The 144,179-nt window shown below is 43.0% G+C and overlaps 4 protein-coding genes and 3 non-coding genes across 14 annotated transcripts; 4 read left to right on the top strand and 3 right to left on the bottom strand.

Moving 5' to 3' along the window:
* Nucleotides 1-4,873: 4,873 nt before the first annotated feature.
* Nucleotides 4,874-29,575, bottom strand: VNN1 (vanin 1). 7 transcript variants are annotated; one of them, XM_048490524.1, is made up of 10 exons: nt 29,565-29,575; nt 25,651-25,775; nt 25,018-25,247; nt 24,813-24,943; nt 23,563-23,755; nt 20,887-21,178; nt 18,850-19,220; nt 15,827-15,994; nt 14,504-14,611; nt 13,478-13,821 (listed from the first exon to the last, which is right to left on the bottom strand). In XM_048490524.1, the coding sequence occupies exons 3-10, from the start codon at nt 25,231-25,233 to the stop codon at nt 13,669-13,671; spliced, it is 1,632 nt and encodes a 543-aa protein (XP_048346481.1). In that variant the 5' UTR covers nt 25,234-25,247; nt 25,651-25,775; nt 29,565-29,575; the 3' UTR covers nt 13,478-13,668. The 7 variants fall into 7 exon arrangements, with proteins under 7 accessions (XP_048346501.1, XP_048346456.1, XP_048346481.1 ...); XM_048490506.1 differs by lacking the exon at nt 29,565-29,575 and adding an exon at nt 28,440-28,529; XM_048490544.1 differs by lacking the exons at nt 13,478-13,821; nt 25,651-25,775; nt 29,565-29,575 and adding exons at nt 4,874-5,384; nt 29,388-29,428.
* A 7,429-nt stretch (nt 29,576-37,004) lies between these two features.
* Nucleotides 37,005-53,563, bottom strand: LOC125438954 (pantetheinase-like). The gene is made up of 7 exons (XM_048507719.1): nt 53,307-53,563; nt 53,091-53,221; nt 43,522-43,714; nt 42,506-42,803; nt 39,803-40,176; nt 38,125-38,295; nt 37,005-37,340 (listed from the first exon to the last, which is right to left on the bottom strand). Exons 1-7 carry the CDS (start codon nt 53,517-53,519, stop codon nt 37,221-37,223), a joined length of 1,500 nt encoding a protein of 499 aa, XP_048363676.1. The 5' UTR covers nt 53,520-53,563; the 3' UTR covers nt 37,005-37,220.
* A 6,703-nt stretch (nt 53,564-60,266) lies between these two features.
* On the bottom strand, nt 60,267-103,553 carry SLC18B1 (solute carrier family 18 member B1). Of its 2 annotated transcripts, XM_048490457.1 has the most exons (14): nt 103,276-103,553; nt 99,841-99,980; nt 97,176-97,271; nt 84,296-84,369; nt 83,327-83,474; nt 75,011-75,167; nt 73,611-73,747; nt 72,791-72,892; nt 68,563-68,654; nt 66,811-66,906; nt 65,809-65,883; nt 62,270-62,363; nt 62,131-62,180; nt 60,267-60,818 (listed from the first exon to the last, which is right to left on the bottom strand). In XM_048490457.1, exons 1-14 carry the CDS (start codon nt 103,322-103,324, stop codon nt 60,752-60,754), a joined length of 1,377 nt encoding a protein of 458 aa, XP_048346414.1. In that variant the 5' UTR covers nt 103,325-103,553; the 3' UTR covers nt 60,267-60,751. The 2 variants fall into 2 exon arrangements, with proteins under 2 accessions (XP_048346414.1, XP_048346422.1); XM_048490465.1 differs by lacking the exon at nt 99,841-99,980 and having other exon boundaries at nt 103,276-103,552.
* A 10,391-nt stretch (nt 103,554-113,944) lies between these two features.
* On the top strand, nt 113,945-118,219 carry RPS12 (ribosomal protein S12). Its single transcript, XM_048490477.1, has 6 exons — nt 113,945-114,045; nt 114,199-114,242; nt 115,538-115,654; nt 116,995-117,097; nt 117,392-117,493; nt 118,133-118,219. The coding sequence occupies exons 2-6, from the start codon at nt 114,229-114,231 to the stop codon at nt 118,193-118,195; spliced, it is 399 nt and encodes a 132-aa protein (XP_048346434.1). The 5' UTR covers nt 113,945-114,045; nt 114,199-114,228; the 3' UTR covers nt 118,196-118,219.
* Nucleotides 116,610-116,688, top strand: LOC125425652. Its single transcript, XR_007243415.1, has one exon. It is a non-coding gene; the product is annotated as a small nucleolar RNA SNORD101 (small nucleolar RNA).
* LOC125425669 lies at nt 117,235-117,324 on the top strand. Its single transcript, XR_007243431.1, has one exon. It is a non-coding gene; the product is annotated as a small nucleolar RNA SNORD100 (small nucleolar RNA).
* LOC125425666 lies at nt 117,846-117,980 on the top strand. Its single transcript, XR_007243428.1, has one exon. It is a non-coding gene; the product is annotated as a small nucleolar RNA SNORA33 (small nucleolar RNA).
* Nucleotides 118,220-144,179: the final 25,960 nt, after the last annotated feature.

The following is a 144,179-nucleotide window of genomic DNA, read 5'->3' as shown; positions in this document are numbered from 1 at the left end:
AGAATTGTTGCTATTAGCACAATAGTGAAATGACCTACTCTGTATAGTTCTTTTAAGTAGCTGCTAAAGATGTAAAATGTCTACTACTGTGTAGATCAGTGAAATACCTGATAAAAGACATTAATAGATGGTGCCCAACAACTTCACAAATTTCCCATCACAATCACCATAATGGGGAAAAAAATCTTACCTTTAAAAAACAGGAGTTGCAGCAGCAACCCTCTGTAGTTTCAATCCATTAGAAATTCTGATCCATTACAAGATACAAACTTGAGTCACAATTTAGCAGTCCACTAAAACCCAAATGGTTGACGCTGCATCTATCCAAGTCTGATTTTCATTCAAAGCCTGTTTCAAAGTCTTAACCAGTATGATGACGTAAATATTAAATATGCAGACAAGATAAGTAGATGATAAATCTCTCCAGCCACAGGCTCATAGCACAGATGACTTCCTGCCAAATCATTCACAAGAGCATAGAAATATGAGCGTGCATATGAATGGAATGGTTATAAACATCTTTAAATAAAGACATTTAATCTATATACATGCTACCTGGGAGCCCAATATTGTTCTATTATGATTGTTGATAATAGACAAAGGAAGTTTTGATATGATTTTTGATGTAATATTTTCAAGTATATTTACCCATTCATTTAATGTGCAAAACTATTTTTAATGTGCTATTTAATTTATTTCTCTTTTTTGTGAATTTCAGTGCATCTTTGTGCTATCTTCTGCCTCTGTTCAACGGTGACAGATTCTGAAAGAAAACGTGCCCAACCTTACTGTGAAACCATTGAGTGACACTCGCTAGGAAATTCACATAGACCAAAAAAAAGTTTATGCTGCCGTGATGTAAGTAACAGAATTTCCTCAAGCAGATTCAGGCCTTCGTTATGAAGCAGCGTTTAGCAGACCAACTGCTACACTTCAAGCTCTTGATATCAATTCCAGTATGACGTGACATTCTGTTTCACAGGAAAATTGCAAGTGTGTGTCTGTTAAGTGCTGCCAAGTCACTTCCAACTTATGGTGACCCTGTGCATTAATGATCTCCAAAATGTTGTATCATTAACAGCCTTGCTTAGATCTTGCAAAATGAGGGCTGTGGCTTTTTTTATAGTACAAAAATCTGATATTGGGTCTTCCACTTTTCCTACTGCCTTCCATTTTTCCTAGCGTTATTGTCTTTTCCAATTATTCTTATCATAATGTGACCAAAGACAGTCTCAGTTTAATCATTTCAGCTTCTGGGGAGAGTTCAGGCTTGATTTGATTTAGAACCTGCTGATTCATCTTTCTGCAGGCCACAGTACCCACAAAACTCTCCTCCAACACCATATATCAAACGAATCAACTTTCTTCCTTTCAGCTTTCTTCACTGTCCATTTTTCACACCCATACATGGTAATGAGTAATACTATGGTATGAATTATCCTGATCTCGATCTCTACTAACATATTCTTACACTTAAGAATCTCTTTCAGCTCCTTCATGGCTGCCATTCCCAATCTCAATTTAATTCTGATTTTTGGATTTCAGTCTAGGACAGGTAGTGGTTGATGGATGGATCCAAGGAATAGAAAATCTTGAGCAATGTCAGTTTCTTCACTGTCAGCCTTAAAATTGGGCTTTCTCCAAAAAGTCATTACTTTTGTCTTAATGTTCAGTGGTAATTCTGAGTAACCTTCTGGATCTTTCCTCCAGATTGTCCCACTCTTTACCACTTTTTAAATAAATGTATATCTGAACCAACTTAGGGAACTGAGCTGAACCCCTCTCACTCTGTTTTACCTCAGATAACTATGTTAGGTCGTTTCCACACAGCATAATAATAATGGGTTACATTTGGTATTTTAGAATCCGTGTCTATTTTATCCTGGTTTCCCCTTTCGCCCATTTCTGTGAAGGAATCAAGTTAAGGCTAGGATGATGTTGCTCCAAGCCATTGCCAGCCCTAACCCGAAACAATGTTCCAGACATGGAAGTGTGGTGTGGCATTGGTCCGCAGGTGCATGTCACATCTTAGGTGATATTGCACTGGGTGTGTGCGAGGCATGAGGACAATTGTGCTTTGAGACACACACTTTTTATTTCTGCTTCTTCATTGCTGGTGTGGAGGGCTGTAGAGTGCTTCTGGCAAACTGGTCTTTGGGGCTGTCACGTGTGCCAAGGAGTCACAGGGTGCTTGAGCACATTCTCCCAGGCAGCTGCTTCCCTGTCCCTCCCTCTCCAGGACCCTGTTGGTAACGTGAGCCTGGAGGTGCAGAACTGGGCTGGCCAGGCTGTAGCTTGGTTAGCATGCAGTGCTTGGAGAGAATGAGCAGAAACGGGCTGAGTGTTTGTGCTTTCCCACATGGGCTCACTTGCCTGACTCCTGGAAGAGCTGTCAAAGGCCGTTTGTAGGCAAGGCAAGGCAGCCTGCAAAGAGCATAGTGGCAGCAGCATTGCTGACTAGATCTATCCAGCTGAAGCATTAAAATGTTGTTATGAATCCATTGCCATGTACACTTATGAATCCATTGCCATGTACACTTAGGTGAAATGGCACTCAGTTGCTGCCATGGGCCAAAAACTTGCTTGGGGAACATTTCAGAAAGGACAGGCTGCAACACTGGTTGGCAGCTCAGCAAAAATGAAACTGACATGATGTAAGGTGGGGAGAACAGACAGCAGGATGGGGAAAATAAAGCTGTTGTGTACCGATGGTGATCCCACAGAAGCTAAAGTGGCTTTCCATATTCTTTGTCTTTAACAGTCTCTATAGCAAGGTGAGGTAATCAAGCATTCTCGTGACTCAAATGAGACCTCCAGGTTATGCTGGAGTAACTCATTATCTTAGCTTTTGTTAAAGTAGTTTTGACCTTTTGGCTGTGGTCAGGTGATCATGCGGCTACCTACACCCATAGGAGTGCTTTTGGCAACTGGCTTTTGCTAATATGATTTTAAAGCAGAAATATATATAAATAATATTCTGGGGGTCCTTTGGGTCGTTACAGTGTGGTGGGGCAATTATTCCACGTAATATTTTACTTTCTAGCTGCCATTTTCAGTAACCATATTCGGCCCAGCTCTTACTAACATGCACCTCTAACTTCTATTAGTTAGAAGTGCATGTTAGTAAGAGCTGGGCCAAATATGGTTACTGAAAATGGCAGCTAGAAGGCTTTTTTTCATCATATTCCATCAAATCTAAATCTGGGGTACACATACCCCTAGGGATATGAGGCAGAGCATTAGAGAGTACACGGGAGAAATTATTTAATTACTTCCTCTGGTGGCAAAAAAAAAAAGATTAGCTTACAAGCCAGTGGCAGCTGGGAGGACATGAAGGGTAGGGACAGGCCAGGAAAAGAATGCTCTCCCTGACCTGTCACCGCCCCCAGTCTCCCTCTGGCTGCAACATGCTTGCCTAGAAGTAAGGCAAACACAATTTTAAACCACAGAATTTTTTTGTGGTGACAATAGGGATTGTGGTGGTGGGAACATGGGCAACATTTCCCCTCAAAGCTCTCTCTTGCCCCTTTCTCTCTCTCTTACCCCTTTCTCTCTCTTCCCTTGCTCTCTTTCCCCCTAATCTTTCCCCCCTTTTCTCTCTTTCCCTCTTCTCTCGCTCTTCTGTTTCTCTCTATTTCTACCTTTCTCAGTGATGAACCATCATAAAACAACACCCAGGGCTTGTCTCAGGCACCACATCTCCTCCTGCACCCAAGCCCCTGGCCGAACTACACCCACCCCGCCATGCCCTCTCCTGAACTCACCCCACTCCTGCAAAAAATTAACTAATCTTTCCACTGTCCCTCTGAATGGCACTGTGACTGGCAAAAGACTGGGGGCAATGGGGACAAGACCAGGGAGAGCCTGCTCCTTCCCTGGCCTTGCTCCTGCCCCTTCCAGTCTCTTGCCAGCCACAGCACTGATTGAAGGATGGAGGAAACCTAGGTGCATTTTAAAATGCACCCATCTTTCCTCCGTCCATCCAAGAGTACTGTGACTGGCAACACACTGGGGGCTGAGACGTAGCACCACTCGGAGGGACTGAGGAAAGTTAGGTGCATTTTAAATGCCCCCAGCTTTCCTCCGGCCTTCTGAGAAGTGCCATGTCTCACTTCCGCATTGTTTTGCCTGCTGTGGCTGGGTGATCACGGGGGAGGGGCCAAAATGTACCCCTCCAAGTGACACAGGTAAATGGCATCTGGGTCATATGCCCCCCTTGGACCTTCTAGATACACCATTGCCATTTACCCCCATTTCTTGCTTCCTCCATTTCTCCCCCTTTCCCCACTTTCTCTCTCTTTCCCCCTTCTCTCTCTCCCCCGCTCTCCCCTTCCTCCCTTCCCCTCATTCTCTCTCTCCACTTTCTCTGTCTCTCCTTTCTCTCTTACCCTGTTTATTTCCTCCATTTCTCCCCCTTTCCACTTTTTCTCTCCCCCCCCACTTCTCTCTGGATGGGGGATATACTACTGAGTGGCAGTGTATGTAAACAAGATCTTCTGGCATGGATGGACAGTGTTAAATATGAGCACCTAATATGATGCAGTGACAAAAAAAGGCTAATGAGATCTTGGGGTGTATCAGTCGGTGCATAACATACAGATCACAAGGGGTGAAGTGTACAGTTTGAGAGCTTGCCCTGGGCACTATTTTCTGTAGATATGCCCCTGTACTCGGGCCTGGGGTGGAGGCACTTTCTATTTAAGCACCAGGCTCAATCATTTATCATGCAGCCCCCCTCCCATCCTCCCTCCTTTCCTCTCAGAGATGTCAAATGTTAATGATTATGCATTGTAGTGTTTATGTTAATGAAGTATTAACTTGAGCTCATTTTATCTTTTGAGTTTTGAGTGTAAATAAATATATGTACTATTCGTTCATTTTATTATCCCATTATGTTTAATCCCATGATTGGGTTATTTATTTACAGTTACAACATATACATTTGAAATAATAACAGCTGTATTAATTACAAACATTTTTCTAATATGGGATACAATTTCAGGGAAAAAGGGTTGCCAGGGGATGTGTGAGTGAAAAGGGTTGGGAACCACTGATATATACTAATCAATACATCATTGCAGTACAGTATAGCTTTAGTTCAATGTTTCCAGTTTCTTTTCAGACTGTGTCAAAATTCAAAAACAAAACCCCAAAATGGAGGGAAAGTGGAATATAGATTAAAAGGCTAGTAGGGTAATAGAAAACAAAGAAAGAAATTTTCTTTCTTTGTCAGCCACTGCAGTGTAATCTTCACCTGCAGTATGAAGTAATTTAAGTCATCACTGTAATAGTATCAGACTGATCTGTTGAATCCATGTTTGAATCCCCCTTCTGCAAGGAAGCTTGCTGGATGGTCACAGGTTGGCCCACTATCTCAGCCTAACCTATTTTACAAGGATGAAATGAAAGAGTTTAGAACATTGTTCACCAACACGAGCACCTTGACGAAAGAGAGGATAAATAAGTTGGTGTTGCGCACAGCCACAAATCAAATGCTGAACTGGTGAGAGTTTTTTCCCCCATGCCAAGAAGTTGTATCATATCATCTAAGCACCCCTTTCTTTGTTCCCCTTGTTTCTGTTGTGTGATGCTCATGAGTGTCCTCTGGACTGTTGGGGTAGATTCCTCAAAGTGAAATAGATGGACTGCTGCAGGAAAAGGGAGGTGGGGAAGATCCATCCTTTGAATAAAAGCCTTCTGGACCCCAATCACACGATGTATGACACAACCCTATATTTGCTTCTATTTTAACTCTTGCACACAGGCACATGCTTCTCTATTCCTCCATTTCCTACTTTTTCTGTCTGCCTGTCAAACATAAACTCCTTGAGCTGGTGGCAGATTTTTTTTATGTCACTCTGCAAAGAACCATCTTAAATCAAATGTTACAACTATTACTAACGATAAAAATCCAGGCAATCCAAATATTAATCAGTGTTGTGTCGACATGCTACTAAGATCACTGGCATCATTGATGTTTCCAACTCTGCTTGAAAATGAGCCACCACACTGTGAGAAAACTGTTAAATATATAACTTCAGCCTTCTGGCACATCTCTGCAACTTTTAAAAACACAGTTCCAAATAGTTTGCTGATATATAATTAACAGAGTTTTATTAGTCACTGTAAATGCTTGAGTAAATCAGGTCTTTCAACATTCAGGACTGTTGCAAGCTAACTATTATGAGTTTTTAGGAACTTTGTTCATGATGTACAGGTTCAAGAAGTTTGCATACAAAAATTTGCAAGCATTGAAAACATTGTCACTATAATTTACCCAGAAATTCAAAACTTGGCTAGGTTGAAGACATTTAACAGTGAACAATAGTTTGCAAAGCTTCCTGAACCATTTTAGACACCATTTGCATTTTCAGCTTAGAGTCCAAGCTAAAAAGAAATAATTTGGGAAGTCCTACCTTCCTAGAAGAGCACAAAAACCATGGACAGGTGGTGCTTTGTTTGTCTTGGCAACATCCCAAGATTGTTAAGTGAGAATATTGACAAGAAGAAAGTAAATTTATTCCAACCAACCCCCCAAACCAACAACTCTATAGTGAATTATCCTCCTGGTCATGATTCATTATGATCTCATATGGAGTTCCATTTAGAGATTTAGCTAGATATAAAGATTATACTTATTGATAACATTCCTGTTTCACATGTAATATTTGTGCATACTGACCAACTGAACCTAAAACCTGAAAAAAAACAAAGATAATGCTGGTTGGGAAAGGGGAGGTCTTACAGGATATTGGTCTTCCCACTTTTGATGGAGTTCAATTCACCTTTGCTGATTCAGTTGAAAGCCTTGGCATTGTACACGATTCAGCCTTATAATTGGAGAAGCAATGCAGCTTTTAAAAAGGGCTTCTACCAACTCAGCCTAGCTCATAAGATGGCCCAGTGATATTACTGACCTGGCCACATAGATCCACACCACAGTAATACTGAGACAACACGACTGTAATGCTCGGTACATTTCTCTCCTCTCCATAATACGAAATAAGCTTTTATTTGGCCAGAGGGAATCTGGATATGAAGGGGGCTTCAGGACACGCAGGGGGCGTCCAGACAAGCAGGGGGGCAGTCCGGACACGCAGGAGGGTGTCCGGACACGCACGGGGGCCGTCAGAACACACAGGATGATGTCCGGACACACAAGGGGGCTCGTAATAATCGGTTTCAGTAATCGGTAATAATCGGTTTCAGTAATCGGTAATAATGGGTAATAATTGGTTTCAGTAATCGGGAATAATCGAGAATAATCGGTTTCAGTAATTGGTAATAATCAGTTTCAGTAATCGGTAATAATCGGTTTCAGTAATCAGTAATAATCAGTAATAATCAGTTTCAGTAATCGGTAATAATCGGTTTCAGTAGTTGGTAAAAATCTGTAATAATAATTGGTTTCAGTAATCGTTAAGAATCCTATTACACACAGGAGGCATCTGGTCATGCAGGGGGGCAGTCCAGACACTCTGGGGGCATCTGGACAACCAGGGGGGCCATCCGTACATGCTGGAGGGCCGTTCGGACCTACAGGGGGGCATCCAGACACGCAAGGGGCGTATAATTATTAAGTTTAATAAATATATTAAGTTTATATATATTATATATTAAGTTTAATTAATTAATTAATAATAATAATAATCATCATCATCATCGGTTTCATTAACCGATTATAATCGGTTTCAGTAATCAGTAATAATCGGTAATAATCGGTTTCAGCAATCGGTATAAATGGTTTCAGTAATCGGTAATAATCTCTAATAGTAATCGGTTTCAGTAATCAGTAATAATAGGATTCAGTAATTGGTAATAATCGGTAATATATGGTAATAATCAGTTTCAGTAATCGGTACTAATCAATTTTAGTAGTTGGTAAAAATCTGTAATAATAATCGGTTTCAGTAATCGGTAATAATCCTATCACACGCAGGGGGATTCTGGTCATGCAGGGGGGCAGCCCGGACACTCTGGGTGCGTCCGGAAATGCAGGGGGGTGTCCAGAAATGCAGGAGGCCGTCTGGACATGCAGGGGACGTCCTGACACGCAGGTAGCATCCGGACATGCAAGGGGGCCGTCCGGACATGCAGGGGAGCCGTCCGGATATGCAGGAGGGTGTCCGGACACGCAAGGGGGCATGTAATAATCAGTTTCTGTAATCGGTAATAATTGGTTTCAGTAATCGGTAACAATAGTTGGTAGTTGGTAAAAATCTGTAATAATAACCGGTTTCAGTAATCGGTAACAATCCTATTACACGCAGGAGGCATCTGGTCCTCCAGGGGGGCAGTCCAGACACTCTGTGGGAATCCAGACACACAGGGGGGCCATTCGAACACGCAGGGGGGGTGTCCGGACACGCATGGGGGGGCATCCGGAAACGCAGGGGCACATCCAGACACGCAGGGGGCCGTCCAGACATGCAAGGGGGGGCATCCAGACACGCAGGAGGGTGTCTGGACACACAAGGGGGCGTGTAATAATCAGTTTCTGTAATCAGTAATAATCGGTTTCAGTAATCTCTAATAATTGGTAATAATCGGTTTCAGTAATCAGTAACAATAGTTGGTAGTTGGTAAAAATCTGTAATAATAACAGGTTTCAGTAATCGGTAACAATCCTATTACATGCAGGAGGCATCTGGTCATGCAGGGGGTAGTCCACACACTCTGTGGGCATCCAGACACACAGGGGGGCCATCCGAACACGCAGGGGGGTGTCCGGACATGCAGGAAAGCCGTCCAGACATGCAGGGGGGCTGTCCGGACATGCAGGAGGGTGTCTGGACACACAAGGGGGCGTGTAATAATCAGTTTCTGTAATCGGTAATAATCGGTTTCAGTAATCTCTAATAATTGGTAATAATCAGTTTCAGTAATTTTTAATAATCAGTTTCAGTAATCAGTAATAATCGGTTTCAGTAATCGGTTATAATCGGTAATAATCGGTTTCAGTAGTTGTTAAAATCTGTAATAATAACAGGTTTCAGTAATCGGTAACAATCCTATTACATGCAGGAGGCATCTGGTCATGCAGGGGGGCAGTCCAAACACTCTGTGGGCATCCAGACACACAGGGGGGGCCGTCCGGACAACCAGGGGAACCATCCGGACACACAGGAGGGTGTCTGGACACACAAGGGGGTGTGTAATAATCAGTTTCTGTAATCGGTAATAATCTCTAATAATTGGTAGTAATCGGTAGTAATCTCTAATAATTGGTAATAATCGGTTTCAGTAATCAGTAACAATAGTTGGTAGTTGGTAGAAATCTGTAATAATAACAGGTTTCAGTAATCGGTAACAATCCTATTACACGCAGGAGGCATCTGGTCCTCCAGGGGGGCAGTCCAGACACTCTGTGGGCGTCCAGGCACACAGGGGGCCATCTGAACACGCAGGGGGCATCCAGACATGCAGGGGGACCATCCGGACACGCAGGGGGTCTGTCCGGACACCCAGGAGGGTGTCCGGACATGCAAGGGGGCGTGTAATAATCAGTTTCTGTAATCGGTAATAATTGGTTTCAGTAATCTCTAATAATTGGTAATAATCGGCTTCAGTAATTTTTAATAATCCATTTCAGTAAACGGTAATAATCGATTTCAGTAATCAGTTATAATCAGTAATAATCTGTTTCAATAATCAGTAATAATCGTATCACACACAGGGGGCATCTGGTCATGCAGGGTGGCAGCCCGGATATGCAGGAGGGTGTCTGGACAAGAAAGGGAGCCGTCCGGACATGAAGGGGGCGTCCGGACATGCATGGGGGGCATCCGGACACGCAGGGGGGGTGTCCGGACATGCAGGAGGGTGTCTGGACAGGCAAGGGGGCCATCCGGACAAGCATGGGGGGTGTCCGGACACGCAGGGGAGCATCCGGACACGCAGGGGGGGCCGTCTGGACATGCAGGAAAGTGTCCAGACAGGCAAGGGGGTCATCCAGACATGCAGGGGAGTGTCCGGACACACAGAGGGGGGCGTCCAGACACGCAGGAGGCTGTCTGGACATGCAGGGGGTGTCCAGACATGCATGGCGGGTGTCCGGACAGGCAAGGGGGCCGTCTGGACATGCAGGGGGGATCCGGACACACATGGGGGCGTCTGGACATGCAGGGGGCAGTCCGGACACTCAGGGTTTATCCGGACATGCAGGGGGCCGTGCTGACACGCCTAGGAGCCGTCCGGACATGCAGGGGGGCATCTGGATATGCAGTGGGCTTCAGGACACGCAGGGGGCTGTCCGGACACGCAGGGGGGCTGTAAGGACACGCATGGGGCGTGTAGTAATCGGTTTCAGTAATCGGTAATAATCCGTTCCAGTAATTGATAATAATTGGTAATAGTAGGTTTCAGTAATCGGTAATAATCAGTTTCAGTAATCGGGAATAACCAGGAATAATCGGTTTCAGTAATCGGGAATAATCAGTTTCAGTAGTTGGTAAAAATCTGTAATAATAACTGGTTGCAGTAATTGGTTACAATCCTATTACACGCAGGAGGCATCTGGTCATGCAGGGGACCGTCCGGACATGCATGGGGGTGTCCGGACCGCAGGGGGGCTGTCCGGACATGCAGGAGGGTGTCCGGACAGGCAAGGGGGCCGTCTGGACATGCAGGGGGTGTCCGGATACGCAGGGGGCAGTTCGGATACTCAGAGTGCATCCGGACACACAGGGGGGCATCCGGAAATGCAGAGGAGCCGTCCGGACATGCAGAGGGCATCTGGATATGAAGGGGGCTTCTGGACACGCAAGGGGGTGTCTGGACACGCATGGGGGTGTCCGGAAATGCAGGGGGTGCCCCAACATGCATAAGGGGCATCCAGACATGCAGAGGGGCTGTCCGGACACGCAGGGGGGCCGTCCGGACACACATGGGGGCATCCGGACAGGCAAGGGGGCCGTCCGGACATGCAGGGGGGGCATCCGGACATGCAGGGGGGCAGTCTGGACACTCAGGGTGCGCCAAGACACACAGGGGGGCCATCCTGAGACGCCGAGGATCCGTCCGGACATGCAGGGGACATCTGGATATACAGGGGGCTTCCGGAAATGCAGGGAGCGTGTCCAGACACGCATGGGAGCGTTTAGTAATCGGTTTCAGTAATCAATAATAATCTGTTCCAGTAATTGATAATAATTGGTAATAGTAGGTTTCAGTAATCAGTAATAATCGGTTTCAGTAATCGGTAATAATCGTTAATAATCGGTTTCAGTAATCGGTTTCAGTAATCGGTAACAATCGGTTTCAGTTATCAGTAATAATCGGTAATAATTGGTTTCAGTCATCGGTAATAATCGGGTTCAGTAGTCGGAGCCCTTCGGGGATCAGGCGGTATAGAAATCGAAACAATAAATAAATAAATAAATAAATAAATAAATAAATAAATCTGTAATAATAATAATTTTCAGTACTTGGTAATAATCCTATTACACGCAGGGGGCATCTGGTCATGCAGGGAGGCAGTCCGGGAACTCTGGGGGCATCCGGACACGCGGGGGGAAGTCCGGACATGCAGGAGGGTGTCTGGACAGGAAAGGGGGTCGTCCGGACATGCAGGGGGCATCTGGACTCGCACGGGGGCATCCGGAAACACAGGGGGGCTGTCCAGACACACAGGAGGGTGTTTGGACAAACAAGGGGGCCGTTCGGACACACATGGGGGGCGTCCGGACACACAGGAGGGTGTCTGGACAGGCAAGAGGGCCGTCTGGACCTGCAGGGGGGTGTCCGGACATGTATGGGGGCATCTGGACATGCAAGGGGGCAGTTCGGACACTCGGGGGCCGTCCGGACATGCAGGAGGGTGTCCAGACAGGCAAGGGGGCTGTCCTGACATGCAAGGGGCGTCCGGACACGCATGGGGGCGTCTGGACACGCAGGGGGGCCATCCTGACACACCAAGGAGCTGTTCGGACATGCCGGGGGGCATCTGGATATGCAGGGGGCTTCCGGACACGCAGGGGGTCTGTCCGGACACGCAGGAGGGTGTCCTGACATGCATGGGGGCGTGTAGTAATCGGTTTCAGTAATCGGTAATAATCCGTTCCAGTAATTGATAATAATTGGTGATAGTAGGTTACCCCGGTGGCTCCCGGCTTCCTGCCCAATGCCCCAATGGAGATTGGGGACAGCATGCTGTTGCGACCCATTTGTCTGCCCAGCTTCTTAAGTGTTTGATGTGTTAATAATTAATAAATTGGGCTGCGGCCCAATCCATTTCCAAACTCTGGTTTGATGTGTTATTTGCTGGGGAAGGGTCTGCACCATCTGCACACAATAAATAAAATCCTGTAAATTAAATGAAAGAGAAAGATAAGGGCTGATAAATGCAAAATCTGGAGAGTAATTGTATTGCATAGTTCATAGTTTGTATCTTTATTCCATTGTTCTTATAACTCTGTAATCTTATAACTCTCAATCCATATTGAGTTTCAAGAAGCAGGGCGACGAACAAATTAAACCAACAAATAAAGCAACCTACTAATTACCAATTCCTAAATTGCACAATTGTTCCTTACCCGTAACCTGTTTTCAGTATTAAAGGCTAACATCTATTGCAGAACTCAAAGATAATGCCAAAAGCTGAAAGTTTGGACAGCTCTCTAGTAGCCTCTTGATAATCCTAAATTTACCCAAGCTGTAGATTTATTATGATTGACACAGTACACTTACAGCTAAACTTGTTGTTCAGCATCTCACAACATGTGTTAAGGCTCAGGTTAATTACACACAAACTTTTAGTATCAGTCTCATTATCATTCACTTACACTACTACTGGATTATATGAGCTCTACATGCAAACTCATGTAACTTTGCATGGGGAAGAGGTCTTAAAATGCTAAATAAATTCATGTTTGACATATAGCATTTAACCATCTTTTCTTCACTGACAAGAACTGCTTCATTTTAAAAAATAATGTTCTATCCCTTAAATATATTTCACATCAAGGAAGCCTGTGTCCATCACATTTATCGCACATATTCAGTAGCTTCTAAACAGTTATCTTACATTAGCCATCATAAAGTGAAAACAACAGTTCAGAGAGTATTTCAGCAGTCAACAGTTAGGAGGGTGGCTTACCCATTGGAAAGAGATAAAAAAATAGATATTAACAAAGAATCCATTGGTCTTAGCCAAACCTATTGAAAAGTATACATTACCAACACACAGCTATGTTTTAATGATAAAAGGCTATTATTTAAATGTGGCACTGATAGCCTTTCTAATTATAATTTTGAAAACAGAGGCTTGGATGCTGTGGAGTGCACACATAACATTTGCACACATGCGCAAATTTTATTTTTTCCTACCCACTCACTTCTCCCAGCAGCTATTCAGACCTCCCAAATAGTGATGCAGGGGGCTATAGTTGTGTGAAAAACCACATGGTCTAAGTGAGTAAGAAGATCCAAGGTAGTAACGCTCATTTTCCAGTAGCATTTCTTATATTATCAGAAGATGCCAAAATAAACCACATTTCCATCTTTTCCTGTAAATATTGCCAAATCAATCCACAATGATATTCTTCAGACATTGCCACATGAGTTGTTTACAACATATCTTGCTGCCAAATGCTACATTTTTTCCTTTTAATTTCATATGTTTTTCCCTCCATTTTGTTTTCGTTTTTTCTCTTGTTTCCGCAAGAATTTTTAACCACACGTTTGGGGGATTTGTTTCTGTGCCAGCTTCCTTGGAGTGTTTAATCCTGTTGAACAAGGTCTGACCACTGAAAAAAATCCATGGTAAGCTGTGCATGTGGAAAAGGCCTGTTGCCTGGCACGCATCTTGTTCCTCTGTCCATACTAAAAAAAGAGTCACAGTTTAGCTATATCCAGGCCTTCAGGACAGAACAGGTATAACTTTTTCACATAGCTTGAAATTTATCTACAGTAGGGGGGAAAAAACCCTTTCCATCAACTTCCATTTTAAAATGTATTTTCAGTTTTGAGCAATCCAAAGGTACAATTGAATAACATAACCATTCTAACCACCTAACTCATCCAAGCTGGCTCAACAATGTTTGTCCCAATCTTAAACCTACAGCAAGTATGATTTTACATCCTGCAGCAGGCATGGTTTCACATCCTAATTGCATCTATTGACTAGCCCTTCTTTGATAATGGTGTATGTTTGATGCACAATGAGTTTGTCATGTCCTGTGACAAAACTGGGGAAAAAACATCAAAAATAAGAAAATGAAAACCCAGAACTGACTTGTTTTGAAAAGAAATGCAGGTCAACTTAATTGTTTATATGAGAGTGAGCTTCGAAGGCACATTCCTTTGGACTTGATGAACCACACTAAACGTGGCATGAATAGGATTGTTATAAAGGATGGGACCTTGAGTATGCTACCATCAGGAAAAGGTAACAATTTTTTCAAGATAATACACAAAGTACACTAAAATGAAGAAATAAAAATAAAATAAGAAAATATTGTAATGACAATGTTGAAATGCTTTGTCCAGAGCATCTCAGACAGACCTGTTCTGGATGTGGTGGGTCTTTCTCGTACCACCTCCCAAACAATGTCACCGTTAAGATTGGCTTTGATGTACCATTCTGACTAATAAGCTGCCCGTCACTCAAAACCTGATGAAGGAAACAATGATAAGTTCAGTTAACAGAATAGTAATTACGCAAGGTACAAGTGTTGTGTACTTGCTGGACATATTGTAAGCATGAGATGATGAAGAAGAAGAGTTTGGATTTATATCCGCCCTTTCTCTCCTGTAAGGAGACTCAAAGGGGCTGACAATCTCCTTTCCCTTCCCACCCCACAACAAACACCCTGTAAGATGTGTGGGACTGACAGAGCTCCTATAGTCACCCAGCTGGCATGTGTTAGAGTGCACAAGCTAACCTGGTTCACCATATAAGCCTCCACAGCTCAAGCAGGGAATCAAACCCAGCTCTCCAGATTAGAGTGCACCACCTGCTCTTAACCGCTATACCATGTCCAATACAGAACCCATGTGCAGACAGTCTTATAGAGCTCTTGGGTGTAAGGGCTCATTTATTTCAATTGCAAGAATCAATATGCACATACAAAGAGAAGTGACCCATGATCATCTTCCCTGACTGAAACAAATAAGAATGTCATTATGGGTTATGGTGGTAGAATTTCATATGAGCATAGAAGAGCAGATTGTAGAGACGGCAGTATTGTCCACTGCACCATTTTACTAATGATATATAAGTTTCCATAGCAGAATGGAATGAAATGTAAAAAAATTAAGTTGCCATTTGGGCCATAAAAGACTCCTGAAACAACAGTTGTGTGATATCTATTTATTATGATCGCACACCAGCAAGCTTTTACCAGATCTCTTCATCAAAATAATAAAAATTCAGGCCAAAACACAAAAAAGTAGGGAGGCAGAGCAGAGAAAAGAGTTTCAGGAAAAACCCAAGTCTGCAGTCTGTAAAATCTTAAAACTGATCAGAAGATGTGTTTCAGATGTAATTAGATTAGATTGTGGTGAGTACATAACATATTTTGGCTACTAGGGTAAAGAAGCAAGCAACCTTTTTCAGTGTTTTGAGAGAAAAAAGTGAGCAAGTACATGCCTTTAATTTAATAATATATATGTAATATTTTCAAATCAGATTTTTCTTCCCTAAAAGACCTTGTAGTACCATACTTGCTCTGGAGCAGAACTATGATGACCACAAGTAACCTCCATGTAAGTCCAAAGATCAGCCCATGTAATCCAAGCCATGGTAGAAGATGAGCAATTTTTTCTTCACAATCCACCAGACACTCTGGTTAACAATAACAGATTTTGGTTTGAAGTACTGCCCTACCTGAAATTCTTCAGGTGCTAGCTGAACTCCACTAAGCAGAACTTCTGGGAAGACATAGTTAGTGCTAAATGTGCCACTGAGAGAAAAGGATCCAAAGTGGGTATGAGCAGTCACTGACTGACCACATGTTCGCATGTCAGTGCTTCTACACTTCAGCAATGTACATATCTAGAGAGAGAGAGAAAACAACAACAATCCATCGGAAGAATACTCAAAATTAAAAAATGAATTTTTAACAACGTCAAAAAAATTAGTTTATATATTCTTGGTGAATTGGATCTGAAGATTCGGTTCTACAAATCATAGAGTCTTCCTTCAATGCAAAAAGTCTTGGTTTAGCATAAAAGGCATATTCCACTACCGTGAAAGACTGCTATTACCAGAGGAAGGTTCTACTAGCACAGTGGTTCTCAACCTTCCTAATGCTGCAACCCTTTAATACAGTTCCTCATGTTGTGGTGACCCCCAACCCTAACATTTGTCTATTTTACAGATGGAGAACACTGATGCAGAGAGTCTTAGGCAACCCCTGTGAAAGGGTCGTTCGACCCCCAAAGGGGTCCCGACCCCCAGGTTGAGAACCACTGTATTAGCAGAATGAAACCTTTGAAGCCAACTCATAAGTCTCTGCAAAAAAAGTTCACATCCAAGCAAGCGCGATTGGCTATTCTATTGTTCTCACTATGATGTGGGAGCCCATACTGTTATCAGCCCAGCTGTTTACATACTGCTTCTAGGGCATAGGTGTCAAACTTGCTGCCCTCCAGATGTTATGGACTACAGTTCCCATCATCCCCTGCCAGCATCATGCTGGCAGGGGATGATGGGAACTGTAGTCCATAACATCTGGAGGGCCGCAAGTTTGACACCTGTGTTCTAGGGTATGAGATCATCCAAGGAATTCAAAGCATTTGGCAGCTTTTGTCCAGATCAGTACATGTCTTATAACAGAGCCCTTGCCATTTACAGAAACGTGACTACTTTTAAAAAGCCTAGCTGTGATTGTGTGTGTGTGTGTGTGTGTGTGTGTGTGTGTGTGTGTGTGTGTGTGTATAACTTGTACATACACATATACAATATAGCCTGTTTCTCCGAAAATAAGACATAGTAGAGGTTTTGCTGAAGTGCTAAATATAAAGCATCCCCTGAAAGTAAGATGTGGCAAAGTTTTTGTTTGGAAGCATGCCCATCGAACAGAACATCAGAGCATGCAGCTGTGGGGCGGAAAAATAAGACTTCCCCTAAAAATAAGACATAGCGCATCTTGGGGAGAAAAAATTAATATAAGACACTGTCTTATATTCGGGGAAACACGGTATATAACTTGTACATACATAACATAACTATATCAACCTTCTCCTTCAACAGCTGGTTTATACTGTCAGTATCTCGCTGTGGTTCCCACTGAAATCATTAACCTAAACATATCCATGGATGGTTATATAGTAATTGCCAAATGTATTATCTTAGTCCATATCACAATAATCAGGAGATAAATAATTAAAATAACAAACACTGCAGCAATTTTACACTGTAATCCTAAACAGAGTTACAAACTTAAAATCCACTGAATTCCATGGATGTAATTCTGCTTTAGAACTGTACTGTCAACCTCACTGAAATCATGTTTTCATGGTGGTTAGGAAGTCATGCTTAGACTGCAATCCTATGTAGACTTATTTGGCAATAATGCCTACTGAAATCAGTGGAATTATTTCTCAGCAAACATTCACAAGACTAAACTACTAGAATCAAAGACTTCTTGGTGCAGTGTTTAATTGATTTTGATTCAATCAAAGAAGCTCACTCATGTCAGGACAGCTTCTAAGCAGCTTGCTTTCAAATATTTGGTGGTACCATAATATTTTCTTATACAATGGCACATTTTCATTGAAACAGTCTGTGAAGTAGTTTTATTTTCAGAATCACAAACAACAATACATCTCCAATTGTCTTTTCGTAGCACAGCTGCACATTTTTCCTTACAGATGTCAGTAATATCCTGGAAATTTACAATTTGCAGTTGTTCTTCCAATTATGCCTCTTCATGTAATCTCAGGGGAAGCTGTGCTAAGATAGGAATAACTAAGTGGACCGAATGCCCAGATATTTATATGGTGTTTAAATTCGAATTAGGATGAGTGGAGAAATGAATATATTACAAAATATTTGTAAGAAAATAATAGCAAAATAATTACAAATGTTTTCAAAAAGAAATCACATGTAATCATTTTATATTTGCATAATAAAAAACTGCATTCTGGAAGTACAGAACACCAAGTACAGGACAGCAATAATATATTTAAAGCACTGCACATGAGTAAAAATCTAAAGTTTCCTTCACTATATTTCTGCTGACATTCACAAATACATTTCTATTCTGTTTATTTTTGTCACTCATCATTTTCTGAAGCATTCATGTACCTTTTGTAGTGACATTTAAAGTTAGTGCCTGAGGTGAAGTTTTTACTAAGATAAGAAAGTTCATCCATTTCTGAGACCTTGCAGTGTCAAAAAATTTTCCTTGTGTTCTTTTGACTTGGGTCTGATTACAGATATATAAGTCAAAACAAATAGAGGTTGACTGGTGATATGAGCATCAGGAAGAGTTTGCGTTATTGTGTACCTTTTAATGTAATGGAGAACAAGTGTGTAAGCTGACTTATGACAGCTCTAGAGGATTTTCAAGGCCAGAGGCATTGAAAGGCAATCTGCCATTGCCTGCATCTGCATAACAACCCTGGACTTTCTTGGTAGCCTCCCATCGAAGTATTAATGAGGGATGACACTGCTTAATTTCTGACATATGATAAGATTGAATTAGGCTGGGCCATCTAGGTGAGAGCCCCCACACATGTAATTCCCAGAAATTTAAATGGTAGCATGTTTAACTTTTCTAATTTAATAGAATTAAAGGGCTTCACATTCGGTGGCACATAAAAATATGGCATGATATTCAGAATTGTCTCCTAATTTCCACTTTCTATCATAATGAGCAAAACCTCTCCCTGAGAAAATGAGACCTGTAAGTAATATTCTCCTTCGACCACATGAAGGCCATCAAATGAACCTAGCGCATAAACTTCATCTTCTTGCTGTTCTGTCATCCTGTAACTCAAATGGCAGCAGAGATCCTTCTGGCATACTGTAAGATTGCCAGCTTGGTTGTCAAGCTGAGAGAAAGTGAATTCATCAGAGAAAATGAATCCACTGAAAGTATTATTCTGAGGAAATGGTTTGATAGTTGTGGCATGCAAACTCCAGTTAACTGCATGAAGGTAAGTAGGAGAAACAGAAGGGTGAGCGTGAAGTTCTGCAATCAGAAGCTGGCCATTTTCAGATTCTGCATCATAATGATATGCCTGAGGTCCATCTGGTGCATAGATACCACTTCCTAAAGAACAGAGACAATAGAAAGACAAGCAGTCATTTTATCTGATCTGTGTGGTGTCCAGGGGCATAATACCCATTGGGCAAGGTGGGCAGCTGCCCAGGGCATCACCTTGTGGGGGGCATCAAAATGCAGGGTTTGTTTTTGGGTATTTTTAGTGGTTTTCCATTTTTGGCCTGCAGGGGGCACAGTTGTTAGGCTAGTGTCACCAAATTATCAGCGTATCATCAGGAGACTGTCCTTATGCTACCCCCCAAGTTTGGTGAGGTTTGGTTCAAGGAGTCCAAAGTTATGGACTGCCAAAGGGGGTGCTCCATCCCCCATTGTTTCCAATGGGAGCTAATAGGAGATGGGGGCTTCAGTTTTGAGGGTCCATAACTTTGGACCCCCTGAACCAAACTGCACCAAACTTGGGGGGTACCATAAGGACAGTTTCCAGATGATACCCTGAAATTTTGGTGCCAATACATCCAAAAATGTGCCCCCTGCAGGAACATCCCAGAAATTTGCCCAAGAATCTTGAGTTTTCTGTATTGCTGTTCCATGGGGGTTGCAGGCTGGGGGGGGGACATTTCTGAAGGCACAGTCTCAAAACTTTCAGAGTCTCATCAGGAGACTGCCCTGATGATACCCCCCAGGTCTGGTGCAGTTTGGTTCAGGGGGGCCAAAGTTATGGACCCTCACAACTGTAGCCCCCATCTCCTATTAGCTCCCATTGGAAACAATGGGGGATGGGGCACCCCCTTTGGGAGTCCATAACTTTGGACTCCTTGAACAAAACCTCACCAAACTTGGACAGTCTCCTGATGATATGCTGAAATTTTGGTGCTGATATGTCTAAAAATGCACCCCCTGCAGGCACCAATATCCTGGTGCAAAAAAATGGTCGTGGTGGAGTGGCCGCCCTTGGGGGAGGGGGGCATCCAACTCAGGTTTTGCCCAGGGCTACAGTTTGCCCAGGGATGCCTTGTTATGCCCCTGGTGGTGTGCTATGATTATGGTAGTTTGTTATCAAGGTTTGTTATCAAAGTAGTTTGTTATCAAGGACCAGTCAAACAAAATAAGAGGTGGGAAACAGTTTCCAAAGCTATGTCCCCAATGCAGTTCTTTTATAATTTAGGAGACCTACAATTATTGCACAGTTTTGTACTCTTTTAAATGCATTTGCAGGCACTTTCACCACTACATCAAATCACAATATATACTCGTAAATATACAAGCAAGCACAAAAGCAGGCAAACACATAACCTGAGCATTTGAATATAGGAACATATACTGTTTTTGCCTTCTCCTTCCACTTGGTCACACTGTCTATCTCTTTGCTGCCCAGGGTCATGATGATAACATTCAGTATTCCTGGGTCTAAGGAAGCCCAATATAATCCAGCACCCAGGGCTCTGTATGTCTATTTGTGGCAATCAAAAGCAAGAATGTTCTTTTTAGTATTCAAAGAAGCTGTACTAAACTTCGGTGGCTGTTAATGGATGTCTATGGTAATTATGAGAACACCATAATGCAATCCTATGGAGTCACTTCAGTCTAAGTCCAATGACCCCTCTTAACTCTAGCTTGAACACATAGTAAGAAAGGTGCTAAGAATGTCAACTGGCAGCCTCCAGCCGGTTTCAGTTTGATTGGTGGATGTAATTATAAATAACTGTCTATTTACCTGTCATGTTCATTCCAATTTTATGAGTATTGGATGACAGCAAATTGACCTGCATGCCCATAGCCCATGCTGAATGGAACTCAACAGCAGTTAAATGTGGAAGAACATTCATCCAAGCAGTAGGGAAGAGGATGGTGTCCACCTTGAGTTTGCTCACCAGAGTTATGGCAGGATCATGAAACAATATATCAAAACATGTGAATATACCAAATTTTCCAAAGGAAGTGTTAAAGATCACATGTTCAGGCTCTTTAGGGAAATCAAACTGGGCTTCTGACATAAACAGATTGAACTGTTGAAAGATAACAAACAGAAAACTTTAAGGTGCTTCAGTGAAAGTACAGAACTATTTTATAACTTTAAAGGTTTCTGTTATCTAATTTTGGTTTAAATGAAAAGTTAACATTTTAAAAGAAAGCTACCATGTTAAATTTAAAAATAGTTTTAAATTGTTTTGCTTTAAGTATTTCTAACTTTTTGGGTAAATGCATTTATGGGCCTCACCTTATAAGAATTGTATACAAGTAGTGACCCTTTGGACCATCTCTACACCTTTGTCCCCATCTCTACCTATTTTTGCAGTACAAAAACACCTATGCAACTGCCATCCTTTGATTCTCTACAGAATATCTATCCATCATAACTAGCATCCATTTTGACTAGTAGCCATGGACAACCCTGTCCTTCATGATTATGTCCACTCCGCTCTTAAAGCCTTTCAGGTTGGTAGCCATCACCATATCCTGGGGCAGGGAGTTCCACAATTTAACTGTGTGTGTGTGTGTGTGTGTGTGTGTGTGTGTGTGTGTGTGTGTGTGTGAAGAAATACTTTCTTTTGTCTGTTTTGAATCTCTGACCCTTCAGCTTCAGCAGATGATCCCACATTCTAGTATTGAGAGAGGGATGAAAGCTTCTTGTTTCCCCACTTACCTGCTGCTGCGCGCTACTCTCCCCAAGTAGCGCGGGTCCCCCAGCACTCCCCACTACAGGGGCGACGACAACGCAGCCACCCTGACGCTGCCACTGTCGCGCCCCCTCAGCGCGCGTCATTCCTGGCACTCCTCAAAATGGCGCCTTTTGATGACCCCGCGCTCTGCGTGGGGAAGCCCAGGAGTGCGCCAGAAATGACGCGTGCTGGGAGTAGTGCGCAGCAAAGGGTGGTTGAGGTAAGTGGGGAAACCACCTCTGTCCACACTCTTCACACCATGTATAATTTTACAGATTTTTCTCATGTCTAAACATTCTGTAGTGTTTTAACCACTCCTCATAGGGCTCTTGCTTTATTCTCCTGATCATTTTGATCTTTCTTTTCTGCACCTTCTCAAGCTCTGCAATATGCTTTTTTAGGTGTGGGGACCAGAACTGTACACAGTATTCCTAGTGTGGTCTCACCATAGATTTATATAAAGGCAATATGGAAGCAGTAGTTTCATTCTTTATTGTTTAATAATGACCTGCATGGAATTTTCACAGCAGCCACACACTGGGTTAACATTTTCATTGACCTACCCACTATCAACCTATGATCGCTCTCTGTCCAAGCTGCCTTCTTCCCTCCCCAGGCCCTTGGAGGTGTGGCCACGGGCAGACAGGCACTGCGGCAGGCACTGCGGCACCCTGTCCCCCCTGCCTTCCTGCATGTTGGCTTCTGCCCTCCCCAGGGCCTGGAGAGAGCAGGAGGCAGCCTGCAGGGAGGCCAGGGGCAGCTCAGGGGAGCACTGTAGCAGCAGACCAGACCAGGAGCCAACCTGCCACTGTTTTGTCCATCCGAGCTACCTCCACCCTCAAGCCCCATCCCCAAGCCCCACCCTCGAGCGTGAAGGGACAGGAGGCGACCAGAGCAGGTGTTGTCCCTGGGCTTCCATCCCCCCCCCCCAAGTACGCTTCTGATTCAAGGTGCTGGTGCTTAGCTTTAAAGCCCTTCACAACCTGGAGTCCTCATAGTCAAAGTACTGTTTTCTTCCTTAATGTTCAAATTTGGAAGCTTCCTTTTTTCCTTTGAGGAAGAACACCTCCATTGTTTAAGGCCTGTTCTATGATGATCTGGGCTGAAGACTTTTCAGTGGCTCCCACAGTGAGGCTGGAGGTACTTCTTCTCTCCTGACTTTATAATAAGGTTGTAAGAAAGTGTTGTTCTGAAGAACTTTTGGGACAACAGAGAAGCAATACCTAAGTGGTGGGAGTATAAGGGGTTTTTAGGTTTACATGTTTAATGTATCTTTATTTCTGTTTGAATGTGTGTTGTTTTATCAGTTATTATGTTGCTGCTATTTGCCTAGGGTCCTGAGATGCTGGGGAGAAAGGTGATTATATAAATATTTTAAGTAAACAAATAATAAAAGCATATGTCACAGTTTTCACTATGTCAATTTTTAACAAACCATGGGGGGCAGTGTTACTACAAGAGAGTAACGTTTTGTGGTGCTCAGAAACATGCCTAGTTTAGTAAAATTACCAAATAGAGGAGATGTTCAGAGAGAATAGTGAATCTCCCTCTGACCATTACAGAGGACCCTCCTGAACACTGTGTGAGCCAAGTGTGCATGGGGTATGCAGTGGGAGGGAGGAATAAGAAAAAAAATTGTGTACCAACAGTAGCCCAGTTCTGATAACCTAAATCCCATTAGTATATTAGTGGACCAGCACCTTTGGATCCAACCCACAGTTTATTTTTACCTTGTGGTAGCGTGCCACCAGTTTCCCATCTGAATCAAAGACAACATTTGTGTTGTATTGATAGCGGCCATCATTAGGACACTTGGGGTCTGTGTAATCACATGGCTTCTTGTCCCCAATATTAGCAACCACATAGATAGAATTATCCCTTGCCAGACAGCTGAGCCTTTCTTGCACTGGGGCAGGTCCAAATCTAATTGATAGAATCAAGAGAATGAAGATTTAGGACTGTAAGCAACTGCAGCCCACAATCTAACCCTTAAGCTTCAAATGACAACATTTGCTACAGATCAGCCCCCATCTGTTTAGATTAAAAGAAATGTTAGACAAAGTAGGCTGGGCCGCATTAGACATTGCAAGGAACGTAAGAAGCAATAGCCACAATTTCTGTGTCACTTTTCCTATTATCTTCAGCTTTTATACAATATGGAAAACCCCATTACTGTTCCTACAGCCCTATGTATGACTGCAAAAGCCAATTTTGTCTAGGAGTCTACATTCTGTTATTGTGAAGCCGCAGCCAAATACTTTACATTTACATGCTAGGCTAATTAACATTTCTAAATTGTTTATCAAATAAAATATACAGAGAATGAGGAAGAATACTTTCTGTGTTTTCCCTTTTCCCTTAACTGCTAAACATCAGTGGTGTATCTACCTTGTCCCCGGGCGCCACTCTTCTGGTCATGTGGGGGGCGCAAAAGTCCTGCTGCCTCGTCGTTTTCATGTGCCTCGACCCCGACCCCGTCAGTCAACGCACGCAAAAATGATGAGGCAGCAGGACTTCCTGCTGCCTCCAAGCACCCTCAACCTCACCCTGGACTCCCCCTCCCTTCCTCCCCCCTCTGCTGGCTGGGCTCCCAGCCAGCAGCCAGCAGCCTGCAGTCCCACCCCTTCCTGCTCCCCAAACCCCACGTCCAGCCTCAGTGCTTATAAAAGCAGGTCTTCGAGGCCAGGACTACAGTTTCTTCTGGCCTGCCCAGAGGGAAGGTCAGAAGAGACTGTAGGCTGCTGCCCCCAGGAGCAGCATTTCAGGGACATCAGTGAACTGCAGTGGGAAGGGGAAGGCTAAAAACTTTTGTTCCACTGAGGACATTTAGTCTGGATCCTACCCAAAGTTTCTACCTGAAAAGAACCAGCTCTGAGACCCTTTATGTATTGCAAGTTTCAAAATTAAGTACTGAACCACTAGAGTGTTTGAAACCAGAGCCCTTCATATATTTTTAAATGATCCATATAAAATCAAATACCTTTGTGAGTCATTACATGGAATCCAGTTTACTTGTGGATCTGGAATATCTTCAAGATAGGGATAAAGAGTTTCTCGTGTAAACTGAAAACCATAGATACCATCTTCAGGAGTCACAATGATGTGAGCACCCTGTCAAGAAAAGAAGTGTCAAAGTTCTTCCTGCAACATAATGACATACAAAATCATGAAATAATCATCCCTACCTGAGCTGCTGCTCTTTTGATGGCCTCTTCCAAAATATCCATGTTTCTGTTCATCAATTTTAAGGCCTCTTCAGAAGAAACAGGCTTGTGAGTGGGTTTTGGCAGTAAGACTGAATGCTCATAGACCGCTGCTGTGTATTTGTCCAAAGCAGAGCTTTTTAGAATCATCATGAGAACAAAAAATGACCAAGGTAGCAAAGACTGAAAAGAGACCATTGCTAAAGCTCTGCCTGATAAAAAAAACAAAACAAAAATAAGTGAAAACCAAGAAAGGAAAATAAGAGAAGGAAAAATGTAGGCAAAATCCACTGTTGCTGCCTGCTGACTGGATGAACTTTAGTTATTTAGTACTTTTAAAAACAGGAGCATTTCTCAAGTCTTGCAAATGAACAGGCTTTTAAAAAATCATATATTGATCTTTTTATGCACCAATTTGTTGTAGCCCTGACTTGAAAAGGGATCACTTTAATTGATAATCTTTACAAACAAATATGCCCATTCCCCCCCCACATTGCAGTTTTCACCCTGCATAGTTAAGCGCATCTCACAATGCCAAGAACAAACTTTTCAGGGTTGAAGAAAAAAGGCTATGTGGAGGGGAACATGCCCCAATGTGCCATCCCTTTAACTTACCTTCAGTTAAATGACCTCGTTTCTGTTTTGTTTTTTTGGTTGTCAAGTCACAGTTGATTTATGGCAACCTGTTGCATTTTCAAGACTAGAGGCTTGGTGGTTTGCCAATTTGCCATAGAGAAATCCTTCCAAAGGTAAATAGGACAGTGTTAGCTGGCAGGTTAGTGCTCCCTTTCCCCCTCAGTTGCTCTCCTACTCTATTTCTGTTTAACCAGAAATAGCAGGGGGGGGGGGGTACAGAATGGATCATTTCAATGGCACTACTCCAACATTTATACAGTTAATATTCAGCAAAGAAGCCATGGAGCAGCCCCTCTTCTCTCTTAGTAATGCAAGGTACACAAGATTGATTTTAGCTCAAGATCAGCAGAGTTGGAATGTAATATCTTGAAAGATAAGCAAGATTGGCTCTGGCTAGCATTTGGAAAGAATACCACGAGCGTGAGGTGGAGGCAGGCAATTGCAAATCACCTCTGTATGTCTCTTGCCTTGAAAACCCTGCGGGGTCAGCGTAAGTCAGATGTGACTTGACAACAACAAATAATTTTTAAAATGAGGGTGTTAAAGGCTAGAAGGGGATTATGGGGGGGGGGGATATCTAGTCCAATAGAATCTTAGAGATCAACAAGGTTTTCAGGGTATGAACTTCCAAGAGTCAAAGTTCAAAGCAACTTTGACTCTCAAAAGCCCATACCCCTCAAAAGTCCATACCCCTCAAACCAACATGGCTACCCTCTGAAGCAATTTTTCAGGGAGAAAAATTATTCTTGGCATACTTCTTTACACATTACAGTGAGGCTGAAGGGGGAAAAGAGGGGGTAATTGTGGGATAACATGCATGAAGAAGAAGAAGAGTTTGGATTTATATCCCCACTTTCTCTCCTGTAGGAGACTCAAAGGGGCTTACAATCTCCTTGCCCTTCCCCCCTCACAACAAACACCCTGTGAGGTGGGTGGGGCTGAGAGAGCTCCGAAAAGCTGTGACTAGCCCAAGGTCACCCAGCTGGCGTGTGTAGGAGTGCACAGGCTAATCTGAATTTCCCAGATAAGCCTCCACAACTCAAGCGGCAGAGCTGGGAATCAAACCTGGTTCCTCCAGATCAGAATGCACCTGCTCTTAGCCACTGCTCTTAGCTACTACACCACTGCTGCCACTGCTCTTAGCCACTACACCACCATTGAGAGAGATCTCAATGAGGAAGCCAACCGAATCCTAACACAACCTAGCAGACATTCATACATTTCAATTGATTTGGATGATTCAGCTTTGATGTGTCTTGAGGTGGCAGGGAGAGGACGACATACTGTACAAACAATTCTTTGTGCTGCTGCATGTACCCAAAAAAATACACACAAAACCTCCCCATTTGTGAAATGTTTACTTTTCCCTCAGTGCATCACTGAGTACCTCAGGGAGAGGTTAACTTCTCTTCCCTCCCCCAACCAGGTTTCAGCGATACTTGGCAGGTCAGCTCTCTCATCCAGAATTAAATCTTGGAGGGCTGTTACTTCACCCATAATTGACCTAGCATTTAACAGCAAAATATTTTAGCACAGTGGGGTATTGACATATCTATCTGAAAGAAGAACCAAAAAGGCAGCCACACATATACTCTGTTCAACATACAGGTTCATTCCGCACATGCAGAATAATGCACTTTCAAACTGCTTTCAGTGCTTTTTGAAGCTGTGCGGAATAGCAAAATCCACTTGCAAACAGTTGTGAAAGTGGTTTGAAAATGGATTATTTTGCGTGTGCGGAAGGAGCCAAAGATTCAAGGAGATGGGTGAATCAATTCTCCACATCTTCCTGGACCTTCTTTATGTTGAATGCTCTGCCAGATCCTAGTGCCTCCCCTCCCTCGTCCCTTCCAATTATCTGTTACTCTAATTTAAGTGCCACTTATGTCAAAAACATTATGCCCTGCACTGTGAAACATAGAACTTTGATAACATAGCATTTATATTCCCAGCAGGAACGGGAAAGAAAATGGGGGGCACAACTTTACAAAAAGGCAACTCTTGCTAATAGCTGTTGGGGGCAATATAAATGCTATTTTATCAAAGTTCTATGTTTCACAGTGCAGGGCATAATGTTTTTGATGAAAGTGGTGCTTAAATAAGGGTCTCTGACAGTAACAGAGAATCTGAACTATTTTGAACTGTGGCGGTGCGTGCTGCAACTTCCATCACAGCATGCATGACTGCACTGAGAACTTTATCCTGAACAGAGGTAGTAGTAGTAGTAGTAGTAGTAGTAGTAGTAGTAGTAGTAGTAGTAGTAGTAGTAGTAGAAGAAGAAGAAGAAGAAGAAGAAGAAGAAGAAGAAGAAGAAGAAGAAGAAGAAGAAGAAGAAGAAGAAGAAAACAAACACCCTGTGAGGTGGGTGGGGCTGAGAGAGCTCCAAAGAACTGTGATTTGCCCAGGAACACCCAGTTGGCAAGTGCTGGAGTTCACAAGCTAATCTGGTTCACCAGATAAACCTCCACAGCTCAAGTTGCAGAGCGGGGAATCAAACCCTGTTCTTCAGACTAGAGTGCACCTGCTCTTAACCACTACACCACACTGGCTCCCATTCCCCTTGCCTGGCCAGCTGTTTCCCTACCAACATATTTCCTTCTACTCTACCCCATACTGATCGTGGCACAATCCCTTCAGATCCCCCAGACAAATCTCCAACTAGTAAGTAAAACAAAGGCAGACAACTAAACTTAAAGGCAAACAAGTCCAGAGACCAGCTCCTACCTGATGCTGGTCAAGACAGAAACACAAGGACAACCAGTTCTCACCTGGTGTAAGAAAAACAACTGAAAGGCATACCCTCTGTTTAAAAACGAATGCCCTGGCTCAGCTTGTGCATTGAGGGTTTGAAGTTCCTCTGGTTCCCAGGCAGTGAGTCACAGGGCGAGAACCCGAAAGGCTAAAGCTCATACTTCAGCCAAAGTGGCTATGTAAATAAGCCTACTACCTGTGGAAGAGCCAAGAGCTCCAGTGAGTCATCAAGCTGTGCCAACTTAAAGAGCCAGGGAATAGTAAGCACGTACCCTTTCAGGAGCCTCTCTTTTTAGTTCTTTTGTTTGGTGTGATATTAAGGGGGGGGGGGGTCTGACAGTGCAACAGAATCATCAGGTATTAAGAATCTGGGGTTTTATTTGAATGTACAACCACGAAGAAGCTCCTCCTCTCCCCCAAGTAGGTTTCCCTTTTCAAATTACAGTTTCAGCAAACACCCTATAAGACCATTATTTGTTTTTGTTTGTCCATTTGTTTGTTTGTTTGTTTAATAGAGTTCTATATAATCTCTCCAGAGAGCCTGTTCAACGCATCTTATAAAGTAAAACATAAAAAAGCAAAGTAATTCTCAATCTATAAACTAAACGAAAGCCCCACACCTCAGTATCTTAGGACTCCAATGCACATTAAGTCCAACAATTCTTCTTCAGGAGCAACCAGAAAACAAATACAAATCGACTTAGCATATTTCATGAAACCAGTTTGGAATGCATTTATGACTTTAAAACACCATAACAATTTTAAAATCAACATGGGAAAGGCAAAGACAAATCCTGGACAATGAGAAACTGAATAATATATTGCTCCATTATAACAAAATACTAATAAAATGCTATTTTTGTAAAACAGCTCTTTCTGACCCCCCAAATTTACCACATTTTTGTAAAACAGCTATTTCTAACCCCCAAAAATTTACCACATTTGTTTTCCCAAAATATATTTACCTATAATAAAAATAGACATGAAAACATTTTTGAGCAACCATAAACTCCTGCTCATAATGACTCTTCACCATGTTTTAGTCATAGAACAAGTTCTAACAATGTGTTTATTAAAAACAAGCCATGAGTGCAAGATGCACAATCACTTTTCCTGAACCAATCTATACAGGGACAGCTTACTCGTATATTTCCTGGATGACAGTGCAAAAGACAGTCTAATAATGTTCAACTTGGGTTGAAAGTACTACAGGTACATTGAGCCGCAACTTGCCCAATAAAGAGAAAAGCCTTACCTTCCCCCCGCCCCCAGAAAAAAGGGAAGAAGAATTAATGTTATGGTTGCAATTTAACCTTTTTGTATGAATGAAAAATTAATATCTTAGAGTGAACATTCCCCATCTCTTTTCTGTTTTACAGGAATATCGACATGCTGTCTTCTCTCTCTCTCTCTCTCTGTGTGTGTGTGTGTGTGTGTGTGTGTGTGTGAGAGAGAGAGAGAGAGAGAGAGAGAGAGAGAGAGAGAGAGTCATCATGATTATGTGCACCTGCAGCTTTCAACATAAGCTTATTTAAATTTGCTTTGGTGTGGTTTAAAGAACTCTTCACGAAACAGTACTAGAATGTAGCCACAGGGTGGCTTACCGGCATTCCTTTTCTTGCCCAAAGTCTGTTCTGCTTTTTCTTTTTTGAAGACCCTTTTTTGCTACCTCCAGGCTACAGAGATCAGTTCCCCTGGAAGGTGGATTCTATGGCACTGTACCCTTTGAGGTCCTTCCCCTCCCCAGATCATGTCGTCCCCAACCTCTGCCCCCAAATCTCCTGGAATTGTCCACTCCAGAGCTGGCAACCCTACGTGACAATTACTTATACTGTTTTCCTATTGTGTGAAAGAATTTAACCAGAGATCTGACAAATGGGAAAAGATGATCTCAATGCAGGATTTTGCTGGGATTAGAGAGGACCTCCAGTCCCTAAATACTGATTTCCAGTCTGTCATACATTGACTCTTTAGCTAATGTTCACCTGAAATTGATCACCAGCTTTGTTACTATAAGAATGATCATTTTTTGTTCAGTCTTTACAAGAGTTTAAATGTGCAGTTTAAATTAGGGCATTCAAATTAGATTTCAGGGTATCACAGAGTGTACCTAGAGAGAACAGCAATGGCTGTTCTCAAACTGCCAAAAGCAATTTGGATCTGCTTTACCCAGTGATTGGGGGCATGTTACGCTCATTAAGAAGTGGCAGAAGGCCAGTGTAACTACTAGGTACCATACCCAACTTGATCTCTATGTCTCTTTTCTCAGTGCACCACCTAAAGTTAATTTCCATAATGTTCCATCATTTCCATAATGTTAATTTCCATAAATACAGAAATATTTTCTGTATTTATGCTATTTGCTTTATAAGGTACCTTTGTGCTATAGTCAATATTAGAGGCAGATCCAGAACGCAGCTGTCTTCTGTGTTCTCATAGAGTACCCATTGCTTCTTTGTCCAAGCATGCTTTGGCTCAACAAGGTTCTCTTTGCAGCCTCATTTTATGGGGAGAGCAGGGCTTTCCCATCCTCTTTTTTTCTTAAAGTTGTTTCTGAATACCCAGTTTGATGCAGTATTCTGCTGAACTCAAAAGCTTGCTATTATGCTATTGTTACTTTGGGGTTATATAAGCTTTCTATAAGCTTTCTATAAACTCTGGGGCTATAAGCTTGCTGCCAGGGCCAGAAAGTGCCTTGAGCTAATTTACACAAGAAGTAATTTTATGTGAAAACTGTGGTTTTACTTGATAGCTGGCAGTGAAGCTGGATTAAGGGCCACAAACAATATAGAATGCACAACCTGTTGCCACCCAAGGGTGGGACCAGTCCTGCTCAGAGACTCCAAATCACAATAATGACACAACACTCTTGTCTGTGGGATAAAATTATTTGGCCACAGCCAAACCGTTTTATTGACAAAGGATGAAAAGAAGCATGAGGCGCAGCATGGGATTGGATCTGTACACTGGGCAGCCTGCGTGCTGTCTCCCAGTGAAACCTTTCTCCATCCCACCTGTTCGAGGGAACCATTGACCTTGCTCAGCAATCATGGAACTCAGCTGGGCAGAAGGCCTCTTGCTGAAGAAATGTTTTTACTGCCAAGAGGCACAAGCCTCAGTAGCCCACGCCTGGTCATCCTGACTCATGGCTTGCTCTACCCCATACCCCTTAAGAAGGTACCACCAAAGAGAGTAGCTCCCCAGCTTCCCTCACCATCAGATCAGTTCCCCTGTGCAACATGCCGGCCTGGCTTTGACAGCAAACACATGCATTAACATTGCCCCAAGGGAGAGGTGGGTGGAAAACTCGTTTGCCATCCTGCTCTAAAAAGAGGGCCCCAGGGCCAGGCAAAACTTTATAAAGGCTCTAGGCAGGCCCCTCTTGCCCAAGAGAGCCTTTAGTGCCCTTGCCCCAACCTGTTGGAACACTCTTCCCACAGCCATCTGTGCCCTGCAGGACCTAGAACAGTTCCGCAGGGCCTGCAAGATGGCGTTGTTCCGCCAGGCCTTTGGGGAGGTCAGCCGTTGAAAGTCCCATCCCCTGTGCCCCATATTCCACCTTGGGGGCTTATCCATATTATGCTGACTGCCCAATGAGTTTGTCATTGTTTATGTTGTCATCTGATTTTAAGATGGAGGTAGATGTTTTTATTGCTTGTACACTGCCCACAGCCCTTTGGGGATGGGGTGGTATATTAAATCTGATAGATAAATAAATAAATAAACTAATTAATTGGTGTGGCTGCCACCTTCCTTCTACGCTTCTCAGAGTAGGTGCGGTAAAACTTCTTTGCCGCACCCTTTTATGGGCGGCAATGGCAGACACGGTAAATTGTGTCCGCTGTTTCTTGAATACCACCTTGAGAGAAGAGAAAATATGAAAAATAATTGCTTTCAACATTCCAGTTTGTCAGTTTCTTTTCAACTTCATATGTAGGATAATATACAATTTATAGAAGAATCATTTTAATTCAACAGACAAAAATAAAAATTAGCAAGTCTTACTTCCGAGATCAGCTTTCCAAGGAACAACTTAATTCTGGGTAAACTGGCATTTATCTGTATTGCAAAACTGTCCCTTGTATTTTGCCATTATTTGACCACACATGCTTCAGTTGATATAGTACATGTTACTGAACTGCATATACAATAGGAAAACTAACACATTGCATTCTCTTGTTCCCGAAGCCAGACTTATACAAACATATGGACAGGGACCACACGCTGATCACAGTGTGATCTACTTCTGAATAATCAGACTGCTCTGAAATTTAATACCCAATTTATCAGGACCAGCTGAAAATCTGTAAATAATGGTTTGGATTCAGCCAGTGTTTTCACCAGTCACCTAACTTTTCCCCCTTATTACAGACATCCCACTTGGCTTTTGTCCAGGCAGGTCCCATGATTCTCATGGCCTTGACAGTAAAAGTGCACCTTTCCCTCCCTTTTTCCAAAGGAAAAACTAGTTGGCTCAGCCCAGGGAACAGGGTTTGGTTTTTCTTAGGAATCTTCCTGGATGTAAGGCAAGGATGTAAGAAGGGTGTGAGGAGTCTGAAGAGGAGACTAAAAGAAGCTGCTTGTCTAAAGTCACAGACTTTTGATGACAAACATAAACTGTATGCAATAGGTAATGGTGGAGGCTCCACAATCCCATGCCCTTTTTCAACAATATTTCTCTCTTTTAATGGGTGATGGAAAAGACTTCTGCCTGAGATCCTGGAGAGCCATTTCCAGTCTGAGTACACAAAACTGACTTCAATGGACCAATGGTTGTCTACATGGCCAGAGAAGTATTTATTGTACTTATCCTGTATGGAGCATTCTCATCACAAAGAACAGATTATAGTTTGGCAGTGCTACTGAATTTGAGACTGCTCCTGGGTTTCCAGTGATCTGTGGTGAAACATCTTTTTATTAGATTTGTGTGATATGCAAGACTATGATCCATGAAAAAAGAAAGACTTAGCTAGAGCTGTGTATGCCTTGATCACTTTTCAGCTGGCTGTTAGCTGCATGTGGTGTTACCTTTGATGTCTGATGCAATAACACAGCTAGTATTAGCTCCCTGGAAGAAAGCAACATTAATATTGCAAGATATAGAGGGTGATGACTCATAATAAAATGACATTTTAATTTAAAAAAACTGTTAAAATAAGCTAGCTACAAAGATCAACAAGTTGTTAATGGTAAAGATTTAAAAAATCAAACCCATTCAAATGACAACTAAAATAGTTATCAAAGTGTTTGCAAGTTATCTTTCTATTAAGAAACAAAGTACTGAAGGTGATTGCAACTGCTTATGCAATATTGCATAAGCTGTTGATTAACTGGTTCCTTAAGGAACAAAGAGTAAATTACAAGTTGCCATGGACACAAAAAAATCCATACGTAAAGTCTCTGAACAGCACAGTTGGGGAGCAGCCATGGTCCCAGCACATGGCAATTTCTCAAAGAGGAACAAGCAGCTGCAAACTGGAAAACAGCAAAGAGCTAATTCTCCTTCTTGGGGACTTAGCGAGGCTTCAGTTTCTTCTTGGGAGGAGAGGTACAAACTTATGGATTTGGACCATGGATAAAAAAAATGCCCTTGGACTTAAACAGCACAATGCAGGGGGGGATCCCCCTCTGGAGCTGACACACCCCTGCACCAGTGGAGGGGATGCTTATCCCAGAAGCCACCGGCAAAGCACTGCTCTGGTGTGGCCAGGGGTGTGGTGTGGCTGATGTTAGTTGACCTACATTGTGAGGCTGGATGTCAGAGACTGCACCTAGTTGATTGAGATGCATTCCTAGCTCACTTTAGTTGTTACAAACTATATTGGCGGTGATTGTATCTATAACAGTATCCAGACTGCTATATGTTTCCACTGCTGTACTGGGACATTCTTTCCTTGATCTTTATTTTATTGCTTCACACGCTGAGTAGATAACTAGGCTTCCCCTGACAATTCTGGTCCCATGGGAAATGGGATGTTTCCATTGCCCTGTGGGGGCAGGAGGCCAGTTGGCTTTATCTCTATCTGTCGCTGACCCTGGGATGCCTAAGCTCCAAAATAACTCTTTCTCACATTCTTTGGGGATCAACTTCCGGATAAAGGGGACAACAAAAGCCAGCTTTGGCAGAACTTGTTTTAACAAGCTGGGTGCTTTGCTGCCTACCAATAAACGCTGCTGATCAACAATACAGAGTTTGTTTATTGATTCTGGGTCTGAGACCTAACATTAAGCCAGTGCTCCTGGATCCTGGCACCTACTTCCATTCCTGCAGCTATGGATGGAGCTATGAGCGTGTTGGTTTCTGACAGTGGTTCAGACAACAACAGTGGGATCTGAGCTGTGGATGAACGCTCTGCCGGAGTTGTCCAAAAGAGCCTGGGAGAGGGAATCCACGACAATACCCAGATGGCAAGAAGACTATCTGAGTGGAAGAAACACCATTGAGCTCATTGATTTGGGAGCACACTGGGTGAACCTTGGGTCATCAGGCCTCATGGCTTGGGCTATGCTGAAGTGCCCGATGGTCAAGATCAAAGAGGGAGACCTGGAGATAGAGCACTGGGATCTGCTGTACATCGGATGGGACCAGGTGTGAGATACAACCTACCTATGGCGCAGCTACGAAGAACTCCCCATGACCTGAGCCTCTTTCAGCAGCAACTGGCAGACATGAAAGCAGGAGCTCAGCAACCTGCAGGAGGAGCCCTGGCAGCTCCAGCCAGCCAAGCAGCCTTGGCTGGCAAGAAGTCATGGCAGCTGGAGCCGGCAAGCAGCGAGCCATTGCAGGTGTACCAGTACCACCAGCACCTCTGGGTTTGAGACAGAGGAAGAGGAGGGAGCTGAAGGCCATTTTAATGGGGACCCCTTCTTTCTTGTACAAGAAGGTTCCTACATGCAAATGATGAGGGATGCGTTTGAGATGGATATTGAATGAGTGTGCGAGGTAGGGGTGCTACTGGAAGGGGAGGCCACAAGCTGCCTAGTGGGGCAGTACGAAGAAGACACCCTAGACTTACAGGACTTTGACAGGTTTATGCTGTCACTGCGGTGCCGATTCGCGGACCCGTTCCTGGAAGATACAGCTTGGACCCAGCTCCAATGTCTGCTACAGGGAGCCTGCTCGGTGGCAGATTATGCAGGCGAATTCCAACAGCTGGCTTGCCGCATATGCAATTGGCCTGAACGAATCTTCATCCACTTGTTCAAAGACAGCTTGGATCCTGATGTGTTGCAATAGCTCTAGTGATGGGCAACCCCAACACCCTGATAGGGTGGATTTGCCTGGCCGGAGATGCAGAGGGGTGACTGAAGGCGGTGCAACACTCCTGCCAGCGAGTGGCCAGTAGAGCCCTGCCATCACGTGTGTGGATGAAAAAAGCTGGAGGAGACCGTCTATGTGTGGCAACGGCAGTTGTGGTTATATCTCTGCTGTGGTGAGAGTGAGCACCTGATCACCACCTGTCCCAAGAAAGCACCAGGACAACCAAGTATCCCAATGAGCCGGGCACTTTCCCGGAAGCCTGCTGCAAAAAAGAAAGGGTCAAAATGCAACCCATCAGATGGTGAGGGGATGATGCTGGGACCCATCGATTCAGAAGAGAAAACCTCCACTGAGGACAACTCTGAGAGTTGAGCCAGTGGGAAACAACAGTGATCTGGCCTAAACAACACGAAAAGGACAATAGAAGAGATAGAAAAAGTGCAGAGAAGGGCAACGAGGATGATTGAGGGACTGGAGCACCTTCCTTATGAGGAGAGGCTGCAGCATTTGGGACTCTTTAGTTTAGACAGGAGACGTCTGAAGGGGAATATGATTGAAGTCTATAAAATTATGCATGGGGTAGAAAATGTTGACAGAGAGAAATTTTTCTTTCTTTCTCACAATACTAGAACCAGGGGGCATTCATTGAAAATCCTGGGGGGAAGAATTAGGACTAATAAAAGGAAACACTTCTTCACGCAACGTGTGATTGGTGTTTGGAATATGCTGCCACAGGAGGTGGTGATGGCCACTAACCTGGATAGCTTTAAAAGGGGCTTGGGCAGATTTATGGAGGAGAAGTCAATTAACTGTTTGCACAGTTGAAACAGTTAAACGCTAAACTTTTACATGCTGATTTTTTTGATCACACCCCCACAATATACGTTTCCACAGTGGGAAAAGGTCCCGACCCATCAAGGCACGCCAGCCAATCAGGGGAGACTGGCGAAGCGCGCTTGCCTGGTAGTGGGGATTGCTAAGAGTTCTGCAACTGAGTGTGTCTGCTGTATGCTCACTGTGGTGGGGAGGGAGAAACTCCAATGAAGAGGACACAGTTTCACAACGAACAGGTTTGGATCTGTGTGCAAATTTCAAGTGGGGATTCGACCTATGGCTACCAATCTTGATCCTCCTTGATCTGAGATTGCAAATGCCATAGCAGACCAGGTGCTCAGGAGAAGCAGCAGCAGAAGACTATTGCTTTCACATCCTGCATGTGAGCTCCCAGAGGCACCTGGTGGGCCACTGTAGGTAGCTGGACTAGATGGACTCTGGTCTGATCCAGCAGGCTTGTTCTTATGTTCTTATGTTCTCAGTCCATAGCAGGCAACCCTATACATTAATCACATTTCATAATTGAGAAGTGCTTCTACAACAAGTCTAGTTTGTCTGACAATGTAACAAGGGCACTGTTCGTCATTACTCCTGGCATACAACCCTCTCAGAACTCAAGAAACCACAGACATAATGCCAGTGACTGGATGAATGTTACAGAATGCTAATACGTGAAAGAGGAGTAAAATAACCCAGGAGAATCTCATGGGGAGGCATTCTGTGAATGAGGAGAGTCCTTTTCAAACCATCTCCCAAAAAGAGCTACAGACAAGACGGGCTTTGACAGGCCATGATTGCTTATCAGACGTCCATCAGTCAGTACCTAGGGAACAGAAAAATTAGGTTAAAATTGTGCATGAGGAAGCATGTTTGTATGAAAATAGAGACAATTAGTCCCTGCGGGTCTTCTCAGGAAAGGGTCAGAGGTGTAATTACTGGCAGTTCTTAGGGACAGGAAGTAAAAGACAACCTCTCTTTATCTGCGACTCTGGAAAGCTACTGTGAGTTAGAAAAGGCAATAGTGAGCTAGATGGACCAGTGGTCTGACTCAGAATAAACAAGTTTCAAATATTCATGCAAGTTCAGTGGCTTGAAAACAACTGCTGCTTATTGTCCTTCCTGCTGAGCAACCAACACAGCTATCTTTAATATGCAAGAAGTTCCATTTGGACCTTCTATACAGAGCAAACTTCTACAACCCAGTCCACACACAAAAAAGGAGATCAGACTCATAACTCCCCTTTTTTCCCAGGAGGAAGGACTCGCCAGGAACAACAAATTGCCTGGTTTAATCGCTTGAAACAAAAGTGATGTCACATTCAAAACAATTTATGGTATGCAAAAGTGCAGCTTGTTTGCTAGCAAACTTGGCAGCCAATCTGATTCTCAAATGTAGGGCAGTTAAATGCATCTCCCTCAACCTACTTCTACTGTCTCGACGGAAGGTATTAGAGACCAAACCCCTTCCCACCCACTTTAGCAAGAAGCTTTAAGTGAACAAAAGCACAGATACTGAATGTTTAGTAACAATTCTGTTTTTGTGCTTATATGAGTATTTAAAAACAATCCTCCACTGAAGTGTGAACTAATTTTAGTTCTTTTCTTACCTCAAATTCTCCTGGGGCCAGCTGAGTTCCTGTCAGCAAGACTTCTGGAAACACATAACTAGTATTAAATGTGCCGCTGAGAGAAAAATAGTCAAACTTGGTACGAGCAGTATCCACTCTTTGTCCGCATGATTTCAAGTCTGTGGTATTACACTTCACTACTGTACATATCTATGAGGGGGGAGACAAAGGAGATATTTAAGTCATCCTGAAGAATAAGTATTTAATTGAATTTGATGTTATAACACATCCTGTAGTCTTTCTGATGAACAAAAGCTACAAAGGGAAATGTTGGAAAGGTAAAGAAGCAGATGATACCTGTTAACATATGTGGTGGACATGTAGAAAAATTAATTTTGGGGGGAAAGAAATACGTGCAGAAATTTAGAAAAAAATTAAAAATAAATTTGCTAGGGACACCAAGAGTCTAGGAATTTTTTTAAAAAAAATTCAAAACTCATAGGACTGTTTTGGTGTATGATAACGCTGGCTAGAGTTATACTTGCAGCAAAATAGAAAACAGAGTTGTTATTCAGATAAAAAGCTTTTATCATTCAGATAAAATGAGCTGCTCTGGTCCCCACTGTGTTTTTCCTAGGTAAAGGCTGTGAGGAAGGGGAGATTAAAAAAACTTAAAACAGAGGGGCAGATAAGGGTAGGTTGGCTGTTGGGTGGGACGGATACAGGGTTGCCAACTCCAGGTTGGGAAATACATGGACATTTGAGGGGTGGAACCGGAGGAGGGTTGGATTTGAGGAGGAAAGGAACCATGGAAGGATAGAAAACCATTGACTCTACCCTCCAAAGAAGCCATTTCCTCTAGTGGAACTAGGGTTGTCAATCTCCAGGTGAGGACAGGAGATCACCTGGGATTACCAGAGAGCTCCAGATGTCAGAGATTACTCCCCTTGGAGAAAATAGCAGCTTTGAAGGGTGGAGTTTATGGCATTATAGCCTGATGAGGTTCCTTCCCTCCCTAACCCTTACCCGCTCAAGGTTCCTTCCCCAAAATATCCCAGAATCTCCCGACCTGGAGCTGGCAACCTTAGAGGAGATTAATCTTTATAGCTGGGTGATCTGTTGTGATTCCAGGAGAGCTTCTGCCACACTGTTAATGTGGGAGGTGGAGAAGAAATAAGAGGAGAGCTGGGAGTGTGATTGTTGGGACAGAAAAATAGAGTGATGGGATGGGTAGAGAGTAAGAATGATGAGGGACGGCATGAAAGAGAATATGACAGACATCAAGGGAGAGAGGGTAAGGAAAGTTGGCAAGAGGAAAATGGAGAGATTGAGAGACTTCGTGGGAGAGGGAGAAAGCAAAAGTGATGAAAATGGGATAGCTGCTCCCACACATTTCTTGTAGGTCCCCAGTTGTACTTTCCTGTTTGTCACAAAGGAAGAATGTCCCATAGAGCTGGCAGGTACAGCACACTTCATTTGCGAAGTAATTCTTGTCCATTATGTCTGTAAGTGTTGTCAAGTTGGGAGTGACCTCAACTAGTGGTTCTTAAGGCTACTGAGAAACAGGTACCATTGCCTTCCTCTTCAGAATCTCCCTTGGTGATTTCCCATCCAAGAACCAACCGTGTTTAGCTTCCAAGATCTGACTAAATGGGGCTATATACCATGCCATCTTTCCTCCCATATTTACCCATTACATTCCACAAAAATTTTTTACCTGTAAATAATATTCTCCTTCAACCACATGAAGTCCATCAAAAGCCCCAAATGCATACACTTCGTCATTGCACTTTCCCGCCATCTTGTAGCTCAAATGGCAACAAAGGCCTTTCTGGCAAACAGTATGATTTCCTGCTTCTTGAGAAAGTTCAGTGAAGGTAAAATTATCAAAATAAATGGTTCCAGTGAATACTTCAGCCTGTGGAAAGAAGTGCTTGGGATTTGAAGCATACAAGCTCCAGTTGACAGGGGGGGGATACGTCGGAGACTGACTGGGGTGTGCATCAATTTCTGCAATGAGAAGACGACCTTCCCGAGTTTTCATATCAAAGTGATATGTATTGGCCCCATTTGGTGTAAAGATGCCACTTCCTGCATATGACGGACAGAAAGAGACTGGGATCAGAGCTGGTTTAGCATTTACCTGCCTTCACAAGTGAACTGAGTCTTAAGGTACTTTAAGTGGGATCCCACAAGGACTTGCAGAAGGCATCTCATTTCCCGCTCCCCCACTATTTCTTCTTTCCATTTCCTGAAAGTTGCCATAGCCTCTCCCATAGCCTTTACCTACTTCTAGGGTTGCCAACCTTAAGGTATGAGGTGAGGTTTCTTGAAATAACAGATCTCCCAACTACAGAGATCAATTCTATAGGGTTGCCAGCTCCAGGATGTGAACTTTCTAGATATTTGGAGACTGAGCCTTGAGAGGTGACATTTGGGGAGGGAAGTGACCTCAGTAGGTTATAATGCCATCAACTCTATCCTCCAAAGTAGCCATTTTCTCCAAGGAAAGTGATCTCCTGGGGAAGTCATCCGGAGCTCAGTGATAATTCCAGGCAATCTCCAGCCCTCACCTGGAGATTGGAAGCCATAGTTCCACTGGAATATCGGCTTTGGAATGTGGAGTCAATGACATTCCCTTCTGAGGTCCCTTCTTTCTCATACCCTCCCCAGGCTCCATTGCCCAAATCTCTAGAAGTGTCCGAGCCTAGAGTTGGCAAACCTATCTCCTTCCCCCAATCTACTGTTATCTGCTCCTCTCTCTTAAGCTTCCTCCCTACATCCCTACCTAGGAAAACTATAGCCCAGTTGTGGGCCAAGCCCACTTACAAGGACTTACGTGGGGCACATTACTTTCTCTGTACACCTTCCCCACATTATTTCCTCTTTCCCTTTTCCTGACAACCCACTTACCTTCCCTTTCTCTCCCTCATTCGCTCCTCAGCCATTCATCAACTTACCTTTTATATGCCTTCCATCTTCAGCTATATTTATTATTTATTTACTTCTTTTATACTCCAATTTTCTCCACAGCAGGGACAAAAGAGTTCACATTATTCTCCTTTCCTCCTTTTTATCTGCACAACAACCCTATGAAGTAGGTTAGGCTGAAAGTATGCGACTGGTCCAAAATCACCAAGTGAGCTTCCACAGCAAGATGGTTATTCAAACCTGGGACTCCCTGACCTTACCCTAAAGTTGTAACTGCTACACAATACTGGCTTTTGTATGGTGGCTGTTGTTGAACTGACGCAAGCAGCCAGGCCTGATTGAGTCATACAAGTTGGATGATATCAAGTCTGCCATGAAAGTTGCTGCCAGATCTAGGGTTGCCAACCTCCAGGTAGGACTTGGTTGCCTAGCAATGGCCACTGAAAAAAATCTACAGCTACAGGCTTGCCTTTTAAATTTTCAGTTTTTTATTTCACATTTTTCTGCAATTCTGATTTTCAGAAAGACCTGTCTTGCTTGGTGACAGTTCCAGTCACCAGATTTAATATCCAAAGATTTGCCAACATCATTATTAGAATATGAGATTTACAAGGATGTTTCCCAGGATTTCAGTCATGTGATTTGGCTCTTAATGTTGGCAAAGGCACTTTGTAGAATCTTGAAGGACACAACTAGTGTCATGCAACAGCTAGTGTTGGCTCTCAACATGGAAAAACCAGGCTGTCCATTAAACTCAAGTGAATTTGGGTAAGACCCTCCTCCTGCCAACTGACTTTAAACAGGAGGTTTGTTACATAGCTAAAAATGCTTCATCAGGAAGAACACAACACAAAAAAAATCTGGCCAAATTCCTGACAAAAAAATCATCTCAGTCATATCTAGTTGGTACCAGGGTTTCCTTGGGGCAAGAAAAAGACTGATATTTAGGAGATCGAGCAAATTACAGAACCTGGATTTTTGGGTCAATAATCTTGGGACAGCATCATTACATTTATCTAGTTTCTTCTTTCATTATGTATATCACTTCACACCTAATGAAGGGAGTTTTGACTCTTGAAATCTCACAGCCCAAAAAATCTTGTTGGTCTCTAAGATGCCACAGGATTGGATTTTAGATGTTCTACTGCAGACCAACAGGACTACTTTCTGAAACCAACTTCACACCTTTATTTCTTTTTGTACATTAGAAATATTATTATATAGCTCAAAATCTTGTTCACATTACAGGTGACAAATACACGTGTCATACAGATGACAGACTAAAGCATTTGAAGGAAGTAAACAGTTTGTGTTGGCTTGTTAATATAAATAGATAATATGGTTTAAGTTTCTTTAAAGAGTAATCTATGAATTTTCAGAAATCGTACTATAAATCCATATTGATCATTAGCAATTAACTAATGTGTTATCTCATTGCACCCCCAGATCCAGCCCCTAACCTAGAGGTTTAATTTAAGGTTGAGATTACCAGTAAGATCCAAGGAAGGTTTGTGAATATTTGCTGAAAGAAGATTGACACGCATTCCCATAGCCCAAGCTGAGTGGAACTGAATAGCAGACAACAGTGGGAGACCATTCGTCCAAGCAGTTGGGAACAGGATTGTGTCCACCTTGAAGACTTCAACAAGTGATATGGCAGGTTCGCGGAAATTAAGTATATCAGCACAAGTGATCACTCCAAATCTCCCAAACGAGGTGTTGAAATTGATGAACTGTGGTTCCTTGGCATAGTCAAAGTAGGGTGTTTCTGACTCAAAAAGGTTGTACTGTTTGTAAGACGAAGAAATATTCTTAGGAGAAAATTGCTCACTTGTAATGAAGGAATAAATCAGTCTCAATAGCATGACACATTATTTTTGGCAGAATGTTATCTTCTCTAAGCAATGCTCAGACACTCCTCCTGGGTTGAAATGCCCTCTTATGTGGGACTTTGCTATGCCCACTGTAGTGCTTGAGTTGTAAACAGGGAGTAGATTTTACCTTTAGTTTAAATATAGGGTCATTTTCAGGTCAGAAAAGACCTAGTCCATGAGATGCATGGCTTGAATATGTTTAGATTAAATCACCACAATGCGCTTAAAAGTGTTTGGAAGCTTCACTTGGTACAGAATGCTGCAGCCAGGATGTTGACTTCAATGGGTCACAATGAACCATCTCACTCCAAACTTCATCATTCTACAATGACTCCCAGTTTGTCTCCAAGCCCAATTCAAGGAGCTGGTATTGACTTTTAAAGACCTACATGGATTTGGACTAGCATACCTGAAGGACAGTCTACTCCCTTATCACTCCTTCCTGCCCTACATTTTATTTATGCTTTCATGTGCTTTTTTAAAATATGTTTTTATGTTTTAACTGTTAGTCACTTTGATGGCCCTGATTTGGCATAAAAGTGGCCTGCAAATTTTGTAAAGAAAAATAATCATATGACCTCCAATGCTTGTTCAGAGCAGCCAGTAAGTGAACCAACCAACTTATTTTTACCTTGTGGTACCGTGCCAAAAATTTGCCTTCTGGGTCATAGACAACATCTGTGTTGTATTGATAGTGACCATCCTTGGGGCACTTTGGATCAGTAGAATCACATGATTTTTTGTCCCCCATGTTAGCAACCACATAAATGGAGTAGTTTCTTGCCATACAGCTGAATCTTTCTTGCACTTCAGTTGATCCAAATCTAATACATAAAGGAAAATAATTGTTGTCAATTGTTTTGGTACCCACAAACTCTCAGGCTCTTGGGGTGGCATTGGTGGGTGACAACTGGGAAAGCTGTTTGCTTGTCCCATTAAGAAACAGGCCCTGACATGGAACAAAACCCAAAGGCACACACCAAATGTGAATTCCAGCCATGCCAAAAAAATAAGCAACTGGAGATTTAAAAAAAAATATTTAGAGTGACAATAAAGATATACAATATTACAGTCCTCTCTTAACAGTTCTATCCTGCACTTAGGGAATGCAACAAAAAACAAAAAAAGTATTCATACCATGTTTTCCTGAAAATAAGACAGTGTCTTATATTAATTTTTGCTCCCAAAGATGTGTTATGCCTTATTTTCAGGGGATGTCTTATTTTTCCGCTCCACAGCTGCATGCTCTGGTTGATGGGCATGCTTCCAAACAAAAACTTTGCTACGTCTTACTTTTGGGGGATGCTTTATATTTAGCACTTCAGCAAAACCTCTACTACATCTTATTTTCAGGGGATGTCTTATTTTCAGGGAAACAGGGTGGGTTGGATTAAAAAGTTATAGAATGTAACAGATGAATATCCCTAGGGAGAGAATTCTATAATTTTGATGCCATGATGAAGAATGCCTTTTCATGGGTTGCCACTTATCTCGCCTCAGGTGGAGAAGGCACACAAAGAAGGTCCTTGAAGATGATCTCAGTGGTGAGGTAGGTAACCCTTAAAGTATGCTCATCCCAACCATATAGAGTTTTTAAACATCGATACCAGCTCTTACACCAGTGTTACCCAAAATGCTGGGGTCTGCCCTTTCAAGAGTGGGGAATTAGCAGGGTCAGACCTTGCTTAGTGAGAGGGGGCAAACGAAATCTTTTCTGCCTGTTTTTACAGTAGTTTTTTCTCCATAAAAATCCTCAAGAGTCAGGAATAAATTTTAACCAGTTTTATTAAGAAGAATGAAATAATAAACTTACACACACAAATGATGATAGGCAGAGGCGTATTGGGGGAATGTGGCACCCGGAAATATCTGTTCTCTGGGTGCCCCCCCCTCCCGCTATGCCTGGGGCAGGGCCCACCCCTGGCCCCACTCCTGAACCCTGCCCCTCCCAGATGCCAGCTCCGAGCCAACAGCCCCTTCCTCTCCTTTGAGGAGAACAGAAGCAACTGGAAGGCTCCATGCTGCGGTCTTTGCTTTTATAAGCTTGGGGATGGGGCTACACCCCTGAGCTTATAAAAGCAAAGGCCCAAGCATAGAGCCTTCCAGTTGCTTCTGTCCTCCCAGAGGAAGGGGCAGAAGTGACTGCCAGCTTCCAGCTCAGAGCCAGCAACCGGGAGGGGGCTGGGGGAGGTCTTCTGGCTTCCTTGGCCCCACCCATTTTGATGATGACATGGACAGGGCCAAGGAAGCCAGAAGATGACAAGGCAGCAGGAAGTCCTGGTCATGTTGGGGGCTGATTTTAGGGGCCCCACGTGACCAGATCAGTGGTGCCCGGGGATAGAGGGTACCACCTGTCCCTAGACAAGTATGCCACTGATTATAGGCACACAAAGAGTTCCCACAGTCCTAGGATTTAGAAGTGTGTTCTCCACCCAGTACAATCTTCTGCACTCTATACAGGAAACCTGCATTCTTCTTCATGTGCTGAATAGTAGATACTGGACCTTCTCTTCCAAGAGAGCAAACAAATTGCACTTGCTGCAGGTATAGCTACCCACATCCTTGGGCAAAGAACCAAACATACCACAGCTGCTGCAGGTGACTGCAGCAATGTCCTGACTATACATATTTAGTAGTCTTAAATACTAGCCTTAAATAGCCCTCCCTTTCAACAAGCCTCCCACTAAACTCCAACACAAAATGAGTGTTAGCTTTGCCTGTTGGCCAAGCTCTTGTTCACTAAGCTCCAGGGAATGATACCAAGTTGATGAAGCTTCTGCTTCCAATCAAGTCTACAATTCATCTTCTGCTCTCTCCTGAAAGATTGGTTATGACTGATTTAAGGACACACCCCCCCCAAAAAAAACAGAGCTCACCTTTTGCTCTCTATTCTGCTCCCTTCTGATGCTTCTCAGAGATTGTGGCATGCACTACTGTCTCTCAGAGACTGCTCAAAAGTGCTAAATGGCAGTTAACTAGAGCTAGTGACTCACCAGAAGCCCCTCTCTCAGAAGCCTGAGGCAATTCAGCTAAAAGCAAAGAAACCCTCCCCACAAACAAAAGCTATCCCAAGCCCTCCAAAAACACACACAACCCCTCCAAAAACACAACAAGCCTTCAAAAACATTCACACAGTTAAAGACTTTTATTTAAAGATGTATGGATACCACCACGACACACCCAAAAAAACAGAGCTCACCTTTTGCTCACTGTTCTGCTCTCTTCTGCTGCTTCTCAGAGATTACAGTGCATGCCGGTGCCTCTCAGAGATTGCTCAGAGATGAGTGTAAGCCTTGCCTGTTTAGTCAAGTTCACTGAGCTCCATGGACTGAGACTTAGTGACTGAAGCCTCTGCCCCCAATCAAGTGTCTAACAAGTGTCTACTCTCCCTTGAAAGATTGGTTCTTACTGATTGGTTCTTACTGGTTCTTACAAAAACGCCGTCCCCAGGGAGCCGTTCGCACAGGGGGTGCAGCTGCTTCGCAGCAGCGCCGCCCGAGCGGTGCAAAGCCGCTGTTTTCCAACCTCGCTTGCCCAGCTAGGTTTTTGGAAAATGGTGGCTCGAAGCCGCTGCCGTGCGAACGGCAGCAGCTCCGCGGCACCTTCCCTCCCCCCATGTCCGGGTGTCCTACCTGTCCTGCGGCCCTCCGGCACATCGCCGAGGCCTGGGGACCGACGCCCCTCTGCCCTGCTGCGACTCCGGAGGCGGTCGGCGCCAGGAGCAGGGGGCGTGTCCCAACGCTGGCGGCGGCGATGCCAGAGGGGCGCCAAGGACAGAGTAGGGCGCCAGCTATCAACGACGGCGCAGCTCTGCGCCGTCGTCCCAGGCAGTTCTGGGACCGTTCATGCAAACGGTCCCAGGGGTCGGTTCGGCGTCATCTACGCCAACCCGACCCCTTCCGCTGCCGTGCGGAAGGGGCCAGAGACTCCTCAAAAGAGCCAGATGGCCACTAAATAGAGCTACTGACTTACCAGAAGCCCCACCTCTCAGCAGCCTGAGGCAAGCACATGGAAAAACAAAGAAGCCCTCCCCCCTTACACACACACAGACAAAAGCACTCCCAGGTCCTCAAAAAAACAAACACAGTGACCCTTAAAAACACAGTTAAAAATTTAGTTTCAAGGGAAAAAAACTCCAGAGTTCACATTTTGCTGTCTGCTCAGCTGTCTTCTGCTCCTTTTTGCCACCTCTCAGAGCGGCGGAGGGAAAAATGGTAGTGGAGGGAGCAGTGGAAAGAAAAATAGTAATTCTATCTAATTAACATATTTAATTATTTAGTTGATTATCATCTCAGCCAAGAGCTCAAGAGGGTGATTTCTCCTTCTTCCATTTTTCCTCATTCCAACCCTGTGAGGTAAGGTAAGGCTGAGAGAAAATAACTTGTCCAAAGACAGCCACTAAATTTCATGGCAGGCAGGGATTTGATCCTGCATTGTCCCTGCCCTAGTTCAATATCAGCCATTAAATATAACTGTCTAAATGAAAAATGAGTTCTATATAACTCAGTTGCATTATTTCTGTACCCCAAATATTTAAGGTAGTTAAGAATTGACGGTTATTGATAATACCATTAGTATTTGTGTCTTTAAAATTATTTATATTTGTTTTGTACACTAGCCCTGAATGCTTTAGAGAAGTGATGTAAACAAATTGATTCTCAATTTCCTGAGCCCTCCTCCCTATCATAAAAGATTATTTTAATCATTGACTATCTCACTCCCGACCTAGTGACAGGATATCCTACACTTTCCTCATTTGTTTTTGCAAATCATTAATAATCTCCCCTTCTGATTATGAATCATCTATTGTATTACACCGGAAGCTATAGTTTACTGAGCAAAGGGTCAGCTCTATGTCTTGTATACTAATAGCTAGTGAAACCCAGTCAGCAGTTATTCAAACAGGCTGCTAAATTTCAAGAGCCAGTGTGGTGTACTGGTTAAGAGTGGTGGCCTCTGATCTGGAGAACTGGGTTCAAATTCCAATTTATCTGCATGAAGCCTGCTGGGTGATTTTAGGTCAGTCACAGTTCTCTCTGAACTCTCTCATGCAGAGAAAAGCAAAGGCAAACTACCTCCAAATGTCTTTTGCCTTGAAAACTGTGCAAGGTTGCCATAAATCAGCTGTGAATTCATGTCACCTACATACACACATGCTGTACATTAGGGCAATCAACACACTACATGTGTCCTTATACTGCCATCTGTTGATGAACAAATGGGTAAACAGATTTATTGTACATGGCAGTAACTGGTTGAACTTGTGATAGTATTTTCAGAACTTATTATCTGTCATGTATCGATCTTGAAATGGCATTCCAAAATGTCATTCCAAATATGATTATTGAGGAATAGGTCTTATACAGATAAAGATTATACAGCTATCCGGAATATCATTAACATAATAATTTACATTAGGGCCCACCAAATGAATAGGATTACCAAACTCAGCCTAACAACCTGTAGGAGACATACAGGGGTGTCTGTCAACAATATTCTGGGAATACCCTGAAGAGATGTCATGTCTCTTCAGAAAACATGATTCTTGAGAACACACTATGGTAATGTATCGTTTAGCAATGTTTATTGTTACTGCAACCCAACTGATCATTGAAGTTATTGCATGCCTTGATTTTAGAAGTTATGTTATTTGTTGTTGTTACATCCCGGCTCATCTTTCCGCTGGGACTCTCTGCTGTCTCAGCCGCCTTACCATCGTCCTGCCCCAGGCTCCGCCCTGGGAGCCCAGGCATCGCCACCGCTCTGCCCTTCCCCTCGACCCCTCTCGCCGGAGCGACGCGGCTGCCCTTCCCGAGGCAGAGTATGTTTCCCTCGTGACTTCCCCTGTGGGAGTCCCCGGACTTGTTTCCTGTAACGCCAAGACTGTCGGCCGTTCTGGCCTGCGCCCTTCGCATGAAGTCCATCATTTCCACCCTCGACTGCTCTGGATGCTCTTGGCCTCCGGGCAGCAAGGAAAACTTCGTCTGCCGGATCCTTAGATAATCATGCCGCTATTGATTGCTTATTGTTGTTAGTTCATATGAAGGTGCGTGAGTTGCAAGATGCTATACTTTTGTTCAATTCTGCATTGGTTTGATTGTATGCCTTATTGCTGAAGCCTTTTCTATGTAATGTATTTCCAGCCTTTGCTTATAATGTGTGTAAAGATGACCCTTTGACTCCTTCTCCCTACGGCTGCAAATCCATACAGGGTCCTCATAAGTTGCACAAACAGCTCAGCCAGCTTGAGCGAGTTCCTGGGGAGGCAAGCATCCCCTCTAAATTGCCCCCAACTGATCTCGGCTTCCCTTCCCTAAGAAAAAAACATAGAAAACGAGGTGATGTAGGGGGGTGAGCCCGCGAACCCAGCAGAACCGTAGAAAGAGCGCCTGGCATGCCGGTGCCGGCTACGGCCTTCTGGGCGCACAAGCTCCCCCACCCCCCAGTCCCCCGTGAGTCACAGGTCATGAGATGCCTGACTCACGGTCACCAGATGTCCCAGACAAAGGGACAAAGGGGGCTCTTGCCCTCCAGGTGTGGATTAGACCCAGACGTGGATGCTTCCTCCTGCACGTAGTAGCCCGATGAGATCATGCATCACATGATGATCTCCCGCTCTCCCGCTCTCCTGCCTCCCGGTCCACCCACATTGCCCCCCCTCTTGTAAACCCTAATAAAAGGAGGCAGAGCCTAGCACACTGCAGAGTTGCCAGGATCACGGAATCCCGCGCTTCCTGCCGCTGGCGCTCTCCACCAGATGGAATCTCCACGTCTCGTCTCTTCCTTGGGGCCTCGTGGGCAAGACTACAACTAGTTTAAAACTTTATTTTACCATAGACCTTCTGATGATCTTGAGAGAGGCATAATATAACTTCCTGAGGAAACCCAGAAGGGCATCATGCCATTACTAGCCCACTTCCAGCAGACATATGTCAATCCTACCAATTATATAACAAAGATTGTAGACCAGGGGTAGGGAACCTTTAACACTCAAAGAGCCATTTGGACCCATTTTCCACGGGGAAAAAAAAACACTTGGAGCCGCAAATAATTTTTGACATTTAAAATAAAGATAACACTGTATATATTGGGTTTTTTACCTTTTACTCCGCTCATTCTGAGAAGCACATGGATGCGGCAAGGATGGGGCCAGCGGCTCGGCCTCGCTGGCTGCCGGGAAAGCGCCCGCCCAGCTCCAACGGGGCAGGCGAGAGGGGAAGCCCGTGGCATGGCCCAGCCGGCTGCGGGCAAGGATGGGGCCAGCGGCTCGGCTCGTGGAGCCGCAGTGCAAGGGCAGAAGAGCCGCATGCGGTTCTCGAACCGCAGGTTCCCTACCCCTGTTGTAGACAGTCACATTCAGAACCAGTGTGATATAATGGCTAGAATACCTGACTAGGATCTGAAAGACCCATGTTCTAATCCAGGGGTAGGGAACCTGCGGCTCTCCAGATGTTCAGGAACTACAATTCCCATCAGCCCCTAGCAGCATGGCCAATTGGCCATGCTGACAGAGGCTGATGGGAATTGTAGTTCCTGAACATCTGGAGAGCTGCAGGTTCCCTACCCCTGTTCTAATCCAATCTCCATTCTGCCATAGAACCTTGCTTGGCAGCCTTGGGTTTGTCACACACTCTCAATGCTTTTCTCCCCACTGGGAAGATAAGTGAGGGTATGAATTAAATGAATAAATAATTTGGTTCATGAAAAAATTCCAAAAACAATATTTATGGAATTTGGACCAAGCTAAATATCACAAAATAACGAGTACCATCATCAGCGTCCTCAACAGGAAAAAAGGAGCAGGATAGTTCAGTGCATTGTGAAGAACCCCTTAGTCCACTGATAGAAGAGTTTGGAAATAGAATGCAGGGTGTGTTGTAGATATAATTGGATTAGGTGGTACTACATGCAGAACAGGTTTCACAATGCACTATAGGCTACTGAAACATATTCTGCCCAAGTGCCACCTAGTCAATTACGTCTGTAACATGCCTCACATTTCATTTAAAGATAGCTTCCATAACAAGTGCTTGGATTGCCATAGACGCTAATATGAAGCAGGTTAAAGACTGTTCAACCTTCCAAATACCAAGCTCCCCATCATGTCCTGAAACCAGGGTTTCCTTCCTTTTGTTTCATTTTGGATATGATTTGAGAGTGAGGAGGGCAGGTGGGCAGGCTTTTGCTCCTTCCCATTTCTTTCCCTCTAGGTTTCTCCCTCTTCCTTAGCTTTGCCACAATTTACAAGGTGAGTGGACCCTACTCCTTGTTTGATTGTGCCTCTCTGATATTGTGTTTGGTCCTAATTACAAGCTTATTACACAAACACCATTTTGGCATTTGATGTTAAGCATAGTATACTTCTCCAAGAATTCATTTTGCTGTGGGTGACCAAGAAAGTTCGAAGCCACACTTGTCTGTTACATTTTAATAGGGCAGATCTTAATAAACTCAGAGGTATGAGGAGAGTCATTCCATGGACAAGACTGATGGAAGAGAAAGGAACAAGTGAAAGAGGGACTCTCCTAAAACAAGAGCTCTTGCAAGCTCAAGCTTGAGAGCAAACATTTACCTGAGGTAAAATCTTAGCAGTTTGACTAACACCAGACTAAGGACACCAAACTGAAGACAATCTACCATATAATTATTCCTTCTTCATGTGGATTATGATCAGGATTTTCCCTTCTGTGCCTCAGAAAAAATCCCTTCTTTCTTTAGGTATTGACTAAATTAGAAGCCTCACTGTCTCTTCCCTTCAGCATTTCTTTCCTTAAGATAACCTAGATAGTCCTAAAGGTAACCTGTATGTGTCTATGGCCCATTCTGCATAGGCCAATTAAAACATGGCAAGGTCCTTTTAAAAAGTGTTTTTGGGGGAGCTCCCACAGAACTCACCCCCAAAACGCTATTAACCCGTTTTAGTAGCCAGAACCCAGGTTAGTGAAAATTGCTCATTCTGAGAGTTTTTTGCCTTAAACCTGGATTGAAAATGCTTCTTCTTTGCCTGTGCTAACTCCAGCAAGCAGGTTTCTCACAGTGTAACAAGTTTTTGAAAGCCAGTATGGGGTGACAGTTAAAGTGTCAGGCTAAGATGTGGAAAACCCACGTTCAAATCCCCACTCATGCCATGATAACTCCTCAGGTGCAGTGGTGGAATCCAAAATTTTTAATAACAGGTTCCGATGGTGGTGGGATTCAAACAGTGGCGCCGCCACACAAACACACTTCCAGTCCCTATTGGGCAAGGAGGTTGCTTTAGTAACTCCTTCTCGGCACTCAGAAAAAATTAGTAACCACTTCTAGAGAAGTGGTGAGAACTGGTTGGATCCCACCTATGCTCAGGTGACTTTGGGCCAGTCACATATTCTCAGCTCTGACTATGGATAGTATTTGGATGGGAGATCTCCAAGGACTACCAGTGTCATGTTGTGAAGGCAGGCAGTGGCAAACTTTAAAGTCTCTTGCCTTGAAAACCCTACAATAGGGTTGCCATAAGTCAGTTGTGACTTGATGGCCAAAAAAGAAATAGTTTTGGTCCACTTATTTCAGCATCATCCTTACTAACAACAGCAGAAAAAGTGGCTTACTTTTGGACATGATTAAGGCTTTTGTATATTTAGGAGACTCCCTTGGTATGCATAAAAATTATTTGGAAATTTCCCCCAACCCCAGGGAAAAAAGGCCTCACAATGACTGGGCAGGCTCAGTACCTCAGAAAGGAAGGGGGGGGGGAGGTGCAGAACAAGATGGCCAGCTCAAATCCCTAAATGCTATTCCTGGAAGGAGGAAGTTTTCGAATCTCTCTCTCCCTCCCAATTTCCACAATTCCTGGAAAATCTTTATGTCTTAAATAAAACCCAATTTAAAAAATGCAAGATTGATCTGCTATGAAATGCTTAGGGAGTGGTAAGGCTTTCATAATGTCTTTAGGCACTATTACTAATCATACTACTGGTGTGCACCATGTATTTATTTGCTAGCGTATAAAAAATACCATTCTGGAGACATGCACACACAGTCATGACACCAGTCAGAGAATATACTCTGTATGTAAACTAGCAGGAAAGTCTTCTTACAATTCCAGAATAGTACATATGGGAGGTTAATATTGTTATTAAATTAAACCACATTACATAATTTTGAGTATGCACCAAAGAAGCTCAAGTTCTCTCATTAAACACAATGGATGAAAGAAAATACCTTTTGGGGTCAATACATGGAATCCAATTTACTTGAGGATCTGGTATATCCTCAAGATAAGAATATAGAGTCTCTCTCTTGAAGACCCAGCCATAAACGCCATCCTCAGGCAACACAATAATATGGGAGCCCTATAAAGACACCAATGCAAACAAATTATCCACCAGAGCCAATGTTGTCATTTAAACATTACTATATATAACCAACTTTTATTACCAGTGCAGCAGCTGTTTTGGTGGCTTCTTCTAAAACATCCAGATTTCTGTTCATCTGTTGCATAGCCTCCTCTCGTGTGACAAGTTTTGGAGTTGCTCCTGTGAGTATAACAGCATGCTCATAGACTGCAGCAATGTACTTTTCCAAGGCAAAAGCCTTGAGGACAACTCCAGTCAGAAATATGGTACAAATGGAAAGCTGAAAATGAACCATGTTTACTGAGCCAGTTGCTGCAGCTGAGAAAAATCACAGGCTTCTCTGGGTTACTGAAAAAGAAAAGAAGTGATTCAGTTGTTTAGGGAATTCTCATGTCATGAAACAAAGTCTCAATTCCAGGAAGTTACTTATGGTGAAACACTAGCAAACTGTGCTCCCTTAACCAAGCATTTGCATAACAGGAAAATCACTTACTAATACTGACATGTGTGTACATAAAAGGAACTGTGCCAAAGATGAAACTCAGCATGTTATTACAGGCTAAACAGACAGTGCTTAAGATGAGTGGCACAAGGTCCACTAGGCTTTTTGGGTGACACCACAGAAAGTTCAGCTACCTGAGCTGGGCTGGCCTAACCACTTCTTAGAATGGCTGGGAAGGTGCATAGGCTAAAATAAATTTAAAAATCATGCAACGAAAGCAAATGGCTGCTGGTTATGCCAAAGGGGGGAAATGCTAGTTGTTGGAGCACACTGCGCTGCACACTGCACTGCAGGGTGGAGGACCACCCTGTTTACTCCCCCACCCCCAAGAGAGAGGGTAGTGACTCTGGCCTCTGCCTGGTGTCACTGCATTTCACCCATCCTAATAATGAAAACTGTACCAGTTAATAGTGAGACATTAGAAGAAAAATATTTGCAAGAATTCTGAAGTGAAATAGAAGTTGATAAGTGGCTGCTGTTGGACATGGGCAGGGTCAACCCGGGATCATATCCCTGCTTGCTATGAAACTTAATGACTCTCTTTTGGACTAGTCGCTCTCTCTCAGTCTTACTGATAGGTATTCAATTAAAAGAGATAATCAGGTAGCAAAGATGCAAAAGCAGCCTCCAGTAGGAAAGAAGAGAGCAAGAGAAACTTTGAGTTGCTTTATATAAAAAGTTTACTTTCTTAGAAAGGGAGGGTTACAAAAGCAAATAAATACTGTTCTGCTCTGTTTATTTTTATTTATTTATTTAATTTATTGATTTTATATACTGCCCCTCCCCTGTAGGGCTCTGGGTGGTGTACAACAAAAAATACAGCAATATAACAAGTAAAGCGCCTAAACAAATTATGAAATATCAATATATGATAGGCTCCATTAATCTTAAAATACCAACCCATTAAAATATAGCATTTCCATATACAAAAATTATTATCGGCGTCCAGCAGTAAAAAAAAACCTCCCAGGAGGGGGGAACGGTTGGCCCCACAGATGTTAAACATTTACAGTACTAACCATACACTTAAGACTACATCTTGCTCTATTCTCATATGCTCTTCTACCTGTTCATGTACTCTTCTGTGCTGTTCTTTAGAAACAAAGAAAGCTAGTTAATTTTATAAGTTCTGATGTAAGTGCTCACTAACATGTAAGCAAGCAATGGCTATCTGACTAACCAACAGGTAATCAATAGGTCAACTAATTACAATACCACCTCAGCGTCCTGTTTGCATATAGACAGTTAGCCCTTTCATAACTGGTTGTGGCAGATAGTTGCAAATACCAACACTTACCCTATCTCACAGGATTGATATGAGAAGAAATGAAGGAAGGGAAAATCACATTTTTGAGTTCTTTGCTGAAAGAGTGGGATGGCAATGATCTAAATAGGTAAGTTCATAAGAATGAGATACTGTTTTTTCCTCCAGCTTAAAATCTGCTTCATATCTTCTTAAAGTATACCTTTTATGAGTGAAGGTAACTTTTTTGGATTAGATTTTCACTGGTTTGTGCAAGTTGCAGTAAATACGCCCTTTCTTACCTGGCATTTTTATCACAAGTTGAATAGGAAAGCGAGTAACCCAAGCCATTCTTCTTGCGACTTCAACTCCACAAAGTTAGATTGCCCCGTTATTTCAATAAGTTTAGTGTCTTTGGATGAGGATTGTGTGAGGGCAGTGGGAGAAAAATTAAAAAGAAAAATAACTCCTCATTTAATTAAAGGTAAAACAGTTAGATTTCAGTCCAGTAGCACCTTTGACCCCAACAAAGTTTTTAGGCTATATATTTTCAAGAATCAAAGCTTCCTTCCTCAGGGGGGGCATTGGCTCTTGAAAGCTTCTATCCCAATAATCTTGTTGGGCTATAAGGTGTTACTGGACTTGAACTTCGCAGTTTTAAAAATATTTAAATTGTTGGGACTGCTTGCATGCTTGGTGTCATCTCTCAAACAGGTTTTCTAACAGAAAAAATTGTGAATATACTCAATTCTTTAGAGAGTTGCTGACTGTTGTACTGTATGCAATTTTAGTACATGTATTATTTTTGCCATCTGGGAGGTAGAGAAAAAATCTGAAGACAGAAAAATTAATTCTGTAGTAAACAAAAGAAATTGTATTAGTTGGACAGAAATATTTTCATACATTCACAATAAGTAGGTTTCAATAGTATTTTGATATCATTCAGTTTAGTAACACTGGAAACACTGGACTTTGTAATAATTTAATATAATTAAACACATTATAGCATGTTAATTGCTTCATAGAATCATAGAGTTGGAAGAGACCCCAAGGGCCATCAAGTCCAACCCCCTGCAATGCAGGAACACACAATCAAAGCACTCCTGACAGATGTCCATCCAGCCTCTCTTTAAAAACCTCCAAAGAAAGAGACTTCACCACACTCCGAGGTAGTGCATTCGAACAGCCCTTACTGTCAGGAAGTTTTTTCTGATGTTTAAGTGGAATATCTTTTCCTTTCCCTTGAACCCATTACTCTCTGGAGCAGCAGAAAACAAACTTACTCCCTCACCAACATGACATCTCTTCAAATATTTAAACTTGGGCCGTTTCCGCACGGGCGGAAAATGACGGCCTGGAGACGGTAAAAACGCCGTCTCCAGGCTGCCATTCACACGGGCGGCGCAGCTGCAGTGCAGCCGCGCCGCCCCCGTGCCGCCCGGCTGGCCCGCAGCCGGCGTATTCCGAGAACGCTAAGAAGCGTTCTTTTGGGAATACGCCGCCGTGAAGCCGCTGCCGAGCGAACGGCAGCGGCTTCACGGCACCTCCCCGACCCGGCACTCACCTTGTCCCTGGGCCTCCAGCGCGTCGCTGAGGCCTGGGGACACGCCCCCCTGCCCTGCGCCGCTCGAGCAGGCGCACAGGGCCAGGGGGGCGTGTCCCCAGGCCTCGGCGACGCACCAGAGGCCCAGGGACAAGCCGGGTCGTGCGGGCGCCGGCGCTCCGCAACGCCGGCTGCCCGCCTCTTCCCGGGACCATCCGTGCGGACGGTTCCAGCGTCTTCGGGTCGGCGCGAGAAGCGCTGACCCAGCAGTTTCCGCTGCCATGCGGAAACGGCCATGGTTATCATGTCACCTCTTAACCTTCTCCTCACCAAACTAAACATACCCAGCTCTCTAAGTCTCTCTTCGTACGATATGGATTCCAGACCTTTTACCCTTTTTGTTGCCCTCCTCTGGACCCGTTTTAGCTTGTCATTATCCTTCTTGAATTGCAGTGCTCAGAACTGTACACAATATTCCAAGTGAGATCTAACCAATGAAGAATAGAGAGATAAAATTACATCCTTCGATTCTGGACACTATGCTCCTATTGATAAGCACCTCCAGAATTCTGTGGTGACATTGACTTTTCTCTTTGGCCACTGCATCAATCGCTCTCCTGACTCCAAGTGTTCCCAATTTGTAGGCTCCTACTAAGATTCCCAGATCCCTTTCACATGTAGTTTTGTCAAGTCAGGTGGCACCAATCCTGTATCTGTGCATTTCATTTTTTCTGCCTAAGTGTAGTATCTTACATTTATCTCTGTTGAAATTCATTTTGTTTGTTTTGACCCAGCTCTCTAATCTGTCAAGGTCATTTTGAATTCTAACTCTGCCCCTATTATTTTGGTGTCATCTGCAAATTTGATTAGCATACCCTCTATTCCACCATCCAAGTCGTTGATAAAAATATTGAATAGCACTGGGCCCAGGACAAAACCCTGTGGCACCCCACTAGTCACTTCTTTCCAGGATGAAGATGAACCATTGATGAGCACCCTTTGAGTTTGGTCAGTCAACCAATTAGAGATCCATCTAATAGTAGCATTGTCTAGTCCACATTTCACTAGCTTACTTGAAAGAAGCTTTACTAAAATCAAGGTATGCTATGGCCACAGTATTTCCTTCATTTACCAAGCTTGTTACTCTATCAAAAAAAGAGAGAGAGATAATATTCGTCTGGCATGACTTATTTTTTCAAAAACCCATGCTGACTTTTGTGATCACAGTATTCCCTTCTAAGTGCTGGCAGACCATTTGTTTAAAAGATCTGCTCCAAAATCTTCCCTGGTATTGATGTCAGGCTGACTGGATGGTAATTATTAGGGTCCTCATTTTTCCCCTTTTTGAAGAGGTGGATAACATTAGCCCTCCTCCAGTCCACTGGGACATCTCTTGTTCTCCTGCAGTTCTGAAAGATTATAGCAAGTGGTTCTGAGATTACATCTGCCAGTTCTATTAATACCCTGGCATGTAGTTCATCAGGCTCTGGAGATTTGAATTTGTTTAAAGTAGCCAGGTGTTCCTGCACTACCTCTTTGTTTATTCTGTGCTGAATTTCTCCTACTGTATATTCTGTTTCATTTTCCCCTAAATGAGTACCGTTTCCTTTGGGGGGGGGGGGAGACTGGGGCAAAGAAGGTATTCAGTAGTTCTGCCTTTTCTCCATCAAAAATAATTCACATTTGAATAATCTGTTCTTGAAGATATGTCATATGCATCTAAAGTATACAAAGGATTAATCATCATCCAATATTGTAGATTGTTTTATAACAGTTTTGGTAATACACATTTTGAGTAAACCTTGCCTTGAAAAACATTTCACTCATTCAAAAATGGACAACTAGACTTCATAGTGGTTTTTTTAGTGCTTCTACAAAATTTTTTAGAAAAAACTTAGACTTTTTCATACTACATATTTTAAGCGAGTAAGCCTTTGTGTTAAGGTTTTCATTCATTCCAAAAGAGAAAAGAGTTCACAAAAGGGTTTTTTTCACAGTGCTTCAGCAAGGAGGGAGAATCCTTAGGAAACAAACATTTTTTTCCAGGCGTTCATTACAGATTTATTTTGAAAACTTCTTTAGAAGTACTGCTACAGTGGTTAATATTCAGTTTGTTTCCTCCATTGGTTTCAATGGGAAATATTTCTGCCTTTAATTATTTTTCCCCTCTAAACCAGTTCAGCTGAAATAATCAGAAAATTTAACCTCCACCCAAGGGATCCTCCTTGCTAATTACAGTTAATTATATAGAAATCTAAATTTTCTCTTGCAGAACAGGCATAAGAAAGTGGAGTAACACTAGAAAAGGGGGTGCTTTTTTAAAATCAAGAAGGACATGTGGGGTGGGGGATTAAACAATTTGATTAAACAAAATCAGAGCCTATGAATGAGGACAGAAAAAGCCTGAGCCCTTCTATGCCTTAATCTAGTATCTGATGCAGTCCATCGCTGATGTTGGAAGTAAGACCATCTGGGAGAAAAAAATATTTCAAGCAGCACATGGGAGTATGCAGAGTTCAAGTCCCTTTGCCAGGAAGCTTTTATTATTAACATATCCACCTGTCCCTTTCTTTACATGGAAACAGAAAGTTGCTTCTTGTTCCTCTCACTGGAGCAAACTATAGTATTGGGGCAAGGGAGGAATTTGTATGTGGAAAACAATAAGACTGCTTTTATATTTATCCTCACTTATTTTGGTTACATGGAGAGATACCGGATCCATACATTCCTCACCCTGTGTGGTTTTCATGTATTTCACTGGAAGAAAATATATCTTATTTGTGTAAAATAAATAATACAATACCCACAATTCCTAGAATATTGTTCTTGAGGCAATTTCCACTATAAAAATTAAAATAATTACTAACTGCTCCATCCTCCACATCCACTGTGATGCAGCCCACTTTCTATTTTCCCAGAAGATACATGCAAAATGCTATATTAGGGAATTCCCATATAGATATATGTTCAGCATGGATGAAATATAGCCACCACTCTCCAAGTTCGCAGTACCTGCCTTTTTCCCTGGCAGACAGATACAGTCCCAGAACAGAAAACAATACAAAATTTTTTTTAAAAAAAAGCTTATGGTAAAATAACTGACAGAACAAAGAAAATGCTGCCTGAAAAATAACTATCTATGGAGATGATTCTTTTTAGTGGGCAGATCGATTAACTTTTTTGGCTGGAAGAAGCCATTGTCAATCTGATTGACTTCTGAATCAGTCTCAGTTATCTCAACTTGCATGACACAGATACTTCCAAATATTACCATTTGTCATTTTTTCTTGTAATTGGGTTTAATACCCTGGCAAATGTAGGTAAGCTATGCCTTTATCATGGAGCTATAGGGATGAAGGATCATAAAGTACAACCTGAGTATTTGTAGATGAAAAGGGTGATGAGCCAGCTCCTACTTTCTGGAAGCTCAAGCATTAGTAAAGGCTGCACTTGAATCTAGTCACTGCATGAATATGTTAATATGTTCACCATTGTCTTTTTTTCTAATAGTCACAATCTGGATTCAGCATCTCTTGAATCACAGAGACTCTAACACACATATGAAGTTCCACAATTCATTTCAACAAGTGTAACCCAAAAGGAAAATGCTACACATTTCAGTGAAGTGTTCAAAACATATGCAAAAGGAACTGCTTTGGATCTGAGTATATATGCAGTATAAGAAACCAGGGTGTATTACATTTGTACTACATTGAAGAACAATGCTGTTTGGGTCAAAATTGAGACCAAAAGGCAGAGAGAAAAGCAATTTTATTTATTCACTGCAGTATTTTATTCTTCTTCTTGTGAAGTCATATGGATGATTTTAGATCACCAGCATAACATTATGTTAAAAATATCAACAAGATTTACTAGAGTAAGTTATACTTCTGAAGAAACTGGACCAGCAGATTTGTTTAACCTGGACTATGGTGGTGTTAAGGGCAAAAGTAGATTACAGAAAATATGGCACACAGTGCTATATATTAATTTCACATTGTGTAAAATATTTATCCTGTACAAATACTCTCAGGTACAGTCAGTTCAAATAACTCACCATATGAATGCCCAAAATAGAAAGGCACTAGTTATCTAAATGATGGAATGGTACATTACAGTTATAAAAGCTTCAGTTCTTCACAGGGCATTTCAGAGGGTTCTGTACAATCCCTTATGGGTGAGTTAATGCTTCTAGGCACACAAAATTGGATTTGAGCAACTGGTAGGGAAGATTTCCAACTATGTATCTCTAGATAAAAGAGGTGCTCTTTCTTGCTCTGTACCCAGCACGTCTTGTGAAAAGGATCTGCGTGGAAGTAAAAACAAAAGATTAACAATAGTCAAGATTCTCAGTGTGTCATTGCATACATGTCCAAGATAAAAAGAGAAAAAAATACAGATACACTGTCTAGTACAATTTTACTGCAATCTTCCTCCAAGAAACTCAGGTAGAATCCCTTATCCATTGTATCCTCACCATTTTTATCCTCTGTAACTGGGCTGAATATGTGTGACTGACCCAAGGTCACAAGAGAGAAGAATGGATGCTATCCCATGAACATGAGAAAGTCTTCACTTAGCCATGTTTTATGAGTACAGAAAAACAGAGTTTACTGATATTTGGCATTTGTGGCAAATGTGCCTGCATTGTTACAGTGCGGTTCTTACTGCCATCTACCTATTTTTGCTCTTATTCTTTTGCCTTTGATTTATTCACATTGTCATTTAATATTTTTGGTAGTGATGACATACAGCTTTGTTGGCATGTGGTAACATTAAAGATTGTTTCATTCACTACCTGGTCCCCCAGAGATACAGGCAAGGGGGCTCTTACCATAGGTCAAGATCAAGCCAACTTGAAGCTGGCCCTCAATGTTGGAGCAGGAGCCTTGCTGCAAGGAATTTCAGAGGTTTAGCAAGAACTAGATTGGAGAGCTAAGGCCAGAGCTCAAATGAAGGCTTATATAAGGAGCTCATAACTCCACTACTTCTGTAGCTTGAACCAGTTCCTAGAACCTGCAAAAGTCTAGAGAATGAAGCTGCCCTATACCAAATCAGTCCATTGGTCTATCAACGTCAGTACTTTCTATTCTGACAGGTACCCTGTCTCTCTAGGATCTCACCTACTACTTGATCATTTTAACAGCAAATACTAGGGCTAAAACTGGCCTTCTGTAGACCAAACAGATGCTGTAGCTCTGAGATATAGCCCCTCTCTTAAACAGCAGTGTAGATGGATATGGCCAAATCCAGAGAAGGCAAAGCAGTAGCAGGAAGGGAGGAAATGGCACCAAGAAGCAGCAAATTAACAGCTTCAACATAGTATAAATGTTGGATAAGGAAAAAAAATTAGTAACTTTTTGGTTCTATCATCATACAAACTTTCCTAGCAAATAGAGAGCTTCAGGAATAGTAGAAGTGGACTGAATCATAATGCCGTTTCAACATGTTCAGTTTGCATTTGGAGGAGCCAAAAATAATAATAATTCAGAAATCAGCAGAACAAACTGAACAGTTTAATAATAGATGTTGGTGGGCTATATGAAAAAAAAACACATGAGTATGAAAATATATTACTTTGATTACAATTCAAAAGGAAAGATTAAGATTCACGGTACCTTCTTCTACATGAAGTCTCATAGATATAATAAATTCCAATAGCCAGTCCCTTAAAAGAAAGCAGCCCGTTAGTACACTGGAAATATTTCACATAACAATGCAGTATAAAAGTCAAGTCAGGGATATTGCCTTACTTACACTTAGTAGTGGCCATCCACCTTGGATGGCTGCAGCCCACTCAAAACCCAGCTGGTCATTTAGGAATCCACCTAATACTGGTCCTACAAAAGACCTAAAAAGAACAGAACAAAGCTGCCAAATTTAACATAGGAATATGAAAATACATTGACATTGTTTAGGATCCCAAGAACTGCATCAGTAGTCCTTGTACTGCTGTACAGGGCTTCTACCAATGGTATGTCCATGTATTTGACAGACAGAAATCTAGAGAATAGCTCCTGCTGTTGAATTGGGAGTGAGGGGGTCTTTTAGCCCTAAGTGGCCAGGGTTTAGTTTTAAGGCAAGAGATTGGAGTAGGTGACCCTCATGGCCATTTGTTATACAGTATCATGATTATCTCTTTATTTGCAGTGAATCAGCTAACATCAGGGTGATCCATCCTTTTTCACTCCTACTTCTACCTGTAGTATCAAGTCTTTTTTACTTCACATAGTTGGTCTCGAAAAATTAGGAGCATTATTTCACATGCCCATGTCTCACATACTCTATATGAACATTTATTCCCCACTCCCCCTCAGACTACCAGCTCATGAAAACCAAAGATAACAGGCTGAGAATGTAATGCCATTTTTCTCCTAGTAGATACAAGGGAAAAGTATACAACCCAGTTTTGTGCATAGGCCCTTGGAATTAAGTGGGATGTATATACAGACACAAGCTGTCTTTCTATTTGAAACTGTACTTGAAGATATGTAAGCCACAAAGTGGTATTTTTGCAATGAAAAGTCAGATAATGAGATACAAACACCTGCAACAGTTAACAGTATAGGAGCAGCTGCTAATAATGGTTAATCAACGAAAGTATATGGGGAGGAGGTCAGAAGTGGTGGGCGGGGGGGGAGGGGGGAGCTGGTGGATGCTTCAGTAGTTAGGGAGCTTTTCTGCCCTGCCAGAGTTTTTGGGAAAGTTTACTCAGTATACTGAAAGGGATTGCTTTTATTGACTTTGTTCTTTGTTGTTTTAAACTGCTGCAAATAAACATCAAAAGCTGTTTACAGACCCTGGCTGGTGTGAGCCTTTTCTTCTGCGGAGCGACTGGGGAGGAAGAAAGCAAGAGGGGGAAAGTCATGCTAACCGGCAAGCTCTTATCAGGCCTGGGAGAAGAGGCCAGAGGTGCTGGACGTTTTCAGCCAGCTGATAGTCTCCCTCTCCCACTTAGAAACCACCTGGTAACAGCTGTTTTCCCTTCTCTAAACCACTTCACCAGCATCTCTTGGTTACAGCTGTGTTAATCTACTGACTGGAAATGAACTAGTAATTTGGCCCGGAAAGGATCAAATGCAGCTTTAGTTCTGGGGAACACTCTATCTAAGTACATCTGCCATGTGCTGAGGATGCCCATAAGGAATAACAGAGCTCATGATGACCCTCCCAGGGACCATATCAAACTATTTTATGAAATGGAGAATTGTGTGCCCCTTCTGCAACTCCATTCAGCCTCTCCGCTTGGTCAAGGAACACCAGTTTCATGCTCAAGAGGAAATTGGGCTGGAAGGCACTACGGAAGATGCCTACAATGCACCATTCTTCACAATGATTTGGTGGAGGTAATTAGCCACAAATATTTGGCAAGAGACTAAACAGATGGGTGCGGAAATCAGATTCTGCAGTGCCTTATGGAAATCTTTCCACATGTGACTGCTGAGCCTGCAATGGGCTTGGTCAAGCCCCATGCGCATTTCTAGAAACATAAATTTTTTTTGACGGATTCAAAATGAGGCTTAGAAGTTTGAAAGGATACTTTGATTTGCTCCTTTCATTTCCTTCCAGCTTTATATTTGACATTTTGATGGTTTCTCCTGTGGGGATTTTTCTGGGGGAGGGGATAATATTTTGCAACTGCCATTAAAATCTACAAATGAGTTTAACAGAGTGGAAAGCTAAAGTATTCACGTATTTTAAAAAGTAATATTCAGCATCATCACTTTGGTTGGCCAACAATCACAACAAAGTCACACCATTCCCCATACCTGCCATATAATAAAAATTGATAACTTGGGAGCAAATGTTATGCTTGTAACTCTTTAGTAGTGTTCATAGAAACCTTTCAAAGAAGTGGAGAGACTGGGCTTTAGCAGCAGAAATCTATGAACCTGATCATAGGACATCATCAACACAATGCTAACTGCTACCCAATGAATTTGATGGTATGATTATTTGATGTTATGAATGCTTTGGACTGCTTTTTTTAGCTTAGTTTGGCTACTTTAGGATGCTGGCCAATGATGTGTCTGCTGAAATACAAGTTTCTGTCTTTACACAAGGTTTTCTTAGTTGAATGGTGGCTCATCAAGTGAATGCACAGAAATTATTCAGTTGATGCTCCGACATTGTCCCTCAAATTAGAACTTTCATTTTAGAGGTATATATCTTCAGTAGTCAAACTGCAAAAAAAATATGTTGCTGGAAAACCATGTCTTGAAGGAAGAATAAAACACTTTGTCATGTACCAGGGTCCCTTTATGTACCACAGATGGAAGGGGAGAAGTTTATGCTAACTCTACCTCCAAAGCAAGTTGCTCTACACCTGGGGTCTGCAACCTGAGGCTCTCCAGATGTTCATAGATTGCAAATTCTGGCAGGGGCTGATGGGAATTGTAGTCCATGAACATCTGGAGAGCCACAGGTTGCAGACCCCTGCTCTACACAAAGGAGAAGTAATAGTGGGCCTAGCTTTCCAGTCACAGCACTACATTAATGCTTGAATGAAATCACGAACAATTAAAATGTGGAATTTGCTGCCAGAGTATGTAGTGATGGCTACAGATACAGCTTTAAATGGAGATTAGACAGATTCATGGAGGAGAGATCCATCAGTGGCTATTAGACAGGGTGATTAAAGGGAACCTCCATGTTCACAGGCAATAAACCTCTGAATACCAGTGCATGGAGTAGCATCTAGGGAAGGCTTCAGCCTCTATGCCCTGTTGGACTTCTAAAGGAATTGCTGACCACTGTGTGTGGCAGGATGCTGGACTAGATGAACCACTGGTCTGATCCAGAAAGGTTTTTTCTTATGCCTCAAGACAACAAAGTGAAATTAAAGGACTTCCCATGCCTCCCAGCTGTGCTGTTCTTCATCCATGCTCCACCTGCACAATCCACTAGCTCACCTGACCAATTGTAGGGCAAAGAGACATGATATGAGGCTTTTTCTCCCTTCCTGCATCACCTACATTCAAATAACGCAAGCCTATGAATAAGTGGCCTCAGTTTGTTCTTTGATCATTTTGCAGCAATAGGAGATGAAAATTATTCATCTATTCCCAGGGTTGCCCAATGTCAAGCAAATGCCCCAAGAGCACACTGGAACATGCCATAGCACACCAAAGTATGTTCAAGGAGTGCCACTCCTTTCACCAGGTGCTGGACAAGAGCTGGAGGCAGAATATCCAAATTTAGTGTGGACAAGAAGTGAACTTTTTCAATGCTGGTCATGCCTCATGTGCTTATTGGAAATAATCAGGACAACTGACACAATATGACTTACTACGTACCCAAGTGACCATAATCCATTGAAGAGTCCTGAGACCAGCCCTAACAAGCTTAATCCTTCCTCAAATCCATTTTCACTGCAGAAAGAAAGACAAAAGCAGATTATTTGCACAGCTATAAATTGTTTATTTGCAACTACTCCGACACTGAGGCCCTTTCCGCACCGCAACGGTGCGGGGGTGCATCAGCATATACAATGCCGACACCCACGCCCCGGACCATTCGCACGGATGGTCCCGAGAGGGCGGCAGGTGATGGCACAGCCTTCACACAGGCTGTGCCGTCCCTGAAAGCTTACCTTGTCCCTGGCTTGAAGCTTGTCGCAGAGGCCAGGGGACACCCCCCCCCACAGGCTGGAGTGATGGGTCTGGAGTCACAGGCCAGGGGGGCATGTCCCCTGGCCTCTGTGACAAGCCATAAGCCAGGAGACGAGGTAAGCGTTCAGGGACAGTGCGGGGAAAATGGTGCCTTCAGCAGTTGGAAGATGCTGCTTCCAAAAAACCTCGCTGGGGGAACGAGGTTCGGAAGCAGCGTCTTCGCGGCGCTCGGGGGTTGCAAGGCCGGTACTGCTGTGATGCAGCAGCGGCGGCCGTGTGAACCCCTCCCCAGGGACGCTGTTTTTAGTGTCCCTGGGGCACTCTTTACCGCCCGTGCGGAAAGGGCCTGAGTAACTAGTAATGTAACACAAGGTGGCAGCATCTATAGCAGAGCTGTTCAGTTCAAATTAGAAAGGACACTGTCAGCTCCCTCAATTGTTCTCTCTGTATTTGTGGAGCATTTACAGGTGTGGTGATGGTCTTTAAAATGGACCGTGGCTATTGCCCAGAGACAGACCATTTGCTACCTTCATAATTTGCCCTGGACTGCAGTTTGCATATTTACACAATCCTGACATTATTATTTTTAAATATGCTTTTGAATATCTGTACATCAAAAAATAAAATCTCATCATGTATCCCCCCCCCCACCCCGCAAAAAAAAGGTTTCAGGAGAAAATTACTTACTATGCACAACTGAGTATCTCAGGGAATGCTGGCATACCATTTAGTGCAAGGGAAAACCCAATGATGACTAGCATTAGAACAAAGAGCCACAGTTTGCTGAAAAGAAATATTTTAAAATAAATGAGAAGGTGAAATATTCTATCTAAAGTCCATTGCTTCATCAAGCTAATCAACATTATTTTCAGATTATGTTCAATATTTAACTTATTTGGCCCCATTGTCACAAGGTTTCCATTTCTATTTGCCATGGTTACAAATTGCAGTGGGATCGCTATGTTAGCCACTGATCCACTCCATACAAAGGCTTTAAAACTTTTAGGAAACATTTTAGAAAGAACTGTTTCCCCTGCACAGTGTGGGAGAATTAAGTGTTCTAGATTAAAATGGTTCTTTTTTCCCACCTGCTGCCCTAATGTAAAGCTTGTCAATTTCATTTTGTTGTGCCCACCATTTTGTGCCACTTGAGATTCTCTGTGCTGCCCACCATTTGCAGTGTTTTACCAGGGACATTTCCTCTGCTGGCATTGCCGCTGGGTGCCTTTTCAGTAAACAAAATACATGAATCAACTTAGTGTTGCCTGCTGATTTTCAGCTGCCTCCCTAAAAACAAAACAAAAAACGGAAGCGACACATTGCTGAAATCAGCGGGCAACAATGAGTTGATTCATGTTTTGAGGACAAATAAAACGTTTTCCAAACATTTTGAGCAAAAACCTATGTGGAATTTAGCCCTGAAAACACTGTGTGTTGTGTGGAGCTGCAAAACAACAAATGTAGTCTTCTGGTGTCTTGAATACAAACTAATCTACTAAAGGGTATATGTAGCTGCTTCCACTTGGCAACAGTTTTTTGCATAACCATCTGCTTGCACTACAGAAACAGTCGGTCAGATGTAAGTGACCAGGACTCATATTTTATCATAGCAATAAATTGTTATAATGTGATGGTGCTGTAATGATTTAACAACTGTATCATCCAAGACTTTCATGGCCAAAATCAAGATTTTTTTATGCCTTTTATGCCTTTTGTCATGCGAAAATGAAATGGCAAAACAAGTGCTTTGTAATGGCATCTAATGTTAAGGAGGGATATGAAGCTCCTCTTTCAATTACTCTGTCAGTCCAAATAAAAGCTCTTTCAATTCAAGCAAAGGCTCTTAAATGTAGACACCATGTGACAGAGACCTAGTGTGGAACAGTGAAGACTGTCAGCCTTAGCTAGGATTCAAATCCCTGCTCAACTTCCAACTGTGGGTCATCTGATAAAAAAAATGTAGCCCACAAAAACCTATGCTTCAAAAATATGTTTGCCTTCTAAAGTTCCACAAGGCACCTTTTGGGCTTTAGTGCAACACACAAGAATGTGCACCCACAAAACAAAATAAATAATTCTCTCTCACTCTCTTCATATACCTGTATGCGCTCCTTCAAGGAATGGCTAGAGAGACAAAATACATCTTTTGATTTACAGCACAACTCCATGCGTGTTTATTCAAAGGTAAGCCCCACCAAATTAAATAGGACTTAATTTTAATTATCCAAGTAATTTTCATTCTTAGATTTTTATTTTTAAAATCACATCTCCAACAACAAGAGTACAACTACTAGTAAAAAAGAGGGGGGGGGGGACCCCACTAATAGCAAAGTAGCAAAAGTAATCTGTTCCAGCACCAATATGAAGACTTTGCTACAAACATGAAATTCTTCAGGACAGGCAACCTTCATGGTAGAGAGATCATTGTGCATTCAGTACCTTTCAATGTGTAAGATGGGAGCTGGTCCTAGCAGGAAATAGCATACTGATGTAATTAAGCCTCCACTGATCAGCAGCCACTTTCTTAAAGGCTGCAAGGAATAAAGAGATTGCTGAAGGATTTAACCTCGACCAAAACTTAATGTTTAGACCAAAAAAACTATCAAGTAAGCTGCCAAGAAAGACAAAGAAGGGCTAACTTAAAAAATACTGTGTTGGTTTCCGAAATAGAAGATAGTGTCTTATATTAATTTTTTTTTGCTCCCTCAAGATGTGGCTATGTCTTATTTTCAGAGGGGATGTCTTATTTTTTCCGCCTCCACAGCTGCATGCACAATTGTTCTGTCTTGCAGACTTAGTCATGAAGCTTTCGAGGATATTTAGACACTTAGATCAGACCAAAACCACAACTTGCACCCTGTTTCCTAATATAAGACATCCCCTAAAAAAATAAGACATAGTAGAGGTTTTGCTGAAGTGCGAAATATAAGGCATCCCCCCCGAAGTAAGTAACATAGCTGCTCAAAGTTTTTGTTTGGAAGCATGCCCGACGAACAGAACACAGAAAAATAAGACATCCCCTGAAAATAAGACATAACACATCTTTGGGAGCAAAAATTAATATAAGACACTGTCTTATATTCGGGGAAACACGGTATGTCTTATTCTCAGGGAATGTCTTATTTTTGGGGAAACAGGGTATTGCTTCCCACATTACAAGGACTGTGACTTTCAAGTTTGCATTTTCATGTGGAGGCCTAGCTCCACATGAAACAAAGCCTGCATCCATTCTTAGAATTCTATTTTTCCACCATCTTTGTAATTCTAGAAGGAGTTTAGAGGTGCAATTTTAAATCTATAACACAACTGCTTTTCCACAATGATTTTCTTGCAGAGAGAGCCTGCATGCTGAGGAGGATTCCGAAACACTCTCTCTCTCTCTCTCTCTCTCTCTCTCTCTCTCTCTCTCTCACACACACACACACACACACACACACTTTCTGAAAGTGCTCTCTATAGCTCATCCAATATCCCCCAGGGCTATGCATGCAAGGGAAAAAAAGGTAATGGTAAATGAGCTACCGTTAAGATTATAATTTTTTAACTGAGGAACCCCCAAGTATCCTGCAGTACAAAACCACAGCCCAACAAAGAGAAAAAGCAGGCAAGTTTATTTAGTCAAAGCCTGCTTGTGAACATGGGAAAATACTATGGCCAGAGCCATACTATTTGTCCAGCCCTGTATTGTCTCAGACTAACAGTGACTCCTTGAAGTTTGAAGACGATGTCTTGCCAGCCCTGCTTCATTCTTTAAATTGTAGAGATCAGAAGGTGCAGCTGGGATCTTTTCCATGCAAATTATGGAACAAATTATAGACTAGCTCTATGCTAACTCTAATGGGTCTAAAAATCTTTGATTATCTGTGCTTCATCTGTTTTGTATTACTTGATCCTGCCAGAAGGTGCTATACGAGTGAGCCCTTAGACCTGGTATAGGATTAGAACAGGAATTTATAGCATTCAGCCCTTGTGAGTGTATCAGTTTTATCCTGGAAAGAAGTGGCTTCATCAGGAAAGAAGTGACTAGTGGGGTACCACAGAGTTCTGTCCTGGGCCCAATGCTATTCAATATTTTTATCAATGACTTGAATTATGGAAATGAGAGAATGCTCATCAAATTTGAAGATGTCAGTCAGAATTCAAAATGACCTAGAGAGCTGGGCCAAAACAAACAAAATGGATTTCAACAGAGATAAATGTAAGATACTACACTTGGGCAGAAAAAAATGAAATGGATAAATATAGGATGGGTGACACCTGGCTTGACAACACTACATGCAAAAGGGATCTGGGAGTCTTAGTAGACCATAAATTAAACATGAGTCAGCAATGTGATATGGCGGCCAAGAAAGCCAACCTGATTCTGGGCTGTTTCAATAGGAGTATAGTGTCTAGATCAAGGGATGTAATTGTACCTCTCTATTCTGCATTGGTTAGACCTCATCAAGAATACTGCATACAGTTCTGGGCACCCAATTCAAGAAGGATATTGACAAGCTGGTTGTTGTAGGAATAAAACGGTAGAGACACATGATTATACGTGTGTCTCTGAGCTCCTTGAAGGGCGGGAGGAATAATAAGATACTTTTTATTAAGATCCCAAAATTGCCTCCCTGCATATGTCTGCTTTCCTGCCTAGCTCTTAAGGGTGACTTGTCCTTTGTGAGAGGTAAGAATAGTTCTATGAAGTTTAATGCAGGGCTGCATTCCAGAGTTCATACATGAGATCACAAATTGCCACCATCCTCACCACAGCGAATGGTAAGTATCCATATGAGTTCTCTCTGGTTATTATGAGAGTTTGCCAAGAAAGATGGGGTAGAAAGGAGAGTGGAGGAAAACATGTGGGAAGAGTTGAGTATACTGGGAGGAGGAATTTTAGGAATTAAACCTGGATGCAAGGACCTGCACCATGACAAGTATATTATAAAACTAACAAAACAATGACAAGAAGGAGGGGGAAGAGGAGTTTGGATTTATACCCCATTTTTCTCAATCATAAAGAGTCTCAAATCATCTTACAAACTCCGTCCCTTCCTTTCCTCACAACACACACCCTGGGAGGTAAGTAGATCTGAGAAAGTTCTGAGACAACTGTGACTGGCCCAAGGTCACCCAGCAGGCTTTATGTGGAAGAGTGTAATAATTCAAAGTGTCACAATTCAAAATGACTTGAACAAATTAGAGAGCTGGGAAAAAAGCAAACAAAATGAATTTCAACAGAGATAAATGTAAGATATTACACTTGGGCAGAAAAAATGAAATACACAGATATAGGATGGGTGCCACCTGGCTTGACAGCACTACATGCATAAGGGATCTGTGAGTCTTAGTAAACCACAAACTGAACATGAGTCAGCAGTGTGACGTGGCAGCCAAGAAAGCCAGTGTGATTCTGGAGTATAGTATCTAGATCAAGGGATGTAATTGTACATCTCTATACTGCATTGGTTAGACCTCACCTGGAATATTGTGTACAGTTCTGGGTACTGCAATTCAAGAAGGATATTGACAAGCTGGAATGGGTTCCGAGGAGGGCAACAAAAATGATAAATGCAACACCTTATTTTTGTCAAATGGCTATGATATTATAATGTAATTCCGCAGTTATAATGTCACAATGTTAAAATTCATATTCCGAATTTTACAATCTGGTAGATTATAAATAAGGGCTAAGACACATAGTTTATCTCATATATGATGAGAAATATATAATATGCTTTTCCTTTATTTTTCTATAAGTCATAACTCTATATCAAGGGAAATTATAGCAATTTATTATATCTGAAAGAAAGTGTAACATTTATAACAAGATAAAACTAAAAAATTGGGAAATACTTCTACACAATTACAGTATCAGTTATCACTGTGATATTCCTTATTCAATTTTATCACAACTTAACTTACAATATTGTTAAACGTTATTACTGTTTACTAAATAATGTACATAATATCTAGTAATTAATGCTAAGATTTATTAAGATAATTACCTTTTAATGCTTCTTATATCACTATTCAATGCTCATAATGATCATTGTGCATTGTTTATTGTTCATTATATCATTGTCAATAATATCACATAAATACTTATTCTCTTTTTATTTTAATGCAACTGTAAATGTTACTATATGGTTCCTATTTCTCTTAATTTTCTGTTTATGCTTACAAAAATAAAATAAAAATAAATTGGAAACAAAAAATGGTAAACAGTCTGGAGTCCACACTCTACAAAGAGAGGCTTAGGGAGAGGGGATGTTTAGTCTGGAGAAGCAAAGGTTAAGGGGGGACGTGATAGCTATGTTTAAATATTTGAAGGGATGCCATGTCGAAGAGGGAGCAAGCTTGTTTTCTGCTGCCTCAGAGACTAGGACACGGAGTAATGGATTCAAAGTGCAGGAAAAGAGATTCCACCTAAACATTCCACCTAAACATTAAGAAGAACTTCCTGACCGTTCAACAGTGGAATTCACTGCCTTGGAGAGTTGTGGAGTCTCCTTCTTGGGATGTTTTAAACAGAGGTTAGATGAACATATATCAGGAGTGCTTTTATTGGGTGTTCCTGCATTGCAGGGAGTTGGACTTGATGACCCTTGTGATCTCTTCCAACTTTATGATTCTATGTATAAAATGGCAGCATGTATAAAATAGCAGGAACCTTTCTACTCACTGGTTTTTTATCGCTCAGGAATCCAAGTAACGGTGAAGACAAGGAATAGGAGAGGGCTAAACCCAGAAACACTAATCCCACATATCCAGCTGGTAAATGGAACTACAAATAGAAGGAAGAAACATATTATTCCATCTGAGTGGTGTTTTATGAATCCCCAGCTACTGTACCAAATCTCCCTGCTGTTGGCCAACCTCATATATAGCAGAGTCTCCCCAACAGCAAAGCAAAGCTCCAGTATTAGAGGTCACATCTCAGCTGGAACTTCGCAGCAAGGTCCCAGAGCAGATCAAAATCCCATGCTGTGCCTCGCGCTTCTGATTGTATAATAAATGATGGCTATGGCCAAATAATTTACCCCAGCCAAGAGTGTGGTATGGTTATTGGATCAAAGGACTCCGACCAAGGGTGGTCCTGCCCTCGGATGGCAACAAAAACTGTGAGACAAGAACTTCTGATCATAAACCATGATGTTCCCACCTGCAAAGGCACCCTAAAACATCTCCCAAAATAGTATTCCTGGGGCCCCCTGTTTCCTTCCACAGGATGGGAAAGATGGGAAAATCATGTTCTATAGGTTGAAGTGAAGAAAATGGGTTGTATTCATGGACATGTTAGTTTGGATCCAATTGTAAGACTGAACCAAGTCCAAACAAGAAGCTGCCATTAAAGCAAATAAAGCACTGAAATCTGCCAGTGATTCCCCACCGCTATCTCACCAAAACCCCTATAAAATCTAATAATCTGATCTGATCTAATACTTTAACATGAAAGACAATATATAAAATATGATATGAGCTTTTTTCCCAAAAGCACTTACTTTTTCTATGACAAATAGTGACATTGTTGGATCTAGAAAGCCCAATGATGCACTTAGCGAAAATATAGTAAAACCGAGGAGGAAAATTTTGGGTATAGTGATAAGCTTCCAGAAAGAATCTTTACTAGGAGGTGAATCTGCAATAAAACAGTAACAAAAGTTATCCATGTGGAAAGTCACCTGCAGATCAATTTACAACTCTTTTTCACAGTGCCATGATGGGGTACATCAGACAACATTTGGGTGACAATGGTGATGGCTGCACTTGGCCATCTTGGTCAGATGACATATTGTGTATGTTGATCTAACTGCTGGCTCCTAACCTGCCCTCTGGTTTCCCAGACCCACCCAATTCTATTACCGCTGTACTTTTTGAGCAGAGCAAAGGAACTGCCAAGTCAAATAACATAGTGTGGCATGCCACCATTGAGCATCCATGACAAAAATTGCCTACACGTGCAGCATATCTTTTCCCCCTCCCCTTCTTCCTCCCCAGGGTAGGTGGGCCTTGACCAAATGCTGGGCCCCTGCCCCTCCCTCCCTCTCCTCCTCAGGGTGGGTGGGCCCCACAACCAGATGCTGGGCCCCTTCCCCACTCCCTACCTCTTCTTCTTTCCCTCCCTCCCCACCCCTAGGATGGGTGGACCATGACCAGATGACCAAAAGGTCATAGGTTTTTTAATTCAACTCTTCATTTTATTTTATATGACTAATTTGGATGGACAATATAGTAGCAGCACAGCTTCTTGATAAATAGGAAGTTGGAGGCAGTTTTTAGGAGTTGAAGGTGGCATGATAAAGGCATCTTTGCCCTGGTTATGCACATACACTCTTTTGTCTTGTCACCATCTCAATTCAAGCAGATCTTCATGTTTTTTGGAACATAATAATTGGCCAACTTGTCAACAAAGATAAAAATGAAGATAAATGCATATTGACAATGATAGCTCTTTCATGCCATCTCACTATGAAAACATTACTTTCTTTTTCCAGTTTTAACATACTTCAGATGTTTCTCAAAAAATGCACAACCCATCCATCACCTGCAACAAGCAATGGAACTGGAGCATGGCCCACCCTCAATGACCAAATTGAGGCCCCTTCCACACATGCAGAAAAATGCACTTTGAATCCACTTTCACAATGGTTTGCAAGTGGATTTTGCTATTCCACACAGCTGCAAAGGAAATTGAAAATGGACTGAAAGTGCATTATTCTGCATGTGCAGAAGGGGCCTGTGTATTTGTACTGCCCATGAACTGTTTCTCAATGGCAGATTGTTGTATGCAGCAACCAAAGGCTCCAGGTAAGGAATTTCACAAGCTGGTTAAATATATGTGCTTCCCTCCTGCCCCAATCTACCCAATCTGAAACCACAAAAGAACAGAAACTCTGCCTACCATATCTGGGTAAAAGATACATGTTCAGAGGCACCATAATCAGCACTACACATCCAAGTACAATGAAAGGGATTTCATAGCCAAAAGACTGGTACAAAAAACCACCAATAGGTGGACCCAGAACTAGTCCTAGTCCAGTAAAAATTTCAAGACTGCCCTGGAAAAAACGAAGAAGTATGACATTAAAATCACAACATGAAAGTGTGGTATTGAAATGTCCAACCTAGGACTAGGAACTCTTGAGTTCAGATTCCCACTCTGCAGTGAAGTTCATTGGGTAATTCTAAACCTAGTATACCAGAGGTTGTTGTAGGAATAAAATGGTGGAGACAAATGATTATACATGTGTCTCTGAGCTCCTTGAAGGAAGAGAGGGAATAATAAGATACTTTTGTTAAGACCCCAACATTGCCTCCCTGCATATGTCTGTTTTTCTGCCTAGCTCCTAAGGGTGACTTGTACTAAGGGTGACTTACCTAAGAGGTAAGAACAGTTCTATGAAGTTTAATGCAAGGTTGCATTCCAGAGTTCATACATGAGATCACAAATTGCCACCATCGTCACCACAGTGAATGGTAAGTATCCATACAAGTTCTCTCTGGTTTTTCTGAGAGTTTGGCAGGAAAGATGGGGTAGAAAGGAGAGTGGAGGGGAACATGTGGGAAGAGTTGAGTGTACTGGGAGGAGGAATTTTAGGAATTAAACCTGGATGCAAGGACCTGCACCATGACAAGTATATTATAAAACTAACAAAACAATGAGAAGAAGGAAGGGGAAGAGGAGTTTGGATTTATATCCCATTTTTCTCAATCATAAAGAGTCTTGAAGCATCTTACAAACTCCATCCCTTCCTTTCCTCACAAAACACACCCTGGGAAGTAGGTAGAGCTGAGAAAGTTATGAGTCAGCTGTGACTGGCCCAAGGTCACCCAGCAGGCTTTATGTGGAGGAGTGGAGAATCAAACCTGGTTCTCCAGATTAGAGTCCACCACTCTTAACCAGATTAGAGTCCACCACTCTCAACCACATTGGCTAAAGGTAATTTACTATAGGAAATCACCTGCCACTAATGTAATATGGAAACTGAGAACAGTTACATTTGAATGAAGACTATAAGAGTACAACTGTCTACTCATAAACTTTTAGAATGATTTTTATGCAACATATTTTTATCAATGACTTGGATGATGGAATAGAGAGAATGTTAATCAAATTTGCGGATGACACCAAAATAGAAGGGGTAATTAATACCCCAGAGGACAGAGTTAGAATTCAAAATGACCTCGACAGATTAGAGAGCTGGGTCAAAACAAACAAAATGAATTTCTACAGAGATAAATGTAAGATTCTACACTTGGGCAGAAAAAAAATGAAATGCACAGATATAGGATGTGTGACATCTGGCTTGACAAAACTACCTGCAAAAGGGATCTGGGAATCTTAGTAGACCACAAACTGAACATGAGTCAAGAGTGTGATGCAGTGGCCAAGAAAGTCAATGCAATTCTGGGCTGTATCAATAGGAGTATAGTGTCTAGATCAAGGGATGTAATTGTACATCTCTATACTGCATTGGTTAGACCTCACCTAGAGTACAGTTCTGGGCACCACAATTCAAGAAGGATATTGATAAGCTGGAACAGGTCCAGAGGAGGGCAACAAATATGGTAAAAGGTCTGAAATCCATGCCCTAGGAGGAGAGACTGAGGGAGCTGGGTATGTTTGGTGAAGGGAAGGTTAAGAGGTGACATGATAGCCATGTTTAAATATTTCAAGAGATGTCACGTTGGTGAGGGAGGAAGCTTGTTTTCTGCTGCTCTGGTGACTAGGATCAGGAGTAATGGGTTCAAGGTGATGTAAGAGAGATTCCACCTAACCATCAGGAAAAACTTCCTGACAACAAGGGTTGTTTGGCAATGGAATACACTACCTCAGAGTGTGGTGGTGTCTCTTTCTTTGGAGGTTTTTAAAGAGAGGCTTGATGGCCATCTATCAGGAGTGCTTTGATTATGTGTTCCTGCATTGCAGGGGATTGGACTTGATGGCCCTTGGGGTCTCTTCCAACTCTATGATTCTATGTTTCTAATTCTAATCTGCAGTTCAAGACAATTAGATACTTGTTTCTTAAAGATCAGAATAAGGGAAGAAAGGCACATGGCACAACATTAGTATTGTGGGAATTAAAATTCCACAACCTCAAACTGATGCAGATTATTCAGTCTTGACATTTTATGATTTAGTAAAAATACCATTCAATCATAAGAGCCAAAAAGCCAATTCTTCAATAATGCGGGCTTTATCCAATTATTTTCATGCATGCTTCCCATAAGAATAAACTCTTTATTGAATTTTTTTCTCGTTTTAGTGCATTAATATCCCACAGTTCTCGGAATGTTTTGAGACTCTTTATAATTGAGACATAGTTCCAGTGGAGGTGTGGAGCAGATCTCAAGTGAACTTTCATCTGATTCTCTACTTTGTATATATGTTCTAAGATGGCCAACAATCAAGGATCTGGCATGAATTCATTCTCCCACGATCAACAAAAATAGGAAGCAATTATCTTCATCATCACTCCAGTGGTGTTCCTGCCTAGGGACAGGGGGTACCCTTTGTCCCCGGGCGCCCCCATTTGGTCACGTGGATGTTTCAACATTTCCAGGAGTCGTTTGTGTGATTTCTTTTTTAATTTTTTAAAGTGTTTTTTTCACGTTCCCCGGCCTGCAGGGGGCGCGTTTTAAAGCTAGCGGGCACCAAAATTTCAGGCAATTATCCAGAGACTATCCTGATGATGCCACCCAAATTTGGTGATGTTCTTGGTTCAGGGCATGCAAAGTTATGGACTCCCCAAAGGAGGTGCCCCATCCCTCATTGTTTTCTAATGGGAGCCTAACAGGAGATAGGGTTACCCATTTGAGGAACCATAACTTTGGTCCCCTGAACATATCTTCTTCACCAAACTTGGGTGGCACTCATAAGAATAGATTAACATGATGATACCTCCTGAAAATTTGGTGTCACTAGCTTTAAAAAAATACATCCCTTCCAGGCATCCCAAGAAAATTTGCCCAAGATTCTTTTGTTTTGCAGTGATTTTGCTCCATTGTAGCCAATAGAGGGAATTTCTGAGTGTGTAGGCAGGCTGCACATTTTTGAAGATAGAGGCACCAGACTTTCAGGGTGTCTCCAGGAGAGGCCTCCTGGTAATAGCATCCAGGTTTGGAGACCTTTGCTTGTGGGGGTTCAATTTGTGGGGCCCCCAAAAGGCTTATTTTGTTTCCATTCCGCTCCTGTACGCATGACATTGTGCCTCGTGGAGCTGAGTTCTCTCAGAACTCTGCTCAATCCCCCCCCACACTCCAGAAGCAAAGCTCACCAAGCTTGGGTGCTACTACTAAAGGCATCTTGGAGCCACCTTGAAAGTCTGCCGCCTCTATCTTCAAAAATGTGCAGCTTGCCTCAGAAATTCCCCATTAGCTACAATGGAGCAAAGTCACTGCAAAACAAAGAATCTTAGGCAAATTCTCTTGGGGTGCCTAGAAGGGATGTATTTTAAAGCTAATTGACACCCAAATTTTCAGGGTATCATCTGATAACTATTCTTATGATGCCAGCCAAGTTTGGTGAAGTTACGTTCATGGGGACCAAAGTTATGGTTCCTCAAATGGGTAGCCCCCCATCTCAGGTTAGTTCCCATTGAAAACAATGGGAATGGGGGCATTCCATTTGGGCATCCATAACTTTGCTGCCCCTGAACCAAACATCGCCAAACCCAGTGGTAATCACTCAGGGCAGTCTCTGGATGATGCCCTGAAAATCATGGTGCCGCTTAGCTTTAAAAATGCTCTTGCTGCCCTGCAGGCCAAAAAAAACACCAAAAATACCCCCCCCCCCAAACCCAAATACCTTGTGCATTCAAGCATTTGTTCATATTTGGGCAGGAAATAATTGGACAATTTTTTTGTTCGAATGTGCCTAGAATTTGCTCCAGATTCCAGCCAAATCTGCTATTTGTTTCATCTGAATCTTTAATCCTCAAAAAAGTGATGCTGTTTCGGGGGGGTGGTGGAGAATCCACCCCAAACAGCATCACTTTCAATTTTGTTTTTAATCGGGGTCCCCAGATTCTCCCTTTAAGATGGATTTAAAAGAAGAATCTGAGCTCCCTAGTTTAAACACTATTGAAAGTGATGCTGTTTCTTGGGGTGGATTCCACTGGAGGTAATGTTTTGTCGAGAGATGATGCTGATTTGTTGTTTGGTAAATGTTTTTTGCTGGGGAATTGATTTGTGAGAGATTTACATGCTTAATACCCACTTGCACTGGCTTGGAGTTGTTTTTCAGGCTAACAACCTACTTCATAGGGTTGTTGTGATTAGGAAATTAGGAAAACAGTTGGAGGGGAGAGAGCTATGTATGTTTTGATGGGAGTGGGAGGTGTTTTGTGAGCTGGTACAAAAATCATTGTTTGGTCATGGTGGGGGAGGGTGGCCGCCCATACGCCAGGCGGGGGGGGGGGGCGCCAAACTCAGGTTTTGTCCCCGGGCGCCAGTTTGCCTACGTACGCCCCTGCATCACTCCCTTCTCCATGTACCACTAACCTGAACACAAGATCCTGCTTGTCTTCTGCAAATATCTTGGTGAACAAATGGCTGAACAGTATATACTGACTGTGTGATAATGACATGACAGAGATCTCCAGAAAGGCAAGAAAAATGGGAAGAGGTGCTGCCATTTCTTACAAAAAATAGTGTCTCCCAAATCAGTGCAGTTGCTTGTCCAGGAGGACTAAATTGCAGTCACTGGGGCAGGTATAATACAATCAAATCTGCAGTATAATACAATCTGCGGTATAATACAATCAAATTTGAAGTTGACTTCTTTTGAACAGGAAGGACAACTGAGTTCTTTAGGTTTAAACCAGGTATTGAAAACAGTTTTCTGTTCTGAGTAATGCCACAAATATAACTTGAGGTAGGAGCAAAGCATGAAATTTTTCCAAGAGGGTCCCCCAGAAAAAGGGAGAACAACAGCTCAGAGCAGTGTGGAGAGAATGCAATTTTGTAAGGATTTATTAGAAATGGGATTAATTCCAGTAGGGATTAACTCTATTAGAACATCATAAAGGATGACAGATGTATTTATTTACAGAATTTACCTTTTTGCCTTTTGATCAGGACCAATAAACAAAAGTACTAGCGGCAGTGAAAAATCTGAATAATTGAAAAAGTACACCCCTCAATATACCAAAGTGCTAACATTTAATGATGTAAAAATGTGAAAAATATTACATCAAAATATGGAAATATGAAAATATCATATATTTTCAGTCATACCCACAAACGTTCATACAATTAATACCGCTCTTACAGCAATAACCCACTTGAGAACATTATTACTGACCAGTGACTATTGATCACTGTTTTGGATCTATATACAACCAACCTCTTAATTGAGGATACTGGGACAATAATTGAAGATTTCTGGCAACTTTGGAAAGATCTCCAGGGGATTCCTGGAGATTCCAGGAGAACTGGACAAAGCATCTCGTGTTATCTATATGTTATATTTATTGCTGTAAGAGAGGTATTAATTGTATGAAAGTTTGTGGGTATGACTGTGGTGTGTGAATGAATGGTATTTTCATATTTCCATATTTTGATGTAATATTTTTCACATTTTCACATCATTAAATGTTAGCACTTTTGTATATTGAGGCTTGCTAAGCAGGGTGTAGTTCTAGGGTTGGTCAATACTAAAAAAAATCGGTAAAATACGGATTTGGGTATTTGGGGGCATAAAATGATTTGTATGCCCAAATCCGAATCATAGCCAATTCGGATATGCCCGAAAATTCGGGTAAATCTGAAAAATTCGAGTCCGTTTTTTTTAATTTTTGGTGTTTTTACACGTTCTGGCCTGCAGGGGGCGCACTTTTAAAGCTAGCAGCACTAAACTTTCAGGATATCATCCGGAGACTATCCTGATGATTCTCCCCAAGTTTAATGAAGTTTAGATCAGGGGGGTAAAGTTATTGACCCTCAAAAGGGGTGCCCCATCCCCCATTGTTTCCAATGGAAGCTAACAGGAGATGGGGGCTACACTTTTGAGGGTCCATAACTTTGGTCCCCCTGAACCAAACTTCACCAAACTTGGGGAGTATCATAAGGACAGTACTTGTATGATACCCTGAAATTATGGTGACAGTAGCTCTAAAATTGCCCCCCTCACATTCACCCAAAGACATTTCCCCAGATTCTGTGCTCTGTAGTGGCTGGCTGGCTCCATTGCAGCCAATGGGAAATTTCTGTGGGAGGGCTGTGGAGTGCACATTTCTCATGGTAAACCCACAAGGTGTCTTCAGGAGAGTCTCTTCATGACACCATCCAGGTTTGGTGACCGTTGCTTCAAGGGGTTCAATGTTATGGGTAGGGTCCATCTCCCACTGCCCCCATAAGCAAAGTTCCTCAAACCTGGATGGTGTCATGGACCCTCAAAATGGTAGCTACCATCTCCTTAGCTCCCATTGGAAACAATGGGGGATGGGGCACCCCTTTTGAGGGTCAATTTTTAAAGCTAGTGACATCAAAATTTCCGGGTATCATCAGGAGACTGTCCATGGATTCAGATCTGATAGGATTCGGACAGCTCAGATTTGGCCCTGCTTGTCCAAATCCGTCCGAATCAGTGCAGATTCAGTAAAAATCCAGATTCAGACTGTCCGAATCTCCAACCCTAGGGTGTACTTTTTTATCAGGACCACCAAGATGACCCCCAAAAGGCAAATGTATTGTCACACAAGATGTCATGACCTACAGCCCAATTCCCCCGAAAGCCTCTTCTACAGTGAAACCAGTTAGAATTTACAAGAAGCTGTAATATTTTATTTCTTCTAGAAACAGGATGGTGGGAGGAAAACCAGGAGGAGGACTGTTATACAAAGGGAATGTCTAAGTCTCAAGTAGGAACTGGCTGGTGAGCCCCATTGCCTGCCACCATTCCAAGTGGCAGTGGGAGTAAAAAAAAGCAATGCTGGCACTTTGCCACATCATCCGGAAGTGACAAAGGGTAGTTGCAGTGGTATATTTGCCTAGGGATGAGGGGTACCCTCTGGGCCTGGGCGTCAATAATCTGGTCACGTGGGGGTGCAAAATTGGCCCCCCATGTGACCAGGAAGATGGCAAGGCAGCAGGAAGTTCTGCTGCCTCGTCATCTTCAGGCGCCCTCAACTCTGCCCATGTCATCGTCATCATCGACATGGTGGGGCTGAGGAAGCCCAAGGACACCGCCCCTGCTGCCTCACCCCCCCTCCCAGCCGGCAGCCCCTTCTGCCCTCTGGGGAGAGCAGAAGTGACTGCCATCCTCCGTCCTCCAAGAGCTGCTTTTACAAGCACTGAGGCCTGGGGGGCTTGGGGGGCATGCCCTGGAATGGGGTGGGGGCATGGACCCCAAGTCCCACCCCCAGCCTCAGTGTTTATAAAAGCAGTTGATGGGGATGGCAGTCACTTCTGCTCTCCCCAGAGGGGAGGGCAGAAGGGACTGTCGGCTGCTGGCTGGGAGCCGAGAGGTTGGGCGGCAGCTGGGCTGGGGGGTAGGAGCCCCTTCCTGCCCCCAGGCACAGGGGGGTTCCTGGAGACAGTTTGTCTTCAGGTGCCATTTCTCCTCGATAAGCCTCTGGGTAGATGTATGAATCACCAGAGATTGTATGGTAAAACTATGGCATTTCCACCAAGTTTTAGAGTTGTTCTTTTGTCACTTCTAGGTTGTACTTGTAGGGCAGGGGTTGGCTCCGGAGCTGCATGCGGCTCTTTCATCCTCGTACTGTGGCTCCACAGCTGCGATGCCAACGATGGTAAGTCGCACTTGGGACATGGCGAACACGGCTCCTTCCCTACCCCCTCCTTCCTTCCTCCAGCGTCCTTTCCCCTCCTTCCCTTGTCTGGCACCTTGCCGTCGTTGGTGTTGCCCCCGCTGTCTTATCCTGCCCACTTGGCTGAAGGCAGGGCTTGGGGAGGCTGGGTGTGTGGCCAAATGGCTCTTTGTGTGCTAAAGGTTGCTGACCCCTGTTCTAGGGATACAATCATTCACATCTTATTAAGGTCACATAAATTATCATCTTGCAAAAAACTCCAAAAACTCCTTAGTGCTTGTGCTTTGGTTTGTGCACATCAAGTGTTTTCTAAACTAGGAGACTATAAACTATGAGGCTGAGATTCTTGTTTTGACAAGGTTTAGAAATTAGAATAAAAACACTACAGTGGTGGTTATAAAGTTCAGTGTAATATACTTTACCATTGCAGTTGGCTTAATACTTACTATAACAGTAGCAACATTCTTGGGAAAGGCTTTTGCAACAATAGAAAATGAGGCTGTCATGGCTGCAGAAAAGCCAACTGCATCAACTACTCGAACCAAAAAGCATAGTCCTATAAATACTGGCCCATCAGGTGCTCTGTCCAACATTCTAAGGGGAGGAAAAATCAAAACTGATCTTATGCACAAACATATCAAGTATGCTCTGATCACACTCAGATGGGATCTTCTACTCTTTTGACTAGATCTTGATTTATTTGTACTCTGAAAAGTAATGCCACACATCTACCCAATGAGACTGCAAGGGCCAAGAAGCAGCAACATTCCCCTGGTATTGTACCAAGTGGTGGTCACACTTCGCACCATCTCAGCAGCTCTAGCTCATGAAAGATTAAGCAACACAAATGGGCTACTTTTAAAGGTGCCATCAAACATCTGTTTCTGTTTTTATCTAATATAAATACTCCTCTGAAATAGCCAGCCCATTGCTTTATTTCATAACAGATTGGTAGCCAAGAAGTATTTTAATAGTCAAAGAATACACAAAGTAGCACAAGTGGCTGCTCTTGATGGCTTAATTTTGTTCAGTTCTGCTGGTTGAAGTAAGTCTTTGAAAAAAATACCAAAAACGCCTAAAGCAGGGTCCCCAACATGATGGCCATGAATGCCAGTTTACCTGCCAACACCTTTTCTGGTGCTCCCCCCCTCCCCAGTGTTATTAGAAAGGGTTAGGGCAAGCTAGGGCTTTTGATTTTTTTTCTTTTAAATGTTGCTTTTCCATTTTGAAGCACAGAAAAAATGATGGAGGAATTTCAATGTCTTTTCCAATATCAACAGAATAAAAATTTAGCAAAAGCAGTTTTCATTATTAATATTAGTTCTGCAACATGGAAAAATATATTTTTAAAACTTTTACTTTAAAAAAGATAGTACATTGGTAATGCATACAAAAAGTCAACCAAATGTACTCACCCAAACAGAATTGTGACACATCCTGACAGAAACATTCCAGAAATAAACATAAATTTTGCTCCAATCTGGACAAGCTGTAAGGTAGAGAACTATGTCAGCAGTACATTACATAATCCTAGAGTTTTACAAAGAGGGAAAATGGTTTTACAAAGAGGGAAAAAATTTAGAACCAGTTCACTATCCCATCTGAAAATACTATGCCTGCACATGTGATTTACAATTCCACCATTAGCAGAATCTCACCCTTCTAAATCTTTGCAGCCCAATGGACTCTGCTTAAGAAAACATGATCTTGCATTATTGAAAATCAAATTTGGTGGGAAATTATGGATGGTGTGTTTCTATTCTTCCAGATAATAAGGCCTGCTCTAGGACTTGTTTTAACTTCCATCTGGGGTTGGTAGTTCTCAACAGTAGAAATGGAGACTTAGACATTTTTAAATTGTACGGTGGAAGGCTTTCATGGCTATTGTGGGTTTTTCAGGCTGTGTGACTGTGGTCTGGCAGCTTTAGCTCCTAACCTTTCATCTGCATCTATGGATGGCATCTTCAGAGACATGTCACGATAAGATGTATTTCTCTCTGTGGCACACTGTGGAGAGTTTTGTGTCGTTGGTTATCTGTTTTGCCCATGTTCCAAGAGGCATGTGTTCAGGTGGAGTTCATTTGCATTTGCATGTGTCCTGGTGGTTTGAATGAGTGTGACTCATCTCAAAGCTAGAGTGAGGTAAAATAGGACAGGGGGTGGAGTCCGTAGTACCTGGTAGATTGTTGAGTGGTGTTTTAAAGGGCCCATGGCTTTTGGTCTTGCTGTTTTTAGTACAGATAGCCATGTTCTGTTGATTTTCAGACTCTTTTTTTGTTGAAACTGAGTCACTGTTTGTGGATTTCAGTGGCTTCCCTGTGTAGGCTGATATAATAGCTATTAGAGTTACCAAGAATTTCTGTGTCATCAAATAAGACCCAAGCTGGACGTAGGACAATTCTGACAGCTACTATGTCAGCCTACACAGGGAAGCCACTGAAATCCACAAGCACTGACTCGGTTTCAACAAGAAAAAAAGAGTCTAAAAATCAACAAAGCACGGCTACTGGTGCTAAAACACCAAAAACCAGGGGACCTCTTAACAATCCATCAGATATTTCAAACGCCTTCCCTCCCCCTGCCCCACTACCTCACCTCACTACAGTTGCTGAGACAAGTCATACACATTCAAATCACCAGGACACATACAAATGCAACTGCAAATGAACTTCACCCAGACACCTGCAAATGCACCTTGTAGGGGTGAGCCCGCGAACCCAGCAGAACCGTAGAAAGAGCGCCTGGAATGCCGGTGCCAGCTACGGCCTTCTGGGCGCACACGCTCCCCCAACCCCCACTCCCCCGTGAGTCATGGGTCATGAACTGCCTGACTCGTGGTCACCAGGTGTCCCATACAAAGGGACAAAAGGGCCCTTGCCCTCAGGTGAGGATTAGACCCAGACGCGGATACTTCCTCCTGCACGTAGCAGCCCGATGAGATCATGCATCACATGATGATCTCCCGTTCTCCCGCTCTCCCGACCTCCCACTCTCCCACCTGTCCGACCCCTTTACACGCCCCTAGTGAAACCCTAATAAAAGGTGCAAGGGACGAGCACACGGCAGAGTTGCCAGGATCACGGGATCCTGCGCTTCCTGTTGCTGGCTCTCTCCACCAGATGATATTTCCGCGTCTCGTCTCTTCCTTGCGACTTCGCGGGCAAGACTTCAAGCTGGTGCCGAAACCCGGGAATCTCCGAACCTCCACCAGCTTACCGTCGCCTGGGAAAGGGCCTCTCGGTGCCGACCGTCCGCTGGATCGGTGCATCCTCGGACCCATGCTCTTGGTACCGACCGTCCGCTGGATTGGAGCATCCTCGGACCCGCGTTCTAGGACACTCTCTCATCTGACGAACCACCGGTAAGTATGGGAGCTTGCAAAAGCACGGCTTATGACAAGCACGTTGGCGAACTGAAAACGCTGACGAAAAGCGCCAGAGTCTCAGTAAGGAAAAGGGATCTGCGCGAATTGGTTGGGGAGATTGATAGGCAATGTCCATGGTACCCAGAGAGGGGGACATTCAATCTTAAGGACTGGGAAAACATCGGGCGCACTCTGCACAGAGAGCCTCGCGCGCCGCTGTTGCTGCTACTGACGTGGAGACAGTGTTATGTCGCCATCAGCCTGCAGGTCCATGGTTTCTCTGCCGTGGATCTCCCTCCTTTCGATCCTTCACCTACAATTTCAACCCCGGAATTTTCTCTATCCACTAAACAGGACGCCTGTCCTCCTCCCGTTTCACTTGCTTCCTTTGCTCCTTATCTAAACTCTCCCTTTCGCAGACTCTCAGCGGCCCCGCCGCTTCCCCCTTTCGCTCCGCCTTCTGCTCCGCGTCCCCCTCCCGTTTCGGGAGCCACCACACCTCCGTCAACGCCACATAATGGCGCGAGTTTCCAAAACTCGTCAGCAGAGCTGATATTAACCACGATCTGCAGAGGAAGTTGAAACCCTGACGGAAGAGCGATGCCGACTCCTCCTGCGCTATGTGCCCCGTCCACTTCACTCCGACCATAGCTGGGGAAGATGGCGTCATCCAGCGAAGTTGTCGAGTATCACCCCATAGGTCTACAACGCTCCCTCCACCGAAGCTCCGCCAAGAAGGCAATACCGGGACATGGCAATTTCCAGCCCCCTATGTGAGAGGTGCATGTTGGAGGCAGTCATGTGGAATCACGTAATGGTTCTCGAGGACTGGAAAAACTACTTTCCACATGCTCTCTGAGACCCTACGCAATATGTTGTCTGGGAAAGCGAGTACCGGGCCAGCAATGCATAAGCAGAGGGAGCAGCCTCCTGGTGCAGTGCTCTATATCTGCCGGCGCAAGCAGCTCTATGGCTGCTTGAAGGGTTAGCCCTTCCCAATGCGCAGATCATCCTGCCGGAGGCCACCCCACGGTAGCCTCTGATTGCACCTACAATGCGTTTCTGAAAGTGCCCACTCACTGGACAGCTAACCTAAAGTTTCTCCAACATCCGGGTAGAAGCCTCAGGAGCCCTATGCTGGAATTCCTGAACAGGGCTCCAGGAGGCCCTGCAGAGACAGGTCGACAAACGACGTGAGCTCCAGCACGAGCTCCCTCATGCGCCTTGTTAAGGAGAACGCTTCCGCATTTCAAGTGTCATGAGAGCTTATAACAGGCTTAGGGAAGAACCCCTGAACTGGGCCGGTATATGCTTAAGGCTTGTTTGTAGATATTGGATCTTCCTCACCATCAGGCTAGCCTCCTAGTTTAGCATCTCCCCACCGCCAGGGGACAGCCCCTGGGCGTAGTAAGCCTCAACCAAGGGTGCAAGCCGGGACACTTCCGAGGGGATTGTAGGGTCGCCTCGGGTGGGCTTACAACCCTGATCGGAGGAGGGTCCTCCCCTCAGGAGGCTAAGGTCCCTTGGAAAGCCTAGGACCAAATGCCCCCAGTGTCGGAAGGGCTTTCACTGGAGAAGCGAAAAGCCTCGTCAGAAACTCTTACCACTGGCCTCTCCCCAGCCCAGGGACCAAGGAGGAGAATACTGAACCAACCCCAAGAACCGTAGGCCCGGTGCCCAAACCACCTCCTTCCAGTGGTATCTCTCTCATCTGCACCCAACCTCCTTTCCCTCAAGCTCCCCCAAGGGATCCTCAAGGTTCCGACTCCAGTGGCTAGTGATCCCATTCCCTCGGGGTCAGCTGGATTAGTTCTATTGCCCCAAAGCCTCCTCACCGGGGCTGAGCAGGGGTTGTTTGTCATTCCAGGGGTCACCGACTCCACACACCAGGGAGCCATTCACATCCAGTTGTGGACAAACATCCCGCAGGGAATTGCCTAGCGGGATCAGCTGCGCACAGCTGATCCTCCTGCCCCACGCGCTGCCTGCCGCCGATTCAATAAAGGTCACGAGCCCGGGTAGCCACTCCAGGCGCAGCCGACACCACCGTGGCGGCAAGGGAGACGCTTCATCGGTAGCTCCCCGCCTGTACCTGGAGCTCGCCATAGAAGGGTGTCCGTTCAAGGGGCTTGTGGACACAGGCGCCGACGTAACTGGGCTATCAGAGCAGCCGAGTGGCCGGATCAGTGGCCAACAGAGGCTTGTCCGTGCATTTGGGGGGTGGGAGGAAAACAAACCGCGAGACGGAGCATCCGCTCGCTCGCGGTCTGCAGCCCAGGGCTTGAGCGACAACTCACAGTCCGCTCCATCATCTTGGACATCCACGTTAACTTGTGGGGAGGGGATCTCATGAGTCAGGGTCAAGATTCCACCTTAGTCTGGGATGGACAAACCCACTCCCACCATTTCCCCCCCACACACGGGATCACCAAGACCGGGCTTGAATGAGGTGATGGTCAGCTGCCCAGAAGAAGAACAGCCAGCAGCCGGCTCGCATTGAGATCTCCACCTCCCAACCCCGACTGTGTTCCCCTGCCTCAGCCCTGTGGGGACTCCTGCTCAGAAGCTCTTCCCCCCCCCCTTTTTCTAATTCTTTTCAACCTGTATGGAGGGCCAATTGGCTGACTGGCCCTCCCTGGATTTCAAAAATCTGGCCTCATTCTGGTACTGCAGCACTGCCAGGACAGGCCCCAGGTTAAAAAGTGCTAGCTGCCGCCATCAAATCCACTCACAAACCTGCTTGGGTTATGGCTGCCTAGCGCCTGGCAACTTTACTCCAATACCCACGCTCGATGTTGGCGCTTAGTCGAAACTGCCCTCTTAAGGAGTGGGTTTCAGCTGGCTGCATTTCCCCAAGATACTCAGGAAGGGTCCCAGTCTCTGAGCGCTTAGGTTTGTCTTAATCCCTTCGCGGGTCATGGTAAGTACATCCACCCCAAGATGGAACCTCCTCCAACCTTTTGTCCCAAACACTAACGCCCAAGTGTGTGATTGTCCTGCTTTTCTGATGCATCCCCTTCTCTGAGCGTGCCTCCAAAGTTCCCTTGTCCTGTAAATTGGCATGCATACCCACACCCCTTTGACGGTCCGCTTGTCCGCCACTGCCTCGGACCATCGCCTTGGTGCATTTTGATGACGTTTTTGAAGCCAACTTTCCATAGGAGTTGCCTGCCCTTCGTGCCTCCAGTCCATGTCCAAACAAATTAAAGAAAGGGGAATGGGTGGCCCCCTTGGGGTGGCCCCCTTTTGGTCGGTCTCATCCAGCTGACTATATCAACAATGCTACTCACCATAATCACTTACTTAAATTTAAACCTGCTCCCCGTGGAGAGGCACTTCGGGCAATCACAGCCTCTCCCACACGCCCAGGTCCACTACCATCAGTGCCAAGACCAAGCTTGTCGGGGCCCGGCCCCCCTCATAACCTGGAGAAGGGGGTATGCTTCAATCCTTCTCCCTACAGGTCCCCAGTGGATTCCAGTTCGCCATGTCCAGCCAGCCCACGGAGTGGCACCAGAAGGAAACCAACCCCATCCCAGAGATGGAGCGGATCTCCCTGGAGGACCCTGCCCCGCGGCCTCTACGGAGCCACCGCCAGCGCCAGAACGGTCCGAGGACCCGGATGACCTGGGGGGACGTCAAGGCAACGGCCTGTGCTGTGGGCTCTCGAGTTATTGCAACAACGCGGGCTGCCTGAGACACCGAGAGGGGATCTCCAAGTGCGTTGCCATCTTTGCGTTGTTGCTACTGCAAATTCCGCAGTCACAACCATCTGCTTTGCTCTGTTGCCTCCCTGCCGGTGGCGCGGGTCACCCCCCTTGGATCTTAATTGCCAACATCTGGGAGCGGTTCGCCGCCGCTGCCAACGCCTTCGCCCTTCTGCTTGGGCCAATATCTGGGGGTGGGGAGTTTGCTGAGCTCCTGCCTGCTTTCCGCCTGCAAAGCCCCTGGAGACTTCCTTGGGGAGTCTGGCCTGAGCTCCCTCTATGAATGCCTCGTTTATCAGGGTAATTCTATGAGCACCGACTGGGTAATCTACTGCCCAAACCCTCCCCGCTGGTGTTTCTCTCCCTCATCAAGCAAAACGCCGCCAACCACGCGTCCAACACTTGTGCCTCGTGATTATCGAGCGTCAATGGAGCACAAGCCGGTCTGAGCCCCTTTCACCGGCTCAAGCAGTTGGAACTAAAAATAATATATGGAGAACATTCTCTGCGTGTAACGGGAACATCCCTGCTCCCCTAAAGGTTGGTTCTTGGACCTAAGGGAGAGAACCTTCAACTACATCCCCGGGCTCGCCTTTCTGTTGGACTCTTTGTTGCCTTAGCCGGGCCACCATCATTTTGCCACAGGCTCCTACTGGGAGCCCAAGCGCTGCCGTCGCTCCACTCTCCTTCTCGAATCTGGCTGTCGGGAGCTTAATGTTGCTCCCTCCGAGGCAGAACACATGCCTCTCACGCCCTCCCCTATGGGAGTCCCCGGACTCGCCTCCTACAACGGCTAAGAGACTATTGGCCGCTTGGCTCATGCGCCCTTGCAAAATCCATACACTTCCACCTCGGTTGCTCTTGATGCTCTAATTGGAAAGCAGCAGGAGCTTCGTCAAGCGTTTATCCTAGATAATCGTGCCGCTATAGATTACTTGTTGTTGTTGCATCACCAAGGCTGTGAGAGAATGTAAATAATATGTGTTGTTTTAATCTCTCTGATAATTCCCATTTGATTCATAAGGAAAGTGCGTGAATTGCAAGATATTGTATCTAATCTGAAGTAATGCATGTGTTGCCTCAATTATGGTCCCAGCCTTTGGAGCTGGCTGCCAGGAGGATGGTTAAGTTCTGTTGTGTAATTCCTTCATTGGTTTGATTTTCAGGTCCCTAGTTGTTGGGTCCTGCCTTGTTCAGTGTATATCTGCTTTTGCCTGTAACGTTTGTAAGAAACCCTTTGACCTTCCCCTACATCGAAACCAGGTTCTCATGTTACACAAACAGCTCTAAAGAAGCTCGGGAACGAGTTCCCTGGAGAGGCAAGCGTCCCCCTAAATTGCCCCCCCAACTGATTTGGCTTCCTTCCTAAAATATAAGAAATGGGGAGATGTAGGGGTGAGCCCGCGAACCCAGCAGAATAGTAGAAAGAGCGCCTGGAATGCCGGTGCTAGCTAATGGCCTCTCTGGGCGCACACGCTCCCTCAACTTCAAGCCCCCCCGTGGAGTCAAGGGTCATGAACTGCCTTGGACTTCAAGGTCACCAGGTGTCCTATACAAGGGGACAAAAGGGCCCTTGCCCTCAGGTGAGGGGAGCTAGGACCTAGACGCTGGATGCTTTTTCCTGCATCGTGAGAAAGTCTCGATGCTGAGATCATGCATCACATGATGATCTCCCGTTCTCCCGCCTGTCCGACCCCTTTACACACCCCTAGTGAAACGCTAATAAAAGGTGCAAGGGATGAGCACACGGCAGAGTTGCCAGGATCACGGGATCCCGCGCTTCCTGTTGCTGGCTCTCTCCACCAGATGATATCTCCGCGTCTCGTCTCTTCCTTGCGACTTCGCGGGCACGACTTCACACCTTATCCCCATCCCTCACACAAACCTGGGAGATTGATAAAACAGATAATCAACTACACAAACTTCACACTGAGCCATGGAAAGAAACATATCTTACCATGACATGCCTCTGAAGATGCCAGTCTTAGATGTAGGTAAAACTCTTGGAGCAAAAACTACCAGACCATGGCCAGACAGCTTGAAAAACTCACAACAGCCCCATTTTTAAATTTTCATTTCAAATTGTAACTGTGCAGTAATACTAGAGTGCCTGCACAAAAGAAAAAAAGTGGGTGGGTTGTTCTGCATCATATATTACATCCAGATGACAAGAATAATGTGTCACAGATAACATCCACAGATAACAACAATAATACGCTTTCAGCAGTAGTGTGTGGAATACATGCAACTGAAGAGACAAGTGGGGAAGAAGCAAAAACAATGGGAGGAAAGATTGTGTGTGAAGTGATTTCACACAAAAAAAGCATTTCCAAGACACAAGATATGACCAATGGGAAAATTCTCCACCATTACAGGCACTAACCAGCTTAATTTATGAAGTAAACAGTCTCTGTATTTTTATTGAGCAGATCTGAAATTTACTCCAGTTGCATCCCACACTGGTCCTTTCCACACAGCAGAAATACGACGTCTTGAGGTTGTTCTAAAAAGTATTTTGGAAGAAGTTCACATAGGTGTCTCCCCCAAAATGTTTTCAGGTCATTTTATTTCTCACAACCAAAGTTTTCCAAAATTTTCTAAATTACTGATCTTTTTTTTTAAGATGAGTTGAGAACGTCTCTTGCTTGCCTGAGAGAACATAAGCAAACAGGAGCCACCATTTCTCCAACCTTCTCTCCCCAGCTCTTACTGACATTTTTGCTGCAGTTGCACCCACCATTTTGTGTGATGCAGCAGAGATTCTCCATGAAGGTTCCCCACAGAGGTTTCCTCCACTCACAGCACACGTGTTGTGTTTTCTTTTATGTTTTGTTTTGAGGAAGATGTCTGTGTAGCTATGATTTCACAATCAGAGAAGCAGCAACATGCACATGATTCATGACGTTGTAGCTTTGCAGACATCTCCCTCAAAACAAAAGAAAAACAAAGAAAAACAACATGAGCATGGAATCACCAGGCAGAACAAACTTTATTCATCTGCTTTTTACAGTGAAATGGTCGTCGGATGAGCCACAAGAACATAAGAACATAAGAACAAGCCAGCTGGATCAGACCAAAGTCCATCTAGTCCAGCTCTCTGCTACTCGCAGTGGCCCACCAGGTGCCTTTGGGAGCTCACGTGCAGGAGGTGAACGCAATGGCCTGCTGCTGCTGTTGCTCCCGATCACCTGGTCTGCTAAGGCATTTGCAATCTGAGATCAAGGAGGATCAAGATTGGTAGCCATAAATCGACTTCTCCTCCATAAATCTGTCCAAGCCCCTTTTAAAGCTATCCAGGTTAGTGGCCATCACCACCTCCTTTGGCAGCATATTCCAAACACCAATCACACTTCACAATTGTGTGAAGAAGTGTTTCCTTTTATTAGTTCTAATTCTTCCCCCCAGCATTTTCAATGGATGCCCCCTGGTTCTAGTATTGTGAGAAAGAGAGAAAAATTTCTCTCTGTCAACATTTTCTACCCCATGCATAATTTTGTAGACTTCAATCATATCCCCCCTCAGCCGCCTCCTCTCCAAACCAAAGAGTCCCAAACGCTGCAGCCTCTCCTCATAGGGAAGGTGCTCCAGTCCCTCAATCATCCTTGTTAACCTTCTCTGCATTTTTTCTATCTCCTCAACATCCTTTTTGAGATGCGGCGACCAGAACTGGACACAGGTACTCCAAGCGCGGTCGCATCCAATTGCTTTGTATATAAGGGTACGACAATCTTTGGCAGTTTTGTATTCTCAATTCCTTTCTAGTAATGATCCCCAGCATAGAGCTCTGCCTCTTTTACAGCTGCCATGCATTGAGTTGATATTCCCCTGGAACTTATCAACTAAGACGCTTAAATCCCTTTCCTGGTCTGTAGACTGATAGCACCGACCCCTGTAGCGTGTATGTGAAGTTTGGATTTTTTGCCCCTATGTGTGCATCACTCTCACATTTTGCTACATTGAACTGTGCATTTGCCATTACTTGGCCCACTCACCTAACTTATCAAGGTCCGCTTGGAGCTCTTTCAGAATCCTTTTGTGGTTCTCACCAATCTCCACATACTTTGGTATCATCTGTAAACTTGGCTTACCACAGCTTACCCACCCCCCTACTTCCAGGTTTCATTTTATGAATAGGTTAAAGAGCACTGGTCCCAAAACGGATCCTTGGGGGGACACCACACCTCACATCTCTCCATTGTGAGAACTCTCCCCATTTACACCCACTCTTTGTTTCCTGTTTCTCAACCAGTTTTTAATGCATAGGAGGACTTCCCCTCTTATTCCTTCATTGCTGAGTTTTCTCAACAGTCTCTGGTGAGGAACTCTTGTCAAAAGTCTTTTGGAAATCTAAGTAGACAATGTCCACCGGTTCACCCCTGTCCATATGCCTGTTTACACCCTCAAAGAACTCTAGTAAGTTTGTAAGACAGGATTTGCCTCTCAGAAAAGCTTTCAGGTTGACTCTTTCTCAGCAGGTCTCTGTTTTTCTGCCATGTTTTATAATTGCATCTTTAATGATAGATCTCTACTAATTTTACCAGGAACAGATGTCAAACTGACTGGTCTGTAATTTCCCTGGTTCCCTCCAGACCCTTTCTTTAAAGATTGGCGTGACATTGGCCATCTTCCAGTCTCTCAGGGATGGAGCCTGACTTCAGGGATAAGTTGCATATTAAAGTGAGAAGATCAGCAATTTCATGTTTGAGCTCTTTTAAGAACTCTTTAAGGAATGCAATCTGGGCCAAATAGGATTTGCACATTTAGTTTAATCAATGGCTGCCAGAATTTCTCTTCCCTTGTCTACCACTATCTTCGCTAGGTTCCTCGGATTCGCATCCTAAGACGCTTTTGTCTAGGTGCAGGGAATTTTCCTCACCCTCCTCTTGGGTGAAGACAGATGCAAAGAATTCCTATTCAGCTTCTCTGCAATCTCCCCAAGCATCTCTTTTAGCACACCCTTTGTTCCTCTTTTGTCATCTAACGGGCCTCACCTGGGCTTTCCCCTTGTTGGCTTCCTGCTTTTGATGTACTTGAAGAACTGTTTTGTTGCTGGTCTTCATGTTCAAGGCCATGTGCCTCCTCATAATCCTTTTTTTTATTCTTACAGCTAATTTGCTTCTCTTTTGCCACCATTTGTGTGTTCCTCTCATTCTCTTCAATAAATGTCAAACTGGACTTCCATTTTCTAAAAGACATTTTCTTTTTTCTGATAATTTCCTCAACCTCTCTTGTTAACCATGGTGGCTTTCTCTTTTGACTGGGTGCTGCCCTTTTCTAACCTGTGGAACACATTCCAGCTCGAGTTTTTTTATTACTGTGGTAGCTTTTAAATAACCTCCAAGCATCCTGGACAGTTTTGACTCTCTTGATTTTCTCCCTTTCAGCTTCCCATGCACTATCCCTCTGATCTTTGAGAAATTTCCCTTTCTGTAGGCGAATGTAACACCATTAGTAGTTGCCACTTGTTCGCGATATGTTGAGATACCTCTGAATCTGACAGCATTGTGGTCGCTGTTCCCTATCGGCTCAACAACACTGACTTCCTGCACCAGGTCCTGGGTCCCACATCGAATTAGATCTAGGATCACTCCTCTCCTGGTTGGTTCCACAACCATTCGCTCTAAGCCACAGTCATTTAGCATATCCAGGAATGCTCTCTCCTTACTAAGGACCTGGAACATGCATTTTTTCCAGTTTATATGGGGATAGTTAAAATCACCCATTACCACCACGCTTTTGTTTCTTTGTTGGCTCCTCTAATTTTTTTTTTTTTTCCATCTCAGAATCCTCTTGTGCACTTCTTTGGTCAGGGGGACTATATTATATTCCTATTATTAAAACTGTCCTTGACACCTGGTATTGATATCCATAGTGTTTCTGTAAAACCAGCTCCCCTTGCATTGTTCTGGCTTTCCATGGTGATAATTATGTTTCCTTTGATGTGTAAGGCAACTCCACCCCCTAACAATGCGCCCTGTCCCATCCTTCCTATAGAGCCTGTAGCCTGGTATAACAGCATCCCACTGGTTCTCCTCATTCCACCATGTCTCTGTAATGCCCACTATATCAAAGTCCTCCTTCAAAACTCTGTACTCCAGCTCCCCCATTTTATGTCGAATGCTTCTACTATTAGCATAGAGACACCTGTATACCCTGTCTCTGTCCTTAACCTGGGATTTATGTGCTTTATTCTCAAGTCTTTTGTAGACACTATCCCTTGTCACATGCACATTGCTATGTTCCTCACTTGTATGTGGTTGATTTAGGAAAACCTCCCTCTCTGTCTGCATCCCCATAGATACTGTATTCCGAACCGAAGTCACCTCAGCTCCTGTCGGTTTCCCCCCAGTGACTGGGGTTTTAAAGCTGTTCTGCCACCTTTTTAATGTTGAGCTCAGCAGCCTCCTTGGTTCCTCTTTGGTGCTACATGAAGCTCCTCGTCCCGCTTGTACAGGCCAGCCTTGTCCCAAAAGGTTCCCCAGTTCCTGACAAATCTGAAACCCTCTGCCTTACACCACCTTCTCATCCACGCATTGAGACCCGGTATCTCCGCTTGCCTAGCTCGGCCCTGCAAGTGGAACGGGTAGCATTTCTGAGAATGCCACCTTGGGGGTCGTGGACTTCAACCTGTTTCCTAGCAGCCTAAATTTAGCTTCCAGAACCTCCCGGCTACATTTCCCAATGTCGTTGGTGCCAATGTGGACCACAACTGCTGACTCCACCCCAGCACTGTCTAAAAGCCTATCTAGAGCAGACAAAACCTCTGTGGGGAACCTTCACCAAATGGCAGAGGCATGAAGAATCTCTGCTACAGTACATAAAATGGCGGGCACAAATCTGAAACTGACAAAAGCTCCAGCAGGCAGGAAAAAAGATCAATTTTGGCTGGCAACACTTTTGGATTACTGTTTTTGCTGGCTGTGCTAACTAAAAAACCCCAAACAGATCTTTTTAAAATGCCTGCAAGACATTTTATTTCTGCTGTGTGGAAAAGATCAATATGCTCCCTGCATTTAATGGCTCTTTGTGCCTGCTGTTTGGGGAAAATATAATTTCTTACATAAAGGAACTGCATAGCCAAGATTCATCCATAGCATCTGAACAACCAGTTTCCAATTCATGAAAATTTATGCCAGAATAAAGTATGTGAGTCTTTAAGGTGCCAATAAGACTCTGAATATTTTGGTATATTTTGACAATACTGAAACAACTGAACATACTCACAAATTTGCCCATTATCAGAGAACTGAGGAAGTTGCACATGGAAAAGCATCCAAAAATGAATCCAACTGTCGTACTACTAGCACCTTTCTGTTCTGCCTTAAAAAAAAGAAGAAAGAAAATGTTTTCAGTCACAAATATTCAGAACACAAGCATCCATGACATGTAGGAGACAGCTATATGCTCAATATAAGTTATGGCCATAGAAATCCAAGCCTGAGGTCTCCGCTTGGTATCAGAAACCAAAGTAGTACGAGCTATTCTAGGCTGCTCAAGCCTACTGCAATACCACAGCAAACCAATCATTTACTGCTGCACAGAGATCTGCTAATTTCTGCATAAGTTGAAGGAAAAAGAGTCACAAAGCATTAAAACAGAGACCCAACTGAGAAAGAATGAAGACAGCATCAGGAGGAGAATTCTGAAGAGAAGCCAGCTGGATGGGGTTTCCAGTTCTCTTGATCTAAAGAAAGTTAGAGGAAGCTTCCGGTGCCTTTGAAGGATTCACTGGCAGACAACAGAACCATGGGCAGGTTCCCGTTACTGATCTGTATAAGCAGTGCAGGAGCTAGGCTAGAAACAGAGAACAGGTAATTGCTGCTGTTGGTTGTGTGGTAGCCTGCATGGATGGTTGGCTCTGTACTATGAATTTTTATCTAATTTTTACCTTTAAAGTAAACTTGGAACTTGCTTACTTGAAGGGCTGTCACTCCCAACATAGTTTTTAGACAACTTTCTAACCCTTTGAGTGCTCCTGTCAAAAGTTGCTAAACATTTAATAAACCTTTGAAATGAGAAGTCAGGCTTCCTTCAAAGCTATGTCGTCTAATCTGAAAGTATATTCCTATTCCAACTGGGGTTGTCAGATCTGGGTTGGGAAATACAAGGAGATTTGGGAGATGGAACCTGGGGAAGGCAAAGTTTGGGGAGGGAAGAGACTTCAACAGGATACAGTGCCATAGATGCCACCTTCCAAAGCAACTGTTTTCTGCAGGGGAACAGATCATTAGAACTCATTCCAGGAGATCTCCTAATTCCAACATACAAACACACTCTTCTTCAGTAAACAGTTTACCCCATAGACCCGTAATTAAACCCCAGAGTGAACTGGTTAAAACTGAATTCTGGTAGCAGATTTCTCTCTTTCACACGGGTTTTTAGACACAATGCATAACCATGGTTTAACTACAATCAGTTTCTGAAACCATGGTGCAGCTCACAGATTATCATGATGGCTTCATTGCCTTTACTCTCACAGCACCCCACAGAGGCACAGCTACAAGGAAACAAGCTAAGCTGTCCATGTTTGAATGCTATACAAAATATAATTAAGTTTACGTATAGATATTATGCTGATTTCAAGCCATGGTTCCCAACTAACTAGCCATGGTTCAAGCCATGCATCTTACAGTACACATAGGGATTCTTTCTTTCTTTCTTTCTTTCTTTCTTTCTTTCTTTCTTTCTTTCTTTCTTTCTTTCTTTCTTTCTTTCTTTCTTTCTAATTGGTTTTATATACCGCCCCTCCCCCGAAGGGCTCTGGGCGGTGAACACCACAATAAAACAATAGTTACAATAAAACCCCCATTAAAACAACAATCAATAATATTATATTGGCATCCAATCATAAAACAGAACTTCATAGATCCACCCTGGAAAATAAGAGAAGCGGAGAACCCAGAATGTAAAGAAAAGGAGGGGGAAAGGGGAGGGGGCATCAGCAGCCGGCCCCTCCAAACGCCCGGTGGAACACCTGCCCTACAGGCCCCATGGAACTCTCCAAGATCCCTCGCAGGGCCCCATAGTTGGTGGTAGCGTGTTTCACCAGGCAGGGGCCAGGGCTGTAAAAGCCCTGGCCCGGGTAGAAGCCAGCCGCATCATCGAGGGGCCAGGGACCACCAGTAAATTGGCCTCTAACGAACGTAGAGGCCATGTAGGGACATATGGGGTAAGACGGTCCCGAAGGTACGAAGGTCCCAGGCCGCGTAAGGCCTTAAAGGTTCCATTTGTACACCTATTGCTGTTTTTGTATTGTAAAATCAAGTGAGAGTACAATACAACGGAAAATCCAAACCCAAATTTCTTGAATTACGAGGCCTGAAAATACTGGAATCGCATTATCAACTAGAGGTAAACTGTGATGGTCCTGGCCTGGGTTTTGTCACTGACTCTTTAAACAGTGTTGAGGTTACATTAGCCATTTCATTGGTTTCAGTTTAGCAGCATACATTTAAACAATCTGAGGATAATATTGCATGGGCATCCAAATGCCAGGCTGGGTAAGGGCTCCCAATTGAATAGCATGAGGAAGAGCATTGGGGAAAGGAAACTTTACCATTCAAAAACAAGGAGTGTGTCCCTAGTTACCAGTGATGAAGACCAAATAGCACATACTTTTAATATTGAAGAAAGCTCACATGGGTTGAGCTGGCACAATTGCAATAAAAACCAGCATTTGCAAGGCGAGGGGAGAGATAAAACTTGCTCAACTCTTTTTTTTTGTCATCTACTGGAACAATTATTCCCTCCTATCCAAAATACACATCCATGGTTATTATTACACCTATTATTAAAAGCACTGCAGATATTACAAACTGGGAAAATCTTAAATAGGAGTTTTTGGTTTTTTTAAGCAAAGGAGATAGTGCAAGTTATACATTCTGATTACCTCTCTTGGAAAAAAGGGTCCCAGGATTGAATAACAAATCATTGAACTGAAGTTCATGGATGCTGTTGCTGCCATTACAAATATCTGTTCTTTGGTGAACCTTCTGGATTCTTCGTTGGCAACTTCTGGACTACCATTGTCTAAGGAACAAAATACTTATATTAGAACAATGGTTCTTAAATCTTTTCTGTCACACCTTCTTTGTGAAAGATCTTATGACCCACACTTCCTATGAATCTGGCCTAAACTGTAGGCAAGGTGAGTTTACATTTTTAAGGCCATAAAATGCAAACTCTTCTGTCATATCTCCAGACAATGTGCAAACACTATTGCCAATGGGGTGCTGTGTGGTTTCCGGGCTGTATTGCTAATCACTTTTTTAAGGAACCTTATAATTATGAAAGATATTATAATTTAATAAGAGTATCACTGCTGATGTTAAATGTTCTGATGTAAAAAATTCTTGGAGAGACACCATTGTTAAGATACAATAAGATTATTTTTAAGTAAAGGATTGAGTTTCATTTAAATGGATATTTGATTTGTTTTGAATATGGGGGAGAATTAATGATTTGAGATCTTACTTTGTTGGTGATGTATGATGTTTGTTCCACCTGTCTCTTGCTTGTGTAGTATGTGGAACAGACAAAGGCAGTGCAGGAGCCAAAACAAGGCCATGTGTGATGGGCAACTGAAAGAAACAGGTTAATCTGAAGAGGCAGTTCTGACAGAACAGGAGCACAACGAGTTAACCCAGAGCTCACCCTTATTGGCCAACTGAGCTGCAGTTAGCTATAAGGGCCAGAGGGTGCTCACCTGGGGAGATAGGGACAGAGTCAGAGAAACATGAGAGACTGTCATAGCCAGAGTGAGGCAGAAAACAGTTTGCGAAAGGCAGAGTGCTAGAGAAAACAAAAAAGTTCTCAAAGCTGAGAGGAAAAAAAGATTAATTCACCAGGAGGTAATCAGGTGTTGGCAAAGGAAGTCAGGGAGGCCAGGGTGACTATACCTGAGTCTCAAGTCCAGGGGGAGATCTATTTATGGGGACAATCTTAAGACTACATGAAGGGCTTGGTTATAGTTTCTGACAAGACCATACCTAGATTTGGGACTGGAGGGTCTCTGAGGGTATGTGTTTTATAATTGACAGAGTCAATTGCATGACTCTGAGTGCATGAAGATAACTGAGCACATAAAAATATATTTTGAACTGAAACAACAACAGGGAAAGGGAAAAGATATATTTTGAACTGAAACAACAGGGAAAGGGGGAAATTGTGGGGGGCAATTTTCTATCCCCACCTGACCCCAATGGCATGTGCCCGGGGCAGGGTGCCCTCGTGCCCCGTTGGTGCTACACCACTGGAGGTCAGTGATGTAGGGAGAGCCCAGGTCAGGACAGGTGAGAGCCCACCAAGGAAGGAGCAAACTCCCACTTTGCACACATCCAAATGACCCTTGCAAAACCAGGTGCTCTGAGCCTCCCCCAACAACCAGAAGATCTCACTCTGATAGGGAAGAGTAAGCTTTCAGCGGGTTTTCTGAAAAGCATGTCTGTGCACTGGGAAGGAGAAGTATGCTTATAAGACGTTAAAATGGTGTGTGTGTGTGTGTTTATAGTGATAGGTAAATTATAGAAGGACGGAGAGGGGTGAAAGTGGGGAGGCACTCCCCTACTTACTACTAGATTTGATTGATAGCTGATTTGGATTTGATTGAAAGCTGTCAAAATATACTACTGGAGCCATTCCCAGGACCTTCACCTGGGGTTGGTTCTTGGAAATGGTTGTATTTCTACACACACATTGTGGCCATCTTTAGTAAAATACTCTATTCAAGAAACCCTAATGTAATTAACTCAGCAAATTATTTTTATGATGCTTTAAATAAAAGTTCACTTCAAAATCATATGCTTAAAGTTGGCATCTAGACAAGTCATTTATTTTATGGTGTGATAGGAACTAAAACAGCTTAGCACAGTTCTTCTGAAGTCAGAGCAAAGCAAGCAACTCCTTTTCAACAGTAAGAGAAAGAACAATGCTGATATATTATATAACATGCAAACAGCCAAGAAGAGAGGGCAAGGCAGCAGGAAGAAAATCTAACCAGAAAGCAGGAAGCCCTTTCCACTTCTGTTCAAGAGACATGCACAGTTACATGATGAAAGTGTCCTCTCCTGGCTGGTTGATTTCACTGAATTGTGGTTTTTTTTAACATGCTTTGAAGCCTGCTGACCTGTCAAGGTTCAACAAGACTTCAGGGAAGACAAAGGTCTTTCTCAACACCCAGCAGACTTGAACGGAAGATACCAGCGGATTAACCCGGTACACTCAGCATGTGCTCTGCTATTGAAGGAGCCCTTTCCAGCCTGAACTTTACCTGTCAGAAACAAGTGTACCCTTTCTTTTGTAGAAACAACCAAGAACGGTATGTGTGTGCCTCTCTACCATATGCAGCTGTGCACAAACACAGTCACATTAAGTAGACTTTGTTTTTCTCTTTAAAAAAAAGGAAGGGCAAAAAAGATTTTTTCCCAACAAGGCAGCATTTATTACCTTTTACAAGTAAGACTGCCCCGTATGCTGAGGAGGAGGTATCATCTGCAGACCTCTGGAGAGATGGCCATTGATAAATAGTGTGGTTACTCAGCATCAGACATGTTGTCTCAAGTATCTTAGTTTGCTTATTGCTGCAATAACAGGCCATGCCCTCAACGCAATCCCATTTGAACTTCTTGCAAGAGACAGCATTACATCACTGTCTATAATCTATAGAAGCATTAACTGAAGGCCATTCACTAACTACCAATTAATTAACGACCATCCTTGCATCACTAAAACAGCCCTGCCATACATGGTGGATTATCACCAAGCCCCTCTCTCACTATTTTTAAAAATGTGAAATTAAAATCAAACATAAAAATCACTGCAAAGCTTGCATACATTTGTATCATTCGATTCCACAACCTCTTACATTCCAATCATGATTTTAAGGCTCCAAAAATTGAAATACAGACTCAAGCGTTTGTCCTTCTCCAAATAGTCCTTAAACAGTCTCCAGTCATACATGTTGTTTGTTAGCTTGTATTAACTATCGAAGTCCTGGCTTGGTATAATTCAAATAAGCTTTCCATCTTCTTTCATAACCTGTGGAGGGTCCCCTGTACCCCGCAGATGCTAGCTTTGCCATTAAGTATTTTGAATGTTTCCCCCCTATTTTTTTAAAGTCAGCCAGATGGCCAGGGTGAGCAGCGAGTGCTAACTAACGCCCTCAAGGTCCTTAATTCTAGTATGCCAGCAGCCCCTGCTCCTCGAACAGCGTCGCGCTGCACGCGACCTTGACTTCAGCACCCACCTAGCAAACTTTCTATGGAAGGCGAAAGTCTATTATAACGAAGAACGCTGAACAAAACAGAATTCCCTTCGAGATCACTACCTGGAAATTGGCCCGTTCCCTCCACCGCCGCCGCTTCGTGACTCCCCATGGTAAAGAAACCGATCCCGGCACCTTTGCTTCCAAAGCAGAGCTCTAGTTTCCCACGTTGTGCAGTCGCACAGAGAAAGGGCAAAGGGACCGGCTGCTTCAGCCGCAGCTTCTGGGCATGTTCAAATTCGAACAACTACGACGGGCGAGTTCGCTGATTCACCAGAAAGGGGGGGGGGGGCACCTTCCAATCGGTAGCATCTGATGTCAAACTAGGCAGACTTTCGCCACCTCTTGACGAAAAGCTGCAATCGGAAATTACCTCACACAGAAATCTTTTCCTCTTTTTTTTAATTTAAAGGGACAAATCGTCACCCCAGTTCTTAGCAGAGATTGCGTTAAAAACGGGGTTTGTATTCATCGGCGACCCTAGAAGGAATATCAATGAGTTTATAGCTGATCGTTTTGGCCTTGGATCTCACCACTCCTTAAGCACACAGTGAAGCTTACTTCCAAGTAAATGGAGCGCACGATTTACGTAATACCCTGAGCACTGCCTTGCTGGATCAGGTCATCCTTCAAATACTGCGACTGTCTTTGTCCTATAGCACCTATCCTATGGAAAAAAATATCGGCCCATCAAAGAGCAGCACATGGAGCTCCCACGTTCTCCACCTTGAGAGAAGCAGACATATGGGAACAGGTCCAGTGGTGGGATTCAACAGGTTAGCACCACTTTGGCAGAACCAGTTGTTAAAATGGTGCTTGTAAACAACCAGTTGTTAAATTATTTGAATCCCACCACCGGAACCGGTTGTTAAATTATTTGAATCCCACCACTTGGAACAACCTCTGTATAAGAACAGCTCCTATAAAACGAGTGAGCCAATGGTGTGACTTAATATAAGAAAACTTCTTGGAGACCTGAAGTAAAGTGCTGTTCTTTTAAGTAATTTTTTTTATTTTATCAACAAAAAGTTACAGAATAAGGAAGGAAAGTGAAAAAAACAAAAAATGAGCAACATAGTAATTGTAGCTATAATAATAGTAAAACATTTACAACTGATTACATTAAATGAATCTGCATTTATAATTTTGTAAAATAAATTAACATTAGGTAGTATACAAGATAGGAACAACCTTAAGCATTCATAATTAAGCAGTGTAGTTATTTCTTGCTTCATTTTCATTGATTATATTTTTAAAAGAAATTATTAGACAGATACACACATTAGATAGATACAGAAATTAGATACAGAAATTATTTAACAAATATTTTTGTGCTTAAAAAAGAAAACCATGGTATGATAGTTCATGAAGTTCTTGCTCTAATCAGTTTACTGGAATGTTATTTATATTTAAATTGAAATCACACACACACACATACACACACACACACATACAGGGACCCTCATACTTCAAGGACCATCTCTCCCCTTATGACCTCATCCGGCCTCTGTGTTCTGCAAAGGTGAATCTTCTGCTGGTCCCTGGCCCCTCTATGACCTGGCTGGCCTTGACCGGGGCAGCGCTTTTACTGGCTTGGCCCCCACCTGGTGGAACACTCTGCCTCCAGCTATTATGGCCCTGAGAGACCTGGAGCAGTTCTGCAGGGCCTACAAAACAGAGTTATTCTGCTGAGCTTTGGGGAAGTCTGAGGGCTTTGGGTCCTCTTTTTTACCTCAATTTTTGTAAAAGAATGTCCATGGGTCCCCCAGCAAGCCCTTCCCCCACCCCCAGCAAGCCCTCCCCATCTTCCCCCCACTCCCAGGAACCCTCCCCACCTTCCCCCCACCCCCAGCAAGCCTTCCCACATTCTCTGCACTCCCAGGTACCCTCCCCACCTTCCCCTACCCCCAGCAAGCCCTACCTGCCCTCACGCCCCTGCCCTATCTAGTCTGCTGCATTACCCTAGAGTATATGCATATGCATTATTCTTAAGTATATAGACTGTAACATCATAAATGACCGCATATATGCCTGAATAAGTCTTTACATTTATATAATACTTAAACTAGAGCTCCCATCTCTCTTTAAATTCCTGTTCTGGCCATCTGTTAACAAAGTTAGCCAATTTAGCCACATGAAGAGCTCTCTCGTTGCGGTTTCCCAATTTGGGAAATCTCTCCATTTTCCAGATGGATGCAACTATAACTCTTGCTGCTGTTAAGAAAATAAATACAAGAATAGTTCTGGTTCTGTTAGTAGTTTTTGTTTTGTTTTTTAAATGCATAACAGCATAGTTTTGGGGTCCATTGGAAATTTAATCTTCAATTTTTTTTGCATTTCTGTATGAAATATTATCCATTTTTTTATATTTTAACAGATTCACCATATATGGAAGAATGATCCACCTTTTTCTTGACATTTCCAACATGTTTCCTTATACTTTTTGTCCATTTCCCTAATGCTTTCCCGTAGTTATGTACCATCTGTACAACATTTTGTACCAAATTTCTTTCAATAATTGGCATTTATTAAATTTAATGTTCTTAGTTCATAATGATTCCCATTGTTGAAAAATAATCTCCTCTTGAAAATTTTGCATCCATTTTATCATGCAAATTTTGACTTGTTCTGTTTCATATTTGAATAGTAACTTCCCATTAAATGCTGCTTCTGCTGATTAATTTCTTTTTCAAATTCTGACATTTCTCTTAAACCGCCTTCAGCTCTTTAAACTTTTAAATCCTAATGGTATTTGAAAGTATGTCATCCATTGGATATTTTTCCCTTTAATTTCTTGCCAAGATTTGATTATTAATTACATCCTTGGGTATTATAGTATCATTATTCTTTTGGTAGTTGCATCATAGAAGGTTTCAGTTGGAGACATCAAAACTGAGATTGGCATGCTTAATCATTTACATGTTTTTATCCATATTCCAAATGGACCTCTTCTTAGTACATGCTTGTCTCCCACCCAGCATTGTTGACTGGGAGTATTTCTGATCTGGGGATAGGTGTGACTCTGGGGCTGCCTGGCAGGGAAGTGTCATCAGTCGCCGAGGCCCGCTGTCACATACACTGCTCTGGTGTTCCTGGGGAAGTTACAGGGGCAGGCCCTCTGCGCTGTTGGAGCCACTGGTAGAGGTATGCCACAATTTTCACAGTTTATATTCTCCCCTATGAGAGAGTTCCAGATTTTTGTTTTGAACTTTTTAGGCTTCCACACCACAGCAAAGTCCTTCGGAGAGGGTGGTGTGGTGCTGGAACAGTGCCAGAGTGGTACTGAGCAGTGCCATCCCCACCTACCCATCAGCTCTGGATTGAGCGGTTAGTATATGATATCTAGTATGATATCAAAGGAGGAAAACTATTCTCTTCACACTAGTAATAATTTTATAAACTTCTTTCACTCCTTTAGTAATCTTTTAAAAATAAACAAAAGCTTCAAAGCAGTTAGATCATCCAGTCATCTATATTTATGTTTGGTGACACTTTATTTGCTCATAACTATCTGAAATTAGAGCAAACAGTACCCTGGCCAAGTTTGCAGAAGATACCACATTATTTAAGATGCTGAAAACCAAAGCAAAATTGTGAATAACTCCAGAAGGATCTCTCTAAACTGGGAAACAAGTGGCAAATGAAGTTCAGCATATGTAAGTGCACATATGATTCACATTACAACAACAACAAAATCCTAACTTTAAATGAACACTAATGGGGTCAGCACTGGCCAAGGAAAAAGAGATCTTGGGGTCACAGTGGATAGCTCTATGAAAAATAGCAAATCAGTGTGCATCACTGGTTTTTTAAAAGGTGAATTCCACACTTGGAATCATTACGAAAGAGACTGAAAATAAAACAGTGAATACTGGAACTTTGACTACAATTCTGGTCAGAGCTGAAAAATGTGTGAAGACGGCAACCAAGATGATTAAGGATTTGGAGCACCTTTCGTACAAGGAAAAGTTAAATAATTTGCAGACTTTCAGTTTTAGGAAAAACACGACTAGGAAAGGTTTATGAAATTATGTGTGGTACAGAGAAGGTGGTGAAAACTTTTTCTCCCTCTCCAATGAAGTTTAATGAAAATAGACCAAAACTTGTCTTTCCAAACAGCCTCATGTTTTGAAAGTATTCCACTATACTATACCAAATTATACAAATACTGTAGGATAGTCCACTGTAGATTATGAGATTATAGTCTTTTGTTCTGTGCTCCTGTCAGTGGCTGCAATTTACATGGGAATCATAACATTAGTTATGTCACAGAGCATACAGAGTAGTGTGTTGGTTAAGTGTGGTAGGCTCTTATCTGGAGAACTGGGTTTGATCCCCCATTCCTCCACATGAAGCCTGCTAGGTGATGTTGGGGTAGTCACAGTTCCCCAAGAACTCGCTCAGCCCCACTTACCTCACAGGGTGTACTGTCTGTTGTGAGATGGGGAAGGGAAGGAGTTTGTAAACCGCTTTGAAACTTCTTACAGTTGAGAAAAGTGGAATATAAATCCAAACTCTTTTCTTCTTCCCAGGACTGTAGCAATTGAATAAAGATTTCCCTATCCCATAGTCAAGAGTCCTGCTCCATATTCTACATACAGCATAAACCTGAGATTCAAGCTTCCATATATGTAAACATTCTGGATTATTGTGGTTCTGGAGAGAGATAAATTAATTTTGTAGAGTTCTTTTGGTAAAATGATTTGGAATAACAATCACAGTGTTGATTTGAAACCAGGTATAACCATGCATGAAAACTGCTGAAGTCAAGTTTTTACAGGACACCATGAAGTTTAGAGTGCTAAGTAGGCTAGCTTAAGGAACTTGAACTGATTCCAGACATTCTAAGGCACCTCAGGCAGTTGCTTGCCAATACTTTGTGAAACATTTCAAGGTCAGTCCTGAGGCATTTTATTTCTGTGTGTATCTTTTCTACAAACTGTTAACATGTCTTTGAAATGTGAACCAAACCATTCATTTGGGTAATTTAAAACCATTACAGAAATATTTCAGTAATTAGTTTGGGAGATCTTTTCAAAATGTTATTTTATTTAAAATAGTTATGTCCCATGTTATTTCCTTGGACTCAAGGAGGATAACAGTGCCCCCTTTAAGTTATGAGGACACAAAATATAAAAGTACATAAGTACATAAATACACAGATTAAAAATACACAGCTAAATCTGCAGAGTCTACCCTTTTCCAAATGTCTTCTGAAATACAGTTGCCTTGCATGCCTTTCTTGAATGTAGTCAGAGGCCCTTTCCGCACGGGCCAAAAACAGCGCCCTAGGGATGGCAAAAACGATGAGCGAGGTTTTCTGGAAACAGTTTTTCTGGAAACAGCGGTTTCCAGCCACTGCCGTGTGGCATCCCCTCCTTCCCCGAATGCCTTCCCTTCCCTCCGACCTTCCGGTGCATCGTCCAGGCCTGGGGACACGCCCCCCTGCCCTGCGACTGTCGTGCAGGGCAGGGGTGTGTGTCCCCTGGCCTGGGCGACGAGCCGGAAGGTCGGAGGGAAGGTAATGCGTTCAGGCGACGGTGCAGTGCTGCGCTGTCTTCCCCGCCCCTACCGGGACCGTTCGTGTGAATGGTCCGGGGGGGTTGTCGGCATCGTATACACCGACGCACCCCCAAGCGTGGCCGTGCAGAAATGGCCAGAGATTGAGCCTTCCAAACCCACCTAGGGAAACCATTCCAAGGACTGGCCCTGCCACTGGTTTGGGAAATAGCTGGCAGATGCAGTTAAATTACATGAATGAGAAAGTTCTATCTAAGCACTTTCTAAACAGTGAGGAAAATGCTATTATTTGCCTTCACATATACAATGTAACTGTGAAATCTGTTTATTCATAAGACCCACTGATGGCTGCAGATATGTCTCACGTATTGCAAAACATCTTGCAATCTTTGCTGTCGTTCACTTCTGGGAACAATGCAAATTACCAGCATACAAACAATACCCTGCTACTGGGAGAATGGTTTCCCAATATGCTGATGAATTCATTGAGATTCCATATAGAATGTGATGGCATAAACATTACAGGACTCTACTGGATGATGCTTATGGACTCACAGGGGCAAGTCCTAATTTATTTCTTTTTTTAAAAAAATCTGACAATCTGACCATTGCCTCATAATGCTATTCAAGCACATCAGGAGGTATAGATCCAGTTTTAAAATCACTGTGTAGAGCGTGCACATATCCTTCCTTCAGTGCTAAGACACACATATTTCTCCATATTTTAATGTACCATAATACTGTAATGTCAATAGAAATCAGTAGAATGCCTGGGCAAATAAGATTTTGAGCAAATGCTGAAGGTTCCACAGCAAGTTCTGTATCAAATCTCATCAGCTTCTATTTTTTATTATTATGATGATGTTATTATTAAAGGAAGCAAAATGAATAAAGAATAAACAGCAAAGAAAAATTAATTGACTTCCCATCTCACTTCTACCTGATGCATAATATTACTTTTTAAAGTACCTTTTACTTTTAGACCAGTTATTCTTAATCCCCCCCCCCAATCTTTATGAAAATTAGTCCCATCGTTATTTATTAATTTATACAGAACCAGATTTAGGCATCATGTCAACATATGTGACCAATTTTTACTGAGATCTTTTCTTTTCTTCTTTCTAACAGTTACAAGCCCTTATAATATATCAGCCATTTGTTATATTTTCCTGAACCTTAAAAAAATTGATTTATTCTTTATTCTGATGTATACTTATTCTTTTAAATGTCACTGTAAGGGATTATAGTAATTTTATGGAGGATAAAGGTTGTCACAATTTTTTGATTTTTTTTCTATGTAGGGTGCCTGGTCTACCATGTTTGTAATTGTCTTAGATGACAAAATAAAAAAGTATTTTAAAAAAGAAACGTAGAAAAATGTACAAAATGCTGGTAATCTCTCTGATAAGAGATACCTTGGAATTTCAAGCAGAGTGCACTGAGGCAAAGCACAGCAGAGCATCCCCAGGCATGCATGTATTTGTTAGTAGAAAGAAGAGTCGTATCTTGTTTCTAAACTCGCTCATTTCTTGTTTCTAAACTAATAAGAGTATTTATTAATGAACTCCATTAGGATAGAAAAGCGGAGATAGCTTCACTATTCTAATCTGTCTGGCTAGATGGCAATGGATACAGTTTGCATCGCTCTGCACATATGATGCAAAATGGAAGGGTAAGGGAAAAGTGGTGTGGAGAAGAACAGGGAGAAGCAGGAAGCATGGACGTAGGTAAAGGGGGGTTCTCGGGTTTGAATCCCCCCATTCATGTCCAAAGCTCCACCCCTCCGTTTGTGGGTTTTAAAAACATTTTTATGCTTTTTTGGTTTTTGGCCTGCAGGGGGCGCATTGTTTGGGCTAGCAGCATCAAACTTTCAGGTATTGTTTGGGGGGCTCTCCTGATGATACTTCCCGGGTTTGGTGAGGTTTGGTTTAGGGGGTCCAAAGTTATGGACTCCCAAAGGGGGTGCCCCCATCCTCCATTTTTTCCAATGGGAGCTAATAGAAGATGGGGGCTACACCTTTGAGGGTCCATAACTTTGGACCCCCTGGACCAAACCTCACCAAACCTGGGATGTATTATCATGAGAGTATCTTATTGATACCACCCAGATTTTGTGAAGTTTGGTCCAGGGGGTCCAAAGCTATGGACTTCCAAAGGGAGTGCCCCATCCCCCATAGTTTCCAATGGGAGCTAATAGGAGATGGGGCTACACCTTTAAGGATCCATTACATTGGACCCCCCTGAACCAAACTTCACCAAACCTGGGTGGTATCATTAGGAGAGACTCCTAAAGATACCCTGAAAGTTTGGTGCTTCTAGCTTAACCATTGCACCCCTGACAGCAGGCACCCCCCAAATTTCCCCAGATTCTCCTTTTAAATCCACCCCCTTCGGCATGGATTTAAAGGGAGAATCTGAGGTCTTCAGTTTAGAAGAAGAGTTTTGATTTATATCCCCCTTTCTCTCCTGTAGGAGACTCAAAGGGGCTTACAATCTTCTTCCCCTTGCTCCCTCACAACAAACACCCTGTGAGGTGGGTGGGGCTGAGAGAGCTCCGAAAAGCTGTGACTAGCCCAAGGTCATCCAGCTGGCGTGTGTGGGAGTGTACAGGCTAATCTGAATTCCCCAGATAAGCCTCCACAGCTCAAGTGGCAGAGCAGGGAATCAAACCCGGTTCCTCCAGATTAGAATGCACCTGCTCTTAACCACTACGCCACATTGAAAGTGATGCTGTTTCAGGGTGAAGGATAATCCACCCCCAAAAAGCATCACTTTCAATGTTGTTTAACTAGGGACCCCAGATTCTCCCTTTAAGGTGGATTTAAAAGGAGAATTTGGGCTCTCTAGTTTAAACACCATTGAAAGTGATGCTGTTTGGGGGTGGATTCCAGCACCAGGCTCCATTTTCCCTCTATGCCTCTGCCCAGAGGGGAGGGGCAGGGCAGGGCAGGGGAGTCTGCCATCCCCAGCCTCAGAGAGCTGCTTTTATAAGCGCTAGGCCGGGGGCAGGGTTTGGGGAGGCGTGGCCATGCCCTAGGGGCATGTGGGAGTGTGCAGGCTAATCTGAATTCCCCAGATAAGCCTCCACAGCTCAAGTGGCAGAGCAGGGAATCAAACCCGGTTCCTCCAGATTAGAATGCACCTGCTCTTAACCACTACGCCACATTGAAAGTGATGCTGTTTCAGGGTGAAGGATAATCCACCCCCAAAAAGCATCACTTTCAATGTTGTTTAACTAGGGACCCCAGATTCTCCCTTTAAGGTGGATTTAAAAGGAGAATTTGGGCTCTCTAGTTTAAACACCATTGAAAGTGATGCTGTTTGGGGGTGGATTCCAGCACCAGGCTCCATTTTCCCTCTATGCCTCTGCCCAGAGGGGAGGGGCAGGGCAGGGCAGGGGAGTCTGCCATCCCCAGCCTCAGAGAGCTGCTTTTATAAGCGCTAGGCCGGGGGCGGGGTTTGGGGAGGCGTGGCCATGCCCTAGGGGCATGTGGGAGTGTGCCCCCCCATAAAAATCTATATCTACGTCTGTGGCAGGAAGGAAGGAAGTCCCTGAGAGTAGCAATCTCACATCAAAGTGATAGTGTCATAAGCATGATAGAAAAATGGTGTCAGTGTCTTGACCCTCTCTAGCTATCTGACTTACTGATAAAACCCCCTCTGCATTTGAGGCAGGAAACAGCGTACAGTCCTTCACCTCCAGCACAAAAGGCAAAGTATACAAAGTAAACAAAATCTTTCCTTTCCTGCAAGATGTTATTGGGGATTTTGGCAGAAAATCTTCCTAAGAAGCTTAATGAACTATGTTGGCATCTATTAACAGCAGCCAAGAATAATAATTGCATCTTGCTGGAAAGCTGGAACATATCTCAGCATAGAACTTTGGGAAGACAAAATTAGAGAATATGCTCTAATGGCTAAACTAACAAACATCGGAAACAGACAGTCCAAACAACAATTTGATGAGAAACAGGAACTTGTATTGTATTGTTATTGTTGAAGGCTTTCATGGCTGGGGGAAAAAAGGCTGTGGTGGGTTTTCCGGGCTGTGTGGCCATGGTCTGGTAGATCTTGTTCCTAACGTTCCGCCTGCATCTGTGGCTGGCATCTTCAGAGGTGTATCACAGAGAAAAGTCTGTTTCACACCGTGTCTAGTGAGAAGGGAAAGTTTAGTGGGGTATATTGTCTATGTCCCAGGGTGGGGAACCAATCAGTAAGTGTTTGGGTGGAACTTGCTATGCAAAGGTGTGGTTGAGTGCATTGTATTGCAGGTGGGGTCATCAGTCCATTTTTAAAGTACCGGTAGCCAAGATTTGCTAATTTTCAGAATCTCTTCTTTCTTGTTGAAGTTGTCTTGGTGTTTGTGAATTTAAATGGCCTCCCTGTGCAGTCTGACATAGTAACCTTCCCAATTGTCCAGAATTTCAGTGGTCTCAAATAAATTGTTTTGTCCAGTTTTGCTTAAGACATGTTCTGCAACTGCAGATTTTTCAGGATGATTATGCTGACAGTGTTTTTCGTGCTCCTTAACACAAGTCTGAATGCTGCCTCTTGTCATTCCTTTCCACAGCTGCAGGGTATCTGAGACTCCTGCAGAAGTGAGGGGGTCTCTCTTGTCCTTTGCTATGCATAACATCTATCTACTGCATTTTCCTGGTAGGTTTGAAGATAGTTTGTAGGTTATGCTTTTTCATCAGTTTCCCTATTTGAGATAGACTGACTCAGTGAAGAGAATCAGAGCCTCGGTATGTAAAACGTGAAAACGTGTAAACCGTGAAAAAGGCGGTTAATGCACTTTTGAAGGTCATTAACTGGTAGGATTGCGTTACGTCGGAAGCGACTTCACGGCACTTGAAGGCAACAGGTGCCGCCTAAAAATCCCGAGGCCTCTGGTTAAAGCCTTTTGCTCTCGCAAAACAGCGAATAAACTCGCCAAAGTCATTTGCTCAGTTGCTCCGCTGCACTGGTTGTGGGGGAATCCGCCCGGGAATAGGATAGACACCTATTAATGTCACTTTGCATTTGGATTCCGGATGTCCTGGAAACTTGTTTAGTGCCATCGCCATTGGTTAAAAAAAACCTACGCTAGTGTGTGTGTCGTGTTTTTTTTTTTAAGAAAACACGCAGTGTTTCACGCACCGTAACTACCTACTTTCCTTCAGCCCTCACAGTACAGCAAATTTCAGGCAACAGAGACAGCCTCCTATACGCTGGAAAAATGTGCGCGTGCGCACAGGGGTCCTTGCAGCTTTAAATGAACGGGCGGGGCGCTCCGCCCCTTCTTTTCCCGAGTCGGTTCGTGGCGGATGTGAGGTGAGGGGTGAAGAAGCGGGCGAAGAAGTAGAAAAACCTTTTCTTTGTTTCTCTTTCGCGTACGCGAGGCGGGCGGGCGAGCGAGCGAGGGAAAGTTGTTTGTGTCTCGCGCTCTTTCTCGTCTCACAATAATGGACTTTGGTGTTGTTTCAGCAACCCCGGGCGGAAGCACCACCACCAACCATGGCCGAGGAAGGGTAAGTGGCGAAGTAGCAGGACTGCCGGGGTCGGGGCGGCAGAGGAGCTATGTGTGTTGGTGTGTCTGAGCGATCCCCATCGTCGCGCCTCCTCCTGCCTTGCGCTCCCGTCCTTTTGGCAGCCCCATGAAAGAGAGTAGAGGCCCATGCTTCCGACACGTGGTTGGGCCTACGCGTATGTGCAGCAACCGTTTCCGTTCCAGTCGCAATTTAAACTTTTTTGTCTTCGCAAACCTAATTGGTTAATTATCTTTTTTTTGGTGTGAACGTTTGTGGACCATATCCCACTTCAACCGTTAGTCTTAGTGAATTTTTATAAGCAGCAGCCCGTAAAATGCAAAATCGAAAATCCAAACCCATGATGTTTCTGTGCATATTGTGAACATGTGCAGGATGTGGGGGAAACAACAGCAGTATTAATGCTACTGTTTGGAATCGTTGTTGCTGTTCCTGGCTTCCTAGGTCTAAACAAATGGGGATATCAGAAGTGCTGCTGTACAAACACTGTGTGCGAACTAATGTTTTTTGCCATTGATGCACTTTCATGCTCTCATTCTCATCTTTTTAACAGCATTTCTGGTTTAGGCCTAAATGCTAAATAGTTTAGCTGAGTAGGTTCCTTTTCATGGTTTTTTTTAATTTATCAAAGGCTTGTGAGACAGTCTAGCAATATTCAGACCAGTGCCTAGTAACTGAATAAAAATAAAGCAGAGTTAATCAGGTCAATAAAATCTCAAGTAGACTGAAGAGCTGCTGAAGGATCCCCCAAGTGAGTAATGTATTGCAAACTGATAAATGAGGTTTAGTGCAAATGTAACACCTTACATATTTGAACACGTGTTTAATTTTATATATTTTAGTGAGATTTGCATTGGATATCATTGCCCAGAAAAGATTTTTGGAGCCACAGTAAATATGTTGATGTTACCAGACATTTTAATTAGTGATGCAGGCTTCCCATTCTTATGTGCACCCTCACTCTTCACCTTGCGTAAAGAATACAATAGAAAATATCTTTGTTTTGTAAGATCTCAGTCAGACTTCCAATTTGTTATGTCATCAAGCTGATTCTTAGACAAATTGGACTCCACCTTTCCTCAGCTTCTAATCACCCATCATAGCTGAATTCAGACTGCCACAACTGGAGATATTATAGCTTTTATGTCAGATGCTGGGCCAGTCATTGTCTTCCTGTGAGCTTTCAGGGGGAGTGGAGCTGGGCATTGTTAAAAATAAAATTAAGATGTACCTTTATGAGATTCGGCAAGGCTGGTTTTTTTCCCCTCAATACCTAGCATTACTGCTGGAGGTGTAATGGATGTTAACACCGCCCTTCAAGAAGTGCTTAAGACCGCACTTATCCATGATGGTCTAGCCCGTGGAATTCGTGAAGCTGCCAAAGCCTTAGACAAGTAAGTACTGGTTGCAAACTAAGCACTGATACAGGTACCTCCAGTTATGCCCTGTTCAGGAAAAAAATGGCAGGAGATTTGTGATTTCATCCACTATTCTATGTATTGTCTTTGTCCTTGAATGCTCCACTTTGGTCCTACTGCCTTGGGGGCAGAACTGGGTAGGTACTTGGACCCAAGTGGAGCTTTCTAGAACAAAGACAGTCTAGGACAGTGGCGGCAAACCTTTGGCACTCCAGATGTTATGGACTACAGTTCCCATCAGCCCATGCCAGCACAGAGGTAGGGATAAAGACAAAGGTGGCTGGCAGGGGCTGATGGGAATTGTAGTCCATAACATCTGGAGTGCCAAAGGTTTGCCACCACGGGTCTAGGAAATGATGGATGAAATCACAAATCTTCTGTCATCTTTATCTTGAACAGGAATAGTACATGGAATCTCTTCAGACAATTTCACTGGTGAGCAGAAGGTAAGATTGGGAGTCGACCCTTGACTTGTGTGCTTTCGTTGTTTTTATATTACACAGGGTAATATGTGAAGTAGATGATCATCTATTATAATTTGAATGTGATATTTTCCTACCACCTGGTTTACGTAGTAAAATGCTGGTACAGTATTATTGGCAAGGTAATACCAACACAAGCTGTCTAAACAGGGTTTACTAGGTTTGATGTCTTTTGGGAAGGAGGAGAGGTGTTTGGGGTGGGGGGTTATGTCCATGCTATGCAGAACTAACTGTCGGAGCAAGTGTGTTGCTATAAGCCAGGGGTCTTCAAACTACGGCCCTCCAGATGTTCACGAACTACAATTCCCATCAGCCCCTGCCAGCATGGCCCAATGACAGGGTTGATGGGAATTGTAGTCCATGAACATCTGGAGGGCCGTAGTTTGAAGACCCCTGCTATAAGCAATCATTTCTTGGCAATCATTTCTAGAATATTGCCTTATAGCAGGGTTTGAATGATGACTGTTAAAATGAAATGTCGGATACCCCTTCACTCCTATTATGAGTGAAAATAATAGTCTGACAAGCCTACTGTAGATTTTATTGAATATCAACGTGTATATTTATGATGTGTGATTAGTTCCAACTAGTTGTCCTGAGGTGTCCCTGTGTTCTCAGTGTTTTTTTAAAAAATACCAACAGTGTAAAATATTGCTGTCAAAAGATCCCTAATTTAAAATGCAGCAATTATGGAAAACTCCTGTGATAATTGTGCAATGTCTTGGATCCAGAAAGGCAGTGGTTATAGTCATTGTACTTGCATCTAGATATTAAAGGTGAGGATTAAGCATGCCACTATTCTCTACATGAATTATCTTTTTGATACTGTTTTAGACGCCAAGCCCATCTTTGTGTTCTTGCATCCAACTGTGATGAGCCTATGTATGTCAAACTTGTTGAAGCACTTTGTGCTGAACATCAAATCAATCTGATAAAGGTGAGTAAGAATAACATGTTTGCTTAAAATTACTAATTGAAGCTTCCCCCCCACTCCTTTTGTAGGTTTTGTAAGATCTTTTGAAATATACTTCAGTGACTTCTTCGAGACTGAAGTCGGTGTCTGGTGATTTTTATGCTGTACAATGATGATAACGTGGCTCCCTCTACTGAGATTTGTGAGGAAAGCAACCCATAACAGTTACCCAATATATCTGAGTGTACAGTTTTTTTTTCAGTTCTGTGATTTGTATTGTAGCAGGTACATTTTTAAACCTTCAAATGTCTTTGACAGGTTGATGACAACAAGAAACTGGGTGAGTGGGTAGGTCTTTGTAAGATCGACAGAGAAGGAAAACCCCGCAAAGTTGTGGGCTGCAGTTGCGTGGTCGTAAAAGTAAGTTCTTAAAATCTCTTCTGTTTATAACTGGTCACTGGCTTGGAGTGGTCTAATATACTACATGCTTTACAGTGTGAACTAAAAATTCACTGGGTTTAAGGAAACAGGATGATGTAATTTTAGAGTGGAATGAATGAACAAGAAATAGGTGGGAAGATAAAGAAATGTAAATTGATTGTCATAAATATACTATGTTTGGATGCTTCTCTAATCTTCATGCTTTTTAAAAGCAAGTTTATATTTAGGTCACAAAACTGCTGATAATTAGACAGTTCCTGGTTTTTTTATAATAGGACCAGTAAATTACTTCCACGTTTTGTTTAGCATGGGTGTATTGTGTACTGAATATTTGCCAGTAATCGAAAAATCTGCTTAACTTTTTAAGTGTTCTGCAGAAGTGTAAAATTATTCTGGCAATACTAAAGCCAGGGTACGAGCCTTGAAGACTTTGTAGTCATTAAGGTCCCAGTAAATGGCTACATTATAGCGTTTTGAACTTTAAATCTATTTTATTTTCCAGACACTGTCTATTTAACCCCGGTTTTAGCATTATTGTGTGTGTAGTTTGCCTAGGTAGTTTTCATGGCAAAGTATCAAATATTCAAGAATTATTAATGTTAATATATTTTGTTGTAGGACTATGGCAAAGAATCTCAGGCCAAAGATGTCATCGAGGAGTACTTCAAATGCAAGAAATGAACAAATAAAACATTATGAGCCTGACTATGTTTGCTTTTTGCTGAGTTTGATAGCTCTTTGGAACAGCTTCTTTCAGAGGACAATTTGGTTTCCTTTTAAGTTATCAACATGGAAAGTTGAGACCTTCTGCCTTGAGGGGGTTTTTTAATACAAAAAACTACTTTCTAAAAGAGCAGAGGAGAAATTACAAGCTATAGTTGAATTTTATCAAGCTGTGTTTTTTAAATTTGAAGACTTGTATGTCTGATGTAAAGAGAAAACAGTCTGAATTAGGCTTGAATTTGAGAATTTCATCTTTAAATGGATGCTTTGATTAACTCCAGCTAATTCAGGGCACATTTGTGCACTTTGTCTGCTCAGTCCTGGGTTATCTGATCTCTACCCATAATCAATATATCTAATTTCAGCAGTCTCCCATCTGAGTTTTTAAAGGCAGAGATTGGAATTGTAACCTGATCAGTTGTTATGAGAAAAGCCCCAATTTTGTAGGGGAGAAAATACATGTGTTGTTACACCCTGAAAACAATAGAAACAATCCCTGTTGTAAGAATTTTGGTGGGCTTTTGGAGGGTGGCTAGGCAAACACAGCAGTATTGACAGCCTTTAAGCATTTGTTTTTGTTGATAAAAGATGGGGCTGTTTCGACCTCGGCGGGAAGTATCCATGAAGCAACTCTGTATCATGTGACTTGTATGATTCACCTAGGCCTGCTTACTTTTTCTTCAAAAGCAACTACTTCATGAAACAGTGTAATCTACTGATTAGAATAGGAGGAACCCCTTCCCCCTTGTTTTTAAACACTATTGGCATGGTTGCAATTCTATCACAGAGCAATGGGTGTAATCATAAAATGGCTGCCACAAGAAGCAGACTCACATGTACTATTCCGTGGGGGTGGGGGTAAATATACTGGGAAAAGAAGAGAGAAATTGGAAACAGCACTGTGATAAGTTACCTCTGAAATAATATTTTTATGACACCAGCAGTCCTTTAAGGCAAGACCCTGACCTGATTTCAGTATTTTCGAAAAAACATCTGGATTGGATCTGGGAAACGCAGATGTAGCTTCCCACTGCCATGGAAACTTGCTGGTTGTATTCCTCTCCTGTCCAAGGTTAAATAGAATGAAGAATGATGTAACTTATTTGAGCCCCTACTGAGCAGAAGGGCAAGGATATATATTGTATGAACTGACTTGTGACCAGCATGCGACTTCGCCACATAAATGTGTGGCTTGTAGCCAGAGAGTTTGGTTGGTGGAGTAGGTCTTCCCCTCTGTTTCCTGTTGTGTGTATTTTGCTGTTGGGCAGGGAGCCTGGATGTGGGGATCAGAGGCAGAAGTGCCTATCTCACAGCAATTGATGCCAGGAGCTAGCAGCAATTTTTAAAATCGACTCTTCAGCCATGCTGTGACTTGAGTTGGATCAGGACTGTGGAGATGGTGGTTTTCCTGGGACAATTTCAGGTCTTCCCTTCATGTGCCAGGGTCTATATATAAATTGAACTCTCATGCACCCAATTTTTTAAAAAAATTGCCTGGGAAGGTGGAACACACATCTTCTGAGTGTCTGGTTTGGTCCAGAGGCTGTGATCTAAAGACTGCTTTGCACTCACATAATGATCTTTTGACTATTTTTCGTGTGTGAAACAGACTTCTGAGCTTTAAAAGTAGTTTTACCATGCAGCATGTGTAGATAGAGGGGCTGCTGTTTGAAAAACAACCCCCAAATCCCTGATGGACACACAGAAGGAGTTCTAGTGACCAGCTTCTATTTACAATGCTGCTAAGTTGTAAAGCACTTAGCCAAATTGTAATTGTAAGCTGCTTTGAGACTCCTTAAGATAGACAAAAGTCGTGTTTAAGAACCAACTCTTCTGCTTCTAATTGAATTTATTCTCATCTTTGCTGTTCACTCTAATGTTAAAACGATTTAGAAGGCATGTGTACAGAAATAGTTTTAAAAACAATTTGGGGTATCATGGCATAAAAATGTTCCTTGGAAACAGGGATCTCCAGCAGTCTTTGCAGAGCCCCTTCCCAAATGTTTAAAAACCATAAAGCAGGAGTCCTCAACATTTTTGACCCTAAGGCCCATTTGGAATTCTGACACAGCATGGTGAAGGCAGGTACAAAATGGCTAGCACAAAATAGCTGCCACAGGAGGTAGAGCCGGCCACAAAATGGTTACATTCAGTCACACAGTCAAAGTCCTTGTGCTGGGGTGGCAGCTGCTGCCAAAGCAGCATTTGGCCACATCCAAAGGGTCCGGCAGTGGCTTGTTTAAGAGCAGTCTCACTAATGCTGCTTTCAGCCTCCCTGGGAATGTCCCTGATTTGAGGGAAAGTTTCCTGCAAGGGCAGTGCCACATTGCTCTGCCACTGGCCTTGATTAGCCCCAGGAGGCACGGTTCAAGAGAGCAAGGGGTGGGCTTTATAGCTGCAAGTGCATTATCAGTCTGGGAGAGCAGAATGAAATGTTCCAATAAAAGACCTGGAGATGGCCAAGGGGCCTCCAGTTTCTCTACTGTTATCAAAATTTGCCAGGAGGTCACTGAGTGACAAGACTGTAAAGCTCACAAAAGCCTTACAGCTAATAGCCAAATCACTAATCTTTTTGACCCTTCAGACAGGGATGTTAGAGACCTAATTACCCTTAAAAATTGTTCCTGGTGATTGCTATCAGACGCAATGGAGATAGTATAGAGTTGCTTCTTTGCTGCCTTCACTGCCATCTCAGGGTTTCATAAACACTCTATAATATGGTGGTTGTGGGTTTTCCAGGCTGTACATTGTGGCCCGGCATCTTCAGAGGTGTATCACAGAGGGAAGTCTGTTACACACCATGTCCAGTGAGAATGGAATGTTTAAGTGGGGTATAAATTGCCATTTCCCCAGGTGGGGAACCAATCAGTAAGTGTTTGGGTGGAACTTGCTATGCAAAGGTGTGGTTGATAGTATAGTATTGCAGTTCTTGCAGCGTCATTGCAAGTTCGCAGCCAAACTCTGTTCTCAGTTTTCACTTCGTTTAACGTAGCTGCTCGGAGTACCAAGGAACTGGGTTAGCGTGTGATCAGAGAGGATGTTGAGAAGCAATCTCACTGATGGTTTTGGAGAGCCGGGCATACCAGTCCATCAGCTCAGGGGCATTGGATCCTGCAGAGCGTTCTGAAAACCAATAGGACCCATTAGCCTCTGCAGGTGGGCATAAATCAGCCTATTGCCTAAGCAAGAAGGGGCGTTGACACTCAACTAGGCTTTCTGGACAAAGTAATCTGACCACTGCACCCTATCCACAGAGACCATGTTCACATCCGCCCCCATGCCAAAAGTCAGATCCTCGCTGTTGTTTGGCATCAGGAGGATTCCACCTCATTGCTGTCTTTGGAACTGTCCAAAATAAAAACCAAGGAAGTAAAAATAAGTTGCTAATTACCCTGGTTGTTACATTTTTGTACATTGCATGCACAACTGGGGTGATACAAGGGCACTGTGAGTGTCTTATCGGTTTAGAGTAACTGGACTACACAGCAGGAAGATTGCCACTTCTTATCAAGAGCTCTCTTGGTATGTTTTGTTTAGGGAGAAGCCACAGCTTTTCAGTGGAAGAGCCGGTGCTTTGCACACACAAGGTCCCAGATTGAATTCCTGGCACCTCCAGTGAAAGGGACCAGGCAAGCAGGTGATGTGAAAGACCTGCCTGAGACCCTGGAGAGCTGCTGCCAGTCTGAGCAGACAACATTGACATTTGCATGATGGTCTGATTCAGTATAATACAGCTTCACGTGTGCTTTGCCATTTAGAATGGGTGTTTGTTGAGCTTGAGTCGATGCAACTTTAGTAAAATAGGAGTATTTTCCATGAGAGGTGAGTGCCTATATGCTAGAAATCTATTATGCAGACAGATTCTCATTTCACATCAGGAATTGCCAATATACGATACTGATGCATTTTGCAGCTGGATGTGTGGCAGGGATTCAGGGAGTGTTGACATGAAATTAGCAGGCTGGGAAAGCACTTAGTTGGTGGTACTAGCCTTTCCCGTTAAAAGTGTTAACACTGCATTTTTGAAATTGATCTGCTAGTAAACATATCCATGCAAAATTATTTTGTTTGCTAGCAGTGCATCCTAAAAAGAGTTACACCTTTTCCAAATCCCGTTGGAGTTATCAGTCCTTCAGGGCAGGTTTGGGAGTGAAGCAGATAGCATGCAAACTCCGTGTTGGATATCTTCACCCATTTTGAGTTCACATGATCTATCGTTTAATGCAATTTAAAAGAGAAAATGTTTTTGACATTAGTTCCCCGCTCTCCCCCCACCCCCACCCCCCCGCATTTAACACAGTCCTAAGCATGCTTACTGGAAGCCAAATACTCCATGACAAATGTATAATTGGATCTAATAGTTCAGATTAGAGCATCACTTGGCTACTTGGCAAAAAGTTTGGGTTTTTAAGGCAAGGTGGTGGGGGCCACTACAAAATGGCTACCAAAAGAGCAGGAGCCAAGCACAAATACACACAAACAGAAGAAGCCAGGGGAGGGGGAAATAACATGCACACAGAAGAAGATGACCATGGGGAGAAAGAATACACATGGAAAGAAGAAAGCCAAAGGAAGAAAGGGTGGCCTGGTGCTCCCAGCTGCCTCTTAGGTGATCCATGGGTCCTGTTCACAGGATCCTGGATCTTTTCCATTAAGTGGTGGAAAGGATTCAAAATAAAAGCCCCTTTAGTGGTAATGAAGGCAGCCAGCTACTGGTCTGTCTTCACACTGCCTGCTTTCCTGACGTATATTGGGGGCACCTGGCTGTGGGTGCCATGGGTGCCACCTTTGGGGATCCTGTCTTAGTTAATGTCTCTTTGTAGGAAGGGGGGAGTTGAAGAAAATATTTGTAGAGCTTGTTGTCAAAATCTTGTGGGTTAGCTGATCAGTCAATCAGGTTTCAGAAAACAGCATTGATAGTGGGGAGAAAAGGAAGTGGTCATCTGCAAACAAAGTGATTGTGACTCAGCCTCCGTGTGGTTAGATCATCGAGACAAGGAACTCTGGGGGCCAGTCTGGCTTATTCTGTTTATTATTTCATTCTAGACTGTATTACAGAACAGGCACTGATTGTTATTTTCAACCATTTCCTGTAGTTTAATTAGATGAATAAAATGCTTAATTAAAGTAGTAAAGAATCTGCTACATTCTGAAAGCAGGACTTCACAGAAACCTCAAAGCCAAAATACGTTTTCAGTACAGTCCTTTTTAAAAAGATTTGTGAACTGATGCTAGGTACTTTGTTGGGTTGAATTTTGGCTGTGAATTTTCCTGTGGATGCTGCATTTTTGTACAGTTTTTGCTATTTATAAAAGAAAACCCAGTCTTTTTTTCACAGAAGCAAACACATCTCTCTCAGGCAATATGGATAATCCATATTCCTGGACAGGAACATTTGGAAGAAGATTATAAAACCCCAGTCCTAAGCTATGTAGGTCTTTGTTCCAAGGTGGCAGCCAGACCTGCTCCCAGGACACCACCTCAGCTCCTGGAGACAGTCCGGGAGCCCCCACACCTTACAGAGCTGGCACTGAACACACCATAACTTTCAGAGGCAGCCTGGGAGCTCCCATGCCTTGCAGAGCTGTCACCAAGAGCCCTCTGGCTCCTGGAGGCTAGAATGGAGCATCCACACCTCATGGAGCCAGTGCTGAGCCAAGGGTAGCTGGAGACTGTAATATTTGTGATGTATATGGTGGTCCATAGTAGTCTATGGTGATATATAGTTAAGGTTAACAGCAATTAGATCCAGACAAAGACTGAAAGAACTAAGAGAATTGGCCATGGTGGCAGGGGCTGATGGGAGTTGTAGTCCATGAACATCTGGAAAGCCGCAGGTTGCAGACCTCTGATTCAGACAGACCCAAGGGAGGAGTTAGGGTCTTAATTCTTCTAAGTAATAAACCTATTGTTTGAATTGTTGAACCTGGCTTGTGACTCCCCCATTCTGTTCTAGTGAAGTACAGGGCACCAAAAACAGATTCACTTGGGGGGCAGAACAACCTCTCCCAGTGGCTTCATGTAAATACTAAATAGAATGACAAATAAGATCAAATCCTGAAGAATTCCACAGACTAATGACCATGGAAGAATAACCCTAATGACCATGGAAGAAGAATTGATTTTTATAACCCGCTTTCCTCTACTGGAAGCAGTCTAAAAACAGGTTACAATCACCTTCCCCTCCCTCTCCACACACACACAGAAGGTACCTTGTGAGGTAGGTGAGGTTGAGAGAGTTATGAGAAAACTGTGACTAGTACACGGTCACCCAGCAGGCTTCATGTGGAGGAGTTGGGAATCAAACCTGGTTTTCCATATTAGAACTCACTGCTTTTAATCATTACACCAAGCTGGGTGTATATCATGCTGGAATCCTTAAGCACCACTTTCTGAGACTCGCCTCCCAGGTATGACTCAGATCACTGTAACATGGTGCTGCTTTGTTCCAGCACCAAGACACAGTCCAAAAAGATACAATGGTTGATGGTACTGAATGCTATTAAGGGATCCAGCAGAACTAGCAGGGTCACATTCCTCTTATCTGTATTCTGTCTGATTCAATACAAGTTCTCCCAATGTCTCACTACTCAACTTAGTTCAGCCAGGGATGAAGGTTCAGAAAATATTTCTGGCAGCTGAATGGTATTGGGTGATCTTCTGTTCCTCCTCTGTTTCACCCTATGGGTATGAGCCTTTGCTGAAGTTGACATGAGAAAAGTTAAAGGCTTTTGGCCCTGGACCTTAACCCATGGCTCACTGCTAGAGGTTGTAAGTAAGTTGAGCTAATGGAGGTCTAGCCTCCATGTGTTGTATTGTACTGTTTTTTTATTTATGCTTGCTTATGATTTATGATTGCTTTTGTAATTTATATGTGACATTAGGTCTCCACTAGGGAGACAAGTAGGGTAAAATACTTAAATAAATATACATAATTTCCCTCATGTCATGGGGCAGCAACACCAGGAAGCAATCCCACTGGTTATTTCTGTATCTATTTACATTTATTAACTGCCCTATACTACCGTATCAGGGTGGCTTACAACAAAACATGCAATATTACAGTCACAACAGTTAAAACACAATAAAACCCCATTCTAAAAACACAATAAAACCCCATTAAAACACACACACACACACACAATAAAACCTCATTCTAAAAACCTCATTCTAAAAACCCAGACACAATCTAAAATCTCCCACACCCATTCCATCCACCCTCAAAAATGGAGGGATGTATGGACACCATGGTGGATCCTCCCAGCAGGGGATTATCTCAATTGGTCTGGTATTCATACTGCAACCAGAAAGTCAGCAGTCACTGCCAAGACTCCCCCAGCCCCAAATATGATGCCCTGAAATACCATACTTGGAAGAAGGTTAGGATAAAAACACAATGGATAGACATCAGTATTGGAAGAAGAGGGGGCTGCATCTATATTCTTTGTTAGATTCTTTATTTTAAGATCCAAGTCACTAAAATCTGAGGATACATAAATCTGGACACAGAGCAGACAAGACAGATTTTTCTGTTAACCTGACACATGCTCCTGGTTTGCAGAAAGAAAGGAGATTTTTTTTAAAAAAAAACACACCCCAAAATGATAAAAGAGTGATTGTAGCTTTAAGAAACAGATGCTCTCAGCAGCTGTGTCTAGGCAACCATAAAGTCTTGATTTCTGTGAGTAAAAGGCAGGGGGAAAGAGAAGGACTCTTTCCAAGATAGTTTTGGCCTTTCAGGGAGGACTTATTGGGATCATAGATTCCACACAGTTTGCATGACTCACCTAGGTCTGCCTCCTTGCTACTGCTCAACAGCAGTAACCTTATGAAAGTCAGTGTGGTATAGTGGTTAGAGTTTCAGACTAGGACTTCAAATCCCCATTCTGCTCTGGAAACTCATCAGATGACCTTGGGCCAGTTAACATTTTCAGCCTAATTTATTATTATTATTATTATTATTATTATTATTATTATTATTATTATTATTTATTTATTTATTTATTTATTTATTTATTTATTTATTTATTTATTTATTTATTTATTTAATTTGTATACCGCCCGATCCCCGAAGGGCTCGAGGTGATGAAACAACTATTCACTACAACATCAAGAGGAGCGGTCGTACAAATATAAACACATAGGCTCCATCCCATAAAATAGCTTAAAACTCATAAAACAGCAAAAAACCATAATACATAATAAAAGGCGTCCGACCCCAATTTAAAACCTACCCCCATGGGGGGGGATGGCAGGACCCCTCAATATGAGGGGACCCTGATGTAACTGCCCTAGGGGCAGTTATTGCTCAACCAGAGGCAGTAAGAGCATTTGAAAGCCTCCCAGTGGCCTGATCCTCCCCCCTCCCCCCCCACACACACACAGGTAGGCCAGTGAGTTATCTGGCAGAAGGTGTGAACCTGACCTTCACAAGGCAGGAGTCAGAACGCAGCTAGCCTGAGGCCAAGCTAGGCAAGGCAGAGGGCAGCAGCCAGCTTGGTCAAGTTACATACAAGGCAATGCAAGGCTGGGGAGTTCCCAGCCAAGCCCTGCACATTGCAAGGCAGAGGGTGTGTCAAGCCAAGCTGCATATAGGAAAGGCAAAAGGCAGCTCCTAGTCAAGCCATTTATGAGACAAGGAAGAATATAGTGCCCAGTTCAGACCAGCTATGCTCTGGCCATGATGAGGGTAGCAGTAACTGGCTCACCCAGAACTTGCCCAAGGAACCATTTGGGAGGGAGGAGCAGAGCCAGTTCTCTGTCAGGGGGTTGCTAGGTGGAGAGAATGAGTAAATTGTATGGGTAAGCTGAGATGGGAAAATGAGTGCCTTTTGCAAGTTTTTGCAGACTTGCCACTGTGCAACTGGTCCTGCCCTATCAACCAGTACCATGCAACTGGGCCTTAGTTTTCTTGGGTAGAGGGTACTAATAATCTGGTAGGGCTTTAAACCAAAGATGGGGGGGGGGGGAAGAGGTAGGTTGGCTGGTGAATGAGAAAGTGAGGAGGCAAGAAAGGGGGGAGAGGCTATTGCGTGGGGGGGGGGGCGGTTCAAGGAAGGGAAATAGGAAATAGTGTGGGGGAGAGGAAAATTCACCCAAAGTCCTTCTGGGTTCCTGAGGAAATCATGTCGGGGTTGGGGGTGGAGTGGAGATGTCGAGTTCAGGAGAGGGTTTTTTTTACCATACCCTCAAGCTGCTTCTCGGGAACATCAGCCTGCCAAACTACAGCACCAGCCAATAGGCTGATGTTTCTTAAAATGTTGAGCAGCCCAAGGACTGGGTGCCTTTGAGCAGCAGAGTGAGAGAGAGGGTTATATCTAGGCCTCTGCTTGCTTTAACCAGCATCTGTGGCACTTCCCAGCATCTCGACCCCCCTGGATGTGACATGGCACTGCCAGTGCCCCAAACAGGAAGACTTGGCATCCAATCTAGACCCCTCAAAAGTAGGTAGGGACCAAAATTGAAACCCTGGGATACAAAACTTACCCAAATCCTGATCTATGGCACATAAACTAAAATGGTTGACCCTCACTTACATAAGTGCACTGGTATGTTGTGCAGAGTTCAGGCTGCTAGTTGATCTTCCAGTTTCTTTTCAGGCATGAAGAACTGTATGGACTTCCCCCTCCTCCTGTTCCTGTTATAAAATAGAAGAGCTACTTTATAAAAAGTCCTAAATTTTAAAAGATTTAACAACAATAATATTAAATGCCTTTGGACCTCTGAGACAACTGAAAGGGTACTTAAATGAGGGCATTATTTTTACACACTCCAAGTGTAACTATTTAAATATTTTTACCATGAGACAGCACAGAATTGTATAATCCCCCCTCCCTTTTGCTGTGTAACTAGCACTTTCCCCCCCTTTACTTAACCTCAATGCATGCTTTAAAATTTATAAACTGTTATAAAAATCTTATTTACACCTGGTTGGTTTATTATAAAAATAGTCTTTTTAAAAGTTTATGATATTTCATGTTGCTGACATGTGAGGTTATTATGTGTGAAGGGGAGGCATAAAACTAATAAATACTGTACTTCATAATGGAGAAGGTAAATGTTAACACACACATTAATGAAAAATTACAACTCTGTTATGATTTTGGTGCACACTTTCTCCATATAAAAACTATATTTGTGTATATTTAAGTTCATTAGGTTAACCAGCTAGATATCTATTGGTGACTATTCTGGAACAATCCAGCCATTCTGTAGCTGGAAACAAGTTAATAGTATTACACCAGGGACAGATCTGACCTGTGAAATCTTATGAACCACAGATTTATATAGTTTGATTGTAAGAAAATGCTGGAAGGCCCCTGAGGGGGAAATATAACAAAAATAAATTTAGCATCAAAATCCGCCATGGTGCATTGGGATTTTATCTGTTTACTTTTTACCTAGGTTTTCCCCTACAAGATAGAGATTGCTGTGCAAATTAGCTACTGTATCATGCTTGTGAAGTCTTGTACATCAAGTGTCTGATTTGATACAAGGATCTGGAATATTCGTGTCTTTAAAGAAGGTTTTAGCATTCAAGTAAAATTTGTTCAGTACTGATACTGGTGTAATCAATTGCAAAAGCCTTTTCTAAAACCACATAGAAACCTGTGACTGTAAGATTTGAACTAGTGTACCTGTGTATAATATTCCTAGGATGTAATTGAATGTTTGACTTTCTCACTTTTGTAAATAACATACAATTAACATTGAATATGATTAGATGTAAGTGCTGTGATACTTGTATATGTTTTTTCTATTTGCTTCCAGGTGATAGAATGCTAATGAACATTCCAACTTGTCCAGAAAAATAAAAAGCCATCAATTTCTGCAAAGGAATGGAAAGTTGGTCGTTTACCTGCCTCAGAAAAGCTTTGTTGACTCTGGGAGCATAAAAAAATCAGAATCAGGAAGAGGGCCTAAGAATTTTTTTCTCTCTGCTCTCTATTACTCTCTCTGTTCCCTATTACTTTGGCAAATCAATTTGTTGGTAATACTCCCAGCTTATATGCACAGTTAGCAGTAGTATTATTATCAGCTACACCATTATAATCCCCCATTTCCATCAAGCTCTTCAAGATGGCTAATATGCAATGTACAACAGATCAAGACTATCTTTTAAAATATTGCTGTATCTATTTTGAAGTAATTGAAGACTTCCTTAAACACTTTTCATCACTATACTGAAGTCTACAGCTTGAGCAGTGCTGGATCTCTTCTGAACTGCTGTTCTACCAACTGAGAGCCACCCCTAAAAGGCTTTCTTGGGTCCTCCCTTGTACATATTATTTATACTTATATCCCACCTTTCTCCTGTCCAGCAGGATGCAGTACAATAAAACTTAAATTATTAAAACCATTGCAAACACATTTATCTAACAGGGCACTTTGGCCCCTTCTGCACACGCAAAATAATGCGTTTTCAAACCACTATCACAACTGTTTGAAAGTGGATTTTGCTATTCCACACAGCTTCAAAGAGCACTGAACGCAGTTTGAAAGTGCATTATTCTGCATGTGCGGAATGAGCTTTTGAGAAGGGTGACTCTTTGTTCCCCATTAATGTTTACTGGAGTACTGTCTGTGGGCATAGTCAGACAAGAGCAACAATTTCTTAGTTGTGGAGGAGAGAGCTCCTTGAACTGCAAATCTTACACAAAGGCTTGACATATCCTTCACGGATAGGCTGTGAGTGCTATGGAAGGAGATGGCTTTTCTTTCTCAAGGAAATTATTTATGTAGCTGTCAGTTCAAGTCAGTTTCTTCCACTAAATCCTTTCTTTCCGATAATATTGCCAGCCAGTATTCCATCAAGAGAGGAATTTTCAGGGGAAATTTCATGGTTTAAGCAGAAGGTGGCAGCATGGGAACAGGTGAAGCACTGGCTACCAAAAAAAATTATTAGTACAAAGTGGGGAGGGAGGGCAGTGCTGATTAGGAGTGGAGTACTTGTGGCAGGTGTTGTTGCAGTGAGATCCCCAAGCTGTATATATAGGGAACAAATGTGAAATGTTTCTGTTTAATGCCACTAAATGGTTTTGGAGTGGATTTCCCAAAGCTGTCACCCCATTGCCTTGTAAACTATTCAAATGTGGGTTTTCCCCCTTTCCCTTTTACATTGGGTTTGAGAAATATGCTTTTGAAGCATAGGCTGCAGGTCTTTTCCTGCCTAGCTTCTTCTTCCAGCCTCTGCCAGTGGGTCTGATGGTGAGTTGTGTCGGATGGATGTGCCTTTGCAGTCATGTTTAATGTATTTATCAAAACTCCCACCTTTCTTCTCGCACTTAAGGAGGAAAATTTTAGTGCAAAGAATAGAGCTGCTTCTCTCTTGGTCTTAGAACATTTAATGGCAAATGCTGAGGCTGTCTGCCTTTGCATGTTGCACTCATCGTTTGTCTATTAGTACAGTTTTATCATATTCTTCCTCTAAGTTGCTTGGGACAGTGTACATCATTCCCTTGTTCTCCATCTTAGCCTCTAAACAACCCTAGTTTATGCCTATGAAGCTCAACTCATCAAGAGGAAAGGAAGCAGTGGAGAGGCCTCTGGATCAAATCTTTTCTCTGCCATGAAGCTCATTGGGTTACATTTTCAGTCATTTTCTCTCAGCTAAACCTACCTTACAGGTTTGTTGTAAGAAAGCAGTATGCTGCTTTAAGTTCCTTGGAGAAAGCCTGCTATCCTGCCATTTCTATTTGAAGCTCTTTTTTTTGGTGACATACTTGGACAATCAACTTCTTCTGGACAGGATATCTGAAAAATGAAGAGGAATGACAAACTTCTGGGGTCCCTGGGGAGGTTTAATAGCACCAGACTAGTCATGTGATTTGTTTACATATTACATTTTTGTTGAGAAGGCTCAAGAATTTTTGTGTAAGGTGTTATAGTTAGCAACTGTGTAACTGGAACCAGTGGAGAGGAGTAGCAGTGGAGAAGAGGAGTGGGACAGAAAGTGCTAGGTGAGCTCTGGTTTTCTTTTTGAAGGACTTTTCTCAGAGCCAAATATTTTAACTGTGTGTTTTTAACAGGGTTTTTTCTTTGTTTTCTTTGTTCTGGATGTGTACTTTCCCCAGGCTTCTGAGAGATGGGGCTTGCTGAGAGGTGGGGCTTGCTATTAGCTCTGTTGCTCACCCTCTGGAAGCAGTGGAGAGGAGTAGCAGTGGAGAAGAGGAGTGGGACAGAAAGCGCTAGCCATGTGCTTACACCAGACTTCTGAGAAATGGGGCTTGCTATTAGCTCTGTTGCTCACTCTCTAGAAGCAGTTGTTTTATTCAATAAGGACGTATCTTTAGAGGGATAGTAGAAGGTACATTGGAGTCTTGGACCCTTGTCAAGACTCCAATGTACCTTCTACTATCCCTCTAAAGATAAACAAATAACAGTGCTTTCCTAAAGAGTCCACTGAAGTTAGTAGGCTTAGAATGACATTGAAAATTAATTAATTAATTAAAGTGCCTTCCAGAAAAGAGATGATTCAGACTTTTGAAGCATATTTCACACCAGTTAAATAAATGGGTGAAATTCCATAATTCAATAGGAACTTGCATATGTAATATACATATTTGTGGCAACACAAAAAGTGGAAAACATTTTCTGCCTAGGTCTGTAGTACCTTGTTTTAAAGTTAATTTCCTTGGATCTAACCTATTATATAACATGTTAGTGCCCTCAACTGCTAAAATGGAAGTTGTTATGACAAGTGGAAGGGATGCTGCTGTCACATTTTGAGATACAAGTAGCCAATCATGTCTCCTTTTCCCCTCTACTGTCCTGATGCTTTATGGCAGTTCAGTACTAATGCCATATACTCACATGGTGTTATGTATTTAGAACATTCCCACTTTCAAAACTTGTGGATAAATCCATAATGTACTACTTGCTGGATTTTCACTATATGTAACATAATCTCCATATGTGTAAAGAGCATGCAGTATTTTATTTTTTGCTGAAGCCAGGGAATGTGAAATTAAATTTATCAGTTGAGGAATTTGCGAAAGAGCTCATAAATAGTTCTCGACATGCTTCTGGGGTCAGAAAGATGCAAGGAGTTTGCAAGACATAGCATTGCTGACTGTACTCAGAGGCAGAAGTCTATTGAAGCTAGGGGTTTGCACAGAGAAACCCTGAAGCAGATGAAGACAAATTAGATCTAGAGCAAAAACAGAATTTTGAAAAAGCTATTGCTTAATTTTCTGGAGGAAAAGGTATTGTGATTTAAGCATTATTGCCTGTTGATGCATATTTATGCAAACAGCATTTTTAATGCAGTTAGTTTATGTATTTAGCCCATTTCTAGCCTGCATTCTCACCAAGTCTCAAGGCAGATAATAAACTAAAAGAAAGTGGGGAAATGTAACCATACAACCTAAGACATTTAACAACAAAAACAAAAACAGCACCTTTTGTTGGCATATAAATACATAAAATAGCATAAAACTATCCACTAGGGATAGCTGGTATGGGAAGTAGAAAATGTACTAACTATTGTAATTGTTTGTCCATATGGTTAAACTGGAGTGACTTGGAGATCTTGGATCTTCATTGCCTTTATTAGAAATTTGGTTACATCTATAGTAATCTGAGAATTTTTATCACAAAGTATTTGAGCTTTCCTTTGTCAGAGGTCAATAGAGCTTCATTCAGATGGGGTTTGATGAACATGTCTCTTGGGGATGTATAGAAATTACAGTGTAAGAGTACATGCTCTGTAGTCTCTATATGTCCCTGTGAACAAGGGAAGAACCACTTGCTATATGGAATATTTGCAAATCTTCCCTTATAAGTAGCCAGTGGAAGAATGTTAAGTCTAGCTCGCATAAAGGCATGCCAAAAGCATGGAGAGGTGAGATTTGAAAAATATGCTGGGATGAGCCCAAGTTCTAAGGGAAGATTATATTTCAATGGAGAACAAGATCTAAGATGGAGGAGGAGGATGGAATCCCTGGAGGAGGATGGAGTCCCAAGAATTTCTGAGAACACTGGGCCTCAAAAATCTAGGGCACCTCCAGCCAAGTTTATCATATTTTTGATACTGTCATAGTTCTTTCTTAAATGTGTTGTCATACCACACTGCAGTCTCTAAACAACCCTTCAATAATTTTCCTTGCACTCCATTTCAGAATAATACTGCTCAACAGATAACTCAACAATAACATTGATTTCTGTATTGATTTTGTTTCTCCAAAATGGACCCCATTTTGTGGACCCAATTTTCCTCTAGTTGTGAGGGTGGAGGATTAGGAGGGGATCTCACAAGTAGAATAGCCTAGGGCCTCTTTTCATCTAAATCTGGCACTGTTTGAGGGATTTTCCTGGTGATATGGTCAGTGCTCCTGTTGAGGCCCTGGTCTCCCTTTGGAATGGTGAGTCCAGGAGGACCATCAACATGATAGCTCATGAATATCCTCACCACACTGGTAGAGCTCTTCAAGTCCCATAGTATACTGGGGATCTAAAGGCAATGAAGCAAGAGGGGTGACAACTTGAGCACAAGTGGCAGAAATCATAGTGTGGATCTCACAGGACACCTACCAAGTGGTGCTGACAATGAATGTGTATTTCTCTGCCCTCACTGTTTCCACAAGTAGATGTCCAGCATAGTTATTTAGGGTGGCTAATAACTTGCTGTCCTCCAGCTGGAGGACTGTGGCCAGGGTACCCCCTGGTAACTGATGTGATGAGTTTGCTTCACACTTTTAAGATATAGTTGCTCAGATCCACCATTGAACAGCATTTTGTGTCCAGAGTGCATTACCACAATCTTCAGGACCTTGCCCAAAAATGGGATGTTGGCCACCAAACAATATTTTCCCAGCATCATAGGGTCCAAAGAGGACCCCTTTCAAACAGATGAGAACCAACGAACTGATGCTTAATTCAAACATGGTGGAGGTTTTCTGTGTTCTGGGCTCCTGAGACCATGAGATCATGGAGCATTCAGTTCTAGATGGGATTGTATTGCCCAGAAAGACTGGGTGCAAAATCTGGGGTTTTCGTGGATTCATTCTGCCCTTTGAATTTCAGGTGATGGCAATGGTCATGAGGGCCTTCTATCAGTTCCATATGGTTTGCCAGCTCCACCCCTTTTTGGACAAAGGAAAACTGGTCACAATGTTACATGCTGTAGTAACCTCCTGATTGGCTTACTGTAATGCACTCTATGTGGGGCTGCCCTTGAAGATGGTCTGGAAACTGGAGCTGCTGCAGCATCACCAACTGGACTGTTAGCCAGTACATCTGGCTGGATGCACAACAAGTCAGTCTTTATGGAACTGCATTGGCTCACAATTCTCTCTCAGACCCTATGCAAGGTGTTGACATTGACATACAAAGCTCTGAAGGGCTTGGACCCTGCCTGCCTGAAGGAACACCTGTGCTGTATGTACCTGCCCATGAATTGAGATCACAGAGGAAGGTGCTCCTGGTGGTATCTTCCTCCACCAAAGTACAAGGGGTGAGGGCACATGGGAGGGCTTTTTCTATGATTGCTCCAGGATTTGGAATAATCTACCCTCTGACATTCACCATTCACCTACTCTTTCTGGGTTTAGGTGCATGGCGAAGACCTTCCTCTTCACCCAGGCATTTGGTTAGGCATTTAGTTAGTCTCCCTGGAAACCCCTCTAGAGCTGCTGGTCTGGAGGGTGGGTAGGAGTGGGGGTTGGGGTTATTTTATGTGATGTATTGCTGCATGGGTTGAGAGGCGTAGAGTTACCAGATCCAGGTTTGAAAACTCCTAGAGATTTGGAGAAGGAGCCTGGGGAATTTCGGGGATGGAGACAGGAGCATCAGTGGAATACCATGCCACTAAGTCCATCCTCCAAAGCATCCATTTTCTCCAAGGGGAACTGACCTCTGTAGTCTGGAGATGGTCTGAAATTTCTAGGGATTCCCAGGTCCTACCTGGAGGCTGGCATCCCTGTTGAGAACATTAGTTACTGAATGATCAGGGCACTCAGACCTGATTTGTGGCAGATGTAATATCTAACTTTGCCTTTAGTTCTTCCTCCTCATGCCATTTTTCTATGCTGAAAGCTATGTATCATAGTAGGCCAGTTTTACATTCTCAGCCTAATATATCTTACAGGTTTGTTGTGAGGGTAAAATGAAGGAGAGAATGATGTAAGTCATCTTGGGTCCCTTTGAAGAAAAAAGTGATGTATAAATTAATTACATAAATATATTTAATGTGCTCAGAATGGGTTTAGAGTATCAGTTTGGTCCAATAGTATAGGATTTGGATCTGGCTTGCCCTGGCTCAGTGGAACGTTTTATTTCTTATTTCTTTGGACAGCAAACATCCCCTATTGCATATCACAAAATGTTTGTAAGGTTCTGCTGCTGCCAAAACAGTTTGCAGTACAGCATGGGGGGTCGGGGGGATCATTCTAAAGCCCCTGGAGTTATTTTTTTGTGGTTCCTTGGCTAAAGACTGTAAATCACTTTGCATCTTGCAAGTACTACTGAAATTATTCTCTTCCCTGTTTTCCTGGCATGAAAACATGTGCTTGTATAATTCTGATTCTCAGCAGGATTTTGTACACTAGAAGACATCCATCTCAAAAAGAACATTCTCCCCTCGTATAACTACTTGTAGAGTTCCCCAAGCACAACTTAACAGTATATCTGTCCAATTCAATACATGCTGAAACCTTGGAAAGAGATAAGTTAAGCATCACTTCCCCATTATTTATACCATAATTCAAGTCAGAAAAAAAATAAACAGCCACATCAGGTGGATAGTTTAATCATACCCTGACAATAGTCCAGAATATAAAACAATAGCCTGTTTAAGAGGAACGTTTATATTTTTAAGCAGACATTGCCTATATTAATAGCTGTAAATAAGTAGGCAAGAAAAAGCTGGAAGATGTGGGACATTTGAAATCCATGACTCCAGTATTGGGATAATGATAGCTAAGTGAAATAGTTGGGGATGTAGCAGGGAAAATGAGGTGTAGCAATGGTCCTCTTTCTGTACCATTCCACATGTGTGGTCTAAGTAATTGGTTCAGCAGTTTCTAGGTCAGTGCTTTTAAAATCCAAAAACAGAATCTGGAAATCAGACACTTGGGGTATTACAGATAATTTTCATTCTCTGGTACCCATTTGCTTTAGTCAGTGCTTAGGACTATCCTTAATATTCTTTTAAAGCAGTGAGGCAAAACTTTGTGCTAAGTTTTGTGCTATATCAATTAGCGCAATAGTAAGGAATCCAAAACCCTTAAAAATTTCTCCACACCAAAAAGTTACAGACATATATTGTAGTCCATTCATTTCTTGGGTACATTCTGGTAAAACAATGAGCAGTATATAAAAAACAATTGAGTTTTAAGTAAAGGAACACAAGTTTCATGGATATCAAGCAGTTTGATTTTTTGAGGGCATACACAATGAATATTGGATAGACCCAGAGTCTGGTAGCAAAAAAATACAAATTTACTGCATGCAGGGAAATAGGTGACATCAAGTGGTAAGAAAATTATACAATATGTTTGTGAAACATTTTCAGTGGCTAAAATGAGCCAAAGCCCTTGGGTTATTCACACTTTTGTTTTTCTTCAGACTGAACACCATACATGCAACTCAGGAACAACAACAGAAAAAGGCACAGCCTGTATCTTTTTCTGGCTTGCAAACCAAGATTCTAAACCATGGTTAAATCCTAGTTGGTTAAAAACAGATGCAGTTTGTTAAATAGCCTGGTTTGGCTGTCAGCACAAATGCCTGGTTTGCAGTTTTGCCGTGGCATGAGACAGCAGGGAACAAGGAAGTTCAAGGATACAGTCAATGCTCTCACCAGTTATATTTCCCATAATGGTGCGGCAGTATGCTAAGCTCTGTACAGAATTAATTGAGCAATTATATGCAGTTCTACTAAGAATCCTGCTTAGTTGTTGGAGCTTACTGTCAAAAATGTTCTTGGGATGATACTGAAAAATCAAAAAAGATCCTGTACATATAGAATTCTTTCACACTATGATGTTTTATGCTGTTAGAGGATTTATTTCCTGCAATCATTGAGCAAAATTGAAACTGAGTTCTGCAAGGCCCTTACAATAGTGGTATAGAATCATAAAATCTATGCTTGGTGTGTATGTATGTATGTGTGTGTGTGAGGGTTAGGGTTAGTATATTTCTTCTTAAAACCTGGTAGTGCCCATTCCCAAAGGAAATATTCTGTCTATTCTATTGTTATGTTTACTTAAAAATAACTGCTAATCAGCAAAGGTCCCATTCTTCCTTGCAGCTGTGTGTGTGTATAAACTGTTGTCAAGTTCCACCCAACTTATAGTGACCCCAGGAAGGGGCTTTCTAGGTAAGTGAGAAACAGAGGTGGTTTTTCATTGCTGTCCGCTGCAGAGTTTTTCTTGGTATCTCCCATTGAAGTATTGATTCTGCTTAGCTTCTGAGATCTGACAGGTTTGAGCTATACCATGTCTTCTTTTCTCCCTCCTTACAGCTAGCACTTTAAATTTGTCATTTCCCAACTGCTGCTACTTCTCTGTGCTTGCTTAGGTTCTGTAGACTCACAGTGAGCATTCCTCATAGGGATGCCAGCCTCCAGATAAGGCCTTGAGAACCCCCAGAATTACAGCTCATTTTCAGACTACAGGATTAGTTCCCCTGGAGAAAATGGCTGCTTTGGAGGATGGTGAACTCTATGGCATTGAACTTCACTGCGGTCCCTGTCCCCCCCACTGGATCCTTATTTTCCCTTGTCCAGGGGATGCTTTGACTTTAGCTACCAAGTTTATTTATAAGTTTCCATAATTTTGAACTGTGCAATTATAATAATAAAAAATAAAAGAAAACTCAATGTACAAGTTTTTTTTTCTGAAGAGAAAACAGGATTAATTAAAGTGCCTACTTCCCTTGAGGAAAGAGAATCTATTTAGGAATGCCAAGTGAAAAAAAGGAAATTAATTAAATGCACAAAAGGCCAAACTGGGACAGTGGCAAGGGAGATTTGAAGGACTTATGGCTCTTTTACATTCCTTATGTGGATAACTGGTGCAAAAATGCATTTTAAGACCCACAGATCTAGTCTGAAAGAAGATAGGAAAGCATCCCAGAGAACGATAGAACACAACAGGTTGGCAACAGTGTCATTTAGAGTCAGCAAAATAAATGACTCTTTCAAAATGTTCAAAGAAGACAACAATGGATTCTAGACATTTATTTATTTTGCTCCTTCTTGTGTTTATATTTACCTAGTTTATTATGAACTTTTATAATTGGAAGAGGCTCACCAATATGTACCATAGAAAGTAGAAGCGGCAGAGAGTTGGAAAGGCTTGTGTGACATGTCTGGCATGCAAATATGGGTGAACTCTTGCTCCAAACAGAATCCAGCAGATATGTGGATCAAACTGAAAATATAATGCTTTGCACTTGGTTCCCAGGTTATAAAAAAGAAAGATCTAAATTTCTCTATTGCTCAGATAATATGTTCCCATCTGTGTTGGCCTCCGCCCACCCCCCCACCGCTTGTCACAGATCCCATTTTGAGGGCCAGGTTCCCTGAAAATGTGAGGTGAGCCCCCTTGCTCTGTAAGACTTGTTTGATTGTCAGCGCTTCTGATAGGGTATGAACAGCAGGAATCTTTAGGAGAAAGGGAGATTTGTGAATTTTATTTTGTTAGGTTTAGATCTGTAATGCAAGCAATGTTCAGTATTTGAGGGGATTGATTAGAATGATTTGAAAATTGATTAATTGCTGAAATTAAGTTAAAATGTTTAACATTTGACTGGATAATGGCCACTTGTGATCAGAGGCAGAGTGAAGTGAAATTGTGCCCGGCATGCACATCCACCCTGCGCCCCTGCTGCAGCACTGCCTGCCCCCACCCAGCCCTGGAACGTTCCCATAAGGCCCTCTCCACAGCCCGACCACACCTCCGCCGCGGCTCTGCCTGGGCCACTGCACCCTCCCATCCCATGGGTGCTACACCACTGTTTGTGATGTGTATAAATGTGCTACAAAGGACATTAAAGGACAATGAAAAAATATAAGACACACTTTACACTACTAGAATGTTGCCAAGGGTTTCTAAAGTATGTTGTAAAACTCACCTTAATGCCTATAGCCACTCGACATATACTGCTTATATACCTCCAAAATACAGAATTTAAGGCTAGTAGTATATTGAGCAATTTCAATGATGTTGTGAGAAGCAAGAGAAACCCAAGCCATTTATCTATATCAACAAACCCCAGATGGAGTTACAGTTTTTAAAATACTGTTTACTTATACCTTATTTGCAGTAATACAAAACAAAGATAATGCTCTATTAAAATATACAGAAAGAAATATTTGTTGACTGGAATTGTTTAAAGAGCAGAGTGGATTTGACAGTGAATTATAAAATGCAGATTCAGTTTTACAGATGAAAGATGACTGGATATGTGTTTCCTGTTAAGCTGAATTACTCCTTGCAGGCTTATAAAATGCATCCTCAGCTTCAGTTCAGTAGTTTTCTACGATAATAAGAATCTAGTTCAGTGGTTCATTTTGCTACTGCCCATCATCAAATTCTCCCTAGCAATAAGTAGAAATTTGCAACATAAAAAGAATAGACCAGAAGGCACATATGTAATACAGGTACATATGTAATACAAACATATGGTGGTGGCTGGCATCCATGGAGTTTATGCTGTAGAAGGGGCAGTGAATTTTCCTGATTCCCTTCTCTTGTTGCAGATTTTTGAACTCCCTTCATGCTGTTCCTGGAGCAGTATTTTGGAAGACATTTGGGGCTGCAATGGGAACAGAGAGGTGAGAAAAGTCTACTAAGCTAATGGAAATCTGCAGAATCCCAGATGATACACCAATCTCAGAAATACCTTCAGTGATACTATTGTGCCTGATGGTTATTAGCCCCATCCTTAATGTTGGGGCCAAATGATATGTTAGCTAAAACATGACTCAGGCTGGGGTTTCTTCTGTCTCAGCTGTATCCTTTGGACAGGCAGAGAAGGTGCTGAGGAACCAGACCTTCGCTCAAGATGTTTCAAAATGACTTAAGTCCTGAGTGTGACCTCTTTCATGTGTTGAGCTCATCACAATTTAATAAAGGCCCAAAGCAGAAAGTAGCTATAAAATTCTTGGCCAGCCCTAGTGAGGTATTCTCAGCATGAATGCAGAAATCCCCAGAACAGTCTGTCTAGGGGGTTAGAGCATCACACCCAAAAGCATCTCCAGCAACTCAGACTGGGGAACTAGGAGGCCAGGAAACAAGCAGTATAAGACCTAGTCTGTCTGTGGTCCCTAATGTACGTTTGTTGGGTTATAACCTCTAGATAGAAATTTGGATATCATTCGGATATCATACATTCTTAACCACCAAACAGTTGCCAAGGAAGATGAAAGAAATACTTTATTTGACAAACATCAGCTATTCTTGTGATATGGCATTAGGTTCAGATTCCCACACAATGTGAGTGAACATTGCACAGTGCAGCTGATACATATTTAACAGCATTCAAGATTTTTTAGCTTCCTGATTAGAAAAGCTTTAATGATAGAAATTCATTTTGTTAACAAACGTTACAAACATTACATGGTGTACCATTCCAGTAAAACCGGAATATACCCAGAAATGTTTAAGCTTGGTCTAAATCCAGAATTAAAATGCCAAATCTTAACATTTCAAGCATAGTTAAGGGGTATAGGAAGGATTGCCAGCTACGGATTGGGAAATACCTGGAGATTTTGGGGGTGGAGCCTGGAGAAGGTGGGGTTTGGGATGGGGAGGCACTTTGATGGGGAAAATGCACAGAGTACACCTCCCAAAGAGGCAATTTTCTCCAGGTGAACTAATCTCTATTGCTGGGGACTGTAACAGCAGGAGATCTCCAGTTATCACCTGGAAGGTGGCAATTCTAGACACAGAAGTAGACTGTATGTCATTGAGTGGGGCAAAGGGTGAAATTGAGGAACCTGTATTCAGTTTCCCCTCCCCAGGAGATAATTGGCTCAATCAAAGAAGAAGAGTTGGATTTATATCCCCCCTTTCTCTCCTGCAAAGAGACTCAAAGGCCCTTTCCGCACGGGGCCAAAAACAGCGGCCCAGGGATAGAAAAACACTGGTCCCTAGGGAGCTGTTCACACAGCGCCGTCCTGTGCAGTCCCGAGCAGCGTGAAGGCCCTGCTTTCCATCTCCCTTCCCGAGGGAGGTTTTTGGAAAGCGCTGCCTTCCCATTGGTGTGGTGCGAATAGCACCGCGCTGAAGACGCTGCTTTCCCATTCCCCCCCCCACTCACCTCATCCTCCAGCGTCGGTCTGGAGGGCTGCTGAGACCTGCCCACGCTGCCCTTCTACCCCTGGAGGTTGGAGGGCAGCATGGGCGGGTCCCTCCAGACTGACGCTGGAGGATGAGGTGAGTGGGGGGACACAGAAGTGGTGGCTTTGTGCAGAGCCGCCTCTTCTCCGCCGGCCTCTGAAGGGGCCGCTCGCATGCTCCCATGCTAATGGCCCCCTCCCCTCCACCGGCATAATTTCTGCTGGTGGAGAGGCGCCCTTTCTGCCATGTGGAAAGGGCCAAAAGGACTTATAAACTCCTTTCCCTTCCCCCCTCCCCACAACAAACACCCTGTGAGGTAGGTAGGGCTGAGAGAGCTCAGAAGAATTGTGACTAGCCCAAGGTCACCCAGCTGGCATGTGCTGGAGTGTACAGGCTAATTTGAATTATCCAGATAAGCCTCCACAGCTCAAGCAGCAGAGCAGGGAATCGAACCCGGTTCTTCCAGATTAAAGTACACCTGCTCTTAACCACTATGCAACTGCTGTTGAGTGTATCAACCATATGTTTGGGGATGTTCTCATGGCCCCAAGAAGTGCATGAAGTTCTGAACACTGCATGGCACCTTCAGTCTGCACAGTTTGTATCTGGCACTTTCTGTGTACATATAATCCTTTCTGGATCCAAGCAAAACTGTATGTATTGTGAATATCCAAATATGATATTCCAGACTGAGTTTCAAAATAGCCTGAGTCTGCATTGAAATGTTATGGTTCGAAATTTGCTTTAGCCTCTCTTTTCACGAAAAAAAAAATCTAAGTAAACAGAATCTTACAAAGACACTGCTGTTGAAATACTTCTCATCCTCTGTAATTTTGTCTTGGTTCTGTATGGTTCCAAAAGAGACTGAAAGAAGCAGCTGAGCGGGTTAAACATGTTTCCCCCTCTCTGCCCTGTCACAGCTATATTTTAAAATTCCAAGATTGTTCAGCTGCTAGATTGTTTGTTTCATTATTAAGATTAAATTGTTAGTTTGCACTATAGAACACACTTATAACTAGAACTATTTCCACCCAATTACAAAGTTTGCTGTTAACTGTGAACTTAATATTTAATTGTAATTGCTAGCAAAATATAATTTAGCCATAAAGTATGCTGAATCTGTAACAAAGTGCCCTTTCTACTAGAGCAGGAATATGGATGTGGACCAAATGTGTCTGCATGGTTCCAATTAAGTGGAGGAATGCTTAATGTAAAGCTCCACTTGATGAATATAACTGAAGTCTCTGACAAGCTAATAAATTGGAGTTTAGAATACAGTACAGTAATGCCATATAGTCAGAGGGGGTGACACCTACTTTGGGTCATCAATTTTGGTCAAGCCTTCCTATTCATTTCTACTAAAATAATAGTGTGTGGGTAACTCAGCTTCTCTCCAGCTGTAAACATGGAAAGGAATTCAGTGCAGTTCAGACCTCATTCAGTGATGGATCATGCTGCCCCCTTTCAATTGCCATACTGGAAACTTTCAAAAAATGAAACCAAGCAGCAAGTAGCTTATTAACACACACATAAAACAGTTATGAATTGATACTGATTTCATCCAGATCAGCCATAGCAACAATGCAGGATCTAGGAGTGAAATTCCACCATCAAGGGAAGGGTGAATAAGGGCACCATAAGCTTGTACTGATTCCAGTAGTCAAGCAACAACAGTCATTGAATGAGATCGTGACTTAAGTCTTGGGACAAAATCCCTCCACACAGAACAGCTGCTTGGGGGTTTGTTCATTAAGGGAAGAGGAGACATGCCCCAGAGTAGATGTTACTGCTGCCGTCATCTCTTTATACTAAATTTATTTCTTTAGAAAATTTACATGTTGCCTTTCCAGAGACCTACTTGAGGTCAAGTAAAAATAATGCTGGGGAATCATTAAAAAAGAATTATCATTACTGAAACAAGCCATAAAATAACATTCAGTGGAAGCAAGGGACACCCCTCAAACAGTCCTCAGACTAGAAGCAGACTGTTAAAACACCCTTGAAATATGGAACCCCTCAGCTAAAAACTGGGGTATAAAGAAATATTTCAGCTTGATACCTAGGTACGTATAAGGTAGGCAAAAGGTGAACCTCAAAGGAGAGAGAGGGAGGACTGCCAGACCCAACCTGACAACCAGCATACCTCCTGGAAGGTGGATGCGACAGTCACTGATGCTCTTAATTTTTTTTCTCCTCCTAGCCACTGATGGGAAAAATCTACTGGGGGCGGCATATGACAACCCTAAAGGCAAATCATTTCAAGGACAAAATATCACTGCTGAAAAAGCTTTGTCAGGTTATTGCCTGAGTAGGTAAGGAGATTGAGACCAGGGCTTGGGATGGACCACCTCTTCTCTGGAGAGGCCTCTGCCCCATTTGCTCAACAACAGGATTTCTTTCTTGCAAGTATAAAGCTGAAATTGGGGACAAAAAGATCACTCTGCCCAAGTAGTAGCTTGGCACAACTTTGATTCAAGATGAGAGCTGGCGGTGAAGTCATTATGTCTGCTGCCATTACGTCTGCTTTGTGGTAACTTCACAGCATTGTCATTGAAGCAGACTTCAGTTGCTCTCTTTAATTTTTACTCTAACTTCGGAAGAACTAGATCCCAATTAAAATGTTTATTTTATTTTATACATGCTGATGTTTTTCTTGA

The sequence above is a fragment of the Sphaerodactylus townsendi genome, linkage group LG01, assembly GCF_021028975.2.
Source record: "Sphaerodactylus townsendi isolate TG3544 linkage group LG01, MPM_Stown_v2.3, whole genome shotgun sequence".
NCBI lineage: Eukaryota > Metazoa > Chordata > Lepidosauria > Squamata > Sphaerodactylidae > Sphaerodactylus > Sphaerodactylus townsendi.
This window is presented reverse-complemented; position numbering and strand designations above follow the sequence as displayed.

Excerpts from the sequence above, each read along its gene's own strand:
- SLC18B1 (XM_048490457.1), bottom strand. The coding sequence starts at position 103,324 with ATGGGGAGTCACGAAGCGGCGGCGGTGGAGGGAACGGGCCAATTTCCA. Across the intron at positions 97,272-99,840 it reads GACCCTTTTTTCCAAGAGAG|GCAGAACAGAAAGGTGCTAG; the intron begins GTAATCAGAATG and ends CTTTTTTTTAAG. Across the intron at positions 60,819-62,130 it reads GAGACTTCATGTAGAAGAAG|ATCCTTTTCACAAGACGTGC; the intron begins GTACCGTGAATC and ends ACTTCCACGCAG.
- LOC125438954 (XM_048507719.1), bottom strand. The coding sequence starts at position 53,519 with ATGGTTCATTTTCAGCTTTCCATTTGTACCATATTTCTGACTGGAGTT. Across the intron at positions 42,804-43,521 it reads TTTTGGCACGGTACCACAAG|TACAACCTTTTTGAGTCAGA; the intron begins GTAAAAATAAGT and ends TCTTACAAACAG. Across the intron at positions 37,341-38,124 it reads TGGCCCCAGGAGAATTTGAG|GTACTGACTGATGGACGTCT; the intron begins GTAAGAAAAGAA and ends TCTGTTCCCTAG.
- RPS12 (XM_048490477.1), top strand. Across the intron at positions 115,655-116,994 it reads GCTGCCAAAGCCTTAGACAA|ACGCCAAGCCCATCTTTGTG; the intron begins GTAAGTACTGGT and ends ATACTGTTTTAG. Across the intron at positions 117,098-117,391 it reads ATCAAATCAATCTGATAAAG|GTTGATGACAACAAGAAACT; the intron begins GTGAGTAAGAAT and ends TGTCTTTGACAG.
- VNN1 (XM_048490490.1), bottom strand. Across the intron at positions 19,221-20,886 it reads AATTGGAATGAACATGACAG|GAAGTGGTATCTATGCACCA; the intron begins GTAAATAGACAG and ends TCTGTTCTTTAG. Across the intron at positions 14,612-15,826 it reads TAGCACCTGAAGAATTTCAG|GTTTTGAGTGACGGGCAGCT; the intron begins GTAGGGCAGTAC and ends TTCCTTCATCAG.